Below are 144,179 nucleotides of genomic sequence, written 5' to 3'. Positions count from 1 at the left end.
TGGAGCAGCGGGTTGGACTAGATGACCTCCTGAGGTCCCTTCCAACCCTAATAGTCTATGATTCTAAAAGTGAGGGAAATGTAGAAGGAAGAGGAAAGAGGTAATGAAGTTCTAACTCTATTAAAGACATGGGAGATACAGGAGGAATGATTGTGCTCCCATAGGTGAAATGAAGGTGATGATTTATGTGGGCAGTAAAAAAGGGATTTGTGTTCCAATTAGCAGCTATGTATGGTTGTGTTTATTGGGTGTGCTGGTTGAGCAGTGTGAGTGGTTGTAATGATTTGTATGAAGGTTGTGATGTTCTGGCAGGTCTGGGTTGATCTGTGTGGGTGAGTGCTGCAGTGAGAGATTGTGTGTTTGCGGTTACTGTGAGATATAGTTGTTTTATTGTGAGGGTCCCAACTATGGGAGAGTTTCTTTCTGCTCCACTTTGGTGTTCTCTTTCTCTAAGACTTTTGTCCTCCTCAACTGTAGAACATATCAGACTGGGAGTGGAATGGCTCTGCTGTGCCCAGGAAAGTCTTATTTATGGACCTATCTATCTTCCTTAGTTCCTGCAGTTCAGCCACTCTGCTCTCCAGAACCCATACATGGTGTCTGAGAGTCATAAGATCTTTATACCTGTAAGGGTGTTGGGACTCACCACCATAGCACTTCCTGCTGATCATCCTTTGGAATTAGCTCAGTCTAGTGGAGCCCCCTCTCCTGGTGGTGTCCCCCCCCGTTGTTTTGCCCTTGGTTGGCATCTGAACCCGCATCGCTTCCCACTCAGCACCCTCTTCGAGCCATTGCCCTCTGGCAGTGTCCTTTAGTCCATCCTCACCTCCTTTGCTGGGATAGGGGTGTCAATCAGCTGTCTCTCTGCGCCCCAGCCAATGTGACCAATTCTACCCCTCAAGTCAAACCCCTCTTGGCAGGGGGTTGGTGCCACTCTAGACAGCCGCTCCCATCAACCAGGTGTAAGGCAAGGGGAAAGGAGGTGGACCCAGGCCCACCCACTACTCTGAGTCCCAACCCAGGGACTCTCTAGTGGCAGCCATCCTGGTCTCCTTCTCCCTCTGTCTGTCCCCATCTCTGAGCCACTTCCCTTTCAGCCCCTCGCACTGGCTATGTCCTTTCCCTCAGAGCCTGCAGCCTCGCAGACACCGGGCTGGAGTTCCTTTCTGCTCTCCGGGGTCTGCCCAGCACTGCACTGTCCCAGGCACTAGTCTCCCAGCTCTGGAGACAGACTTTCCTCTCTCAAAAGCCTGGGAAAGACTGCCTGCTCCCTTCCTGGGCAGCCTTTTTATAGGGCTGATCCTGGCCCTGATTGGCTGTCTCTGATCTGGGCCATGATTGTCTCCCAATAAGCATGTTTCCTATTTGTTTTTTATCTGTGCAGGCCCACTGGCCTGCTGCAGCTTAAATCCTCCGGGAGTGGGGCATCACCCCACTACAATACCGAATGCATATCTACTCCACCTGCCCACAAGGCAGGTATTGGTACATGCTGCATTCAGTGCAATGAACTGGATAGCTCCTACTCTGCTGATGGACTTCTACATGCATTATTTTTATTTTTGCAGCTTTTTTGTTGGGCATTGTTTCTCTCTGATTTTTGGACGGATGGGATGGGGAGGGTTTATTGCACTAAGTTTAGAGAATGCTAATCACGTGTATATAGTTCTCCCACTCCCTTTCTAAACTCCCTCACAAACCTCCCCTCTTAGCTGCTCCTGGTCACTAGCTCCTCTGATCACTTAGAGCTGGCTTTTTAAACCCCTGTTCCCCCTGAGTAGCTTCACCCCTTGGTTAAGGGTTTATGGATGCTGAAGGATTTAGGATTCAAAATCTCATGAGGAAGACTGCAGACTGATCTTTCAGGCCCCTATGCTCAGTAAACAGATTCCCACCCCACCCCCCTCCACATACACACATCCAAAAAAAAAGAAAAGAAAAGAAAATGAAAAAAAAAACAACAAACCACAGTATAATGTCAGTCAAGCAGTAAGCAAAGAACACATAGAAAAACTCACAGATAACAAACTCACCACTTTAGATTAACAAATATCTCTGTAGGTTTCTTTGTTGGTCCAGTTTCAAATATTGGTCAAACCTATTTTCACACATAACATTCTGGACCAGTTCCCTTCTTAACACAGACACTGGATTGTTATGAGTGGACCGCGCCTCTAAATCCCTCCTGCTGCTGAGGCACTTGGATATGGGTAATGGACGGTCAAAGTTCCCAGACATGGATATCTCCGCACTCTCATTGTTTCTCTGGGTGTGAGACATTCAGTCTTGATGACTCCTAATAGCATTTTCACTGCTACTGAGGCATGGCTTCCCCAGGACCCATTCCATATTTTCTACTACAAAAGAGTTGATCCCATCTGGAATGATGGTTCTGAATAGAAATGACATTTATAAAATCAAAATGTAATTATAAAACAGACGAAGACATGTTCCCCAAATATCAGAGGGGTAGCTGTGTTAGTCTGGATCTGTAAAAGCAGAAAAACGTCCTGTGGCACCTTATAGACTAACAGACGTTTAGGAGCATGAGTTTTCGTGGGTGAATAGCCAAGGAAGGAATGGTACACCTCCTGAATCTGATTATCCATCCTATGATCTCTCACACAGTATCTCAAAACCAAATATTCAAAGGAACTGAGGGTTCATTCTGCAGATGTAGATGCATGGAAAGTTTTTAAAAAAGTTGGCCTTGGGTACTTTGGAAAATATTACCCACAAATGTTAGGCACTGAATAGCTCTCAGAAAGAAGGTTCCAAATCCTTGCCAATAAAGAAACCTAATCTCTGATTCCCTTTAGGAGACATTCAAGAAATAGCTCACTATAATATGGGGTGGAGGGAAAGGAAATGTCTAAAAAATGTTGTGTGTAGTTAAACAAAAAAATGATGCATTTCTGCGGTGATTCAGGTGGAAATATGACATTAAGGCACGTTTACACTTCATAGAGTGTATTGAAATGTATGCAGATTCTCATAACAGTATGTTAACACTGAAAATTTATACAACACTTATTTACATAAATATTAAAATGCTGTACAGTGTCTTCAGTATCATATCTCTGTTTTACACAAGAGCATGTGAGCCCATATAGACAGTTCTTGTTTCCTAAATTTCAAGTCACATTAAGAAAGCAGGAAGTGGTATGATCATCATCGATTACATGAGGGAGGGAAGAGAGGCATAGTGATAGGAAGTGATAAACCCAAGGTCAGGGAGAGGATGAGCCAGGTAGAAAACCCACCTCTCTGGAATCAAATTCTAGTGTCTACTCTATTATAATATGGTGGATTCTGCCATGTAAATATGGTTTAAAAAATGTATCAGCCCAGCAACAGGATTTTTCTGAGTTTTCCTTATGAAACCAATGGACATTTTTAAAAACATTTACCCCAAAGGCCTCCACCATCTGGAGTTTTGACTCTATCGTTGGGATGACTGCCAGAAGGGAGAAACCAGTATTGAAGATATGACAGTTTTATAATGCACATTAGATTCTCAATTGCATAATTTCTTTTATTTTCCCTAGATGAAGCTGATGACAAACATACACAAGGGAAATTAAACAACCATCATAGAATTCATCCTCCTGGGACTTGGGGCTCTCCCTGAACTTCCTATTCTTCTCTTCCTGCTGTTTCTCATGACTGCGACCATGACCAGGAACATCCTAATTGTTACACTAGTAGTGGCTGATCAGTTCCTTCACACCCCTGTATATTTCTTCCTGGAGAACTTGTCCTGCTTGGAGACCTGCTACAGCTCCACCATCCTGCCCAGGGTGCTGGCCAGTGTCCTGCATGGAGACAGAACCATTTCTATCACTGGATGAATCACTCAGTTATATGTCTTTGGTTCTCTGACAGGCACAGAATGTTTTCTCTTATCAGTGATGTCTTATGATTGGTATTTAATGATATGCAAACTTCTGTATTACGCAGCACTTAAGAATGGCAGGTTGTGCCTTCAGCTAGTGGCTGGGTTGTGGATAGGTGGATTTATGTCTGTTTACATCTTTATATGTATGTTGTCACAGTTAATGTTCTATCAGCCCAATGAAATTGACCATTTCTATTGTGATTTTCATCCCGTAATAAAACTCTCCTGCACTGATATCCACAAGGCAGAAGTTACTGATTTTTATCTTCCTCCATATTCATCCTACCTCCATTTCTGTTGACATTGACATTCTATGTTTGTATCATCTCCATCATCCTGAGAATCCCTTCCACCACTGGGAGGCAAAAGGCTTTTTCCACCTGCTCCTCTCACCTCATTGTGGTGACAATTTTCTGTGGGACATTGATCCTGCTGTATCTGCTATTGGACTCTGATGCACTGAGGAACCTGAATAAAGTGCTCTCTGTCTTTTATATCCTGACCCATTTGTTGATCCCCATCATCTGCAGCCTGAGAAACAAGGCGGTAAAGGAAGATTTGAGAAAACCTCTCCTTAGATCTTTTGTGTTTTGCAAGAATTGAAATTTTTAAGCTTATATATATGAGTCAATCATGGGGTCATGATCTTGCAAATTCTGACTTACATGGGTAGTTCATACTCATCTTTGTGTGCCTGCTGAACTCATGACTGTCAGAATCAGAACTTTCTTTATGCAAGTGTCAAGTCTGTGTGTTATTTACCTGTGGGCTTCTGACTTATTTTGGAGGAAAATTAGAAGAGTGAGCTGTACACCTAGACTTTTACTGCATTCTCACACCCAGACTCAAGTCTGAAGAACACTGCATCCTCCTTGAATTGGGATTATTCTCCTTTGAGTGTGAATGAATTTGCAAGTAAATATTTTAATGAGTTCAGGAGAATAAAATAATTAAAATAAGATACTTAAGAAATTTAGCTTTTGTCATCTATAGTTTTGTCCCAAGTAATCTTAAAACTTTACTAAAACATACTCTTCACACTTTCTTTAATGTTAGAACTCATTTAAAATATTTGTGTAAGTTACATTTGAAAACATTAGGTGGTAATGAAACTCTAGATTAAGAAAAATGTCAAATAACCAAATTAGGAATACATTTTACTCATGGTCAGGTTAGTAGCTCAGGTTACTTTCTACTGGGACTCTGGTGACATCAGATGAAAATCAACCAATCTCCAGTTGTCATCTCCTGCTCATTTGAATGTTTCAATTCTATTACATGAAATGACTGCACAAAGAAAGTAGATGAACCGGTGCGGCAAGAGGTCTCATTGATATTGCCGTACTCATCAGTGTTATTGAATTTTCCATGGCCACAAGTTACCTTCATCACAGAGTTGGTGAGATTCTGCTACTCTATTCCAGGATCAGCCAAGGGAAAGATTTCTGAGTCAGAAAGAAGCAGTTTCCTCCTCTGGGCTCTCTCTTGCTCCCTGGCAGGAGTAATTTTCTTCTGGCAGGTCATGGTACTGGAAACTAAAATTGTACTGCCAAAATTGTCTATTTTTGTCTTTTCAGTTTGGTGTCATCTCCAAATTTTATAACAATTATTATATAAGATGCATGTGTATGGTCCAAGAAAGATATTATATGAAATGGAGGTATCATATTAATTCCAGAATAACCAGTAACAAAAACTCTGGCTGATAAGCTGATTTATAGGAATAACATCTGTACATGTAAATTAGTGGCAGGCTGCTACACATACTTAGTCCAGACCAAGAGATGGAGAAATGATTTTCTGCATGTAAATGGTGTATATTTACACCATGGAAACACATTCACAAAGTTGTCTGATGTGTTACTGATCCCACAAAGAGGAGAGAAGGAAGCCAGCATGCTCGGAGCATGCATGGAAATTCCAATTGTCCTCAGCTACGAGACAAATTTCTAGAACTGAGAGATGTCAAACCTGTGCTATAAATCTTTTTATACTGAGTTTGAGGGAGAGTGGGTTAGGACATAGGATTAAAATGTAATTTCCTGTGTATTCTTGGGCTTCATTGTAACTCATGTGTGTTGCTCAATTAACTTCACCAGTTGTTTGCCTCAGTAAGAATTCAGTGAGTCCCTCAATGTGTGGCACTGACTTTTCCAAGGATTTGGGGTTTGCCACATGGCTGCCATGGAGAGCAAGTATTAGAGAGGCTTTTTTCAGGCTGTGATAGAAATAAGGAGGAGTGATGGCTGATAGGTGCAATCCCTATCATTCGATGTGATAGATGGAAAAGTTCAGGGTGTGCTGAAGAAAAAAGAACAGCTCCACTCATATCCCACCCAGGGTGCTCTTCTTCCTGATGGCCACAACGCTCCACATGCTCTGAACTATTCATGCATTTTGATGGGAGGATCACACTCCAGGAAGGGCTCAGAGATGAAGAGGGAATGAAGATACTCAGCATTCAGAAGGAGGAAGAAAGAGAGTAAACAGTTGCCTTCTCTCCTGCCTGGAGAAAGAGTAAGGGAGATACTGAAATGTTGAAAAGAAAAAAGGAATAGGAAAGAGGTAATGAAGATCTAACTCCATCAAAGAAACTGAAGATACAGAAGGAAGGAATGTGCTCCCAAAGGTGAAATAAGACTGATGAAGGGTCACCTATAACCATCATACCCAGGCTGGCTCACCTTTTACAATGTCTACACTCTGATGCTTCATCAGCATGTCCACATCAGATTACTGCATTGGGGCACCACTCTACAACACAGTAACTGCAAAGCAATGCCTTAGGAACCACTGTGATGGGTTGGATCACAGAACTCCCCTTGGGAACTGTCAACTAATGTGCCAAGACTACTTCTTCCCCTGCTTTCCCTGCCAGCTTGGGACTCCAGCATCCTGTCTTGCTGATCCAGACAAGCCACTCTGCTCCAACACAGAGCCAGGGTCTGAACCACATGCCCCCAAGGCTGCAGACTTAACCTGAAAGCAGCTTACAGAAGTGTTCTTGGTTTTAACATTCAGGTGCCCAACTCCCAGTGGGGTCTTAACCCCAAGTAAATCTGTTTGCTGAATGACCTTTTATAAATTGTTCGCTCTCTATAGCACTGATAGAGAGATATGCACACCTGTTTGCTCCCCACCCAGGTATTAATACATATTCTGGGTTAATTAATAAGATAAAAGTGATTTTATTAAACACAGAAAGTGGGATTTAAGTGGTTCCATGTAGTAACAGACAGAGCAAAGTGAATTCCCAAGTAAAATAAAATAAATCATACCAGTGTATGTCTAATACTGTATTAAAACTGAATACCGATAAAATCGCACCCTCAGAGATATTTCAGTAAGTTTCTTTCACAGACTGGATGCCTTCCTAGTTTAGGCACAGTCTGTTCTCCTGGTACAGCCCTTGTTCCAGCTCAGGTGGTAGCTAGAGGATTTCTCATGATGGCTCCTCTTTCCTCTTTGTTCTGTTCCACTTACTTACATAGCTTTTGCATAAGACGGGAATCTTTTGTCCCTCCCTGGGATCCCACCCCTCCTTCTAAATGGAAAAGCACCATCTTAAAGATGGATTCTAATTCAAGTGACATGATCACATGTCACTGTAAGACTTCACTACCTACTTGCCAGCATACAGGTAAACAGAAAGATTTACCAGTAAAACAGAGCCATCAACAGACAAGTCTCCTGATTAATGGGAACCATCAACATTCCAAACCAGCATTAGTGGCCCACACTTTGCATAACTACAATAGGCCCATAGAGTTAGGTTTCATATTTCTAGTTTCAGATACCAGAGTGGTACATTTATAGAAATAGAATGATCACTCTCAGTAGATTATAAGCTTTGTATTGATACTTTACAAGAGACCTTTTGCATGAAGCATATTTCATTTACATTATATTCACACTCATTAGCATATTTTTTATAAAATCATATAGAGTGTGTCACAGCCACTACCGTATCGAGGCTTTCTGCTGTTTTGTCTGATAACCAGTCAGCTCAGTCTCAGCTTTTCTAACTCCCACAGATTGAAGCTGTCCATTCTAAACCCATCCCTCTATTGGATGGAGAAGAAAACCCTGTGTTGTTCCAGAAGACTGACCTCTTCACCGTTTGTTACTAAGGGTGCCTCAGGTTGCCTGGCAACACCACTCTAGATTCTCTTTGGGAACAATTCCCATGTGGTCTCCAAAACACAAAACAAGTGAAATGGTGCTGTGAAAGTGATAATCTGTATCTCTGCAGGTGCATTATGCAAGAATTTATATAGGGACATTAAACAATAGAAGAAGAAGAAGAAGAAGAAGAAGAAGAAGACAACTCTTTTTTGGTGTCATTCTTCTCTCACTTACCCCAGTTTTCGAGCAGTACATCTGTCTTGGATTAAGTTCAGTTATTCCTGATTTATACTGGGGTGAGTGAGAGGGGAATTAATTCTCAATTAATTCCTTAAAAAGCTTAAATCTTCATTTTATTTTCCATGTTAACTAAGTTATTGTAATTCACTTTTAATTGTGCACATTTCTCTATTCATATTGTATTGATGTTCCCCACAAAATAAAAGTTTAGGGGAAATAGAAAGAAGAAAAAAAGAAGAGAAGAAAGGTAAAGGATCTGAATGGGAGGGAAGCAGAGGGGGGAAGGCGGGCAAGGATGGGAATGGAAAGTGTCATCTCAGTTTCCATCCATTACTGATTAATCAAAACCTTTATTAAGTTAGATCTAATTGTTCAAAATTGGTATGAGATCTTTCTTCTTCTAAATGTTACCTGCTCTTTAGATGCCCTGTCAGCCAGATTGCTCTGGCAGGGTTCTATCTCTAGAGGCAATCGGCTTAGTCCTTCCCTAGGAACTGAAAAGCTGTGCTGTGAGACAAGAGTAATTGGTGCATATGGGTGTGTGCGTCTCTGTGTGTGTATGTGTCACTATTCCTAAGTCTTTGTCTGAATTCTGAAATGTTGGTTTCTAGCTGTATGCTTGATTTTTTTAAGGTGCTGGGTTCTTGAATAGGGGCTGGGCATTAATTGTGTGCCACATTATGTCTGTATTCATGTTGAATCGATGAAGAACATTTCCACATATACCAAGTTTTTACATCATGTTACCAAATTTCACCCCTGTCTGTGCTTTCTGACATCAGCAAGGTGGTTACAAAAAAGGTGAGGTTCACATAACCAACCATTACAGTTGTACTCTTAGCAGCAAATCTTTCCTGGTTATCAGAAGGGTTGTGTCTTGTAGGTGATTTTAGAAATCAGCAAATCTTTCAGTGGGTCTGTTCTCATCCTTAAGAACATTAAAATGGCCATACTGTATTAGACCAATGGACTATCTAGCCCAGGGACATTTTTCCCAACAGTGGCAAGTGGCAGAACTTTCAGAGGAAATTAACAGAAAAGAGAAATCAAAAAATGATCCACCCACTGTTGCTCATTTCCAGCTTCTGGCAAACAGAGGCTATGGACACTATCCCTTCCCACCCTGGCAAATAGCCATTGATGGAGCTGTCCTCCATGAAAATGTCTAATTCTTTTTTGAACCCTGTTATTACAGAATCAGAGACTCATAGAAGATTAGTGCCGGAATAGACCTCAGAAGGTCATCTAGTCCAACCCCTTGCTCAAAGCAGGACCAAGACCAACTAAATCATCCCAGCCGGGGCTGTGTCAAGCCTGGCCTTAAAAACCTCTAAGTGCATGAGGGGGGCTACACACTCTTCCCAGTGCCCCTCCCTTCGCTAATTCCCTAGTGACAGATGACATGACCCAGGACAGCCAGTGAGACAGTAGTTCCCCACTACCCCTAGCAGCTCGGTGCGCCAACCGATACAGGTCACAGGTGGACAGAAAGCTGGCTAGATCATAGGGCTCAATGGGTAATGACCAATGGCTCCATGTCTAGCTGGTAGCCAGTATCAAGCGGAGTGCCCCAAGGGCCGGTCCTTGGGCTGGTTTTGTTCAATATATTCATTAATGATCTGGAGGATGACATGGATTGCACCCTCCCCAAGTTTGCAGATGATACTAAACTGGGGAGGGGTGATAGATAAGCAGGAATCAACAGTGTGCCCTTGTTGCCATGAAGGCTAGCGGCATCTTGGACTGTATAAATAGAGGTATTGCCAGCAGATTGAAGGACATGATCATTCCCCTCTATTCGGCATTGGTGAAGCCTCCTCTGGAGTACTGCATCCAGTTTTGGGTCCCACACTTCAAGAAAGATATGGAAAAATTGGAAGTAGTCCAGCGGAGGGCAACAAAAATGATTAAGGGGCTGGAGCACATGATGTATGAGGAGAGGCTGAGGGAACTGGGTTTATTTAATCTGCACAAGAGAAGGATGAGGAGGGATTTGATAGCTGCTTTTAACTACCTGAAAGGGGGTTCCAAAGAGGATGGATCTAGAATGTTCTCAGTGGTAGCAGATGACAAAACAAGGGGTAATGGTCTCAATTTGCAGTGAGGAAGGTCTAGGTTGGATATTAGGAAAAAAAATTTCGCTAGGAGGGTGGTGAAGCACTGGAAAGGGTCACCTAGGCATGTGAGGTCCCTTCCAACCCTGATATTCTATGACTCTATGATGCCTGTTAATGTCACTGAGTAACTCCTGGTTCTTATGTTAAGTGAAAGAATATGTAAGACTTCCTTTTTTACTTTCTCCACACCATTCATGATTTTATAGACCTCTATCATATCCCCCCTTAGTGCTCTCTTTTAAAGTTGAAAAGTCCTTTTTAATCTCTCCTTATATGGAAATTCTTTCTAATCATTTTGGTTTCCCTTCACTTTTTTCTTCCTCAATTCTAAAATATCTTTTTTGAAATGGGGTAAGCAGAACTGCATTCAGTATTCAAGATATAAGCATGCCATGGATTTATATAGAGGCAATATCATATTTTCTGTCTTAGTATCTACCCTTTTCTTAATTATTCTGAACATTCTTTACTCTTTTTTGATTGCAGCTGCACATTGAGTGGATGTTTTCAGAGAACTATCCACAATGACTCCAAGATCTCTTTCTTGAGCGGTAACATGTAATTTAGTCCCCATCATTGGTATGTATATTTGGGATTATATTTTCCAGTGTGCATTACTTTGCATTTATCAACATTCAATTTCATCTGCCCTTTTGGTGCCCAGTCACCCAGTTTTGTCCTTTTGTAACTCTTCGCAGTCTGCTTTAGACTTAACTATCTTGAATAATGTTGTATCATCTGCAAATTTTGCCACCTTAATTTTTACCCCTTTTTTCAGATCATTTATGAATATATTAAACAGCCCTGGTCTCAGTAGAGACCCCAGGAGACATCGCTATTTACCTCTCTCCATTCTGAAAACTGACCATTTATTCTTACCCTTTTTTCTCTATCTTTTAACCAGTAACTGATGTATGAGAGGACCTTCCTGTTTGTCCCAAGGATGCTTTCTTTACTTAAGCTCCTTTGGTGACGGAACTTGTCAAAGGCTTTCTGAAAGTCTAAGTACACTAAATCCACTGGAACACCCTTGTTCACATGCTTGTTGACCTCCACAAAGAATTCTAGTAGATCGGTGAGATATGATGGCCCTTTAAAAAGCCATATTGACTCTTCCCCAACAAATCATGTTCATATATATGTGTCTGACAATTCTCTTTACCATAATTTCAACCTATTTCCCTGGTTCTGAAGTTTGATTTACCAGTGGGTAATTGACAGGATCTCTTCTGGAGCCTTTTTTAAAAAAAAAATAAGTGTCAGATTATCTGTTTTCTAGTCATCTGGTGAAGGAGCTGATTTAAATGATACCACAGAGAGTCATTTTGTAATTTCATATTGGAATTCCTTCCAAGCTCCCAGATTAATATAATCTAGTCCTGTTGATTTACTAATGTTTAATGTATCAATATCCAAAATGTCTCCTATTGAAACCCCAATCTGTAACGGTTCCTCAAATTTGTCACCTAAAAAGAATGGCTTATGCATGAGGAATCTCCCTCACATTCTCTACAGTGAGGACTCAAGAAAACAATTCATTTAATATCTCCATAATGACCATATTTTTCTTGAATGCTCCTTTAGCACTTCCATCATCCAGTGGCCCAACTGATTGTTTGGTAAGCTTCCTGACTCTTAGGCATTTAAACATATTTTTGCTCTTATATTTTGGTTAATTTGCTCTTTAGATTCTTTTCTTTTCTTTTGTTTTCTTTTCTTTTCTTTTCTTTTCTTTTCTTTTTGGGAGAGACTATGGGAGTGGCTTCCTAATTATATTTTTACACTTGTCTTGCTAGAGTTAGTGCTCCTTTCTATTTTCCTCAGTAGGATTTAACTTCCAAATTTAATAGGATATCTTTTTGCCTCTAACAATATGTTTCACTTTTTTGTTTAGCCATGGTAGCATGTTTTGATCCTCTCACTATTTTTTTTTAATTTGGGGTAAATGTTTAATTTAAGCCTTTATTCTGATGTTTTTAAAAAAGTTTCCTTGAAGTTGTCAGGCATTTCACTTTGGGGACTGTTCCTTTTAATTTTCAATTAACTAGCTTCCTCATTTCCATGCAGTCCCCTTTTCTAAACTTAAATGCTACTGTGGTGGGCTTCTTTGACTTTTGCCACCACACAAGGCTGTTAAATTTATTAATGTAGGTCACTATTACCAAGCGCTTCAGCTACAGTTACCTCTTGGACCAGATCCTCTGCTCCACTTAGGAGTGAATCATGAATTGCCTCTCCTCTTGTGGGTTCCAGGACTAGCAGATCCAAGAAGCAGTCATTTACGGTATCAAGAAATTTTATCACTTCATCCTGTCCTTAGGTGACATGTACCCAGTCAATATGGGGATAGTTGAACTACCTTATTATTATTATTAAGGGTTTTTTTTTTAATTTTAATCTCCCTGAGCATTTCACAATCACCATCACTATTATCATCCTTGTCAGGCGGTCAGTAATATATCCCTACTGCTATATTCTTATTATTAGAGCATGGAACTACTGTCCATAGAGACTCTATGGTACAGTTTAGTTCCTTTCAGATTGTTACTTTATTTGATTCTAGACTTTCTTTCACATATAGTGCCACTCCCCCATCAACATCAAACTCTGTTGTTCCTATATATTTTGAATACTGGTATTATAGTGTCCCATTGATTATCATCATTCCACCAAATTTCTGTGATATACCTGTTGGCTTTCCCAAACTCTTAGTTTAAAAGCTCCTCTACAGCTTTTTAAAATTTTAAATGCCAGCAATCTGGTTCCATTTTGGTTTAGGTGGAGCCCATCCTTCTGTAAAGGTGCCTCCTTCCACAAAATATTCTCCATTTCCTAATAAAACTAACCCCCTCCTTTCTATACTGTTGTTTAATCCATGCATTGAGATCCTGCAGTTCCATTGTGCAATTAGCCCTGAATGTGTAACTGGAAGCATATCAAAGAATGCTTCCATGAAGGTCCCTGACTTTAATCTCTTACCTAGTTGTCTAAAGTTGGTCTCCAGGACCTCTCTCTTATCTTTTCCTGTGTCACTGGTACCTACATGTACCATGACCACTAACTCCTCCCCAGCACTACACATAAGTCTATCTAGAGGTCTTCAGAGATCTGCAACCTTCGCACCTAGCAAGCAATTCACCATGCGGGTTCTCCCAGTCATCGCAAACTGTGCTATCTATGTTTTTAACCAAAGAATTCCCCATTACTGTTACCTGGCTCTTTCTAGTAACAGTGGATCCTTCCCTAGGACAGGTATTCTCAGTGCAAGAGGATACTACCATGACATCATCTGGAGAGAAGGTCTCAACTATGGAACAGTTTCTTTCTGTTCCACTTTGGTGTTCCCCTTCCCTGGGACTTTCATCTTCCTCAACAGCACAGAAGCTGTCAGCCTGGGATTTGGGACTGTTCTATTGTGCCCCGGAAAGTCTTCTCTGTGTCCCTTTTCTGTCTTCCTTAGCCCCTCCAGCTCAGACACTCTGGTCTCCAGAGCCTGTACTTGGTCTCTGAGGGCCAGGAAGTCCTTGCACAAAATGTGCACATATGCCACCTGCCCACAAGGCAGGTAATCACACATGCTGCATTATATGAAATTAACTGGATAGCTCCTACTCTGCTGTTGGACCTCTGCCTACATTCTCTTTTTCCTTTTTCAGCTAGTTTTGTTGGATATTGTTTCTTTGTGGGTTTTTTGGAAGCAACGAGGCAGGGGAGGTTTATTGCCCTATGTTTAAAGAATGTTAATGAGGTATATCTAGCTCTTCTGCTCCCTCTCTAAACTCCCTCAGAAAACTCTCATTAGCTGCCTCTGGTCGTGAATTTCTCCAGTCACTTAGGAGTTGGCTTTCTAAACCCCTGTTCTGAGTAGCCCTGCCCCCTGCTTATGGCTTAATGGGTGCTAAAGGGCTTAGGGATCAAAGCCTTATTAAAGAGTTCTCAGCCTTGGGTTTGGGAAAGGCCACTAGGCTCAGCACATGGCTTCCCCAAAAAGACCACACTATAACTTCAGTCAAGCAGCAAGCACACAACAAACAAACAGACAAACTCATCACTTTAGATTAATGAATGTCCCTATAGGTTTATTTGTTGGGACAATTTCAATTATTAGTCAAGAGGAAAACCTAGCTTCAAACAGAACATCCTGGACCAGTTCCCTTCTCAAAACAGACACTGGATTATTATGATTGGATCAAAACTCTAATCCCATGTGTTGCTGAGGCACTTGGATATGGGTAATGGATGGTCAATGTTCCTAGATACGGATCTCGACGGTCCCACTGTTCCACGACATTCAGTGTTGATGTCCCTTGATAGCATTGTCACTGCAACTGAGGTATGGCTTCCCGATGACCCATTCCATATTTCCTTTTCCGAAAGAGTTGATCTGATCTAGAATGATAATTTCAATTATTAAAAAAATTATAAAAGTATTAAAAAGACAAGGACATGTTCCCCAAAATATCACAACAACCTTAGCCAAGGAAGCACTGGCAGACCTCCTTAATCTAATGATCTATCCTACGTTCTTTCACATGGTAGCTCATGGCCAGATGTTCAAAAGGGACAGAACGTCCAATGTGCAGTTGTAGGTGCATGGAAAAATTTAAAAAACTGGCCTTGGGCACTTTGGGAAATATTACCCATAAATGTTAGGCCTTGAATAGCTCTCAAAAAGAAGGTGGCAAATCCTTGCAAAGAAAGAAATCTACTATCTGATTACCTTGAGAACAGATTTGGGAGAGAGCTCTCTGTCATGTGGGGCTGGGGGAAAGGAAATATCTAAAAACTTTGTGTTTTTAAACAAAAAATTGATGCCAAATCTGCAGAGATTGAGGTGGAAATATGACATTGACGCATGTTTAGTTTCTTTTCGAAGAATGTATTGAAAGTTATACATGTTTTCACAGCAGTTTGCTAACACTGAGAAATTATAAGGCAAACTCACTGATGAAACTATTAAACTTTGTACAGTGTCTTCAGAATCATATTTCAATTTTACACAAGATCCTGTAGGCATATGTAGACCACTCTTGTTGGCTAAATTTCAGGTCACATTATGAAAACAGTAAGTAGTAACATCAATTATCACATAAAGGAGGGAAGAGAGGCACAGTGAGAGGAAGTGATGAACTGATGGTCAAGGAGTAGTGGAGTCAATTATAAAACCCATGTCTCTGGAGTCAAACTATTTTGTTACTCCATTGGAATATGGTGGACTCTGAAGTGTAAATATGGGTAAATGAATTATCAGCCCAGCAATAGGATTTTTCTAAGGTTTCCATATAAAACCAATGGAGTGACATTTAATTCCTCATAATTTACATTGATAATCTCAGACACTGTGCCTATAGAAATAAACAAACATGGTCAGGCAGCTGAAGGTGAGATGTTTTCAAGAGATTCCAGGAAGTAGTTACATTTCCAATATCAATTAACTTTGGCATTTTTTTCAAATTTGTACCTCAGCTATCTTCACTCTCTGGAATCTTGACTCAACTGTTGGGATGGCTACCAGCAGGGAGAAAATGGAATAGAAAATATGACTGTTTGTAATGGAAGTGATGTTCTCAATTGCATAATTTCTTTTATCTCCCCTAGATAAAGCTGATGACAAACACCCATGAGGGGAATCAATCAACCATCACAAAATTCATCCTCCTGGGATTTGGGGATCTCCTACAACTTCATATTCTTCTCTTCCTGCTGTTCCTAGTGATTTATATTGTGACCATGGCTGGGAACATCCTCATCATTGTACTTGTTGTGACTGATCAGCACCTTCACACCCCCATGTACTTCTTCCTGGGGAACTTGTCCTGCTTGGAGACCTGCTGCACCTCTACCATACTGCCCAGGGTGCTGGCCAGTCAACTGACTGGGGACAGGTCTATTTCTGTTATGGGCTGCATCACTCAATTTTATTTGTTTGGTTCTCTGGCAGGGACAGAGTGTTTGCTTTTATCTGTGATGTCCTATGATCGGTATTTAGCAATATGCAAACCTCTGCATTATGCAACACGTATGAATGGCAGGTTGTGCCTCCAGCTAGTGGTTGGGTTGTGGATAGGTGGATTTATGTCTGTTTCCATCTTTATATTTATGTTGTCACAATTAACATTCTGTGGCCCCAATGAAATTGACCATTTCTTTTGTGATTTTCATCCAATAACAAAACTCTCCTGCACTGACACCCACACAGTAGAAGTTACTGGTTTAATATCTTGTGCTATGTTCACATTGCCTCCATTTGTATTGACAGTGGCATCCTATGTTTGTATCATCTCCAACATCATGAGAATCCCTTCCACCGCTGGAAGGCAAAAGGCTTTTTCCACCTGCTCCTCTCACCTCATCGTGGTGACAATTTACTATGGGACATTGATCGTAGTGTATCTGCTATCAGACTCTGATGCACTGAGGGACCTGAACAAAGTGTTCTCTGTCTTCTACGGAGTCCTGTCCCCTTTGGTTAACCCCATCATATATAGCCTGAGAAACAAGGAGGTAAAGAAAGCCTTGAGAAAAGCTCTCCTTAGATCTTTTGTCTTTTTCAGGAATTCAAATTTTTGAGCTAATATATATGTGATATTGCATTCCATATCATTTTATGAAAATATTCTAATGTGTGAATATAATGTAACTTGAGTATGCTGCATGGAAAAGGTCTCTTTTAAGATATAATTACAAAGTTTATAATCCACTGAGTGTGCTCATTCTATTGTATGATTGCATCATTCTTGTATCTGACACTAGAATATGAAATATAACACTGAGGGCCTATTGTAATTATGCAAAGTATGGTCCATTAATGGTGGTTTGGAATCTTGATGTCCCATCAACTGCAATTGTTTGTAAATGGCTCTGTTTACATGCAAACCTTCCTGTGAGTCAGGCCTGGAAGAATGGAGGCTTGGGATCTGATAGGACATGTGGCTAGGTCACCTGGTATTGGAATTCATCTTAATCCTGGTGCTTTTCCATTTAGAAGGAGGGGTGAGGACCTAGAGACAAAAGATTCCTGCCTTGGGTCAAAACTATGTAATGGGGAGAAACAGATGAAAGGAGGTTCCAGTCATGAGAAATCCCCTAAGTTACAACCAGAGCTGGAGCTAACAAGAACTGTACAAGGGAAAGGATTGGTTTGAGACTAGGAAGGAGTTCAGTCTGTGAAAGAAGCATTTTGGAACATCTCTGAGAGTGGAATTTTATCTGTAATCAGTATCTTAATGTATTGGGCTTAGACTTGTGTGTTTTGTTTTATTTTGTTTGGTAACTTACTTTGTTCTGTCTGTTATTACTTGAAACCACTTAAATCCTACATTTTATTCTTATTAAATTCACTTTTGCTTATTAATTAATCCAGAGTAAATAATTAATACCTGGATGTGCATATCTCTCTGTCAGTGTTATAGAAGGTGGACAATTTTTGTATAAGTTTTACACAGAGTAAAACAGATTTATTTGGGGTTTGAGGTCCCATTGGGATCTGGGTGTATGGGTACTAGACACAAAAGCACATCGTAAGCTGTTTTCAGTTAAGGCTGCAGCTTTTCAGTGCGTGGTTCAGATACTGGGTCTGTGCTGGAGCAGAGTGGTGTGTCTGACTCAACAAGGTAGGGTTCTGGTGGCCCAAACTCGCAAAGAAAATAGGTTCAGATATAGTCTCAGTTCATCAGATGACAGTCCCAATGGGGTCTCTGTGACTGAACATGTCACAATATACATAAGCCAGTCATGGGTTATGATCTTCCATATTCTGACTCATGTAAACTAGGGGTTACAGTGGACGAGAAGCTGGATATGAATCAACAGTGTGCCCTTGTGGCCAAGAAGGCAAATGGCATTTTGGGCTGTATTGCTAGCAGGTCAAAGGACATGATCATTCCCCTCTATTTGGCATTGATGAGGCCTGGTCTGGAGTCCTGTGTCCAGTTTTGGGCCTCACAGTACAAGAAGGATGTGGAAAAGTTGAAAAGAGTCCAGTGGAGGGCAACAAAAATTATTAGGTGGATAGAGCACATAACTTATGAAGAGAGACTGAGGGAACTGGGATTGTTTAGTCTACAAAAGAGAAGAATGATGGGGGATTTGATAGCTGCTTTCTGCTACTTGAAAGGCAGTAACAAAGAGGTTGGAGTTTGGCTGTTCTCAGTGGTATCAGATGACAGAACAAGGAGCAATGGTCTCAAGTTAAAGAGGGGGAGGTTTAGGTTGGATATTAGGAAAACAAATGTCACTAGGACAGTGGTGAAGCACTGGAATGGGTTACTTAGGGAGGTGGTGGAATCTCCCTCCTTAGAGGTCTTTAAACTCAGGCTTGAGAAAGCCCTGGTTGGGATGATTTATTTGGGTTTGTCCTGCTTTGAGCAAGGGGTTGGACTAGGTGACCTCCAGAGGGCCGTTCCAACCCTGATACATTATGATTCTGTGATTCTACGTCAGTAACCCATACACATTTTTGTGTGATTGCTGAACTCATTACTGTCAGAATCAGAACTTCCTGTATCCAAGTGTTAGAATAATAGAATCATAGAATATCAGGGTTAGAAAGGACCTCAGGAGGCCAACCCCATGCTCAAAGCAGAACCAATTCCCATCTAAATCATACCAGCCAGGGCTTTGTCAAGCCTGACTGTAAAAACCTCTAAGTAAGGAGATTTCACTACCTCCCTAGGTAACCCATTCCAGTGTTTCACTACCGTCCTAGAGAACAAAGTTTTTTTCTTAATATCCAACCTAAATCTCCACCACTGCAACTTGAGACCTTTATTCCTTGTTCTGTCATCTGGTACCACTGAGAATAGTCTAGATCCATCCTCTTCATGTAGTTGAAAGCAGCTATCAAATCCCCCATCATTCTTCTCTTCTGCAGACTAAACAATCCCAGTTCCCTCAGCCTCTCCTCCCAAGTCATGTGCTCCAGATACCTAATCATTTTTGTTGCCCTCCCCTGGACTTAAAGGAATAATATCTGTACATGTAAATTAGTATCAGGCTGCTATATATGCTTGGTCCAGACTCTAGAGGGAGACAGAATTTTATGCACATCAATGGGGTATATTTACACTATGGCACCACATTCACAAAGCTGTCTGAAGTCTTCTTGATCCACCAAAAGAGCAGAGATGGGAGCCAGCATGGCTGCAGCATGCATAGACATTCCACTTGCCCTCAGCCGTGGGACAAGTTTCTAGAGCTGAGGGATGTCAAACCTGTGCTATACATCTTTACATGTTAAGTCTCAGGGAGACTGGATTAGGGCATAGAGTCAAATTTCAGTTGTCTGTGAGTCCTTGGGCCTCATTGTGACTCATGGAAGTTGCTCAAATATCTTTCCTGGAAGTTTGCCTCAGTAAGAATTCAGTGTGTCCCTTAATATGTGGCCTTGGCTTTTCCAAGGATTTGGGGGTTGCCGTATGTGGCGGTCATGGAGAGCATGTATTGGAGACACTCTTTCCAGGCTGTGGTAGAATGAAGGAAGAGTGATGTATGGATGGCAAAGAGGAGAAATCACTATTATTGAATGTGACAGATGGGAAAGTTCAGGGTGTGCTGGAGAAACAGAAAAGCTCCACTTGGATTCCACCCACACCCGTGTTCTTCCTGATGGCAACAGTGCACAACACACTTTGAACTATTCATGCATTGTGGTAGGCGGATGACACCCCAGGTAGAAGGATCTTGGAGATTAATCCTGGGGATTTGTACTGCTTTGAGCAGGGGGATGGACTAGATCAGGGGTTGGCAACCTTTCAGAAGCAGTGTGCTGAGTCTTCATTTATTCACTGTAATTTAAGGTTTCGCGTGCCGGTAATACATTTTAACCTTTTTATAAGGTCTCTTTCTATAAGTCTATATTATATAACTAAACTATTGTATATAAAGTAAACAAAGTTTTCAAAATGTTTAAGAAGCGTCATTTAAAATTAAATTAAAATGCTAATCTTATGCTGCCAGCCTGCTCAGCTCGCTGCCAGCCTGGGGTTCTGTTAACCTAGGCCAGCAGCGGGCTGAGCAGGGCCAGCAACCGGGACCCCAGACCTGGATGGGGAGGTTTCAGAGGTCAGGGCAGAAGGCTGGGATGGGAGTTCAGGGATGAGGGTTGGGTGTGTGTGGGGGGTGTAGGGCAGAAGGCTGGGTGTGGGGGGTTCAAGGGTCAGGGCAGAGGATTGGGGGGGTGCATGGCAGAAGGATGTGGGGGGGGTTCAGGGCAGAGGGATGGGGCTGTGGCGATGCAGAGCAGAAGGTTGGGTATGTGCTGGGGTGGGCGGGGTTCAGGGCAGAGGGCTGGGGGGTTTAGGGCAGAAAGCTGAGTGTGTGGGGGGGTCAGGGCAGAAGGCTGGGGGTGTGGGGGTGCAGGGCAGAAGGCTGGGTGTGGGGGGGTCAAGGGTCAGCAGAGGGTTGGGGTTATGGGGGCTGCAGGGCAGACTGCTGAGTGTGGGGGGTTGCAGGGCAGAAGGCTGGGTGTGGGGGGTCAAGGGTCAGGGCAGAGGGCTGGGAGTTATGGGGGCTGCAGGGCAGACTGCTGAGTGTGGGGGGTTGCAGGGCAGAAGGCTGGGTGAGGGGGGGTTCAAGGGTCAGGGCAGAGGGCTGGGGTTATGGGGGCTGCAGGGCAGAATGCTGAGTGTGTGGGGGGTCAGGGCAGAGGGTTGGGGGGCGTGGGGGGTGTAGGACAGAAGACAGTTGAGGGAGGATTAGGGCAGAGGGCTGGGATGCTTGGCTCGTAGGGATGCTCCCAGCCACCTGCCCTGAGCGGCTCATGGCAGGGGGCTGGAAGGCATATGCCTGTTCCCCCAAGGCTCCGTCCCTACCTCTCTCTATTTCCTCTAGGGGACTGCTGGCATGCTGTTGCTCTTCCCCCTCCCCGCTAGGGCCATCAGCTGATTGGCACAGGGAAAGAGAGGGTGTGGGGCAGGAAAGAACCTCTCTGGGGGAAGAAGCGGGGGAGGGGGAAGCTTGGCTTTTGGAGAACCAGGCTTCTGCCTCCTGTCCCCCCAGGGCAGAGTGGTGGGCAAGGGGGCTGAGTGGGGCTGAGGCCAGGACTGTGGCAGGCAGTTGGGTGCTGCTCAAAATCGGCTCGCGTGCCATGTTTGGCAGGCCTGCCGCAGGTGCCGACCCCTGGACTAGATGATCTCCTGAGGTCCCTTCCAACCCTGATATTTTATGAAGAGGAAATGAAGATACGCAGCATTCAGGAGGAGGAAGAGAGAGAGGTAATATTTATCTTTTCTCATGCGTACAGAAAAGGTTAAGGAGAGCATGAAATGTTGAAGGAAAGAAGGAATAGGAAAGAGGTAATGAAGGTCTAACTTCATCAGAGACATGAGAGATATAGGAGGAATGAATGTGCTTCCAAGGTGGAAATAGGGCTGATGGAGGGTCACCTATTACTAGGGTTCCCCAGGCTGGCTGACCTTTTACAACATCTGCATTCTACATAAGAACATAAGAATGGCCATACTGAATGAGATCAAAGGTCCATCTAGCCAGTGTCCTGTCTCTGACAGTAGCCAATACCTGGTGCCCCAGCAGGAATGAACAGAACAGGAAATCATCAAGTGATCCATCCCCTGTCACCCAGTCCCAGCTTCTGGCAAAGAGAGGTTAGGGACACTTCAGAGCTTGGTTTTGCATCGCTATCAACCTGGCTAATAGCCATTGATGGACCTGTCCTCCACTAATATATCTAGCTCTTTTTTGAACCCTGTTATATTCTTGGCCTTCACAAAATCCTCTGACAGAGACTTCCTCAGGTTGACTGTGTAGTGTGTGAACAAATACTTCCTTTAATTTGTTTTAAACCTGCAGTCTATTAATTTCATTTGGTGATCCTTAGTTCTTGTGTTATGGGAAGTACTATATAACACTCCCAAAAGAGATTCCAGAAGACTGGAAAAGGGCAAATATAGTGCCCATCTATAAAAAGGGAAATAAAAACAACCCAGGAAACTACAGACCAGTTAGTTTAACTTCTGTGCCAGAGAAGATAATTGCAAAAGTAATTAAGGAAATCATTTGCAAACACTTGGAAGGTGGTAAGGTGATAGGGAATAGCCAGCATGGATTTGTAAAAAAACATCATGTCAAACCAATCTGAATAGCTTTCTTTGATAGAATAACAAGTCTTGTGGATAAGGGAGAAGCGGTGGATGTGGTATACCTACCTAGACCTTAGTGAGACCCTTGATATAGTCTCACATGATATTCTTATCAATAAATTAGGCAAATACAACTTAGATGGGGCTACTATAAGATGGGTGCATAACTGGCTGGATAACCATACTCAGAGACTAGTTATTAATGGTTTCCAATCCTGCTGGAAAGATAATACAAGTAGGGTTCGGCAGGGGTCTGTTTTGGGACTGTCTCTGTTCAATATCTTCATCAACGACTTAGATATTGACATAGAAAGTATACTTACTAAGTTTGCAGATGATGCCAAACTGGGAGGGATTGCAACTGCTTTGGAGGAAAGAGTCATAATTCAAAATGATCTGGACAAACTGGAGAAATGGTCTGAGGTAAACAGGATGAAGTTTAACAATGATAAATGCAAAGTGCTCCTCTTAGGAAGGAACAATCAGTTTCATACATACAGAATGGGAAGAGACTGTCTAGGAAGGAGTACAGCAGAAAGGGATCTAGGGGTTATAGTGTACCACAAGCTAAATATGAGTCAAGAGTGTGATGCTGTTGCAAAAAAATGCAAACATGATTCTGGGATGCATTAATATGTGTGTTGCGAGCAAGACACAAGAAGTCATTCTTCCACTCTACTCTGCGCTGCTTAGGCCTCAACTGCAGTATTGTCTCCAGTGGTGTAGCCAGGTTTTCGGCTTAGGGGGAGCACAAAACATAAAAAAGGGCCCCCCCTTGGTTCCCCCTCTGGCCATGTCCCCTTGGCTCCCCCCCCTCTGGCCATGCCCCCAGACCGTACTCCCCTCGGTTCACCTACCCTCCTGCGCTTCCTCGTCAACCTGCTGCCCCGCAGCTCCTCTAGCTGTGTGGTGGGTAGCGCCAGCCAGCAGGCTCAGCTTCTGAGCCAGCCTGCTGCCCAGCAGTGCCTCTGGCCATGCGGTGGGTAGTATCGGCCGGCAGGTGCAGTTCCTCTGGCCGTGCAGTGGGCAGCGCGGCCGGCAGGTGCTGCTTCTGCGCCAGGCTGCTGCCCTGCAGCTCCTCTGGCCATGCGGCCTGCAGGTGCCACTTCTGCACCAGCCGGCCTGAGCAGAAGCAGCTGCTTCCGCTGAAACCCGCCAGCTACGCTACTGATTGTGTCCAATTCTAGGCACAGCATTTCAAGAAAGATGTGGAGAAATTGGAGAGGGTTCAGAGAAGAGCATTAAGAATGATGAAAGGTCTTCAGAACATGTTCTATGAAGGAAGGCTGAAAGAATTGAGTTTGTTTAGTTTGGAAAAGAGAAGACTGAGAGGGGACATGATAGCAGTTTTCAGGTATCTAAAAAGGTGTCATAAGGAGGAGGGAGAAAACTTGTTCACCTTTGCCTCTAAGGATAGAACAAGAAGCAATGGGCTTAAACTGCAGCAAAGGAGGTTTAGGTTGGACATTAGGAAAAAGATCCTAATTGTCAGGGTGGTTAAACACTGGAATAAATTGCCTAGGGAGGTTGTGGAATCTCCATCTCTGGAGATATTTAAGAGTAGGTTAGATAAATGTCTATTAAGGATGGTCTGGACATTATTTGGTCCTGCCATGAGGGCAGGGGACTGGACTCAATGACCTCTCAAGGTCCCTTCCAGTCCTAGAATCTATTTACATTCTCCACACTAGTCATGATTTTATAGACCTCTGTCATATCCCCCCTTTGTTGTCTCTTTTCCAAGCTGAAAAGTCCCAATTTGATTAAGTGCTGCTCATTCTGATTCTCTATCAGCATGTCCTCATCGCATAACAGCACCATGGCACCACTCTACATCTCAGTCACTGCAAAGCCGTGCCTTTGCAAACAGATTCATATCAGGACTTTCTGCTGCTTTGTCTCATGACTAGTCAGTTCAGTCTCAGCTTTTCCAGTCACCACAGATTGAAACTGTCCACTAATTGAAGCTGGGGGGAAGGACAGATCAGTGGTTAGAGCATTGATTTATTAAATCAAGGCTTGTGAGTTCAGTCTTTGAGGGGACCATTTGAGGAACTGGGATAGAAATGTGGGGATCAGTCCTGCTTTGAGCAGTGGTTGGACTAGATGACCTCTTGAGATCCCTTCTGACTCTATGATTCTAAACTCATACCTCTAATGGACACAGCAGACAGCTTTGTGTTGTTCTGGAAGGCCAACCTTTTCTTCATTTGTTTCCAAGGTGGCTCAGGTTGCCTGGCAATGCCACAGTAGATTTTATTTGGGAATAATTCCCATGTGGGCACCAAAGCATATAGACATGATTGCATCACAGCACATGGGGAATGGTGCTTTTAAAGTGATAATCTGTGTGTGTGCAGCTACATTAGGTAGGACTTTATATAGGGACATTGTACAACAGAAGAAGAAGACACCTCTCCTTTGATAGCATTCTCCTCTCACTTTTCCCACTTTTCAAGCAGGGCATCTCTCTTGGCTTCAGTGCAGCCATTCCTGATTTACACTGGGGTAAGTGGGGGAGGAATTGTTTTCCTATCAACTCCTTAAAATGCTTAAATCTTCATTCATTTTCCATGTTAACCCAGTCATTGTAATGCACTTTTAAGTGTGCACATTTCTCTATTGATATTTTATTGATGTTCCCCATGAAACAAAAATATAGGCAAAATGGAAAGAAGAAGGAAGGAAGGAAGAAAAGAGAGATAAAGGATCTTGATGGGAGGGAAGCACAGAGTGGAAGGCAGGCAGGGAGGGGATGGAGAGTGTCATCTTCATTTCCATCCATTAATGATTAATCAAAGCCTTTAATAAGTTAAGGCTAATTATGGAAAATTTGTGTGAGATCCTTCTTATTCTAAATGTCACCTGTTCTTTAGCTGCCCTGTCAGCCAGGTTGTTTGGTCAGGATTCTATACCTGGAAGGGATAGATATTTATTTTCCATGTTAACTCAGTCATAGATCAATAGATGACGGGGTGAGGGGTTTGACATTTATTTTCCATGTTAACTCAGTCATTGTAACGTCCTTCTAAATTAGCACATTTCTTTATATTTATTGATTTGTTTATGATGTATTGACTCCCCCCACAAAACAAAACTAGAATGGAAAGAAGACAAAAAAGAGCAGAAAGTTAAAGGATTTGGATGGGAAGCAAAAAGTGGGAGGTAGGTGGACATGGAGGGGAAAGGATGCTGATATCTCAGTTTTCCTCCACTAATCAAAGGCTTTTAAAACTTAGAACTATTTCTTCCAAATTTGTCTGAGGACCTTCTTCTTCCAAATGTTACCTACTCTTTAGCTACCCTTTCAGCCAGGTCACTGTGACAGACTTCTATCACTGCAGGCAGTTGGCTTATTCATTCGCAAGTAGCTGGAAGCCTGTGCTGTCACACCAGGGTAATTTGGAAACTCATGTGTATTAAAGAACTCCCCAAATGGATGAGAACTTAAAAACTGGCCAACAACAGACCATGAATCCCAATGATAATGGAACCTGAAGATATGATGAAGAGAAAGAGTTCTGAACCATTCTTGTAACTCTTTGCATCATGTGATACAGACTCACTAGACAGTCTGGTGTTCAGAGTGACGTTTGGGGTTATTGTGTGTGCTGGTGAAGCTGTGTATTTGTTTGTTGATTTATTTGTAGAATGTGTTGTCCTGGAACATTTGTGTTGATTTTTGTGTATGGTAAAGAAGGGATTTGTGTTTTAGTAGTGAACTATGTGTGATTACGTTTATCTTGTATTCTGGTTGAGTTGCAGTGTGAGTGGTTGTGATGATTTGTGCATGGGTTCTGTTATGCTGGCAGATTTGAGTTGATTTGTGTGGGTGTGTGCTGCAGTAAGAGACTCTGTGTGCTTTGGGTTATTGTGTGAGAAAGTTTTTTTATTGTGAGGATGGTTGTGCAGATTTGTCAGCCTTCTTGATGTCATTCATTATAAGCTCACATCCCCTATTAAGTAGTTGATCTGCTCTTTCATTTCTTTTTATATTGCTGCTAATGTACTTATAATTTCTCTTCCTATTGCCTTTTATGTCCTTGCTAGGTGCAAGTCATTTTGCACCTGAGCCTTTCAGATTGTGCCCCTACATCCTTGTTGTATACTTCTCTAGTCATCCTTATCTATTTGTCCACGTGTCCACCTTTTGTACAGCTCCAGAATGAAACACAGTCACAATAATGGAATCTTTTTAGTATGAATTGTCACCAAGTCAATCAGAGAGAAAGGTTAGAATTTCAACGTATTCAACCTGCTTGCTCCATTTTTTTCCATTGGAAATTTCTCTCTATGGCAATTCAGTGAACATGTCCCATTGAAATGACTTTCAGCCTTTCACAATCCTCAGCTTCTGCATTCAGTCAAAATTCTAAAATGGGCTAATTATCTTCTGGGTGGCCGCAGGTTTGCATTTCATGTTCCCATTGTATGTGAGTCAAAATTACTAGATTGTCCTGACTAGGGCATGCGCTTCTCTATAACTGTGTGCATGGGGTTGTGTTCCTCTGTGTGTGTGTGAGTAGCTATTCCAAAGTCTTTGTCTGAATTCTGAAATATTGGGTTCTAGCTGTAGGCTTGATTTTTTAAGGCGCTGGGTTCATGAATAGGAAATGAGCACTAACTGGAGTGAGTACTGTGTACTTAGAACTTCTTAGGAATGTGTATTTTTGCAATGTCAGCCCTGTTTTTTCTAGATTTTGTAAGCTGGTCCTGCTTTATACCAGGTCTCTCATACAGGGGTTTATGTCTCAGGCTCTCTTCCTACTACATACTACTACTCTTTGTTTCCTGTTTTTTAACCAGTTAGTGATCCATGAGAGGAACTTCTTTCTTATCCCATTACAGCTTACTTTGTTTAAGAGCCTTTGATGAGGAAACTTGTCAAAGACTTTCTGAAAGTCTAAGAACACTATAACCACTGGATCACTCTTGTTAACATGCTTGATGATCTCCTCAAAGAATTCTTATAAATTGATGAGGCACGATTTCCTTTTAAAAAAGCCATGTTGACTCTTCCCCAGCAAATCATGTTCATATATGTGTCTGACAATTCTGTTCTTTATCATAATTTCAACCATTTGCTTGGTACTGAAGTTTGGCTTACCAGCCTGTAAATGCCAGGATCTCTTCTGGAGCCTTTTTACAAAAAATAGGCATCATATTAGCTATCCTCCAGGCATCTGGTGCAGAAGCTGATTTAAATGATACCACATTTAATAATTCTGCAGTTTCACATTGGCATTCCTTCTGACCTCTTGGTGATTTGTTTATGGTGACTTATTACTGTTTACTTTATCAATTTGTTCCAAAACCTCCTCAAATTACACCTCAATCTGGGACAATTCCTTAGATTTGTAACCTAAAAAGAGTGGCTCAGGTGGGCATCTCCCTCCTCCTCTACTATGAAGACCAAAGAAAGGAAGTGATTTAGTTTATCCATATGGCCTTATCTTCCTTCAGCGCAGCTAGCCCAGTATCTTCTGACAGTGGCCAGAGCCAGGTGCCCCAGAGGGAATTAACAGAATGGGTAATCATCAAATTATCCATCCCTCTGTCACCCATTCCTAGCTTCTGGCAAACGGAGACTAGGGACACCATCCCTGTTCATCCTGGCTAGAAGCCATTGATGGACCTGTCCTCCATGAATGTATCTAGTTATTTTTTGCACCCATTAGTGATTAATTAAAAGCTTTTAAAAGTTAGAGCTATTTCTTCCAAATTTGTCTGAGCTTCTCCTTCTTCTGCTATTTAGCTGCCCTGACAGCCAGGTCGCTTTGCCAGGCTTCTAGCCTTCGAGGCAATTGGATTAGTCCTTCACTACGAGTTGAAAGCCTGTGCTGCCACACAACAGTAATTTGGAATTAAAAAAAAACACAAAATGGCAGAGAACTTAAAAACTGGCCAACAACAGACCATGAATCTCAGTGTTAATGGAAACTAACAGAGCTCTGAACCATTCTTGTAGCTCTTTGCGTCATGTGATACAGACTCAATAGACAGTCTGGTGTTCAGAGTGATGTTTAAGCTTATTGTGTGTGCTGGTGAAGCTCTGTATTTGTTTGTGTTGATTTCTGTGTGGATTGTATTGTACTGGGACATTTGTGTTGATTTGTGTGGGTGGTAAATAAGGGATTTATAGACTCATAGACTGATAGACTTTAAGGTCAGAAGGGACCATTATGATCATTTAGTTTGACCTCCTGCACAATGCAGGCCACACAATCTCACCCATCCATTTCTATTAGAAACCCCTAACCTATGTCTGAGTTATTGAAGTCCTCAAATTGTGGTTTGAAGACCTCAAGCTGCAGAGAATCCTCCAGCAAGTGATCCGTGCCCCATTCTGCAGAGTAAGGCAAAAAACCTCCAGGGCCTCTGCCAATCTGCCCTGGAGGAAAATTCCTTTCTGACACCAAATATGGCAATCAGTTAAACTCTGAGCATGTGGGCAAGACTCACCAGCCAGCACCCAGGAAAGAATTCTCTGTAGTAACTCAGATCCCACCCCATCTAACATCCCATCACAGACCACTGGGCATGCTTACCTGCTTAGGCTATCTCATCATATCATCCCCTCCATAAAGTTATCAAGCTTAATCTTAAAGCCAGATATGTCTTTTGCCCCCACTACTCCTCTTGGAAGGCTGTTCCAGAACTTACTCCTCTAATGGTTAGAAACCTTCGTCAATTTATGTTCTGGTTAGGGATTATGTGTGACTGGATTTACTGGGTTGCTTATAACACTCGCTAATACATCCCAGAGTGATGTTCACTTTTTTTGCAATTTATATATTATTTGTTGCAAAAAAAAGCAAACATCATTCTGGGATGTATTAGCAGGACTGATGTAAGCAAGATATAAGAAGTAATTCTTCTCTATTCTTCTCTGATTAGGCATCAGTTGGAGTATTGTGTCCTGTTCTAGGTGCCACATTTCAGGAAAGTTATGGGCACACTGTAGAAAGGTCAGAGAAGAGCAACAAAAATGATTAAAGATCTAGAAAACATGGCCTATGAAGGAAGACTGAAAAAATGGGTTTGTTTAGTCTGAAAAAGAGAAGAGTGAGAGGGGACATGATAATAATTTTCAAGTACATAAAAGGTTGTTACAAGGAGGAGGAAGAAAAATAGTTCTTAACCTCTGATGATAGGACAAGAAGCAATGGATTTAAATAGCAACAAGGGTGGTTTAGATTGGACATTAGGAAAAGCTGCCTAACTGTCAAAGAGGTTAAACACGGGAATAAATTGATTAGGGAGATTGCGTAATCTCCCTTATTGGACATTTTGAAGAGCAAGTTATAGAAACACCTGTCAGGTGTGGTCTAGATAATACTTATTCCTGCCACGAGTGCAGAGGGTTGGGCTAGATGACCTCTCGAGGTCCCTTTCAGTTCTATGATTTCAAGTCACTTTAAGAAAACCGTAAGTGATGTCATCATCAGCTATTTTGTAATGGCGGGAACAAAGCCTCAGAGAAAGGAGTTGTAAGCCAAAGGTCAGGGAAAGAAATAGAAAGGAATAAAACTCAGATTTCTGCAATCAGATTCTACTGTCCACTCCACTGGAATCTGGTGAACTCTGCAGTGGAAATATGGGTAAAAGAGGTATGAGAGCAGCAACAGTGTTTATCTGAGGTTTTCACATGAAGCCAATGGAATGAAATAGAATTCCTTCAACTTACAATGATAATATCAGACCTTGTGGCTAATGTAACAAAGAAGCATGTTCAGAAAGCTGAAGATGAGATGTATTCAACCACAGAGATACTAGGCAGCAGTATCATTTCCAATGTCAATTAACATAGGCCCTTTTGAAATTTTACCCAGCATACCTCTGCTATATGGAGTCTCGACTCAACCACTGGGACAGTGTGACAGTCCACTCCCCTAGGGTCAAGGCAGTGTGGCCTGTCGGTCACTGTCTGTAAAGCAGCCCTTCGGTGTGGGGCAGCACGGTCTAGCGGCTGGAGTCTATGGAGCAGCCCTTCAGTGCATGGCATCGGGGCCTAGTGGTCAGAATCTATGGAGCCACCCTTTGGTGCAGGGCAGTGTGGCCTAGTGGCCGGAGCCTATAGAGGCACATGTCAGTGTAGGGTAGTGTGACCTAGTGGCAAAGGCTATAAAGTAGCCCTTCAATGCAGGGCAGAGTGGCCTAGGGGCCAAGGGCTATAGAGCCACCCTTTGATGCAGGGCAGAGTGGTCTAGCAGCCAGAGTCTCTACAGAATCCCATATTCTTCTGAGCCCCCGATCTAGGTAATGATTGGTCACTGTTCCTTGATCGCTTTCTCTGAGCAAACTCCCACTGCTTCACCCTAGGGTGAGCCATATTGGTGGTCCTTGATGACTTTGGTTGACAAAAAGGTGTGAGGATATTTAATATCAGTCACTCCATAAGGGGCTCATTCACCGGCACATCTGCCAGAGTGATATATACCATCATGTGCCAGCAATGCCCCTCTACCATGTATATTGGCCAAACCGGGCAGTCTCTATGCAAAGGAATAAATGGACACAAATCTGACATCAGGAATCATAACATTAAAAACCAGTAGGAGAACACTTCAATCTCTCTGGTCACTCAGTAACAGACTTAAAGGTGGCAATTTTGCAACAGAAAAGCTTCAAAAACAGACTCTGATGAGAAACTGCTGAAATTGAACTAATATGCAAACTAGATACCATTAACTTTGGCTTGAATAGAGACAGGAACTGGCTGGGTCATTACACAAATTGACTCTATTTCTCCATGTTAAGTATCCTCACATCTTTTTGTCAACTGTCTGAAATGGCCCATCTTGATTATCACTCCATTTTCACATTTCCTCCATTTCTGTTGATTCTGGCATCCTGTTTGTATCATCTCCATGATCCTGCAAATCCCTTCCATCACCAGGAGGCAAAAGGCCTTTTCCACCTGCTCCTCTCACCTCATTGCAGTGACAATTTTCTATGGGACTATAGTCATTGTGTCTCTGTTATCAGATTCTGATGCACTGAGGGACCTGAACAAAGTGTTCTCTGTCTTTTATGGTGTCCACACCCCATTGGTCAATCCCCTCATATACAGCCTGAGAAACTAGGAGGTGAGGGAAGCCTTAAGAAAAGCTGTTGTTAGATTTTTTTCTTTCACAAGAATACAGATATTTTAAACTAATAGCTATTTCTATCCTTATCCACAGAAGGACAAGACAAATCCTTAAAAATACCTCTCCCACCCCACTTTAAGGTCTGATGATTGTGGTGTATCAAGAACATGATCTGCTTGACCTTGGATTACTCATTCTTTGAATGTGAGTGATGTTGAAAGTCAATACCTTAATGCATTAATGAGAATTAGATAATTTAAAAAGTACTCTGCTTGAAATTTAGCATTCGCCTTCTCCTTGTTTTCTCCTGAGTGATTTTAAAACTGGAATAAAACATACCCTTCCCACGATCCATAATATTAATCCTCATTTAACATAAGAGTAGGATACATGTGAAGATATTAGGTTTTAATGAAGATTTTTTTTTTAGAAAAGTTGTGTCTAATCATTAGATTGAAAATAAATTATACACATGGCCAAGGGAATAGCTCAGGACTCTTTTAAATTGGACCCTGGTAACATCAGAGGTAAATCAACCAATCCCCACTCCTCATCTCCTGCTAATGTGAATGGTCCAGTTCTGTTACCTGAAGGGACGGATTAAGGGAAGGTAAATGTGCAGGGGGGCCAAGAGCTCTCATTCATGCCTTGACCATTGTGAGTGTTATTCAGGGTTCCATGGCCATCAGCTACCCACTCCCGTGCTTCATCAAAGAGGTAGTGGGTCTCTGCTACATAGCCAAGGGAAAGATTTATGACTCAAGAAGACAGTTCCCTCCTCTCTGCTCCCTCCTCCCTACCTGGCTGCAATAATTTGCTGCTGACCAGGTCATTGGGACTGGAAACTAACATTCTGCCATTTCTTGATCCTTCCCACCCACAGCATGTCAAATTTGTCCACATCTTTCTTAAAGTGTGATGCCCGAATCTGGACACAATAGTTGTCATCACGGGGCCCTGGGGACTTAAACTGACTGGTTGGTGTGCCATCAGATAGCTAGCTAGATAGATAATTTGCCATCATGTGCCCGCAATGCCCCTCAGCCATGTACATTGGCCAAACCAGACAGTCTCTACATAAAAGAATAAATAGACATAAATCAGACATCAGGAATGGTAATGTACAAAAACCAGTAGGAGAACACTTCAATCTTCCTGGACATTTTATAACAGATTTTAAAGTCATTATTCTTGAACAAAAACCTTCAGAAACAGACTTCAAAGAGAAACAGCAGAACTAAAATTCATTTTCAAATTTAACGCCATTAATTTGGGCTTGAATAGGGATTGGGAGTGGCTGGCTCACTACAAAAGCATCTTTACCTCTTCTGGAATTGATACCTCCTCATCAATTATTGGGAGTGGACCACATCCACCATAATCAAATTGGCCCTGTCAACACTGGTTCTCCACTTGTGAACTAACTCCCTTCGCTTCATGTGTCAGTATAATAATGGCTGCAACTGAAATTATCTCTCCATGTATCTGAAGAAATGAAGTTTTTACCCACAAAAGCTTATGCCCAAATAAATCTGTTAATCCTTAAGGTGCCAGCGGATTCCTTGTTGATTTTGGTTGGAGTGAGAATCCCTCACTTATGCTGGTGTAAATTATGAGTAAATCCAGTGAAGTCATCATATGTACACTGCTGTAAAACTGCAATAAGTGAGAGGAGAACCAGACTCTATGATGTCTGGCAGGGAGGGGATGGAAGAATTGCTTCTTCCCGACCTCATGGGCAATTGCCTCGCACCATGAGGGTTCCTTACCTAGATAATGTGTTTATAGGGTATTGTTCTCCTCCTGTTTACACTACTGTTGATTTGATTCTGTCCACATTAATTCTACTGACTGGAAAGGAAGCCACTCATGTGCTGCCTACTTTAGATTCTTCTCCAGGCACCCTGCTGCTGCCTATCATAATATTTACAGACAGCCTCATACAGTGAGAGCAAATCAAAACTGTCCCGGTGATTTTACACTGATGTAGACCCACTAAAGTCAAAGCCATTAAACAGGAAGCTGTTGTATCATGGTCAGTAAACACAAAGTCCAGTCTGAATCTTAATGTATTAACCTTCACATAGTCACATGAAGGTATAGCTGTTATGATCTTAGTTTTGAAGAACAGGAAGGTTATTCTGATTTCGCATTTCTAGGAACACATCAGAGTGTGAATGCCAATTTCACACAGAGTCAATGAGAGAGATTCTGTGCTCAATAATATACAAATAAAACTCATTATGACAAACAAGCCCATGTTTATTAGTATTGCCAACCCAGCAGAAAGACATTAAAAGGAACAAGAAGTGAAGGAGGAGAAGTGTGAAGTGGAATCATTACAGAAATCTAGAACAAAGATGATCCCAGTGATTACTGGAGCACTTGGCTAGGAACTAGCTGCTCAAGAACACATTGGGGGTGCAAGACATCGTGATCAGTGACCTCCTGAAGACAGACACAGTGAAAATGTTAAAGGGAGTCAAAGGAGAGCAAGAGCTAAAGCACAGGAATTCTGCAGAGGGTTTAACAAAATTCCAGACTACCCAGACCTATGGAGTTGATTTGTGGTCAGCATTTATTGGTGACTCATGGGGATACATTTAGGCAGTCTTTCTCCTTTTTAAGCTTAAAGATCTTGTATGTTGTGAAGGCTATTTGTTTAAGGAAAATCCCCATGATTTAATACTGAAGGATAATAAGAATAATAAAAATAAAGTTTAAATTGAAGCATTATTATTATTACTACATTTTAACATAACATCTTATAATATTTATATAATTTAAACCACCATTAGTAGCATAAAAAAAACCATTTTATTTCAAAATTAATCTGAGAGAGAGAGAGGTCCTAAATTTTATTGACACATGCTGCTGTTCTAAACCCCAGTGATTCCAAGACTGGAGAGATAAAGAGCAATTAGGGTAACCTAAAGAAACACCATATATTGTTTTTAAATCAACCAGACAAACAGGTCAATATCAGTCTTCAAAAAGTATTAGCGGATGCTGCTGATACAACTCCAGTGAAAGACAACTTCTGAGAGAGGATGAAATCCACCCCTTGGTAAAGGGTCTACACAAAGGCTATAGGCCACTTCTTTTACACTTCACTGCTGAAAACAGGGCCTCGGTGGGGAAATGAATGACACATATGTGTTAGGTAGACCCTCCGCACTGTGAGGAAATTCACCATTTCCAACCCCCTGCCGCTCTCATAGATGTCAGTGGGTAATAAATGGAGTTGACTGCAGTAGGAACTGGATGGGTTCTGGCCCATTAGTTCACATTTCCCCAGGCAGATCTAGGGTCCATTCATCCCAGAGTGAGGAATTGCTTGGCCCTGCTGCCCTTATTGTATAGATAGCTCTTCCTGACAGCAGGTGTCCCATTGTATTTAACAGAACAGCTCTATTGGGTAAGAGCTGTCTGTACAAGCTGTGATTTACAGTCTAATACAATGAGATGAGCTCCCATTATCTTGACTTTATTGCAGTGTGCAATAACTATATACAAAATAGTTTGCTATTTGTTATGAAATTCATAGCCTCATTAGCAGCTTTCCTCAGGGTCTCCTTCACCTCTCTATTTCTCAGGCTGTAGATGAGTGGATTGGCCAGGGGAGTCAGGACTGTGTAGAAGAGAGAGAACACTTTGTTCAGGTCTCTCAGTGTGTCGGTGTCTGGTAGCAGATAGACAATGATCAGGGTCCCATAGAAGATGGTCACTACTATGAGGTGAGAGGAGCAGGTGGAAAAGGCCTTTTGCCTCCCGGCAGTGGAAGGGATTCTGTGGATGGTGGTGATGATGCACACATAGGATGCCACGGTTAATAGAAAGGGAGGTAGTGTTAATATGGAGGTGAACAGGAAGATCACAAGAGTCATCAGGCGGGTGTCACTGCAGGACAGTTTTACTAATGGGGCGTAATCACAAAAGAAATGGTCAATTTCATTGGGGCCACAATAAATAATTTGTGATATCCAAGATGTCGTGATAGTGCAAGCCACAAACCCACTTACCCACGACCCAGCTGCCAGGCGGAAGGAAACACTACCATTCATAAGGGCTGCATAATACAGAGGTTTGCATATCACTAAATACCGATCATAAGACATCGCTGATAAGAGGCAACATTCCACAGATACCATAGAACCAAAAAAATACAGTTGTGTGATGCACTCCATAAATGAAATAGTCCTGTCCCCAGTCAGGAGACCAGCCAGCATCCTGGGCAGGATGGTGGAGCTGTAGCAGGTCTCCAAGCAGGACAAGTTCCCCAGGAAGAAGTACATGGGGGTGTGGAGGTGCTGATCAGCCACAACTAGCGCAATGATAAGGATGTTCCCAGCCATGGTCACAATGTAGATCACCAGGAACAGCAGGAAGAGAGGGATCTGCAGTTCATGGAGATTCCCAAATCCCAGTAGAATGAATTCTGTGATTGATGTTTGATTTCTCCAGTCTCCAATCCATTTCTCCAGGTCTTCCATGGGCTCTATCAAGAAATTTAATTAAAAATATATAAGCTGTGGAATATGACATGAAAAGAGCAATTTGAGGATTTGTGGTGTCATTGTAATTTTGTTGATGGTTAAATGCAGTCATGGATGAGTTTTTCAGCATCTCTGCTTTTCTAGGCATCTGACTTTTGACCTGTCAATACCATGAACATAGATACAGTAACCCCAACCCTCTAGCCAGGCTCGTACCTCAATTTTCCACCATTTTGCTATCTCCTTCCATGTAGTCTAATGCCATGGGTGAAATCTAGGAGTCAAAAAAGCTGGGTTCTATTCCTGAAATAATGTGACCTTGAGAAACCATGTAGTTCTGTACCTCAGTTTTCACAGCTATAAAATGAGGACGAAAGTGGTATGTCATCTACTAATAAACATAAATACTTAACATCTTCATAGTGCTCTGAGATCACTGACAGCTTTCTGTACGTACTCACAGGTAAAGCCCAACACACATGGAACTGATTTTTATACCAAGGTCCAGGTCAGTAAACAACAGTATACAAGTATTTAGTTAAGCATTGAAATATTCATTTTAATGCTTGCTTTTTTCTTGTTCAGATCTGAAAAAAAAATTTGTTGCACTCAGCTCAAACTATAAACTCATGTGCGATATGATTTCTTTTATCTTCTGTAACTGAGAAAGCACTCTGAGAAACAAATTATTGAATATGCAAAGGTAGATAGATACTCAGATAAATCAGAAAAAGTGTGTGTGTGTGTTGAGGGGTGGGCAGTGAGGAATGTTTGAAAAGATTTGCCTCCTAACTTTACCTAACATTAATCTAGAGGACTGTTTATGCAGTGAGCAAATGCGGAGACACAAATCCACATAAATCTTCACAGATACCAGCCACCTCCATTCTGACTAGTCCTGAATAAATCCAGGGTGTTCTACAATCTAAAACTGTCTGGTCAGGGCATGTCTCACAGAAAGACAAAGGTTCTGCTATATGTTTTTCACTACAGTGGCTGCTCGAAAACTCCCAACAGAACATTTACACTATAATTTCTAAAACCAAATGTTTTGGGCTGACAAGGTTCTAAATCCACAAATTTAAAAACAAACTGAAAATTATTCAACCAAAATCTGATTTTAAAATAGTTTTAGGGGTGGTAGTTTTCCAATTAAATTCTGATTTTTTTAAGTGAAATCAGACACATCTTTTGAAAATTATTGTCTTCTTGAAAACCAAATTCTTCATCAAATAAATGCTGATGGATTTTTTTTCTACCAGCTCTAATAGGTACTGTAATGTAAGGGGAAAATCCTTATTAGATGGAAGCGAAATGGCATGAACATACATAATCTTACATTATCTTTTACCTTCTGGAAATCTAATAAGAGAGTTTGTCTTTCCTTCAAAACTGGTATAAGAAAAACTTGAGATCGCTGAGGTGACCTCTTTAAGCAACCTTTCAGAGACCCAGGATACAAGTTCAACAGTCTGTTTCTGATCCCCAAATTCTTCCTACAAGCCACTCCCCAACAAAAATTCTGATCACTGGCGTGGCAGAGATGGCTTGGATCTGCTACCAAAAGGCAAATATCTGCCCTCGTTCATTATATGAGAGAGAAAAATCTCCCTAGAGAATAATGCTGATGAGAATTTTCAAATGCTGTGAAAGCATAATTAATAATATAATTATTTTTAGTCTTTACATCCAGTAGGTATAACAGAGGGGAAAACTGGGAAAATGTTGAAGACAGAAAAGTTTTTATCCTCAAAGGAAATCTCTCTGTTTACCAATCCTATGGAACACAAGTGTTGCCACACTTGATGTGATCAGTCATCCACCTTCCTCGCTATCATGTCTCTGACAGTGACCAGTACCAATTGCTTTTGATGAAGGTGCAATAAACCTTGTGGAAGAGAGTTGTGCAACAAAATGCCTACATGGAAACCCCCTGGTAACCTCTTTTCTTAGGTTTCCCTATCTGTAAGGTGGGGATAATAGCATTTATTAATGACACTATTGGGTGTGGTGAGTTGCAGTGAGGATCGACCAGTTAATATTTGTCCAGGACAGGTAACTGAATCCAATGAAATTTGAACTCTGTGGAGAAAATAATCATGTCAGGATATACCCAGAGTAGCACATGAAGTCAAATGCCCAGGTCCCCAGATAGTGATTTCAGTGAACCATCACAGAGTTATATCATCTGAGGATTTAGCTCAATGGGATATAAAGCAAGAGTAAATTCACTGAAGTCTAAAGACCTCAACATTTGAATAGCTTTCTGTATAGATAGATTTTCATCTCACTTACCCCTCATGGACAGGTATGGTGGGTCTAGGTCTCCTCTCACTCGCCCCAGTATATAACAGCAGTAATCCCACTACAGTCAAGGGGACTGATTCTTCGGAGGCTCACTTTGGTGTTAATCCAGAGTGACTACACTGAGGTCAATGGGTCATATTCTCCTGTCACTCATCCGGTTGTAAAGGAGGAGTAACACCACCGAAAGCCATGAAGCTTGATGCTCCACTCACACAGCACACTTTGAATTAGGAATAACTAATGAAATCAGTGGGCCCAAATTTTATTCTCACTTATGCTGGTGCAACAAAAGAGAAACTCAAGTGAAGGCACGACAGTTCCATTAATATATGAAAAATGTTCACAAAACAAGATGTTAACTCCCCCCTTTACACACTTACACATACACCAAAAAAACCCTCACAACTGATATGTGAACTTCAAAGGATTTCTACATTCTGGAATCTAAATTATACATTTCCATTTGTTGACCCTAAACTGAATGTTTTGCGTAGACTTGGGTTGGTAGACATTGTCTTCTGTGTCTCTCGGAGTTGCTGCTGTATCCCATGGGAACTGCAGTTCCAAGTCCCACATGTTTTCATTCTCCTCCATGGGCCTTCCTATCTGGTCACACTACATCTCCCATGGTGCACAGCAGTCTCTCCCTGTGGTGGAACTGCTGCAGTGTATAATGGACATGTGTGGAGAGCGAAATCCATAACTTAACCCTTTGATCAATGCTCAACAGACATCTGGCCTGGTTCTTTGCTCACTCATCACTTTTTAGGAAGGGCTGAGCATCAGAGCGGGTAGAGGGAAAAAAAAACTTCCATCAAAACATTTTTCTGTGAATAAGAGGAAACATTTTCCCCCGCACGACATTTTGTCCGAATGTTACCTTGTTTTTCCAGGCAGCTCCAGTTAGCACCTGGCATGACTGGATCATCTACTCAGTGTTGCTTTTCAGTTAGATCAAATTTTGCTTTTTTTTTTTAATTGTAATGAGGAAATTATCTCCATCTGTCTGTTTGCAGTAGTTTAGTAGCCGTGTTTGTCCCAGAGTATGAGAGATACGAGATGGATGAGGCAATATATTTTTTGGACCAACTTCTGCCAGTGGAAGGGACAAGCTTTTGAGCTTCACAGGGCTCTTCTTCAGGTCTGGGGAAGGAAAGAAGAGTGTCTGAACTAAATACAAGTTAGGACAGATTTTTAACCATAAGAGGTTTACACATGCTGTGGGAGGCCATTTAATATTAAGTGGGAAATTAAGGATTAGCAGGCAAAGAGATGTGTTACAAATTGTTGCAATGAGCCATAAAACCAGTGTCTCTGTGGAGTCCATGATTTACAGATTTATGAATATTGATCATTGTAGCAGTGGAGATATGGCTGCCAGGTTTGCATCTGCTCTTCTCGAGGAGTCTGATGCTGCATTGAGTTGGTGAGTCCTGGTCTGTGGTGAACATGCTTCTGATGATGATTTGGAGAGGCTGGGGGGTTGTTTGAAGGCCATAACAATTGCCCACTTTGTTTTAAGTGGTCTCCCAAAAATATGTTTACCCCTTATGCTTAACAGTCTGTCCCAACTCATGTCAGGCACCAGAAATGACATCAGGGAGCCTGTCTCTCCTGTGTTCTCATAGACGCCCCCCTCCTCACTCCACTAAGCCAAGAAAACATTGGAGGAGGACACCATCTCAGTCAAATGCATAGGGAAGAAGATCAAGGCCATGGATGAGGGAATGCAGTAGGCAGGGACATGGAGACTGGGACTGTGATGTCTGGGAATAGAAACTGGTCCTGGGAGTTGTGGCAAAGTTGGGCCCGGAATGTTGGAGGTGGTGAAGAGAGACTGGAATGATTTTGGAAAGAAGACTGGATCTGAGAGCTGAAGGGAGAGACTGGGGTTGTTAGCTGGGTGAGGAAGACTGGTTGAAAATAGGAACTGGGATTGGGACCTGATGAAGGGCAGGAAACAGGTAGATCAGATGACATGAATGAGGATGTAGGGGCCTGGGACTGACTAGACAAGGAGTCTGGGACTAGGAGCCAGTGGGGAAGAGGGATAGTGTTCGGTGAGGAGGGAAAACACATCTGATGAGCCTCTGGGATTCAGGGAGACAACGTGGACTGACTGGCCTAAGAGACTGGGACAAGAGGCCAGAAAGTGAGGAGCCTAGAACATGAAGCCTGGTGGTGGTGGATGATATCAGAGGAGAAGCCCGGAAGGGAGAAGATCTATTTGTAGTAGTAATAGCAGTCATGTACAAATTAAAGAAATATTCACATATGTTACGTACAAACTCGTTTACTGTGTACTCAGGGATCATTCATCCGGGAATTTATAACAAGGGACAAACGCACTGCTCTACATACACTCATGGAAGTTTCACTGATGCTATGAAATGCAGAAGCATGTGATAAATTAATTTAATTTGCAGCACTGGCTCCCTCACCTGCAGTCTGCACCCTTATCCATCTCTTCTAGAGGGTTTTATGTGCAGAAGTTGGGATTTGTAATGGAGTCAAAGAGCAAACAGCATTACCTTAAAGCATCCTAGAGGAGCTCCAGAGATCAATGAATGCACAGCATGTTAATGTGCTTTAGAATTCCCACCTGCCATACTGCAACACCACCACCCAGCCCACGTAGACAAGCCTTCAGTGAGCCTACTCAATTTCCTTAGGCTCCATGGAAAATCCCGTGCATAATCTTTATTCACATGTAGAGTCTGGTGACTTCACTGGGGCACATGCATAAATAAGGAAGAACCACAGACCAATCTCCTTGTATTTTATTTTACCGTAAACATGTTAGCTTGAATATCTGGATTCTGAGAAACCCATGATATTACTGATAGCTTTCTTCGGGGCATCCTTGACCTCTCTGTGTCCCAGGTTGTAGATAAGTGGGTTGACCAGAGCAGTCAAGACAATGTAAAAGACAGAGAACACTGTGTATAGGGCTCTTGGTGCATTGGTATCTGTTAGCATATAGACACTTATTAAGGTCTCACAGTAAATTGTAATCACAGTGAAGTGAGAGGAGCAGGTGGAAAAGGCCATTTGTTTCCCAGTACTGGACGGGATTCTCAGGATGTTCTTGATGATGCAAACATAGGATGTCAGGGTTAATACAAACGGAACCAGGGAAAAAGCTAAGGAGCATATGAAAGCCACCACCTTCAACCCACTGAGTTCAGTGCAGCTGACCACAAAAGAATCGTAAAAGAAACTGTTGATTTCATTTTCGCTGCGGAAAGTCAATTCTGACAGCAATATTATCACTATGGTGCTAGCCAGAAACTCACTCATCCAAGACCCAGCCGCTAAATGTAGACATAACCTACTATTCATGATGGCTGCATAAAATAACGATTTACATATGGCTAAATACGAATCGTAAACCATCATGGATAAGAGATAACATTCCGTACACACCAGAGAAGCAATAATATAGAACTGAGTGATGCAGCTGTTAACAGAAATAGTTCTATCCCCAGTAAAGAGACTAGCCAGCACCCTGGGCAGGATGGTGGAGGTGTAGCAGGTCTCCAAGAAGGTCAAGTTCCCCAGGAAGAAGTACATGGGGATGTGAAGGTGCTGATCAGCCACAACTAGTGCCATGATGAGGATGTTCCCCTCCATGGTAACAATGTAGATCACTAGAAACAGCAGGAAGAGAAATATCTGCAGCTTTGGGAGATCCCCAAATCCCAGGAGAATGAATTCTGTCACGGTTTGATTTCTCACTCTGCAAAGTCCATGAACAGTGCATAGAAAAAAATAAACAAAACCTCTGCACTATAAATTTGATGAAGTTAGAATTTTAATAGAGTCAATAATTAAACCCATAAATATTCACAACCTCCCCTTTCCCTGCTGATCAGTAACATATTTGAGTGTTTCATATATCCTCTGGGGGGGAGGGGGGTTGCAATTATTTTTGTGATATAAATATTTATTGAAATAGTTTATTATTTTTATATTTACCTAAGCAGTTTCAGTAAATGAAAAATTGTGCTAACCATTTTGAGAATTATTTTGAACACAATTTCACTTAAATATTGTAAATAAAAACCCTGTTATTAGTAATACATTACAAAGTTTAATCAAAGAAGACAAAAATCGGACTATTTAAATGTTCCAAATTAAAATAATGTCTAGGTTTTTATTGTATATTAAAGTAAATTTTATTTTTTTGTGTTTTCAGCAATTCTACTGAACATAGATAGGAAAGCACAAAGGAGAGAACTTTAGCACCCAGATAATATCGAGCAGCCCCCTAGACCAATGGGTGGAAATTTGCCACTTTCATTGCAAACACAATTTCCCCATGAAAACTTTTCTCAGAGCCCCCTTCACATCTTTGTTCCTCAGCGTGTAGATCATTGGGTTCAACGTGGGGGTTACTATGCTGTAAAGCACTGAGATCAGTCTGTCACTGTCCAGCGATTAGCTGGATATGGGCCTGACAAATAGGTGAAGATGGAGCTCCCATAATACAGCAGGACAATGGTCAGGTGGGACCCTCAGCTGGAGAAAGTTTTGAGCCTCCCCTCTGTGGAGCGTATCTTCAACATGGTGGAGATGATGTAGATGTAAGACAGGACGATGCACAGGAATGGGATCCACCCAATGAAGACTCCGACGGCAAGCAGGATAATCTCATTGAGGGAGGTGTCTCCACAGGAGAGCTTGAGGAGGGGCGGGATGTCGCAGAAGAAGTAGTTGATCTGGTTGGCTCCACAGAAGGGCAGCCGAAAATGTGTGCACTGCAGAGTTGAGGAAGCCACTGGCCCAAGCAGCACCAGCCAGCTGGAAGCAGAGGGATTGTCTCATGATGACCAAGTAGTGCAAGGGGTTGCATATTGCCACATAGTGGTCATAAGCCATCTCCACCAGGAGGATACACTCCGTGCCCACACAGGCCAGGAAAAAATAGAGCTAGGTAATGCATCCTGCATAGCTGATCCTCTTCCTGTCCACCAGCAGGTGAACCAACATCTGGGGGACATTGGTGGTGGTGTAACATAAGTCCAGGAAAGAGAGGTTCCCCAGGAAAAAGTATATGGAGGTACAGAGCTGGGCATCCTTGCAGACCATGGTGCTGATGGAGATGTTCCTCACCAGGGTGCACAGGTAGGTGACCAAGAAGACACCAAAGACAAAAACTGCAGCTGATGGAGGCTGGAGAACCCCATGATGATGAACTCAGTTGGGGCAGTTTCATTTGCCATTTTCTTCACAGTTGAGAGGGATGACTCGAAAGGCAATTAATTTAAAGAATGAGGCTGAGGTTTCAAAGCAATGTAGAGGATTTGGATGCCCTGACCTTATTACAGTTTATGGGGACTGGGCATCTAAATCCCTTAGGTAGTTTTTGAAAAACTCAGATTTAGGTTGTTTATGAAGTAAGACAGAACACTTTAGGGGATAATTTCAGCTTAAATTGTGCAATATAAAGGCAGAAAAGTGAATCTGTATGTCTCTTCATGTGTGTATTTGTGTTTGATTGCATAATTGTGTTTGTTAGTGTATCTGGTTGTGTGTGTTTGTGTGTGAGAGAGTTTTATTGTGCATATATATGATTGTGTGTGTTCTGAAAACATCCATTCAATATGCACCAGCAGTCATCTGAAAACATCCACTCAGTGTGCAGCGGCAATCAAAGAAGAGAACAGAATGTTGGTACTCAGTAAGAAAGGGATAGATAATAAGACAAAATATCATATTGCCTCTATATAAGTCCATTGTATGCCAGTTCTTGAATACTTCATGCAGATGTGGTCACCCCGTCTCAAAAAAGATATATTGGAATTGGAAACGGTTCAGAAAAGGGCAACAAACATGATTAGGGGTATGGAAAGGCTGTGGTATGAGGAGAGACTAAGACTGGGACTTTGCAACTTGGAAAACAGACAACTAAGGGGTGATATGACAGAGGTCTACAAAATCATGACTAGTGTGCAGAAAGTAAAAAAAGGAAGTATTATTTACTCCTCATAATACAAGAACTAGGGGTCACCAAATGAAATTAATAGGCAGCAGGCTTAAAACAAACAAAAGGAAGTATTTGTTTACACAAAGCACAGTCAACCTGTGGAGCTCTTTGCCAGAGGATGTTGTGATGGTCAAGACTATCACAGGGTTCAGACAAGAACTAGATAAATTCATGTAGGATAGGTCCATCAATGACTATTAGCCACGATGGGCAGGGATGGTGTCCCTAGCCTCTGTTTGCCAGAAGCTGGGAATGAGCAATGGGAATGGATCACTTGATGATTACTGTTCTGTTCATTCCCTCTGTGGCACCTGGCATTGGCCACTGTTCAAAGACAAGATACTTGGCTAGATGGACCTTTTGTCTGACCCAGCATGGTCGTTCTTATGTTCTTAGGTGTATGCTTGTTTTTGTGTGTGTGATTGCAGTAGTGCCTGTTTTCTATTGTATATGGATATGGTTGTGCTGTGTGTGGTGTTGTTCACATATGTGACTGTATATGTGATTCTGTGTGATTGTGGTAGTGCTTACTGGTGTTCAATTGTGTTTGCAAACAGGTATGAATTTTTGCTACTTTGTATGTAGATGTTTGATCAGTTGTGTGTGCTTTTGTGTGTGATTCTGGTAGTATCTGCATACGTGTATTTCAATGTGCATGTATTTGTGTGTGTTATGTGTGCATTTGTTGTAATGTCAGCATGTGTTTAATTGTGTTTGCATGTGTGTATGTGCAGTAGCATATTTGCGTGGATTCTGTGTCTGTATATGTTTGTGCATGTCTGTGGTTTTGTGTGCTTAGCTATTTCTACTCAATACAATTTTGAGTTGCAGACAAATTCCTCATTGATCTAGGCGAGACTAATCCCTATCTATAGGACTGTGGGACGCTATTGCATTTCAGGGCTGGGCAATACAGGAGGAATCCTGTCTCAGGACAGTCCTTCTGTACAGATCTGGTACCAAATTCATAAAAGCTCTGCAACATTCTCCCATGGCTGGTGTGTGGAACATTTTCATACCAATCTTTCCCACTGCCGCCTCTGTGCATTTTCCATGCCACCTCCCAGACAGTCAGTGCACACCATTTCCTCGTCTACATCCCGCCTGGGTTCATACCCAGGTACATCACTGAATATGACATAGATAAACTGAATAATACTATTAAGCAGTAGAAGAATGAATGAACTCGTTCCCCACATCTCTTCTTAATTGCTCACTCACTCACTCACTCACTCTCTATCTATCTATCTACCATCTTTATCAGGACTGTATTAGCCTTCTTTCTTTCTTTCTTTCTTTCTTTCTTTCTTTCTTTCTTTCTTTCTTTTCTCCCACTTGCTATCTCCTTCCTCTCTAGGGCCACCCCCTACTCTCACTTCCTTACCTAATTAATATCCCTCTCTCACCTGTGCTATAAAGCACGCAAACCACAAGACTTTCAGACCACCACTGAGGGAGCAGCTATGTGGACACTAAGTGATGGGGTGTAAACCTACTCCACACTAGCCTGCTGTGTACCCAGAGTACGTCTGGACATTGCTGCCGCATGCTAACAGTTCCCCTAGTGTGCTTTGAGCTAGTCTGCTTTGCAGCTCAAAGTGTACTTGGGAGCTATTATTGCACAGCAGCAGCATCCACTTAGATATTTTATGCATGGTAGAACACCCCAGCTTGTGGCAAACTAAGTGTTTATTTAGAGAAGACCTGACTCACATGATTAGTTAAGTTATACTGAGTTCCCAGAAACTATAGATTTGCCTTGGGATGCAGAGGCCTGACAGACATAAGGGAGGGATGGGAACTGTAAAATATGGGGCTGCCCAGATGAGCAGAAGCCCAGATAACATATTTAATATGGCATTCAGAGTTGGCACTGGTGGACGAGGAGGATTTTTAAAGACATGGGCTGCCTTTGAAATGGGAGCTGGATGCCTAGCTATCTCTTGTGCCTTTGAAAAATCTCCCTCTCTGAGTAAGATTTTTCAAAGCAGCCTAAAAGATTAGAGTCGCCCAATTTAAGTCATAGTAAACGGACATGATTTTTCAGCGGGTGGGTGCTCAGTAGTTTCTGAAAATCTTCCCCATTTAAGGCATCACAGATTAGACAACTGAAAATGGAGACATCCAAAATCACTAAGGTTCAAATGATTTCAATGTGTGTTAGACACGTAGATGTTTGAAAATCCCACTAGGTTTCTAAATAGCTTTAAAAATCTGGCCAATCATTGCCTTTGAAAATTGTGGGCTTAGTATAAACATACAAGCCCAATAGTCTGACACAAACAAATCCACAGATATAAATAGACACAGAATTGCATAAATGTACGGCTGGATGAGATCTCAGGAGGTCATCTAGTCTAGCTCCTTGTGCTGAGGCAAGACCAACTAAACTTAGATCAAGTCTAGCAGGTTTGTCCAACCTGTTTTTTAAAAATCTCGAGTGACGAGTATCTCACAACCTCCCTGGCTGACCAGTTCCAGTGCTTAACTATCCTTTTAGTTAGAAAGTTTTTCTTAATATCTAACCTGAAACTGTCTAGCGGGAAATAAAAACAATGTCTCTTTGTCCTGTCCTCAGTGGACATGGAGAACAATGGATCCTGTCCTCTTTAAAACTACATAAAAACATAAGAACTGCCATACTGAGTCAGACAAAAGGTCCATCTAGCCAAGTATCTTGTCTTCTGACAGAGACCAGTGCCAGGTGCCACAGAGGGAATGAACAGAACAGGCAATCATCAAGTGATCCCTTCCCTGTCGCCCATTTCCAGCTTCTGGCAAACTGGACACTATCCCTGTCCATCCTAGCTAATAGCCATTGATGGACCTATCCTACATGAATTTATCTAGTTCTTGTCTGAACCCTGTGATAGTCTTGACCATCACAACATCCTCTGGCAAAGAGCTCCACAGGTTGACTGTGCTTTGTGTAAACAAATACTTCCTTTTGTTTGTTTTAAGCCTGCTGCCTATTAATTTCATTTGGTGACCCCTAGTTCCTGTGTTATGAGAAGGAGTAAATAACACTTCCTTATTTACTTTTTCCACACCAGTCATGATTTTATAGACCTCTATCATATCCCCCTTAGTTGTCTCTTCCCAAACTGAAAATTTATTAATCTTACCTCATATGGCAGCCATTCCATACCCCTAATCATGTTTGTTGCCCTTTTCTGAACCTTTTCCAATTCCAATACCCTTCACATATTGCACAACGTACAGATACAAACACAATAACCTCATGAAATAATTACCTGAAGAAGAGCTCTGTGTCAGCTTGAAAGCTTGTCTCTCTCACTAGCAGAAGGTGGTCCAATAAAAGATACTACCTCACCCACCATGTCTCTATCATTAAATCAGGGAATAGGCTTCCAAGGGAGGTTGTGCAATCCTCATCACTAGAAATATATAAGAAGAGAGTGGAAAAACACTTGTCAGGGACGGTCCAGGTTTTCTTGCGCCTGCGTCAGTGCAGGGTGCTGGATTTGATGACTTCTCAAGGTCCTAGCCAATACTATCATTCTTTGACACACAAACAGACACAAACACAAAGACACAATCTGCCAACTCACATCCTCAGACTTTGGGTGGGGTTTGCTTGGAGAGACAGAGGTACACGTCTCTGGCGGTTCCGTGGGACTTGTGCTCCTTGTTCATTTAGTGTCTTCGGAAAATCCCTTTCAAAAACCAATTAAACACACATGGATGAACATACATTCACAAACGACAATCTTGCACAGAAACCCACAGTCAATCACAATGGCACAGCTGAACAGACAAATGCAGTCAGACACATATTTATGAACATACGGGTGTGTCATAAACAGATAGCTAAGGGTTAATGTCTCTTTCATCTGAAGCACCTGACCAGAGGACCAATCAGGAAACCAGATTTTTTTTGCTTAAAAGAATATTGAATAAACAGCCTTATTCAAAAGAATACAAATCAAAGCACTCCAGCACTTATATTCATGCAAATACCAAAGAAAAGAAACCATATAACTTACTATCTGATCTCTTTGTCCTTACACTCAGAAACAGAAGATTAGAAAGCAGAAACTACTTCTCCAAAGCTCAGAGAAAGCAGGCAGACAGACAAAGACCTCAGACACAAAATTCCCTCCACACAAAGTTGAAAAAATCCGGTTTCCTGATTGGTCCTCTGGTCAGGTGCTTCAGATGAAAGAGACATTAACCCTTAGCTATCTGTTTATGACACGCCCCCCAAATTGCAGACAGTGGGGAAGCTCACTGGCGGCGATTTCCTTCTAGAACTGTAAAATAAACAGATTACTACAACACATACACCTTTACATATACTACTAAGTATATAACTAACAGACTTCTACATTTTAAGAACACTTTTAACTACTGAATTCTGGGAAACTCTCATGGGAGAGAGCATCAGCAACTTTGTTAGAAGCTCCTGTGATGTGTTGAATTTCAAAATCAAAATCTTGGAGAGCTAAACTCCAACGAAGAAGTTTCTTGTTGTTCCCCTTGGCAGTATGAAGCCACTTTAGTGCAGCATGGTCAGTTTGTAGTTGGAACCGCCGTTCCCAAACATATGGGCGTAGCTTTTCCAGGGCGTACACAATGGCATAGCATTCCTTTTCACTGACTGACCAGTGACTTTCCCTCTCAGACAGTTTCTTGCTGAGAAACACGACAGGATGGAAGTTGTGATCTGTTGCTTCCTGCATGAGCACTGCTCCTATACCACGCTCAGATGCATCTGTGGTTACTAGGAATGGCTTGTCAAAGTTCGGGGCCCTGAGCACAGGGTCAGACATGAGCATCGCCTTAAGCTGGGTAAAGGCCTTTGACACTCATCAGTCCACTTAACTGCATTCGGCTGGGTCTTTTTGGTCAGGTCGGTCAGTGGGGCAGCGATTTGGCTGTAGTGTGGTACAAATCGCCTGTAGTATCCGGCCAAGCCTAAGAAGGATTGGACCTGTTTCTTTGACCTTGGGACAGGCCACTTTTGGATAGCATCCACCTTGGCCTGTAGGGGGTTTATGGTTCCTCGACCCACCTGGTGCCCCAGGTAAGTCACTCTGTTTTGGCCTATTTGACACTTTTTGGCCTTAACAGTTAGTCCTGCCTGCCTGATGCGCTCAAAGTCCTTTTCCAGGTGTAGTAGGTGTTCGGGCCAGGAGTCTGAAAAAATGGCCACATCATCGAGGTAGGCAACTGCAAATTCTCCCAGTCCAGCTAGTAGACCATCTACCAGCCTCTGGAAGGTGGCGGGTGCATTTCGAAGGCCGAAAGGAAGGACATTGAATTCATACACCCCCGAATGGGTGAGAATGCTGACCTCTCCTTGGCAGGTTCATCTAGCGGTACTTGCCAGTACCCCTTGGTTAAGTCTATTGTAGAGATGAACTGGGCACGTCCCAACTTCTCCAATAGCTCATCGGTGCGTGGCATTGGATAGTTGTCCGGACGAGTTACCCGCATTTAGCTTACGGAAGTCCACGCAAAGCGTATTTCCCCATCTGGTTTGGGTACCAGAACCACTGGAGATGCCCATGCACTGGTAGATGAGCGGATTATACCCATCTGTAGCATGTTCTGGATCTCCCGTTCTATAGCAGCTTGGGCATGAGGAGACACCCGGTAGGGTGGGGTTCTGATTGGGTGAGCATTACCTGTATCAATGGAGTGGTATGCCCGTTCAGTCCGTCCTGGGGTGGCTGAGAACAATGGGGCAAAGCTAGTGCACAGCTCCTTGATTTGTCGCCGCTGCAGACGTTCCAGGGTGGTTGAGAGGTTCACCTCTTGCACGCCACCGTCTTTTTTCCCGTCGTAGTAGACACCGTCAGGCCACTCAGCATCATCTCCCTGGACTGTAAACTGACAAACCTGTAAATCTCTGGAATAGAAAGGCTTGAGAGAATTAACAGGGTACACTTTAGGTTTTAGTGAGGAATTGGGAAATGCTATGAGGTAGTTTACAGTTCCCAGGCGCTCTTGGACCGTGAATGGCCCTTCCCATGATGCTTCCATCTTATGGGCCTGTTGCGCCTTCAAGACCATAACCTGGTCTCCTACCTTGAAGGAACGTTCTCTGGCATGTTTGTCATACCAGGCCTTTTGCTCTTCTTGAGCATCCTTTAGGTTCTCTCTAGCAAGGGCTAAAGAGTGTCGGAGGGTGCTTTGAAGGTTGCTTACAAAGTCCAGAATGTTAGTTCCTGGAGAAGGCGTAAACCCCTCCCATTGCTGCTTCACCAACTGTAATGGTCCCTTAACCTCGTGACCATACACAAGTTCAAATGGTGAAAACCCTAAACTGGGATGTGGTACAGCCCTGTAGGCAAACAGCAACTGCTGCAACACTAGGTCCCAATTATTGGAGAATTCGTTGATGAATTTTCGTATCATGGCCCCCAAAGTTCCATTGAACCTTTCCACCAGGTCATTGGTTTGATGGTGGTACGGGGTGGCAACCAAGTGATTCACCCCATGAGTTTCCCACAGTTTTTTCCATGGTCCCTGCCAGGAAATTAGACCCTGAATCTGTAAGGATGTCGGAGGGCCAACCTACCCTGGCAAAGATGTCTGTTAGGGCCAGGCACACAGTGTTAGCCCTGGTGTTGCCTAGAGCTACTGCTTCCGGCCATCGGGTAGCAAAGTCCACTAAAGTTAGTACGTACTGCTTTCCTCTGGGCGTCTTTTTTGGGAAAGGGCCCAGAATATCCACAGCTACTCGCTGAAATGGGACCTCAATTATGGGGAGTGGCTGGAGAGGGGCCTTGACCTGGTCTTGAGGCTTTCCCACTCTTTGGCATACCTCAAAAGACCGGACATACTTGGCAACGTCCTTGCCCATCCCCTCCCAGTGGAAGGACTTCCCCAACCGGTCCTTGGTTCTGTTCATCCCAGCATGGCCACTGGGATGATCATGGGCTAAGCTTAAGAGCTTCCCCCGGTACTTAGTTGGAACCACCAACTGTTTTTGCGGCTGCCATTCTTCCCGGTGTCCACCAGAAAGAATTTCCTTGTATAAAAGTCCTTGGTCTATAATAAACCGGGATCGATTAGAAGAGCTGTGAGGCGGTGGGGTGCTCCGTGCCGCCGCCCAAGCTTTCTGAAGGCTGTCATCTGCTTCCTGCTCAGTCTGGAACTGTTCCCTTGAGGCTGGGGTCACCAGTTCTTCCTCAGACTGTGGACTTGGGCTTGGTCCCTCTGGAAGCAATATAGGTGATGGGGTTGTTTCCGGTGCTGGTGAACCGCTCTCCGCTGGTGCACCTGAGGTTATTTCAGGCTCCGGCTGAGCCTTTTGGGTATGGCTGTCTGTTGCTTCTGCCAGTTTTCGCTCGCTGACGCCCTCTGGCTTTGAGTTTGAAGATGTGGTTGCACTTGCTGGTGCTGGTTGCTGTTCCAGTTCCGGGCCTGGGACTGGAGGTGTTGTGGCTGTTTCAGTAGTTGGCATGGAATCCGGGTCCACTACCTCTGTCTGGGTCTCTGGTAACACAGACGGGGCCTCTGTGGACGGCTCAGGAACAGGAATGGGTCTGGAAGCTTGCCTGGTTTGGCTACGTGTAACCATTCCCACTCTCTTGGCCCGCCTCACCTGGTTGGCCAAGTCTTCCCCCAGTAGCATGGGGATAGGATAATTGTCATAGACTGCAAAAGTCCACATTCCTGACCAGCCTTTGTACTGGACAGGCAGTTTAGCTGTAGGTAAGTCTACAGCTTTTGACATGAAGGGGTAAATTGTAACTTTGGCCTTTGGGTTGATGAATTTGGGGTCAACGAAGGATTGGTGGATAGCTGACACTTGTGCCCCCGTGTCTCTCCACGCAGTAACCTTCTTTCCGCCCACTCTCAAATTTTCCCTTCGTTCCAAGGGTATTTGAGAGGCATCTGGGCCTGGGGATCTTTGGTGTGATGGTGATGTAATGAATTGCACTCGCATGGTGTTCTTTGGACAGTTGGCCTTGATATGTCCCAGTTCATTACACTTAAAGCATCTTCCATCTGATGGGTCACTGGGCTGAGGTGAGTTACTGGAGACTGGTGAGGTGGAAGAGTAGGGTGTCTGTGGCTTTACTTGGGTGATATGTGGGGTCTTTGGCTGTCCTCGGTTGTAGGGTTTATGGCCGGTGTGCCCTCTGTGGTATTCGTTCCCCTTGACAGTAGCTTTCTTGCTTTCTACCACTTCCATCCATCTGGCTCCAATCTCCCCCGCCTCAGCGAGATCTTTGGGTTTTCCATCTTGTATGTACCGTGTGATGTCTTCAGGAACACCATCCAAGAACTGCTCCATTTGTATGAGGAGGTGCAGTTCTTCCAAGGTTTGAAAGTTGTGTCCTGTTAACCAGGCCTCATAGTTTTTTGCAACGTAGTAGGCGTGTTTGGGAAATGACACATCTGGTTTCCACTTTTGGGTTCTGAAGCGCCGACGGGCATGATCTGGGGTTATCCCCATTCTGTATCTGGCCTTGGTTTGAAAAAGTTTATAGTCATTCATTTGCTGCTTAGGCATTTCAGCTGCCACCTCTGCTAAAGGTCCACTGAGCTGTGACCTCAATTCTACCATGTACTGGTCTTCGGGGATGCTGTACCCAAGACAGCCTCTTTCAAAATTTTCCAAGAAGGCCTCGGTGTCATCACCTGGTTTGTAGGTGGGAAATTTCCTGTGCTGTGGAGCAATAATTGGCGCCAGGTTTTTAGGGTTGGCTGGCACATGCAGCCCAGCTTTTGCCAAGTCCAGTTCAGGTTTTCTCTGTTTTTCCTTCTCTTCATTTTCTTTTTGTTGTTTTTTCCATTTCTTTTTGTTGTTTTTCCATGTCTCGGCGGTGGGCCGCCTCTTCTTCTTCTTGCTTCCTTCTGTGGGCCACCTCTTTGGCTGCCTGTTCTCTTTGGTAGGCTGCCTCTCTTTCTCTCTCTCTTATTTCCATCTCTGTTTGTTTTATTTCCAGTTGTCGCCTGTGTTCAGCTTCTCTGACTTGTCTTTCGGCCTCAATTTTTGCCTTAGAAGTCATGGTTCCTGTTTTCTTGTGTTGGGGTGCCCTCCGGTGTTTATCTTCTGAACTGCAGGCTCTGTTGCCTCCTGGGGTCTGCCTAGCAACAGAGCCTTTAGCTAATCTTCAATGTTATGTAAACCTGAAAAACCACTTTATTTGCATGTATATAGTGCTGGTAATGACTCTCAATGGGAGTGCTATTGTGTGACAAAAGACTCTTAATAGCACCTTAATGGTTTCTTGCTTAAGATGCAAGCTACAAACTGCCAGAGAGAGCAGAAAAAAAAATTCTCTCTGGTTCCCTTTTAAAACCAAACTGTTTGTCTCTTCTAAAAAGGCCTTAGCAGAGAAAAGAAAAATATAATATTCCTACTGGCTTCTGGATTTTGTCTATCCTGTAACCGCTGCACACCATGTCGTAACTTAGTCCCAGATTTGGACCTTAGCGTCCAAAATATGGGGGTTAGCATGAAAACCTCCAAGCTTAGTTACCAGCTTGGACCTGGTACTTGCTGCCACCACCCAAAAAATTAGAGTGTTTTGGGGCACTCTGGTCCCCCCTGAAAAACCTTCCCTGGGGACCCCAAGACCCAAATCCCTTGAGTCTCACAACAAAGGGAAATAATCCTTTTTCCCTTCCCCCCTCCAGGTGCTCCTGGAGAGATACACAGACACAAGCTCTGTGAATCCAAACAGAGTGACTCCCCCTCTCCGTTCCCAGTCCTGGAAACAAAAGCACTTTCCTCTTCACCCAGAGGGAATGCAAAATCAGGCTAGCAAATCCAACACACACAGATCTCCCCCTGATTTCTTCCTCCCACCAATTCCCTGGTGAGTACAGACTCAATTTCCCTGAAATTTCCCAGAAAAGAAAACTCCAACAGGTCTCAAAAAGAAAGCTTTATATAAAAAGAAAGGGACAGACAACAAAGACCTCAGACACAAAATTCCCTCCACCCAAAGTTGAAAAAATCCGGTTTCCTGATTGGTCCTCTGGTCAGGTGCTTCAGATGAAAGAGACATTAACCCTTAGCTATCTGTTTATGACAGGGTGTGATTGACACAAGGATATCATCATAAAAACCCAATGACACATAGAAAGCTGCAAACAGAATCATGCACACAAACATATGAACAAAAAAAAACCTACAAAAATATGATCTCACTCACACATATCTACAAACTCATCCACACAAATTCCTGACAATACAGGTCTAGCCACACACAAGCACATGAAAATACATGTGAAAGGAAACAATGATATGTGTTAGATGCACTGCCCCCAACTCAAACAAACGCACCCTATCATATTGAACCAGGTCCCCAGATGGTGTCAATCATCCATAGCTACGTTGGATTCAATGGGCCAGACCCACAGCTTGGATAAATCTGTGTAGCTCCATTGAGTTCTGCATTTTCTGTACTGCTTTATACGTGCTTAGGATCTGGCCAGCTGGCTTTGATTTGATTCAGACATGTTCCATTAATTAATCTACTAAAAATGGCAGTGGAAACAAGAAACAGAGAATTTTTTCCCCCAATCTCCCCCTTACAAAACTCTGCCTAACTCACCTGGATAGAAGCAAATGGCACAATCTAAGCAGGATTCCCAAAGTGCCATACTGCAATTACTTATATATGTTTTAGTGACCCCAAGGGAATTATCTCCAAAGATATTCTGTCATGGTGTTGCCAAGCAACCCCAACCACCATTAGTAACAAGAGAGGAAAGAAGTAAAACATCTAGAATCCTGCAAAGCGTGTCTAGGTCCATCTCACACAGCAGTGGATTTGCAGATGTACATCTTAGATTACGAAATGGAGAGTCACTTTCGGCCAGATTTTTAAAGGTATTTAGATACCTAGCCAGACTTTCAATGGGTTTTAGGTGCCCAGGTGCTTTTGAAACTCCCACTAGATGCCAAATATCTTTAAAAATCTGGCCCTTTGTGTCTGAACAAAGCTGCAAAGAAAAGCTTTACCATCCTGGTCTCTGTTGTTGCTTTGAAGTGATTGTGCCATGGAATAATGCTAACTTGAGGTAATATTATGACACGTAAATGCAACATCAGGATGCAGACATTGACAGAAAGGTGCACAAGAGACCCTTTTGACTCTATGTGACAACATTGGATATATTGGGTCAACTATCAACTATGATTTAATACATCTCTTTCTCTCTCTGTCTTTCCAAATTCTGCACCCTTTCTGCATGCTGAAGCGGAGGGAAGATGTTTGTTTTGTCTCTTCTTCTTCTTGAACTGTGAGTGCTTTCTCCTTCCTCTCAGTTTTCCAGCCCTTCCTCTAACCTTTTCCCTTCAGTATGGAATTGATCCAATGACCATGGAATGAATTGGTAAAGGTTCCCACTGAGTTCTGTGGCCATTGGAGTAGGTCCCATATGAGAATCTCTTGCTCAGTTCAACAGGATCTGCTTGTGTCCTGGTGAGTAGATACCAGGGACGAAGGGATGGTTCATAGCTGATTGAATCTCTTCCCTTGAAATCTCAAAATATAACATGTTAAGTTTTATGGTTTGACATTGACTGCACATCCCCACTTCTGTTTCTGGATTTTCAGAGCAGTTCACAGGAGTGAGGTATTCAAGTCTATGGAATTTGGGAACCTACCACTCTTAAATCCACTTTAAAATCCCAGCTTCAATCCAGACAATTCCAGATAATATCAGCCATTAAAACACAAAAGTTGAAGTTAGAATTCAGATCACTTCCAGGTAAATCTTTTTTTTTCTGACCTATTTAAAGAATTCACAACGTGGAGTCAGTCGTTCTGTTCTTAAGGTTAAGGGCCAGTTTTTCAGCGGGTGAAAACTGACATACCTCCAGTGACTTCAGTGGATTTATAACAGCTGAGGATCTGAAACATTTTAAGGAGAGATTATAGGTGTTTCAGGCTATGGTCATAGTTTTCCTGCGGATTGCCTTGTGCAGGAGGCTGTGTTTCAAACTGAGGACTTGTCAGTTAAGAATTGTCTAGGAATCACTGAAGGTGGCCTCAATGTCTGTATAGAAGTCTTTCTGGAGTTTCTGCTACTTACCATGAAGGAGTAATTAGAACTGTGCATTCAATTCCCTGGGTGGCTTTGAAAATCTCAGCTATTGTTCTGTGCTCAATTTTTGTTACTAAGATTTTTATTATTTTTATTTTAGCATATATCCTTTAGAATTAATTCGGGCTGTGCCAATTGGCTTAATCAGTGCTGGTGTCACAGGCACGTGTCTAAATATTTTTACATGTTGGAGTAGGCTATATTTATTTTTATTATTGTACTTTATCCAAATTTAAAATATCATCTCTTTCAATTCATGTTTGTATACCACAGGATTATGTGTTCATTGAAGTTTCTCTCCTAAGAATAATATGGAATCATTCACACATGATGACAGTCCAGCCCGGACTGTGTCTTCTTTTCTTGATACTCTGTATAATACTGCAAAATGCTTAACTTCATGGTATCTCCACTCTTTTACTGGAGATTGCTGTGTGTTGCTGTGTCTTGCCATATCTTCGGCATCTTTTTTTTTCTTCCTTCTTATAAAGCTTCCTTGATATCCCACTCTCTGGATCTGTTCAAAACCTGGTGAACATCATTCACTTAAAATTTCTTATGAGAAAATTCAAGTTTTAACCAGGGCTGGGTTTTATAAGAGTTGTGTACCTAGGCTCCTTGGAAAATCCCAGCTCAGGTTAATTGTGCACTTTTATTATACTATGAGATTTGTCCCTTTTCTCCTCTCAGATTTGTCTTAGTCATCTTTTTCCACTTTACACTAGTCTCATGTATACTGCTAAAGTCACAATTGAGAATCCTGCTGGAACTCAAGTCTGTGTTGCCAGTTGAGGAGAAAGATTGGGATAGGAGGTGGCCCTACTTTTTTCCCATTATGGTGGTTTAGCCAGGAGCCAATTGGAATGGAGACAAAAAATGCACAAAATATTTATTTCTGTGACAGAAAAAGCCATTTTACATCAAAATAAATATTTGGGCAAAAAATGACTCTCTCTAGGTTCAATATATGTGTGCATGTTACCACGGGAAATCTTCGACATCTGAACTAATGCTATTTCCATCCCCATCATATGGGCCTGGTAAACTAACTGTTGTTCACTACACTCCCATGAGCCAGATGCAAGCTGCCAGGCCCTAGCAGTGATCTCTGGACACATCACCAGGCAGATCTTTACTGCTGTTATCTGGGCCAAGCTCTGCTACGACCAGCTCTTGTAAGGCCATTGCAGACATCTCACAAGGCCCTTGGAAACCCAGAGGTTTGGCAAAGACAAGGAATCATACTCAGAGCCCAGGTCAACAGGGACAGTCCTGACCCAGCTAAGGTGTTGCAAGGGCAATAGGAGATGCGGATAGATAGAACTGAGACCATTTCTGGGGCTGGCCTGTAAAAAGGTCACTGAGAAGGGACTCGCACGTGACACTGCAGGGCAGAATACACTTTGCATCCACCAGCTGCACAGAGCAGTTCAAAGGCAGGGAACTGCTAAAATGAGTGTCCCCAAAACTGACTGCAACAAGCGCAAGGCCCTCCTCTTTTCTAAGATGAAAAGTCCTAGCCTCTTTTATCTCTTCTCATATGGGACCCGTTCCAAACTCTAATCATTTTAGTTGCCCTTTTCTCAACCTTTTCTAATGCCAGTATATCTTTTTTGAGATGAGAAGACCACATCTGTACACAGTATTGAAAATATGGACATACCATGGATTTATATATGGGCAATAATATATTCTTCATCTTATTCTCTATCTCTTTTTTAGTGATTCCTAAAATCCTATTTTCTTTTTTAACTGCCGCTGTACACTGTGTGGATATATTCAGAGAACTATCCACGATGACTCCAAGATCTCTTTCCTGATCAGCTGTAGATAAATTAGCCCCCATCATATTGTATGTATAGTTGGGGTTATTTTTTCCAATGTGCATTACTTTACATTTATCCACATTAAATTTCATTTGTCATTTTGTTGCACAATCACTTAGTTTTGTGAGATCTTTTTGAAGTTCTTCACAGTCTACTTTGGTCTTAACTATCTTGCGCAATTTGGTATCGTCTGCAAACTTTGCCACCTCATTGTTTACCCATTTCTTCAGATTATTTATGAATAAATTAAATAGGATTGGTCCTAGGACTGACCCTTGGGGAACACCACTCTCCGTTCTGAAAATTTACCATTTATTCCTACCCTTTGTTCCCTGTCTTTTAACCAGTTCTCAATCCATGAAAGGATCTTCCCTCTTATTCCATAACAATTTAATTTACATAAGAACCTTTGGTGAGGGACCTTGTCAAGGGCTTTTTGGAAATCTAAGTACACTATGTCCACTGGATCCCCCTCGTCCACATGTTTGTTGACCCCTTCAAAGAACTTTATTAGATTAGTAAAACATGATTTCTCTTTACAGAAGCCATGTTGACTTTTGCCCAGCAATTTATGTTCTACCATGTGTCTGACAATTTTATTCTTTACTATTGTTTCAACTAATTTACCTGGTACTGATGTTACATTTACCAGTATGTAATTGCCAGGATCACCTCTTTAAATATTGGCGTTACATTAGCTATCTTCCAGTCATTGGGTACAGAACCTGATTTAAAGGACAGGTTCCAACCATAGTTAATAGTTCCACAATTTCACATTTGAGTTCTTTCAGAATTCTTGGGTGAATTCCAATCAGGTCCCGGTGACTTGTTAGTGTTAACTTTATCAATTAATTCCAAAACCTCCTCTAATGAAACTTCAATCTGTGACAATTCTTCAGATTTGTCACTTACAAAGGATGGCTTAGGTTTGGGAACCTCCCTAACATCCTCAGCCATGAAAACTGAAGCAAAGATTTCATTTAGTTTCTCTGCAATGACTTGATCATCTTTAAGTGCTTTTTTTAATCTCGATCGCCCAGGAGCCCCACTGGTTGTTTAGCAGGCTTTCTGCTTCTGATGGACTTAAAAAACATTTTGTTATTACCTTTTGAGTTTTTAGCTAGCCACTCTTCAAATTCCTCTTTGGCTTTTCTTATTACTTTTTTACACTTAATTTGGCAGTGTTATGCTCCTTTCTATTTACCTCACTGGGATTTGACTTCCACTTTTTAAAAGATGCCTTTTTATCTCGCACTGCTTCTTTTACATGGTTATTAAGCCACAGTGGCTCTTTTTTAGTTCTTTTACATAGACAGCTGCAGCGGCACAGGAGCCAGCAAACAGAGCTGTAAACAGGGGAATTTGCAGGGGGAGTTTGCGGAGGAGACTTGGAGACCTAGGCAGAGGAACTGACAGGCTAGTGAAGGGAGTGCGTGGTGTTCTACCAGTGTTCTGGTGCCTGTTGAGGGTTTGTTTTGGTTTGTGTTTCCTGGACTGACAGGGTTTAGGTGGGAAGGCCATGACCGATACAGAGGCAGCAGTGAAAGACACAATGAGGATGATTGGATGTGGAAGCTGTGGCATGTACATCATCCTGGAGGGGGTACCTGAAAAGAGTTTCATTTGCATGAAGTGTCACCTGATAGAGCTGATGGAAGAAAAGATCCAAGAAGATGATGGAGCAAAGATATGAGGAGGCTGAAGGGATAAGCTCAGACTTGTAGATGGAAGCAAGACCAAAGAACTCTGAGGGGAGACTGCTGGGTGAGGAAAGTGGATGGTGGAAGCATGTGACTAAGAGAACCAGGCAGAGGAAAAGACAGGCCAGTGAAGGAGAAATAGAACTCAGGAACAGGTTTGTGGAGTTAGAAAATGAAGGGGCACAGCAGGTGGTTGCTGAAGGTGAGAGGGCAAGGAAGAAGAGAAGAGCAGCTAGTCCTATAGGAAGAGGGGAAAAGTCAATGGAGACAACACCAAATATGAACCCCAGGAGGATACAGAATGGGTTGCAGAGGATAGCAAGGGGCAACAGAAATGGAGAGGACTTGCAGCCAGTGGGAGCAGGGGATAGACTGGAGAATCACGTCAGGAAAAGGCAGGTCTATGTGATTAGGGATTCTTTACTGAGAAGAATAGACAGGCCTGTAACTAGAGCTGATCCAGAGAATAGAAGAGTGTACTGTCTGCTGGGTACTAAGATACAAGATGTGGACCTGAGGCTGAAAAGGATCCTAACGGAAATGAGAAAAAATCCACTGATTGTCCTTCATGTGGAAATGGATGATATGGCTGGAATCTCGCTGGAACATATCAAGGGAGACTGGGGAAGATGCTTAAGGAAATCGAGGCTCAGGTGATCTTCAGTGGGATTCTGCCTGTTCCAACAGAAGGGCACAAAGGTGTGACAAGATTATGGTGATCAACAGATGGCTCAGGCAGTGGTGCTATAAGGAGGGCTCTGGGATGTATGGCCACTGGGAAGCTTTCATGGACAGAGGACTGTTCTCTTGGGATGGACTTCACCTGAGTAAGGAGGGAAATAGACTTCTAGGATGGAGGCTGGCACAATTGATTAAGAGAGCTTTAAACTAGGAATTTGGGGGAGATGGTTGGGAGATGAAAGGAAAGAAAACAAAGTAAGAGAGGATACAACCATGGGCAGAAGAATGGACATAAGGAGGAAGGGTAGTGTAGATATCAGTCTAATTGGTGATACTGGTGGTAGAATCTCTATGCCTAACTGGGTAAAGAATGTGAGTGAAGCCAAATGGCAAAAATTAAGATGTCTGTATATTAATGCGAGGAACCTGGGTAGCAAAATGGAGGAACTAGAGCTACTGGTGCAGGAAGTGAAACCAGATATTATAGAGATAACAGAAACATGGTGGAATAGTAGTCATGACTGGAGTACAGGTATTGAAGGCTATGTGCTGTTTAGGAAAGACAGAAATAAAGGCAAAGGTGGTGGAGTAGCATTGTATATCAATGATGAGGTTAACTGTAAAGAAATAAGAATTGATTGAATGGATAAGACAGAGTCTGTCTGAGCAAAAATCACATTGGGAAAGAAAGCTACTAGAGCCTCCCCTGAGATAGTGCTTGGGGTGTGCTACAGACAGCCAGGATCTGATTTGGATATGGTTAGAGACCTCTTTAATGTTTTTAATGAAGTAAACACTAATGAGAATTGTGTGATTATGGGAGACTTTAACTTCTCAGATATAGACTGGAGGACAAGTGCTAGTAATAATAATAAGGCTCAGATTTTTCTGGATGTGATAGCTGATAGATTTCTTCGCCAAATAGTTGAAGAACCAACAAGAGGGGATGCCATTTTACATTTGGTTTTGGTGACTAGTGAGGACCTCATAGAAGAAATCATTGTAGGGGACAACCTTGGTTTGAGTGATCATGAGCTAATTCAGTTCAAACTAGACAGAAGGATAAACAAAAATAGATCTGGGACTAGGGTTTTTTATTTCAAAGAATTAAGGAAATTATTTAGGGAAGTGGATTGGACTGAAAAACTTGTGGATTTAAAGGTGGAGGAGGCCTGGAATTACTTCAAGTCAAAGCCGCAGAAACTATCAGAAGCCTGCATCCCAAGAAAGGGGAAAACATTCACAGGCAGGAGTTGTAGACCAAGCTGGATGAGCAAGCATCTCAGAGAGGTGATTAAGAAAAAGTAAGAAGCCTACAAGTAGTGGAAGATAGGAGGGATTAGCAAGGAAAGTTACCTTATTGAGGTCAGAACATGTAGGGATAAAGTGAGAAAGGCTAAAAGCCATGTAGAGTTGGACTTTGCAAAGGGAATTAAAATCAGTAGTAAAAGGTTCTATAGCCATATACATAAGAAGAAAACAAAGAAAGAAGAAGTGGGACCACTAAACACTGAGGATGGAATGGAGGTTAAGGATAATCTAGGCATGGCCCAATATCTGAGGCATGCATGCAGGGAAGTAACGGCTTGCCAGAAGAATCTACAAATTGCTGACTCTGGTTAGCCTCCCATGAAACCAGCGTTGTTGGTGGCTTGACAGTAGTTGGCATTCGTGTGAAGGGAGGACTGACAACTGGGGATAGTCTCTAGGTGTAACTGAATCTTGGGAGGGGGCTGGATGTGTTTGTCCTCTGAAGAAAGAAGAAACCTCAAAGACTCTCTGGGCCAGTCCAATCAAGCGAGGCTGACTCAGTCTAGCTGAGCCTCTGGCTCTGTTGCCTAGCCCCATGGATCTCATCCAGGGGTACGCAGAGGTCTTCCAGGGCTGTACATCAACTCATCTAGATATTTGCCTAGGTTTACAACAGGCTACATTAAAAAGCAGTAGCTAAGTCAGTACAAACTAAAATTTTATACAGACAATGACTTGTTTATGGTGCTCTGTGTACTATACACTGAAATGTAAGTACAATATTTATATTCTAATTTAACTATGGTAAAATAGAAAGTGAGCAATTTTTTTAGTAATAGTGTGCTGCGACACATCTATATATTTGATTTTGCAAGCAGGTAGTTTTTAAGCGAGGTGAAACTTGGAGTATGCAAGGCAAATCAGGCTCCTGAAAGAGATACAGTAATCTGGAAAAGTTGAGAGCCACTGTCCTAGCCTATTCGAGGGCTTTATTCTACACCCTAAGGAAGAAGGATGCAGGGATCTTGTTTTTCAGCCTGGGTGAGGCCTCTGATCTCTGGCCTGAGGGATGAAAGAAACATGGCTTGTTTTGTCTGGGGATCATAACTGGGGCCAAGGGGAATGGGTGTCAGAAAGAAAAGAGCCTCTTGGAGTGACAGAGGAATCTGGGGAGTGGGGAGATATTTCCACTTTCCCATTGCTAGGGCCAGTGACTGGTGTTCCAAAGGATGGGTGAACCTCCTCCCCATTCAGTGCTCAGCAGGTTCCACCCTCACCCCGGCGGCAAAGGCAGAACCACTCCAGAAGTTTGCTCATCTCAGAAGTTGGGGTGGGGGACAGCCCCACAGCCCAGGAGTTCTCTTTCCCTGGCAGGCGGGGAGCCGCGGCTTGTCTTGAAGGGGGAGAGAAGCCATGGCCCCGTGCCTGCCAGGAACAGAGAGCACTGGCCCCCGCACCCCCTGTGCTCTCTGTCCCTGGCAGGTGGGGAGCCGCGGCTCCTCTTGAAACTGGAGAGAAACTGCAGCCCCAGCCCTGCCAGGGACAGAGAGCACTGGCGCCGGCAGCCCCGGAGAAGCCGGAGAGAAGCTGTGGCCCCGCGCCTGCTGGGAACAGAGAGCACCGGTGCCCGCAGCCTCAGAGTTCTCTGTCCCCAGCAGGTGCGGGGCTGCAGCTTCTCTCCCCTATCATGGTGTTGGGGACCTTTGGTACAGAATCGTACTGTATTATGCCTTAAAGGGGAGCCAACCTGTGATTGTGTTATATGCGATTTCACGTTATGGTGGGTTGCTTTATTGCGAGGTTTGACTGTACCAAGAGAAATGATGGCTTCTCCATTTCTTGATATCTTCTAATAGAGGCTAGATACCAGCTCTTCTGACATTCAGGAGGCCTTAGGATAAGCAGGGGATCAGATTAAATGCTCTAATGGTTCCTTCTGGCCATAAAGTCTTCTAACTTATGAAAACCTGATTGCGGTCTGGGGAACAGCATTTTGTGTTCTACTGTGTAGTCAGTTTTATCCCACAATGAAGAGTTATTGAGTGGGGTGATCCAGGAGAAGCAGCTCAAACATCTAATGTGGCTGGACAGGGGCAGGACATCAGCACTGCAGGGGAGGGGTGAGTGTGGCAGTGACATCACAAGGACCTTTGGCAGTACCTCAGCCTATTGGACAAAGGTGGTGGGGAGGCAATGATCTCCTGACATCAGCTAGAGAGTGCTTGACATCAGCCAGGCAGAACAGGGGTGCAGGACAGGGGCAACCTTGGACATCCCTGTGGCTTTGCTTCAGCACATCTCCTTCTGGAAGTCTCTCCTTGAGGACTGAGAGAATTCACTTTCACGTACATGAGCGCAAGGAGGACCCACTTCAGAGTTGTCTCCTTTTCGTTTATTGATTTTGCTAGAAAACAGACGTCCCTGTATAGAAGGTAAGAGCCTCTGAGAGGTTTGGAACCTGTTCAGTCTGATCCATCAAGTGCTGGCTGAATTCTAGGAATGGAAAACACTAGATTGAAGTGGCAACATTGTATTCCCAATGTAGGACTTGTCCCTTAGAATCACTGGGAACATTGGGGTTTCTCCTTTCTGTTTTCGCTTTGCCTCTGTCCCCGCTACCTTTCTTTTCTTGCTTCCTTTGTCCTTTTCCTCTGCTCTCCTCCCACCACCAGGAGCTCTGTGTGTGCAGCGGGGGCCAGGGGGTGACCTATGCCATTCTTTGGGCTATTTGATGAGAACTCTTAGCCTCCCACCCCTCAAAGTCTCAACCTTGATTGGCTGAGGAGGGGGCTATTGATAGGGAGGAAACTCTGGTCTTCGTTGTTCTCTTTTATGACCAAGCAAATATGTCACAACCAGTTATACGTTTGACCAGTGTTGATACTGCTCTCCATTAATTGTCTCGGAGCAGTTCACGATCCTCTCTAACATTCCAACTCTTCTAAAATACTTGCTGAATAATTCCTATGAACAATTGTTGGTCTGTAGCTCATTTGAGAGCAACTCTGCTACTGACTGTCTGCATCAGCTAAGACAAGTCACTGCTCCTATCTCAGCCTTAGTTTCTCCTTCTGTCAAGTACGAATAACAATCCTCTCCCACCTACCTCGGGTGAGTGATGGGGATCCACTGAAGAGTGTCACTAATGGCAGTGCAGAATAGGAGGTGTCCTGTCATATTGAGCCATATCAGATTATGACATACAGTGAAACCCCGCTATAATGCAATGTTTGGGGTCCAAAAACTTCCATCGCGCTAAATGCGGGGTCGCGGTATAGCAAGGTTTGCCAGTGGTCCCCAACGCGGTGCATTGATGTGTGTCACCTAGTGCCCCTAGTGCCCAGCAGGGGAGCGGAACCGTGGCTCTCGCCTTCTGGGGACAGAGAACTCTGGGGCTGTGGACATCGGTGCTCTCTATCCTTGGCAGATGGGGAGCCGCGTCTCCTTTTGAAACCGGAGAGAAGCCGTGGCCTTGCACCTGCCGGGGACAGAAAGCACCGGCGCCCGCAGCCTCGGAGTTCTTAGTCCCTGGCAGGTGCGGAGCTGCAGCTTCTCTCCCCTGCCATGGTGTAGGGGACCATTGGTACAGAACCGTACTGTATTATGCCTTAAAGAGGAGCCAACCTGTGATCGCGTTATATGCGTTTTCACATTATGGCGGGGAGTATTATTGCCAGGATTGACTGTAATATTCTATTTTATTAGTATTTTATTCTTTTGAAATTGTTAAGAGCAGCAACTACTTAGCTCAGACTGAAGCATCTTATCTAATTTTCTAGAGCACGGTGTCTCCTCTTTGTGTACGATGAGACAGTTTAATGCACTGTGACAAGCAGGAGATGCTCGTTTTGCAAACAGAGATTTGTTTGCAAAGATTTTTCATGCTATGTGTTATGATTTCAAGAAACAAAGTGGTTTAGTCTGAATGGATTTTCTGACAGAAAACGGTTTCCATGAAAATTTTCACCCCTTATTTCCTGGGCTCTATCCCTGCCTCTCTGGGGATTGTTGTTTGTTAGTTAGAACAGGAGTCAGGACTGTTGGCTTCTCTTTCTGGCTCTGTCACTGCTTTACTGTGTGATTCCTTGGGTAGGTCCAATGGGAATAGAGTCGATTCTCTAATTCCAGGCAGCAGAGAGCCTGGGTGAGGAGGGATGCTCAAGCTGTCTGTGGAGGAGAAAGGGATGTTTCCAGGTGCTGGACATCAAGAATTCTAAACTTTGCTAAAATGGCTAGTGTAGAGAGACAAGAAATAGTTGGGGTGAAACTTTAACCATTGTCTCTTTTAAAGCCCATTCGGGGATGTGAGTCCCAGAGAGCCATAGAGAGGGGGAGCAATTTGCCCAGTCCCAAAGATCAATAGGCACCAATGGAACCAGGAGTGACACTCCCTCTCAAAGGCAGGGGGACTGGACATTAGGGCCTGGTTGCAATTGCCAGCTGTGGGAGGGAGTGTGCAGCAGTGGTTAGTGAAGGGGTCCATCCATGGCTCTGACACTCGGTGTGACCCTGAGCAGGTAGCTGAAGCCGGTTTGCCATCAGTAGGGTTAAGGTCCCATCACTATGGTCCATGGGGGTTGGGAGGCTCCAGGAAGGTGTGTAAAGTGCTGGGATGTTAGGATCCTGGAGCTGCTGTCACCTCCGCACTAGGGCAGTGTTCTGCACCCCACTGCTGCTGGCTGACTTTCTCCATCCCCTGACAATAAGACAGACTCTTGTTTTCGCAGCCAGTCGACCGCCCTAGAGTCATCCTTCTGCCTGCTGGCTGGGCAGGGTAACTCCTCAGGTCACCACCCTCTCCAGCCTGCCTTGGGCTTGGAGAGTGAGGAGGAGGGCGAGGGACATCTGCTGACCCTGAACATCTGCCATCCATTGTACCATCACCTAGAGCAAGTGAGTGGCATTAGGGTTCCTTGGTGACTTCCTCTGTCTGTCTGGAGAGAGGCAGAAAGAGGGGGAGAGAACATCTCCAAAGGAGGATTTAATTTGCAAACAGGCCCCAAAAGCCCCTCACTCTCAGTCTGGGCAGGGGCTTCTCCAGAGCCATCTCCAGTGTGTTTGGAAAGGTCCCAGCAATGGGGCTCCCAGCCCTTCCCTTGTGGGACACTGTTCCCCAGGCTGGGAGTCTCTAAGCGGGGCCAGACCCTGTGAGCTGCTGAGCATGGAAATCAGTGGGGAATGAGGAGGTCCCTGGGCTTCCTGTGCCTAGGGTCTTTGTGACTTTGACGTGGGGAATGGTTTCCCAGGAGAAGTCCGGACTCCTGGGTTCTGTTCCTTCTCTAGCCTTGGCGGGGCCTGGGATGAAAGGAGGGGGCTGCTTGTCCAGAGTAACCAATGCTCTTTGGGACTGACCCCATAGCTCTAAAAGGATGAGATTTCCTGGATATTGCTGCAGCAGCAGGGGTGACGAGGGGGAGCAGATCATGCAATGAACTCCTGCCAGTGTGTGTAGCTTGCGCTCCTATGGGAGGAGAAGGGGCTGCTCTGGTTGGAGCAGGGCTGAGGAGGGACCGAAAAGGCCCTTGAGTGACCCCAGACTCACACCTGTTCCCCGCTCGATTCCAAGATGGCCAGGCTCCTGAGGATGTTCAGGAAGAAGGCTCTGCAGGTGGCCCCAGAGCCTGTGGGAAGCAGCGGCCATCATCGCAAGGGGCCAAGCCACCTCTCAGTCCCCGCTGGCGGGGAAGCAGCTCCCATCCAGGCCAGAAGGCGGAAGTGCCCAGCCTTCTGGAGAACAAAACCAGCTCCCGGCAGAGGCACTGAGCTGGGAGAGACCCCGACCAAGCCCAGATGGAACTGGCTCAGGATGCGGTTTCACAGCCAGGACCCAGCCCAGGAGGGGTGCTGGGCAGGGAGGCTCTGGGGCTTGTTATGTGGGCAGCAGCGGCCTCAGGAGCCCAGCCCTCATTCCCAGCAGGAGGCATCACCCTGCCTGGTCACTGAGGATCTTCCAGCCCCCTCAGGCCAGGAAGTAGAAGATCCCAATCCCAGCACCAGCAGCTCAGCACGGGACAGCAGCAGTGCCTGGGGGTCTAGCAGCAGCGATGCCGATGGACGCTGCCGCTTTGTTCCAGGTGAGGAGCCAGGTTGGGCTCAGGGAGTGGTGAGGACGGGGATGTGAGCACTCTGGGCCCAGACACTCTCCCGGTGATATGGCAGGGGGTGGTCCTCAGCCCAGTTGTCTGGCCTGAGCCACGTGAAACCCACTGACACCAGCAGCAGTCACACATCTGCTCCTGCAGCAAGAGGAACTGGGGGTGGGGGCATCAAGAGCTGCTGCCACTTTGTCCCTTGATGCTCCGGGGCTGGGGAAGTCGGCACATCCCATGGAGTCCTGGACAGTGGAGGGCGGAGGGGTCTCTGCTATGGGCTTCTGAAGCTGTTGGGGGCTGAAGGCATCCCTGAGAGGGAGGTGTGGGGCCCAATCTTCCCTGGGTGCCTGAGGTGGGAAGGGGGTCTTTAATCCTGCTCTCCCCATCACGCCCCTGTCCTTCCCCAAGTGGCAGCAGACATCACACTGTTCCCTTCTTTCCCTGGTGCAGGGACCCCCAGGGATTCAGAGGAGGAGGAATGGCTGGACATGTCCACAGATGAAGCTGCTCTCAAGGTCATCAAAGAGCAGCTCCATCACAGAGAAAAGGTACAAATGTTCCCCACCTTGGCTGGAACCAAGATTGTCCTGTCCCTTCCCAACATCCCCACCCCCTGCCGAAGGTCTTGTCCTTGATGATCCACCACCCCAATGGGGCCCTTTTACATCCCTGATGTGGGACCCCCAAGATGGGGGTAGCAAAGAGTCCTGTGGCACCTTATAGACTAACAGACATTTTGGAGCATGAGCTTTTGTGGGTGAATACTCACTTCGTCGGATGCAAGATGGGGGTGTTTGTCCCACAACAGCCGAGGTCTCCTGCCCCAAGAGGCACTGTCCCAGTTCCCAATCCTGCTTGTGTAGGAGTTGTGGGAGACTTGGACACTAGGTGGGTCCCCACAATCCCCCATTGAGGCCTGAGCCCTGGAGCTGGTGTGGGTGGAGCAGGAAGGTCCCTAGCTAACAGGTTCTCTCCCGTTATACCCCACTCCTGGTGGGTACAGGATGAGGGGCAGCAGCTCAGGTTCCTGCAGGCCTTCTACCCCGCGTCTTGTCACACAGGACAGAGGGCAGGACATGCTGGAGCCTCACTGCTGCAAGGCGGCTGTGTTGGAGAGGATTGTGGTGAGAGAGACATGTCATACGGCAGCTGAAGGGAGGAGAGAAACATGGGATTGGCAGGGGTATCACCGGGCTAATGGGTGGGGGCTGGGTGGTGTTGGATTGGGCAGCAGAAAGCAGGGATTGCTGGGGCTGAAGGCTGGGGAGAAGAGAAGGGACAAATTGTGAGATTGGGCAGTGGGGGAATTGTGGGGCTGGAGGGCAGCTGTGACTGGGGGACAAGGAATCACATGGTCCCAGCTTGGTAGTCGAGATGGTGCTGAATGGGGGCAGTTTTGACAAGGAGGAGTAAAGAAGGGGATTGGGACTGAGCTAGGGAGGAATCCTGGAAGGGGGACAAGTTTGATGGGCAGGAAGAAATGGGAGGAGCAGGAGGTAGTGAGGGATTCTGCTGGCCATGTGGGGCACTGGCTGTGTAATCTTCTCATTGGGAGGTGTCAGTAGAGCCCAAATCTCTCATGCTCCTTTGTCTCCTTCGCGTCTCACAGGAGCTCATTGAGGAGCTTCCTAAAGACTCTCCACCCAGCGCCATCCTCGCCAGCTGCCTGGCTGCTGTGGGCAACCTCAGGTACCGAGACAGCCCCCTTCCCCCCCCCCGCTGGCTCCCCTAACCCCAGTGCTGCTCAGGCCCAAGGTTGGGAGTCACTGTCCCTCCCACTCCCAGGTCGGTCACCTCCCAGGAGTGGCACCTCTGGCAGAGATAGTGGGGTGCGAAGGTTCACTCTGTTCTGGTTGGGCTCTTCTTTTCACTCCAATAATATTCCAAGGGCCTTGAGGAGGGGCTCACTCCCGGGCTTAGATACAGGAGGGGCAGCAGGCTCCAGGGAACAGACGCTATTCCTGTCCTGCCACTGTCTGTCTGTGAAGCCTTGGCCTTGTCATTCCCTAGCTCAGTGCCTCAGTTTCCATTCTCGCCAGCCTGTGCCTATATCCCTGTGATTTTGTGTCCATGTTGGCGACAGTCCCACCCCAGAACTGCGCAGTCTAATACCAGCTCCTCTCTCTTGCCAGCACCATGAAACCAGCCCTTGAGCCTGACCTAGAGTCCCACCTCTTGCGAGCTGCCCTTCGCTCCGTCTTCACCCTGGGCACGGAGATGGACACCATCGACATCCAGGTACATCCTCCTCCTCTTCCAGAGCGGTCCTTGTCCCTGCTCCCTTGATTCGCTGGAGCTCCAGATTTAGGGGTGGGGTAGGCAGAGATGGAACAAGCAGTAGGGTTTACCTCTCTTCCCTCCAAAGGATTACCCTTCCTTTCTTTCTTTCTTTCTTTCTTTCTTTCTTATGCCATTTTTTGCCCAGAAGCCTAGCTTCCATCCATAGCAACTTGGCTGTTTCCTACTCTTCTGCCTACAAGGCCCTCTGCAGAGACCTGCTAAGCTCATGACTCAAAGATCCAGGTGTCATCAATCCTTGCTAATTACCTGCAGTGGGATGTGAATGAGAAAGGCCAGGATATGTGTTTGGGAGTCTCACCAGTGTTTCCCAGAGACCCCTCTTCCCATCCTGTGGCAGGTGTAGGCCCAGTTTCCCTAACTCTGACCCATGCTTTGCAGGCTCTGCACAAAGTCATGCCAGAGCTCCTGGATGCCATGCTGGGGAACCTGCTGGCAGAGTCCCCAGACGCAGACAGGCTCCACTACATCTTGGAGGTGAGCCCCATAAAGAGGTGTGGGAACCAATTTTACCTTAACTCTTTGGGGGACTGGTAAGGAGAGACTGGGAGATCCATTTTCTATCCTGTCCTCCTAACTGGGTCCCCAGTGGGGCGTCCATGGCTGGGGAGGTCAGTGCAATGCAGTGTCAGGTCCTGCTTTCTTGAGGGACAGAGGAAGGAGCTGGGACTTCAAGCCAGAGCTCTGCCTGGTTCTGTTGAGCACTAACCACAGGGCCCCTAGTTGTCTTGGGAAGTGAGAGTCTGAAAACCCACCCTTCCCCCGCCCACCCCCCCAGCACACACACCTCATGAGATTCTGGAGCTGGTTCTCAGAGAAAAGGCACACGCTCCTTCCTAGAGGAACAGGAAGACCCCAGGGAATCAGCCCTTCTCTCTGATATGCTCTGAAATTCCTGGAGGGATTGTGCTCTCAGTGACTCCCTACATCCACCAAGGATTTTACTGGCAGGGAAGGGCAAGGGTTCAGTCTCCTTTCTGGTGAACTGTTCAGGAATCAGGAGTTCTGGGAGGATGAGACCAGCCCGGACATCAAACTTTGTCCCAGTCTATAAAGACCCTGACAACTTGTGACCTGTAGGATACAAGCTGTGTCCTGGGGGAAAGAATCCCCTTCTAAAGCTCTGTGATCAATGACTCAGCTTTTCCCCCCTGCGCATAATGTCTCGGGCCCCTGGGCTGCGGGGGTGGGGCTCATTTGCAAAGCACCACCTGCCCATTGATCCTGACCTGCCTCCTTTCCCTAAAGCATGTCAACCTCTGGATAGTGTACAGGGTGTCCCAGGAGAGAGCCAAGGCCATTAGGAGCAGCACAGCCCTGGTCAGATATGCAGTCACCCTCCTCAAGTTTGATGTAAGTGACCTCTGACCCCAGCTTCCTGACTCCAGGCGTAGGCGGGCTGGCTCCAACGGGCTGTGGGATCTGCTGCTGCAGGGGCTGTGAGTTCGGAGTGTTCCTCTTGGGGAGGCAGAGTCAGAGCAGGGAATGAGATAGGCTTGAGTCAAGTTATTCTTGTCCTGGTCAAGGGGATTGTCATAACAATAAAGGAAAGAGAACAGCCCTCCTGTGTACTACAAAATCCCTCCTGGTCAGAGACACCAAAATAATTTTAACTGTAAAGGGTTAAGAAGCTCAGGTAACCTGGCTGACACCTGACCCAAAGGACCAATAAGGGGAGAGGATACTTTCAAATCTTGGTGAGGGGGGGAAGGCTTTTGTTTGTGTGCTCTTTGTTTTGGGGGTTGTTCGCTCTTGGGACTAAGAGGGACCAGATATCAATCCAGGCTCTCCAAATCTTTCTGAACCAGTCTCTCATATTTCAAATTTGTAAGTAATAGCCAGGCAAGGCGTGTTAGATTTATCTTTGTTTTCTCAACTTGTAAATGTTCCTTTTTGCTAAGAGGATTTTACTTCTGTTTGCTGTAACTTTGAACCTAAGGCTAGAAGAGGTTCCTCTGGGCTCTTTGAATCTGATTACCATGTAAAGTTATTTTCCATCCTGATTTTACAGAGAAGATTTTTACCTTTCTTTTTTTAATTAACAGCCTTCTTTTTGAGAACCTGATTGATTTTTCTTTGTTTTAAGATCCAAAGGGGTTGTGTCAAGGTTTTTTCCCCCCACTTTGAACTTTAGCGTCCAAAAAGTGGGGACCTGCATGGAACCTTCTAAGCTTAATTCCTAGCTTAGATCTGATAACACTGCCATCAGCCAAAAGATAGTGTTTGGCACACTTTCTGTTCCCCTAAAACCTTCCCTGGGGAACCCAAGACCCAAACCCTTTGAGTCTTAAAACAAGGAGAAATAAACCATATCCCCTCCTTTCCCCCTCCCTGGATTACCCTGAGAGGCTATACTGATCCAAACTCCTTGGATCTTAAAACAAAGAGGAATTAACCTTCCCCTTCCTCCTTTCCCCCCACCAATCCCTGGTGAGTTCAGACCCAATCCCCTTGTGTCTTAAACAAGGAAGAAAAAAACATCAATCAGGTTCTTAAAAAGGAAAGCTTTTAATTTTTATTTTTTCTTTTATTATCTCTGTAAAATCAGGGTGTAAAATGCTTACAGGGTATTCCGATTCATAGAGACTAGAGGGACTCCCCCTCCCCTGCCTGAGATTCAAAGTTACAGCAAACAGAGGTAAAAATCCTTCCAGCAAAATACACATTTACAAGTTAAGAAAACAAACATAAGACTAATCCACCTTTTCTAGCTAGTACTTACTATTTTGAAACATGAGAGACTGATTTAGAAGGATTGGAGAAAAACCTGGGTGCCCGTCTGCTCCCTCTTAGCCCCAAGAGAGAACAACAAACAGCACAAACAAAGACTTCCCTCCACCAAGATTTGGAAGTATCTTGTTCCCCGATTGGTCCTCTGGTCAGATGTCAGCCAGGTTCACTGAGCTTCCTAACCCTTTACAGGTAAAAGAGACATTAACCCTTAACTATCTGTTTATGACAGGTTGGATCTTCACTCACCAGGAATTAGTGGGGGGAAAGGAGGGGGAATGGTTAATTTCTCCTTGTTTTAAGATCCAAGGGTTTGGATCAGTGTTCACCAGGAAATTGGTGGAGGAGTCTCCAAAGGCTACCCAGGGAAGGGTTATAGTATTTGAGAGGGAGATATTCTAGGGGGGAGGTAGACAGAGTTTCCCAAATAACTTGAGTGGTGGCAGAAAAACCAGATCTAAGCTGGTAATTAAGCTTAGAGGTTCTCATGCAGGTCCCCACATCTGTACCCTAGAGTTCAGAGTGGGGAAGGAACCTTGGCAGGGACCATGCTCCAGCCCCTGCTTGGCATCCCAAAGCAGATCCTGGTTCCCTTGGCAGCAGAGCAAATGAAGGGTCTATCTCAGGCTTTTCTCCCCCCGCATCTCCTGCAGAGGGGCTAAGGGAAGTAGCCTTCTGGCCCAGGGGGACAAGGAGCTGACAGGAAAATTCTGATGGCGTCTCCTCTCCTCTCCCTTCCATTAGATCTCAGCAGGGTTCCCGAGGATGGGTCACCACGTGGCACAGCTGGCTCTGTTTGTGAGTGACTCAGACAAAGACATCAGCCAGCAGGCCAGGAAGGTGACTTACCGGTTGAACCAGCTGCTGCTTGAACCAAGGGGTAAGGAACCCACTGGGACATGGAACCCAACAGGGGACTGAGAGTGACCACAGGTGGATAATGGGACCCCAGACAATTTCTCTCAACCTGACCCCAGCTGGAGAACAAGTCTCTCTCTGCATCTCTTCTTCTCCACTCCACTGTGCAGCCACCAATGGGATTTGAAGGACACAGAAACTGCAACCAGAATGATCGAAGTGTCTCTCTCTCTCTCTCTTCCAGGGCAGAAGATCTGTGGTGCCACGACTGGCACCGGGACAGCAGACTCCTGGGCTATAAAAACACAGCCAGCGTGGGGGAGGTAAGGACACTGTGGCAGGGTATGACACAGCTCAGGGAGTGGGGCTGGCTGGGGTCCCTGCAGTGGATGCATCCTGGACACAGGAAAAGTGCCCGCTCCTTATTTCCAGCTCGGAGTTCCTCATCCAGCACCCAGTGGGAGAGGCTGATGCTAAAGGTCCTACATTGGAACCTCGCTAGTTGCCGTGATTTGAGTGTCTTACATGGAGCCATTGCTACGTGGCATAAGGAGACTCCCCAGGTGGGTGAGTTAATATAGGATTATGGCTCTGGGTGTCTCTGCTCCTTGTCCCCCTGGCTGATCCCCAAGTGTCTTAGAGGAAAGCACTGGGTCAGTCAGTCACTATTGCTTGATCAGACCCTTGTTTACTTCCCTTCACCCTGTAGAAGCAGAGAAAGGAGGTGGGGTTTGCCCAATTCCATTGCCAGTCAGGAAGCAGAATGCCCCAACCTGGGAACTGGATAGGGAGCACAGTGAGCTCCAGAGCCAATATGGACAACATGCGCCCTCCTCATGTCTCCAGACCTGGCCAGGGAATGGCAGAGTATCTGGACCTCAGCCACTGTGCCAAAGAAGCACATTGTCACTGACCCAAGTTACGCCTACTTGCTGCACAAGTAGAAAATCAAAGACCTCCCCACCTCGTCTCACAGCTACGGTGAGAACATCCAAACCTTGGAACACACCATAACCCAGTGCCCCCAGATTGGAGTCAAAGGTGAAATGAGTGATTTCCACAACATCACAGAGGGGGCCTTGGAATGGCTCCTGGATCTACAAGTGCATCTACAGAATGCTGCTTTATAGACACCACGTGAGAGAGACTGTGTGAGCTTGTCCTGCCTCCCACAAGCTGAATTGCTGCAGCAGAAGAAAAGTTTCCTAGGAGTGTCTGTGATGGAGACTGGGACATGAGTCTCCTTATCCTGGTCAGGTTGCAGATTGGATTCCCTTTGGCAGAAACCAAGGAGCTCCCTAGGCCATACCCAGGTACTAGAGAAATCACTAATTTGGCGGAAATAGAACTTTGGTCTGTCAGCTCCAACCCCCTTCCCAACCACCCACGCACACTCCTCTAGCCACTGAGGTGCAAGAGATCACTCTGCTGGAAGCAATACAGAGTTCCCTATCATCTCTGTGCGCTACACAGCAGAGTGGGCCCTGCTCACCCACATTAGAGATCTATTTCCTGCCCATCATGGCTGGAAAATTGCTCTCCAGAAAGAGCCACTGGAGGCTTTGGTCCCTAAGTTTCTGCCATATTTTAATAAAGGGGCTTCCCTGAGCCATGGGACCCTGAAAGCCTCCTGGGGAATGAACTGCCTTGGCTACAGCAGCTCTCTTACCCTCCCTTTGGGGCACCAGACGCTGAGGCCATTCTATCTCTAGGATTTGGAGGCTGGCTCTGGGCAATCTGCTACAGCCTTGTGTCCTGTTGGTTTTAGGTCTTTGGAAAATTCTTCTCTGAGGGGCAGAGAAAATACTTCCTCCAGACAGCAATGCTGGCAATCCATGACCCCCTGTTGTGTATTAGCCAGGCTGGGCTGCTCTTCACATACTCCATCCTGGGGGAAGCCCAGCAACTGATGAGGGACAAAGTAAGCAGCTGCATTAGACTCAGGAGATTGGGGTGGGGCCCAAGCCTCATTCCCATCCTATCACCATTCGCTGGCCTGGGAGCAAGGAGCCTAGTGGGGACTTCTGGACTTCATGGACTTGTGTTATTAGGATGTGATGCTCCGCTATCACTCCTGGGAAGGGCAGGACAGTCCCCTAATTGCCCTCTGTGAACCTTTCCTGACCCACAGAGCTGCACCCATTTCCCCATGGCCTAGTGTCCATGTCACCTGAGCCACCACCCAGAGTTGCCTCCATCACTGGCAGCCTGGGAGGCCAAGGACTGATGGGTGATGGCAACTGGCCAGGCAGTTCTGAGGCACATGAGTGGGGGAAGCTTGTCCTGCTGCTGGCAGGGCTGGACCCACTCAAGAGAGAATGGGAGGATTCAGTCAGCAGAGGCTGCTGACCTGCCCCATTCACCATGGCTGCCATCCTGTGGCTTCAGCATTTGTCACTGGGGTGACATGGGAAAAGGTCTCAACCTTCCCGCATGCCACTTCACTGCTGTCAGAATCCCTCCTGCCCTACCTGGGTGGGGCTGGAGATCGAGGTGGAGGAGAGGGTTCTACAAACTTGAGCGGTGTCCCCGGGTGGGTTGGAGGTGGAACAGCTGTCAGGGGCACTGACGGGGAGGTGGCAGAAGTTAACCCTACAAAGAGGATGGTTGGCACTGGAGGTCACTAGAGAGGACAACAAGCATCCACCCTGGGGATCAGGAGTGTGAATCGACCACTCAGACATGAGCAGCTGTGGAAATGGTGCTGGTTCCTGGTGCCCTTAATCCTCCCTGATTCCAGGGCAGTGTCTCAGTCTCTGCCATGTTCTCCTTGCCCTGCAACTGGAGGATGTCACAGCCAAGGTGATGTGTCCGCTCCGCATCATCCGGCAGTTGCATCAGGTGCCTGAGGCGCTGCAAGGGCTGAGCCTCATCTGATGCCCTTAAAGCTTTGCCTCCCATGTTCAGCAACTCCCGTTCCCTGCCGCAGGTACTGCTCAGTCTCACTGTAAATGAGGAGCTAGTGGAAGGGGAAATGGAGGCCCCTATCACTGACAGAACTCTCTCCTCTCTCTGTGGACCAGGGTCCTTCCCTCTGACCCCAAACTTCCTTTATCTGGGGCATGAGCTCTTCCTCTCATTCCCACACCTCTCCCCTCTTTCCTTGCTCTGACCCCCATCCCATTCCCAGTGCTCCCAGGCAGAGGTCTCCCTGCCCCACATGGCACAGAAGGACGTTTGTGCCAGAGCTACAGACTGTCTGCCCAAATGAAGCTCAGGAAGCTCCACATTTGAGGAGGTGAGGATGGGACAGAGGCTCAGGGCCTGCTTCACTTCTTGCCCTTTATTCTTCCTTTGGCTCTTCTATTGGCTTTCAGAGGGTGACATGAATAGGAACCTCCTCCCCACCTGTCTTCTAGGCCCTGGGGTGTGTGACAGCCTCCCAGAGGGGTGCAGTCAGAACTGAGCCACCTCAGGGAGCGGTGGGGACAGGTCACCTTGTCCTATGAAACCAAGCAGTGCTAGTTCTCAAATTTGCTGAGAGGGAAGACCCCGCTCCTTCATGGAGGTAAGAACCAGTTACTTCTTTGGACAGAGGCTCTATTATGGTGTCTTTGAAAAGTGTCCATGCACCTTGCAGGGATTTCACTCTAGTCACTGTATCTTTTAATTTCTGTTTAACTAACCTCCTCATTTTTGCATAGTTCCCCTTTCTGAAATTAAATGCCACAGTGTTGCGCTGCTGAGGTGTTCTTCCCACCACAGGAATGTTAAATGTTATTATATTATGGTCACTATTTCCAAGCAGTCCTGTTATAGTTACCTCTTGGACCAGATCCTGCGTTCCTCTCAGGACTAAATCAAGAATTACCTCTCCCCCTGTGGGTTCCTGTACTAGCTGCTCCAAGAAGCAGTCATTTAAACTATCAAGAAATTTTGTCTCTGCATTTCATCCTGAGGTGACATGTACCCAGTCAATATGGGGATAACTGAAATCTCCCACTATTACTGGGTTCTTTATTTTGATAGCCTCTCTAATGTCCCTTAGCATTTCATAGTCACTATCACTGTCCTGGTCAGGTGGTCGATAATAGATCCCTACTATTATATTCTTATTAGAGCTTGGAATTACTATCCATAGAGATTCTATGGAACATGTGGATTCACTTAAGATCTTTACTTCATTTGGTTCTACATTTTCTTTCACATATAGTGCCATTCCCCTCCCCCCCGCACAATCTGTTCTGTCCTTCCAATATATTTTGTACCCCGGAATGATTGTGTCCCATTGTTTGTCCTCACTCCACCAGGTTTCTGTGATGCCTATTAAATCAATATTCTCCTTTACGAGGCACTCTAGTTCACCCATCTTATTATTTAGACTTCTAGCATTTGTGTACACCCACTTTAAAAACTTGTCACTTTTTATTTGTCTGCCCTTTTCTGATGTGTCAGATTATTTTTTATGTGAATGTTTCTCATCTGATCTGGCCCTTGGACTATCCTCTTCCATCCTTTCCTCCTGACTAAAACCTTGAGAATCTCTATTAATAGACTCTTCTCTAAGAGAAGTTCCTGTCCGATCCATGTGCTCCTCTGCAGCAATCAGATTTCCCCTATCTCTTAGTTTAAAAACTGCTCCGTAACCTTTTTAATGTTAAGCACAAGAAAACCCCAGCCTAGCACATGATAAAATGGTTTGACAATAGTGTTTAGTGGTGATATTTTGTCTGAAACATCAGAAGAAAAGTAGAAAGGGAGGTAACAAACATGTCATGAAACGCGTAACCCATATGGTTTGGCTCGGTCAATAAATGTTGGGATAACTTGCCTTAATCTTTTGTCTCACCTAGGGGAAAATGGAAAGTCCCACTATTCACTGAGCAGGTCCATTGTAATGGACATACATGTGTTAGTGATCCTGTACGGGATACTAAGACCGTGCTTCATTAACAATAAACCTAGTCGAGCGCCTTCACGGCTGAACTGGAGTCTGATCTGCTTGGGCATTTCAGTTGAGGTCTGCTGTGTCGGTTATTTGCGCAGAGCCAGCACAGCACAGGGAGCGAACACACACAGAGCCAAATGATGAACAATAACCTTCACCCCTTGCTCAAGTGGACTTGTGGCTATTACTTCCATGTTCCTTGCAGTAGCACTTACTGGAGCATTCTAACTCCTACTATTGAGGAAACGCTCCTTAGTTCCTAAAAATCTAAAGGTAACCATTAACCTATGCCCTGGCTTACAGCCTACTTAACACACCTATGCTAGTTCATGCCTCAGCTAATATCTTACACAATATAGGACACTGTAGGTTTCTTGGGGTACAGCTGAATATAATGAAAGCAGCTAAATATAATGATAATGAAGGCAAGCTCGTTGAGAGAAACATTAGTAAGCACAAGGTAGAGAGAGAGAAGAGGAGAAATGATAAGGACAGCATGGCAGAGGGAGGAGCAAGGAGGGTCTTACAAGTTTAGAAAAAAAAGATTATTTTGAAATAAAGTCTAGAACTGAGAAATTAAAGAAAGGAAGGATTTTTTAAAAAAGCAAAGAATAGATAGAAAACCTGGCTCAGGGAACACAGGGCAAAGAGATTTTAATGAAGAGAAAAGACAGCACAGAGCAGGGAGGAGAAAACACAGCACATGGCAAAAAGATTTTAAAGGAGGGGGGAAGCAGTGAGTGTACCCAAGCAGCTGCCCCAAGTGAAATGATAACTTTTCAGGGGCAGCGACCCTTAGTGGCAAGCCATGCTGGACCGATCAGAACCTGTTCTACAGCTGTGTGTTAGAATGCACTCTTCCTGAGCCAATCATATCATTCAAAGATTTTTTAAAACAAGCGCCACCACCTCTTCCCTCCCTCCCTTCCCCTCTGTTTGAAAATGTAAGATAAACTCTTTTCTTAATTCTTTTGCCAACAGTGAAATAAAGATGTTCTATTTCTCACACAAAACGAAGTACACCAGATTGATTTTTAAAGTTTTGCCTAAAGGAAAACTTCTGTAAAGAAATGATACAAAACGTCAACTAATTAAAAAGAAAAAGCAGCTTATGTGAATTAACTAACTTTTTTTTCCCTTTACCAGAGATAAGGAACCTGCTTTTCCACATCACACATCCCTTTTTTCCCCCAACCCTTGTTTAATTTCCTGGAAATTAACTTTAGCTGTAAACTTTATAAAGAGAGAATGTCATATGCCCATTTTAATTCTTTTGCTAACATGAAATAACATACCTGCATTATAGGACTAAAGCTATATTAGCAGATCTTTGTACTGGATAACACTAAGAAAATAGCTTATACAAAAAGAGGCTACATTTTTTTTAATTTAAAAGGAAAAGCTGATATTTTACAACAAGACCCTGCTTTTCCCCACCACTCAGAATTTTTCTTTCCTAACCCTTATTTTATTTACTTGAAATTGACCCTACCTGTAAGCTGCATAAAGGAGAATGTCATATTCCCAGGATTTACAATAACATTTTAAAGGAGAGAAATTACGTAGCAGCAGGTTTCTCCATCCTTTTTTTTTTTCTAGAGGAAAACTGTGCAAAGGAGGTACATAAAAACTGACCTCTCACTCTTGTTATTTGAAGAAATGATCCTCCCCGCCAGCTTTCCCTCCCTCCATTAACACTTTTGCTAAACATGCAGTGTTTAATTATATCAAATAAAGTATGCTGCTAAAGTTTTCACAAATGCACCAGTCTTTAAAGTTTTCCCTAAGGGCTTTAGATTTATACAACAGACAAATTAGCTCATGTAAAAGAGTTAATACCTTTTACCACAGATAAAGAGTCTGTTTTTCCCCACCACATACACTTTTTTCTTTGTGAATGTTTTTTTAATATAAACCAAGGACAAACATATGTTTAAAACATTAATTAAAGGAACAGGCAGGTAGATTTCTTTGTTTTAGTTTTGTTAAACATACTTGTGAAAGGGAAACCAAACTTCCTTATTTCATTTACTGGAAACCGACTTTAGCTTTTTAAGGCATGAATGTCATTTACAGTAAAAGTTTAAAAGGAATAAATAACTGCATGAAGGAGTAAGAAAAATATCCCCCTTCCTTGTTATTTGAAGCTGATAACTACTGCAACAGAGATGATAATTATTTAATTATGAAAATTAAGTAAGCTTAGCATCTCCTTAGGCTTTCATTATTTAACTTTAAGCCTACACTATCGCTGTAGCTATTTTAAAAAGTTTACTGCTTCAAATAGGCCTCACTGCATACAAAACATTCCTAAAAGAGGCCTTGTTATGTTACAGCTCATTCCATGCTGTGTTTTCATGTTAAACTTCTAAAGAACTTTATTTGATATGATTAAACACTGCAAGTTTAGCAAAAGTGTTAAATGGAACAGAAAAAGTCAGGAAGATGGATGCGAATAGGCTATATCTGAACTTCATATAGTCACAGGACCTTCGCTTTTGTCTTTTTAAAAATTTCATAAAGTTTTCTTCCTAATAAACATTATTTTGTTTCAGTAGTTATCATCTTCAAATAACAAGAGAGGGGGATATTTATCCTTCGCACAGTTATTCATTCCTCTTACACTTTTATTGTAAATGACATTCACCCTTTACAAAGTTAAAGTCAGTTTCCAGTAAATGAAATAAGGAAGTTTGATTTCACTTTCACAAGTGTCTTTCAAAACTGAAACAAAGAAATCTATATGCCTGTTCCCTTTAATTAATGTTTTAAACATTTATTTGTCCTTGGTTTCGACTTTAAAAAACATTCTCAAAGAAGAAAGTGTGTGTGGTGGGGCAGGGAATCTTTGGTAAAAAGTGTTAATTCTTTTACATGAGCTAATTTGTCTGTTGTATAAATCTAAAGCCATTAGGTGAAACATTAACGACTGGTGCATTTGTGAAAACTTTAACAGCAAACTTTATTTGATATAATTAAACACTGCATGTTTAGCAAAAGTGTTAAATGGAGTGGGGGAAAGTGAGGGGTCATTTCTTGAATAACAAGGGTGAGGGGGCCGGTTTTTATGTACCTCCTTTGCACAGTTTTCTTCTAGGAAAAACAAGAGGGGGGATCCATTGCTATATAATTCTCTCCTTTAAAATTTTATTATAAAATAGTTAAAAAGAATGTGTTAAATACATTGTAAATGGTTATGTCACTATTTCTTTACAATTGACATTCTTGTACACAGGATTTTATTTCTAGATTAAAATCTTTGTTTTGCAGAGTTGGTAATTATTTAGTGATGAAAATTAAATAAACTTAGCATCTCTTCAGGTTTTCATTATTTAATTTTAAACCTGTGCTTTTGCTGAAAAAAGAAACACCTTTAAAAAAAACATGCTACTTCAAATAGGGCTCGCTGCATGCTATTTTTTTTATTGAAACACATATATAAACACATATGTCATTTCACTAGAGGCAGCTGCTTGGGTAAGCTCACTGCTTCGCTCTCTCTTTCTCTCTCTCTCTGTCCTCTTTAAAATCTCTTTATCATGTGTTAGAGACACAGGCTCTCTATTTATTCTTTAATTTCTTTGAAATCCTCTCTTTCTTGAATTTCTCAATCTATGCTTTATTTGAAAGTACTCTTTTTTCTAAACTTTTAAACCCCTCTTTGCTCTCATACTCTGCCATCTGCTCTGCTTTAAAAATCATTCTTAATTTTTTAAAGACTTTTTTCTTTCAGAAACCTTTTAAAACAAGCACCTCTTTTCTTTAATTTCTCTCTATTCTCTATTTCAGAATAACCCTTCCCCCCCAAATGTTAGAAGTCTCTTTGCCCTGTGTTCAGTGACACAGGCTCTCTATCTATTCTTTAACTTCTTTGAAATCTTCTCTTTCTTGAATTTCTCAACTCTATACTTTATTTCAAAATAAGCCTTTTTTAAATAAACTTTTAAAACCTTCTTTTCTCCTCTCGCTCCCACGTGTTCCCTGTCTTTTTTCCTCCTCTTTTTGTCTACCAGGTGCTTACTAAACTTTCTCTCAACCTAACAAAGAAATCTCGTTTCTTTAATTTGCCTTTTTTCTTTATTTCAAAATAACCCTTTTTAATTGTTCTCTATTTTTAATTTACCTCTTTTTAATGTACCTTTATATTTTTCTCTTATTTCATAAACCTTTTGTGTTTCTTTAATTTCTTCCAAAATAACCCTTTTTAATTTCTCACTCTCTATTCTTTGTATTTTTAAAACTCTTTTCTTTCATAACCTTTTGAAACAACTTCATCTCTATTCTTTAATTTCTTTAAACCCTTTTTCTTTATTTTCTTCTTTCTTTATGAAACTTAATTTTTTCTTTTCTTTTCTTTAATAAAACTTTTGCTTTTCTTTTTCAAAATGACCCCCTTTTTTTTTCTTTAAAGCACTTTTTAAAACTCTCTTTGCTTCTCTTACTGCCACGTGCTCAGTGAGACAGGTTCTCTTGCTTTTCTCAACTCTATTATTTTTAGAAAGCCTTTTAAATTTCTTTTTAGTTTATTTTTACCTCTCCCAAAAGTCAGCCTAACACATCAAAACACAAGCACAAGGTCAAAGCAACCAATTGGAAGGGGTGAGGAGGATGCAGGGTGGGGAAGGTATAAGAAACACTAAAAGCCACTGGAAGCCAAAGATAATCCTGGCCTTAGCCAGTGCACAACCTCACTCCCTACCCCTCCCATGGAGTACAAAAGAGGTGGTACTGAAGCCCCCAGACTCACAACCCTCCAAACCAAAACATGTCCATAAATTGTAAGGGGAGGGACCAGGGGCCTGCATCACTAGTATAATCAAGCCTTCTAAGAAAGACACGGAGGGAATGGGACAGGAAAAGCTCTGATGGGCTACATAGCTGTGAATTATGCTTACTTGGAAAGCCCAATAAACTTCATATTGCTTGCACTTTTGATTCTGGTGTTCTGCTTTCTGTCTACCTAACAGGAACAGGGAGGGGAAGCCTTGACAATAAGTATGTGGTCAAAAATGACACTATGCCACAAGATTATGGGGAAAAATGTACCAATGGGAGCTCTTGCAAAAAAATAACAGTAAGAGTAATTTTTTTGCTTACAAGTCACATTTTTCTAACACATGCCCTAACCTCAGGTTGCACTATATGCATAAATGCTAATGAGGTATAATTAGAATCACATGATAAAAAAAGGATGCCCAGATGAGGAAAATTGAGCTCCCTGTGGGAAACTCCAGCTCCACTATCTCTCTACTGAGGATTAATCTGTGAAAGACCCATCAGACCCTAACATTGCCTAGGAGATGTAAGTATGATTATATTTGTAACTTGTGCATAGGTCTGTGTAGAATTTCTATAAGCTCAGGTAATCATAACTTTAATTGTAACTTTAATAAAACTTTTAAAACAGACTAGACCTTTTACTTGTAAATGTCTGTATGGTCAATAGCCTTGGTCTTTATGTGTTGCTAGAGACTCTAAATCTGAAGCAAGTAGCAGAGGTGACTTTCACTCTGTTAAGCTTGAAATTATAGCCACTGTAGAGCCAAAGCCACAGTGGTCTAATATCACATAACAAAATTCACTTTAAATAAAATAAAAGCTACAAATTGGCACCTAGTGCATGGCTCCGGAGAACACAGAAAGTATGATGGAGAGAAAGGTCACTTTAGATCTACAGGTGTAATTAATTGAAAACAAATGATTTTATGTAGGTAAAAAGGATTGTGTTCTGCTTACAATGAGATGGGGCAGCAAATCCAAGATATCCCAAAGTTAGAAAGTGAGAAAGATGTATGTACAGAGATGCAGTTTCCACCTGTATATGTTATTAATGTAATACCAGCTAATCCCATTTCCCGTATCCCGGTAGCCATGGTGGAACCTGGGAAAGAACAGCCAACATTAGGACATAGCTTTCCATTGGGTAAGGAGGGGGTTGAGGCTCTAAGAGCAGACAGGAATAGCAGAATAAACACTCTGGCAAGATAGAAAAAGAGGAAGTGTCAGATACAGACACTGAGACAAGCACTTTGGGGGTAGTGAAAGGGGGATTTGAAGAAGCTGTCAGCAGTGAAGAAAGGGAAGGTCTGTTACAAAAAGTTTACCAAATAAGAAAAAGTCAGGAGGTGCTTCGGTCTCATTCACAACTGTGTCGCTTATTACAAGAAACTCAGGGAACTATAGAATTTGCTGGCTACATGACAGGAAGCAAACTTAGATAGAAATGCCTCCCATGAAAGATGAAAGTCTTTGCAATTTGTGACCCTAACAAATGAGTCTAATACCTTTAAGTCAGTTGAGCAAGAAGCAATAAGGAAGAGAACAGGTCGCACACTTCATTCTGATTCCCACCTGCTCTCTTTACACCAAAAGGCTTGGTCAAAAGCAGAATCCCCACAGGACAATCTGCCAATACCAGACCTTCACAAGGTGCAGGCACTTACCCCAACCAAAACAAAGTATAAAAGGTTAGAACCAAACTTCCCACCTACATTTTACACAGTAGAAGCTGCCCAAACTTGGGAGATACCAGTTCCTTTGAAAAACAGAGGAAAAGGAAATCCCCAATGTAACTATAAGGGAGGAACAAGAATCAACTTCTAAATTGGAACCTTCAGGGTTGAATAGCCATGTCTTCCCAATAGCAGTAGTAACAAATACAAAAACACCAAATGCCATTGAAAAGATGATAGTGCCAATGAAAAAAGGAGATAGAGGTGCAATACATGCAGCACTTTGTGGAATACATTGCCATCAAAATTTCAAGAAGGGGAAAAATCATTTACAGACACTGTATATCTGTTAGAACAGAATATGGACCCAGGACAGGCAGGGGTCACCTTGGTAGCTAATCTGAGGTAACAGGAGTGAGAATCCCCATATGTGTTTCATAATAGATTATGTGCAGCTTGAAAATCTAATGAAGTGTCTGGAAAGGAAAGGGACCCTCAATATATTGATTTATTATTTAACAATGTTTCACCAGCATTTTGAAGGAAGGTTATGACCAATGGTTTAGATTATAAGTGTATTCTCTATGCCATTAATTTTGTGGACAATATCAAGCTGGAAGGAGTTGTGAGTGCTTTGGAGGATAGGATATAAAATTTAAAATGATCCGGACAAACTGGAGAAGTGGTCTGAAGTAAATATGATGAAATTCAATAAGGACAAATGCAAAGTACTCCACTTAGGAAGGAACAAATAGTTGCACATATACAAAATGGGAAATGACTGCCTAGGAAGGAGCACCGTGGAAAGGGATCTGGAAGTCATAGAGGATCACAAGTTAAATATGAGTCAACAGTGTACACTGTTGCAAAAAAAGCAAACATCATTCTGGGATGCATTAGCAGGAATATTGTAAGCAAGACACGAGAAGTAATTCTTCCACTCTACTCTGCATTTATTAGGCCTCAGCTGAAGTATTGTGTCCAGTTCTGGGTGCCAAATTTCAGGAAAGATGTGGATAAAATGGAGAAAGTCCTGAGAAGAGCAACAAAAAGTATTAAAGGTCTAGAAAATATGAGCTATGAGGGAAGATTGAAAAAAAGTATTTATATAATCTGGAGAGGAGAAGGCTGAGAGGGGACGTGATAACAGTTTTCAAGTACATAAAATGTTGTTACAAGGAGGAGGGAGAAAAACTGTTCTTCTTAACCTCTGAGGATAGGACAAGAAGCAGTGGGCTTAAAATACAGCAAGGGCAGTTTAGGTTGGACATTAGGAAAAACTTCTTAACTGTCAGAGTGGTTAAGCACTGGAATAAATTGCCTAGGGAGGTTGTGGAATCTCCATCATTGGGGATTTTTAAGATCAGGTTGGACAAACACCTGTCAGGGATGGTCTAGATTAGTGGTCCCCAATGCAGTGCCCATGGGCCCAGTGGTGCCTGCCGGGGCATCTGTGTGCACCTGTGTACTGGCCAACGGACAAGCATCCACCAAAATGCCCCATCACCAAGAGGCTCTGCCACCAAAATGCCTCTGATTTTCGGCAGCATTTTGGCAGTGATGCCTCTTGATGATGCTACTTCAGCGGCATTTCAGTGGCGATGCCTCTTGAGGTTATTGCTTCTTGGTGGCATTTTGGCAGATGCTTGTCCACCAGCCACAGTCCTTGGTGGCTCGTCGTCCGGCACCTGCCACCCGGAAAAGGTTGGGGACCACTGGTCTATAGATAATACTTAGTCCTGCTTTGGGTGCAGAGAACTCGACTAGATGACCTTTCAAAGTCCCTTCCAATTTTATGATTCTATAATGCACGTACACACTAAGAGTACTCTTCCAAATATTCTGGATGAATTGTTTAAGCTTATAGTTATATTCAGATCCAACTGAAAAGTTCCAAGAGAATTCATCCTCCTATAGCAACTGTTCAAGGAGCCACAGGTAGAACAAAACATAAAGTGGAAGGCCTACAATATGTGGCAGAATGCCAACAAACTCACTCAAGAGGGTTGGGTAAGAATATTAGAAACTGATTATATCTAAGAGGTGCCATACCATGCCGCCCACAAACTCAAAATCCACAATATAATAATCACAGGCACCTAAATAAAGGAGAGCCACTTCATGCTCATTACTATCTTCATCAGCTACAGTATGAGACAATTCATACCTGACAATAATCACTATCATCTCCTCCCAAAAATCCCAGCCTATCAGCCTCCTACTCCTAAACTGGACATAATTAGCACTTCGCCAGACTGGAACAACACTAGAACCTCAGAAGTATGAAATGCAGGAAATGCACCAGCAAATGAACTCCATGATTTTGAATTGCTAGCCCACCCCACCTCAACCCATTGCAGTAGCTACTGCAACATTATAGATTCATAGACTCTAGGACTGAAAGGGACCTCGAGAGGTCATCAAGTCCAGTCCCCTGCCCTCATGGCAGGACCAAATATTGTCTAGACAATCCCTAATAGACATTTATCTAACCTACTCTTAAATATCTCCAGAGATGGAGATTCCACAACTTCCCTAGGCAATCTAGTCCAGTGTTTAACTACCCTGACAGTTAGAAACCTTTTCCTAATGTCCAACCTAAATCTCCCTTGCTGCAGTTTAAGCCCATTGCTTCTTGTTCTATCATTGGAGGCTAAGGTGAACAAGTTTTCTCCCTCCTCCTGATGACACCCTTTTAGATACCTGAAAACTGCTATCATGTCCCCTCTCAGTCTTCTCTTTTCCAAACTAAACAAACCAATTCCTTCAGCCTTCCTTCATAGGTCATGTTCTCAAGACCTTTAATCATTCTTGTTGCTCTTCTCTGGACCCTCTCCAATTTTGGATTTCAACTCTACTTATGCAGTATGAAAGCCAGGAAGGGGAAAGAGTGAATGAGGATCCATAATAACAGATAGAATGAAGCCAACAGACCCTGTTCAGCTTTTCCCTCCAAAGGCAAACATTGCAAAAATAAGGCAAATGTGCATGAATAAGTGACTTAATATATAGATGCTTTTGCTAAACATTGGTATGTGTGTGAAAGAATGGCAGTGACTATTATAATCATAGGAGGAAATTTTCCTCCACAAAAGTTTTTTTCAGGTATTACCTTGTCTCAGGGAGATGGAACACTAGCTCAACAGAAGGTGAACTCAATTCAAAAATTGCCTATGCACACTGATATAATTTCTTTATGATCTTTTCTAGGATTGGTGGGATACTGTCGAGACTTCATTCCTAACTTTTCTTCCATTACAAGTCCACTGTACAAACTTCTGAAAAAAGGGATTACTTGGGCCTGGGTAGACCAGCATATGAATAGATTTGTAAAATTGAAGCAAGCAGTAATAAAAGCACTTGTGCTGACCACTCTCTCTCAGTGCAACTGAACTTGCAACAGTAGCTTCTAATGAGACGCATGGAAATTTAAGCCAATAGTCTACGACGCTAGAAGAATGAGCGTAGTAGAACTTAAATATTCCATTTGTGAAAAATATGTATTGGTTTCCAGCTAGGCTACCAAGCAGTTTGTGTTTTTAATTGGTTTAAACCCAATAGCTCTACTTTCCACGCACACCCTTCTCTAGTTCTTGCTTTATAATTGAATCAAGGATGGAAATCTGTCCAAGGCTAAACTGACAAACTGGACTTTGTTGTTGCAGGGAAAAGATATAACAGTGATCCGAGTACAGACCTTATATCCTTTGCCTCATGCCCTGTTGTATTCTGGGCACTCTGATATGTACCCATATGTTGATCAAGGGAAAACCTTGACCCAGTTTTTCACAGTAATATCTCCCAGAATAAAAATCACAGAAACATATTGCTTTTCCATTAATGAGTTCATCTGTTGTGATCAGAAGAAACCAGTACCTTCTTGTTGTTATTGACCCATGCTCCAAATGGATGGAAAAAGTTCCTCTTAAGGCAAATGTTGCTTTAGCCACAACCAAAATATTTGGAACAATGCTTCTCTCATTGGAAACTCTCCACAAGGATAGAGTCAGATAGAGGGGCACATTTTACTGGGTGAATGTTACAAGGTGTTTACAGTTGCTTGGAGTGCAACAAAAATTGCATAATCTATATAGACCGCAATCATCAGAGATGATAGAGTGAACAAATAGCATCATCCAACTAATGCTGTGGAAACTGGTAGATGCCAATGGATGGAATTGGGATATGCTGACTCCAGTCATTTAAATGACACTCAGGGCAACTCCAGATGCCTCCACAGATCATATATGCATTGAGATTATGACTGGGTGAAGAATGTGAATGTCAGAGCACCTTTTGTAGCATTCCAATGGCACACAGCTAGAGGGAATCAAACTGGAAATCTACCTGCAAGCACTGACAAAAACATCTTAATCTGATTCACTTTCAGGTTGCTGTTAAACTGGGAAAATACAAACAGAAGGCAAAAAAGTCTATTTTGATAAAGGTCAAAAAGAGAATACTTGGAAAATTGGAGATCAGGTGATGCTCCTGTCATATTCTGTATCAGAACATAATTTATTTAAATTAATTAACTGGACCATGAAGGTACTTATATACTGTCACGTCTCAATCTCCCTACAGGGGTATATCAGTGATGAGCAGGGAGGTGGTATTACTGATGTGTACAAGGCTTAATTCCTACTCTGTCACTCTGAGTGCAGAAGTTGGGAGCCCACAAGTATTCTAAAAATTAATACTGGCCACTCCAGACTTGTATTAAACTCTCAAGGTTACAGCTTTTCTCTGACCTTGGCTTGGTAAACACTGCCACCACCTAAATGCAAAAAAAAAAAAGACTTGCAAATTGAGTGTGTTCCTGGGGGCCTTCTGTCTGGGGTTCATGGAGCATTGTCAGCCAAGTTGTGTCGTCTCCAGCAGGAGACAGTAATCCCATCCCTTTCTCTCTCTCTCTCTCTCTCTCTCTCTCTCACACACACACACACACACACACACACACATTATTTAAAAGCAGAAAATCATCAGTGCAGATCCAGAGTTCACATTCTTCAGGATCTAGACACTCACACTCACATACCTGCTCACAGACACAATAACATATGTTCAGAAATGTAAGCTGAGCAAACTGCAGGTATGGGGACAGAGCTTCGCAGAATGCAATTAAGGGCTGGAGTTATCAAAGGAGCAGAGGGAATTCCAATGAGGTTTGTCCCCTTAACTTCTAGAGTGCTTCCTAGAGCCTGCAAGGGCCCTAAATTGATTTCCATATAAAATGACTGCTGTCAGTCTACCAGTTACAATGCCCTCTGCCAAATTTTCACAGGGAAGTAACTTTAAAATTAAAAGTCAGGTTGACACCTTGGCACTTGGGCTGAATAGAACCAGAATAAACAAGGCCCCAAATGGGGAATGTGCGCTGTGTCTATTTTCTCAGCTCTTTCTCTCGTCTAAAGGTTTCCAACCAGTGATTTACTGTTTCCTGCTCTCCCAGGCACACACCAAGATCAGAGATGTCTATATGGCTATCTCCGCACACCCCTCTCCCTCTCTCTCCCCCATATATACACTTTATTGGAAGGGGAGGCTTGGGAACATGAACCATCATCAATTTCTGTTGTAGCAGGAGAGAAATGTTATTATTAGGGACAGTGGGTTTTTATTGTTGTTTGTTTTTTTGTTTTAAATCTGAACCTCATCACCATCACCCATTTTTTCTTTCTTATTTGTATTTGGAAAGTGGGACCTCTAAACCAACCACACTCCATGTTAGCTTATTTTCTTTTACATTTCCAGGTGGAGATAGGATTTCAACTCCTAACTCCCTTAGACTCTTAATATTCCACTCAATATCCCTGTGGGACGATACTAAATGTTCCTTTTCTCTGAACCAGCCACAGAATATAACAGTTAGAGGTTGACTTGGTCCTCCCTTGGAGGCACTCCCTGACGAGTACATTTGTTACTGAAAAAAGAATTCCATGTCACCAGGAGCTCTATGGGGAAATATGGAAGAAACTATGAAAAGGTTTCAGTGGAGAAAGGTAAATAATTTGTCCTACAGAAACTTGTTTTGTTCGACTCAGAGTAGATTTCTTTCACTCTGACAAAACTTTCACAATTTTTGAATTTCGTTCAACCAGAGCCAACTTTATTTCCCAATTTCTGAGAACTTCAGTGAAGTGAAAAATCAGTCATTTGTCCATCTCCACCTGTAACCTTGGCTGAGGTTTCCAGTTATAGTCATAATATAAATGCAAAGAGTAAATCCTGGGAAAAAGCCAGGGATTGGTGTTATTTGTGCACAGTCCCCATGTCTCCACACTATGGTAGCCTTAGGAGAGATGAGATATTTTATTGTATTTTATTTTTGGCAGGATGGTGGATGTGTCCGACTTTCCCATGAGCTCTCAGCAGGTGAGAAAGAAGCCACTGAGAACAGAAAGGAAAAAGTCCTGGAGTGCCTCAAGAGCCTTGGCATTGCCCGTGATGAGGTAGGTGTTACCTGGGGCTCTTTCAACCCAAAGCTCTTGGTAAGTTTAGTCTGTGTGAGGAGGTGTCAGGAAATAAATCAGAGGAGACATGGCCATCCAACCAATAGATGGCTGGCACAAACAGGACAACACAAGAGTGCTTTCACTTAAAGCTAAACTTTACTTAGTCTCAAGCACTTACACACGGCCACAGCAAGTGAGTAAAACACCCCCAACCCTTGATAATTACCAAAGCTGAGTGTGGCTTTCAAGTGATACAGCGGCAGCCCGTTTGCTGCTGGGGAACAGAAGATGCATCTAGAGGGAGAGGCCAGTCCCGAAACGAGTCCCACCTGTCTCAAGCTTTTCCTCCTTATTTATACATTAGTAATTAAAGAAACCTTGTTAAGTAAGCAGTTTCAAGCAAGAGGTTCCTTCTGATTATTGATTAACCAGGTGTGGATCTTTCCAGAACTTTCAGCCTTGAGACCTCAATAGACATTCCTGAGACATATCCTACTCTTTGAAAACTCATGTATCAACAATTTTAACTCAATTCTTATCAGGAAGGATGTGGGGTCAAGCCGCCCTTTCGGTGGTATACTAAATCCCCCCTCCCCTTCTGCCTTGGTCAAGCTGAGACTTGCTTTTAACAGCTTTCTGACTAGCCTGTCTTTAACAATAAGCCATAGTGGTTTCAGGCACTTTACTGGTTTGCCAAAGACTCCCCATACTATAGGGGCCCATCATGCCTCTTGGCACTAAGGAGAACAATATAGGATGTTAGTCATGTGGATGGTGATTGAGGTGCCTGGTACAGTGGGAGGAAATGCCTTAAAAATCCAGCCCCATGGAGATGTTCCCCTTGAAATACAACATTCCCAAAGCACCAAGAAGGCAACCCATGGCTACAGACATACACACCTTATGTCCTTTGGCAGGCTCAAACTTGGGGGCCTTCAGTGCTAAAAGCACAAGCCCCTACCCCTTCAGCTGAAGGATCAGTAAGGGGCTTGCTGAGGCTAACCTCTAGAGAGCTGCATGCTCACATGAAGTCAGTCAGTGCTTCCTAATTCAGTCAGTGCTTCCTAAAAACCCTTTGCAGTGTGTGTGTATATAGCGCTGTGATTTTCAGGCCAGACAGAGCCTGCAGCAGAGAACAGATGGGAAGGGGAGATTAGAGCCATCACTGTAGTGCACAGAGAGTGTTAGAGGGACAGAGTTGTTTGAGCTACTAATACTTATCTGACTTATTACTAATATGAGTAATGAATAGTGACTATGTAACATACTTTCTACATATATCACAGCCCCCTCTGCTGGTTGAACCTTACAGAGGGCAAAATCCAACCGCTGCTGCCCACCCCCCATGGTTACTCTGTTAGCTGGCATGATGGAGAAATTTGAGGAACATCACCACTGCTTCTTCTTCACAGTATTCTTCCTTCATCTGAAGGGAAAGTGACCTGGGTGGTTTTTGGTGCTCAGGGTTTGGTAACCATTTGTAATGATGCTGTCTCTGGCAGGACACGACTAAGAGTATCAGTTCAGGACAAATTGCTTAGAGCAGGGCAGTTACAGCTCAAGGCTGGGTTTCCTTTATTATTAAGGCAAACCAAACCAGCCACACAGAGGCGACTTCCATCTCACCCCACTGGCTAACCATAAGTCGTACAAGCTATTCCCTTAGATGCTCCAGTTTCCCAGTATCACCACCAGTGCCACTCGTTATGAGGATGAATGGTTATTAAAACCAATACCTCAGTAAAAGATAAAAGGTTCTTTTGATCCCAAAGGACGAAGCCCTAGATCCAGGTCAATGTACAAGTCAGATCTTACCCACAAATCACACTGTTGCCAATCCTTTACAAAATAAAAACTAAACGTTTATTAACAAAAGAACGAAATATAGCTGAGAGTTAAAATTGGTTAAATGGAATCAACTACATACAGTAACGGCAAAGTTCTTGGTTCAGGCTTGTGGCAGTGATGGAATATGCTGCAGGCTTAAATCAAGTCTCTGGAGCACATCCCCAGCTTGTTCAGTCCTTTGTTCAGAGTTTTAGTTTATAGCAAGGTTCCTCCAGAGGTCAGAAACAGAATTGAAGACAAAATGGAGATGCTGCTTCTGACTTCTATAGTCCTTTTGCCATGTGACTTGTGCTTTCTTTGTTCCAACCACAAGTCACCCAGCACATGGCATGGAAAAACCTCAGAGTTTGGTCAATAGGCATGTCCCTGCATGCCTTGCTGAGTCAAAAGGTAATCTGACTTCTCTCAATGGGTCAAGTGTATAGCTGATCCTCCATAATGGGCAATCAAGCAGGTTAGGCAGTGCTGAGGCCATGTTGTCTGGGTGTCACCCAGAAATATAGCACAAGTTTGAAATACAGACAGTATAGAGCCAACACTTATAACTCTAAACACAAAAATGATACATGCATACAGATAGCACACTAATAACCAGCAAATCATAACCTCCTCATAGACACTTCACACGACAACCTTTGTGTAATATATGTTCCAAATATATAATAGTGGTTGCAATTTATGTCAATAATATCACAACTCAACTCAAAGTTGATGCAGGAAGGGATGATACAAACATCGCTGACTGCATCCCAAGAGGTCCCCATCCTTGGTTCTGTCTTACTACAGCTAGTATTGCTGTATAACAGAAATGGTTTAATCAAATCATGTTCAATAACATGATTGAAATTCTTTACAAACTCAATGTAAAACTTGGTTAGAAAAAGTATTAACCATTCATTAATTAACCACTAATTAATCATTAATTAATATTAACCATTAATTAATAATTAATGGTCTGGAGGATGGTGTGGATTGCACCCTCAGCAAGGTTGCAGATGACACTAAACTGAGAGGAGTGGTAGATATGCTGGAGGGTAGGGGTATGATATAGAGGGACCTAGACAAATTAGAGGATTGGGCCAAAGAAATCTGATGAGATTCTAGAAGGACAAATGCAGAGTCCTGCATTTAGGATTGAAGAATCCCATGCACTGCTACAGACTAGGGACCAAATGACTAGGCAGCAGTTCTGCAGAAAAGGACCTATGGGTTATAGTGGACTAGAAGCTGGATATGAGTCAACAGTGTGCCCTTGTTGCCAAGAAGGCTAACAGCATTTTGGACTGTATAAGTAGGAGCACTGACAGCAGATTGAGAGGTGTGATCATTTCCATCTATTCAGCATTGGTGAGGCCTCATCTGGAGTACTGTGTCCAGTTTTGGGCCCCATACTACAGGAAGGATGTGGAAAAATTGGAAAGAGTCCAGTGGAGGGCAACAAAATGATTAGGGGGCTGGAGCACATGACTTGTGAGGAGAGGCTGGAGGAACTGGAATTGTTTAGTCTGCAGAAGAGAAGAATGGGGGCGGGGATTTGATAGCTGCTTTCAACTACCTGAAAGGGGGTTCCAAAGAGAATGGATCTAGACTGTTCTCAGTGGTACCTGATGACAGAACAAGTAGTAATGGTCTCAAGTTGCAGAGGGGAGGTTTATGTTGGATATTAGGAAAAACTTTTTCACTCATAGAGTTGTGAATCATTGGAATGGGTTACCTAGGGAGGTGGTGGAATCGCCTTCCTTAGAGGTTTTTAAGGTCAGGCTTGACAAAGCCCTGGCTGGGATGATTTAGTTGGGAATTGGTCCTGCTTTGAGCAGGGAGTTGGAGTTGATGACCTCCTGAGGTCCCTTCCAACTCTGATATTCTATGATTCTATGAAAGGCTTTGCTAAAGTCGAGATATATCACATTCACTGCTTTCCCCATATCCACAGAGCCAGTTATCTCATCATTCAAGGCAATCAGGTTAGTCAGGCATGATTTGCCCTTGGTGAATCCGTGCTGATTGTTCCTGATCACCTTCTCTCCTCCAAGTGCTTCAAAATGAGGAGAAAAAATCAGTCCTATATTACAAGTTTGTCCAAACAAACAAATAAACAAACAAACACTTACTCCCATGAATTATTGAGAGCAAGGGATGTCAACATGGAGGACAGTAAAATTAGGAACCTAAATTGCTTAGTTGCTTTTGAAATGCCTTGTAGGCACTAATTTGCATCCCTGAAAATTCTGGTCTGTTGGTTGGAGCATAAGACGTTAAACACAAAGGAAAAGTTTCAGAAAAGTGCAACAGACATGATATACGGATATGGAATAGCTTCAGTATGAGGAGAGATTAATAGGATTGTGACATTTCAGCTTTGAAAAGAGATGACTAAGGGGGATATGATAGAGGTCTATAAAATCATGACTAGTGTGGAGAAAGTAAATAACTAAATGTTATTTACTCCTCATAACACAAGAACTAGAGGTCATAAAAGGAAATTAATAGGCAGAAGTTTTAAAACAAACAAAAAGAAGTATTTCTTCACACAGAGCACTGTCAACCTGTGGAACTCTTTGCCAGAGGATGTTGTGAAGGCCAAAACTATAACAGGGTTCAAAAAAGAAGTAGATGAATTCATGGAGGATAGGTCCATCAATAGCTATTAGCCAGGATGGGTAGCGATGGTGTCCCTAGCCTCTGTTGCCAGAAGTTGGGAATGGGTGACCGGGGATGGATGACTTGATGATTACCTCTTTTTTTTTATTCTCTTTTGGGCACCTGGCATTGGCCACTGTCGGAAGACAGGATACTGGGCTAGATGGACCTTTAGTCTGACCCAATATGGCTATTTTTGTCTTCTTATGAGTTTCAAAGGGCCCTGAGAGTTACGGGAATATGCAGGGTAAAACGCATTTGCTCTTGAGTCATTATGGGGCACCTGATAAGGAATGCTTCCCAACATAAGCAAACAAGTCTTGGAACTTGAGATTCTGTGTGAAATTCTTGAAAGGATACCAAGAGCTGAATAGCAGAGATGCCTCAGCATTGATAGTTCATTTGTCTTTCACTCTTTTCCCTCACCCAGGATACAAAGGATAACATGCCCAATATCACCATCTTAGGATCAGGCTGAGGTCTGCGGGCCATGATAGCCCTTCAAGGAACCTTGGTGGAGATGAAGAAGCAGGGCCTGTTGGATGCTGTCCTGTATCTGTGTGGGGTATCGGGTTCTACCTGGTAGGTGCATGTCAGCAGAAGTGAGAATGAGCCAATTTTCCTGAACAGAGTTGGTGCCCACTGGAGCATTCTTATTATTATTTATCTCTGTAAATTTTCAATTCCTTATGGGTGAGATTTTATCTAAGGGTATGTGTACACTGCAAACAGGGGGTATGATGTAACCGGCATAGGCATATCTGAGCTAGCTTTAACCTTGCTAGCTCAGACATCAATAGCAGTGAAGCTCTGGGGCTACAGCATGGGCTGTACAAGGCTGCCTAGGACCCTCAGCAACTCCTCACAGAGATCCATGCTTCTTCAGCTTCACTGCAATTGGCACTCATGCTAGCTTGATCAAAACTAGTGCATTTGCGTCTACTCATGCTGCGGTTACACCTCTGATTGCAGGGCAGACATACCCTGTGACTGACCCTTTGACTTGCATTCCTAAGTCACTTTTGGAAATCCCACTTTTAAGCAGAGAAGACTGGAAAAGCTTGCAAAGTGAAACAGAGCTGAAGTGACGTGTAAACAGGTCCCCAGTATTGAGGCTTGGGAGGAAGCAAAAAGAGTGGAGTTGTCAACGAAGAAAGAGATGGGGAAAGGAAAATCTTCAGAAACCTCTCTCTTTCTCGTGCTTGCTGAGTAGAACTTTATTCTGAGAGTCACCCCATTGAAGTGAACTAGGGTGGCAGAAAATGCGAAGGGTGTTCAAGGGTGACGTATTGAAATGGGTTCTGTGTGTGTATGTGTGTATGTTACCACTGCCTGCTGCTGGGAGGGATCAGTTGCTCCTCCTCATGTCATATACCTTGTACTCCAATGTATTTTGCCCAGTAGCTCAAGAAGGGCCCGAGCCCTGGGCTCTGGGTCACACTCAGAATGGCCTGATTAGTATGTTCACCACTGCCCTCTGTTGGGTAGAGTCACAATGATGTATGCATACATCATAGGGGTCTTGGCATTCAACAGAGGGTCTTACTCTATCCCTGTTATGGCCATACATTTCCCAGCGGCCGTGATGACAGACAGCCGTGAATAAAGTCCTTGTTAAATCACAGATTTGTTACAATGCCAGGATGATAATTAGAATTCCCTATATGAAAAATAAAAGGTATAAAGATTAAAAGGAGGAAGGGAATTCCCCATCCTATTCCCTTAGTCTCAGCCATATCCCTTTTGGTTCATTAAAAGGTGCATGTCCACCCTCTACAAAAACAAGGACTGGACAGAGAAAGTACAGGACTTGGAAGAACGCCTGTGTGATACACTTTCCAAATCTTCATGGGATCTTCATAAGGCATACTCTCTTGTGTGCCAGGCAGCTAAAGATGAACTCTTCTCTCTGACTGATGTCTGGGCCTCTTTCGTTGTCTATAAAATATTGAAGCAGGTGGGTTGCTGTGTAAATCCAGAGTTCCACTGAAAAGTCAATGCATTTACTTAATGTATCCCTCCCCCCCTTTCTTAAAAGTACTTGGTTACAAGAACAAAATCGTGGAAGTATAATAATAACTCCTGATGATATTTTCGAAGCTATTTGAACCCTCGGGCAACTTTGTAAATGTCAGCCTCTTCCCATAAGCTCTAAGAGATCACTGAGGCATTTGAGCATTTCTAAAGAGAGGACTTCAAGGCTGTGTAAGGTATTTGGATACCCATTTCCCATTAAAACTAGTGGGAATTTGGCCTCTAAATCCCTTAGGTGGTTTTGGAAATCTCACTCTAGCATATGATCCCAAAATCCTTGACTTTCCAGAATATGAAGAGAGCTAGAAGGCATAAAAGTCTCCATCACAGTCTTGATTTTTTTTAATACTAGGCTTTTCAATCTAGCAGAGAAAATGTCTAATACAAATCAATGGCTGGAAGCTGAAACTAGAGAGATTCTGACTGGAGAAAAACTGTATACATTTTAGATAATGGGAATAATAACTACTGGAACAATTTACCAAGGATTGTGGTGGATTCTCCATCATTGACAATTTTAAAACAGCATTGGATGGTTTTCTAAAAAATTATTCAACTGCAAATTTTGATTGTTTGTTTGTTTTTTGGTTGGTTTCTGGTCATTGTTGGAGGGTATGATAAATGAAGGGTGGAGAGTAGCTCCCTTCTATGGACACCCACTCAGCCAGTTAGCTATAAAATCCCTCTTAGTAGCTGTTCTCTACTTGCTTTACCTGTAAAGGGTTAAAAAGTCTCACTGTGATGCATAGGTAAAAGGAAGTGAGTGGGCACCTGTCATAAACAGATAGCTAAGGGTTTAATGTCTCTTTCACCTGAAGCACCTGACCAGAGGACCAATCAGGAAACCAGATTTTTTCAACTTTGGGTGGAGGGAATTGAGTGTCTAAGTCTTTTGTCTGTCTGCCTGCTTTCTCTGAGCTTTGGAGAAGTACTTTTCTACTTTCTAGTCTTCTGTTTCTAAGTGTAAGGACAAAGAGATCAGATAGTAAGTTCTATGGTTTCTTTTCTGTGGTATTTGCATGAATATAAGTGCTGGAGTGCTTTGATTTGTATTCTTTTTGAATAGGCTGTTTATTCAATATTCTTTTACGCAATTGACCCTGTGTTGTATCATCTTAATACAGAGAGCACATTTGTATGTATTTTTCTTTCTTTTTATATAAAGCTTTCTTTTAAGACCTGTTGAAGTTTTCTTTACTTCAGGGAAATTGAGTCTGTACTCACCAGGGAATTGGTGGGAGGAAGAAAACGGGGAGATCTGTGTGTTGGATTGCTAGCCTGATTTTGCATTTCCCTCTGGGGGAATAGGAAAGTACTTTTTGTTTCCAGGATTGGGAACAGAGAGGGGGGAGTCTCTCTGTGTAGTTTCACAGAGCTTGTGTCTGTGTATCTCTCCAGGAGCACCTGGAGGGGGAAGGGAAAAAGGATTATTTCCCTTTGTTGTGAGACTCAAGGGATTTGGGTCTTGGGGTCCCCAGGGAAGGTTTTTTCAGGGGGACCAGAGTGCCCCAAAACACTCTAATTTTTTGGGTGGTGGCAGCAGGTACCAGGTCCAAGCTGGTAACTAAGCTTGGAGGTTTTCATACTAACCCCCATATTTTGGACGCTAAGGTCCAAATCTGGGACTAAGGTTATGATATGGTGTGCAGCGGTTAAGGGATAGACAGAATTCAGAAGCCAGTAGGAATATTATATTTTTCTCTTCTCTGCTAAGGGCTTTTTAGCAGAGAGAGAAACAGTTGGTTTTTAAAAGGGAACCAGAGAGAATTTTTTTTCTCTGCTCTCTCTGGCAGTTTGTGGCTTGCATGTTAAGCAAGAAGCCATTACCAAAGTGTTAAGGGTCTTTTGTCATGCAATAGCCCTCCCATTAGGAGGCAAGTACCAGCACTTATATGCATGCAAATAAAGTGGTTTTTCTGGTTTACTTTCATTGAACATTAGCTAGAGAGAGAAAGGGAAAAAAGCACTGTTGCTAGGCAGACTTCAGGAGGCAACAGAGAACCTGCAGTGCAGAAGATAAACACCGGAGGGCACCCCAACCCAAGAAAACAGGAACCATGACTTCTTTTGAGTCAAAAATTGAGGCCGAAGAACAATTCAGAGAAGCTGAACACAGGCGACAACTGGAAATAAAACAAAAAGAGATGGAGATGAAAGAAAGAGAAGAACAGATCAAGAGGCAGCCTACCAAAGAGAACAGGCAGCCTACCAAAGAGAACAGGCAGCCAAAGAGGCAGCCAAGGAGGCAGCACACAAAAGAAAACTAGAAGAAGAAGAGGTGGCCTACCGAAGGAAACAAGCAGAAGAAGAGTTGCCCACAGAAGGAAGCAAGAAGAAGAAGAGGCCGGCCCACCGCCGAGACATGGAAAACAACAAAAAGAAATGGAAAAAACAACAAAAAGAAATGGAAAAACAACAAAAAGAGAATGAAGAGAAGGAAAAACAGAGAAAACATGAACTGGACTTGGTAAAAGCTGGGCTGCCTGTGCCAGCCAACCCTAACAACCTGGCGCCAAATATTGCTCCACAGCACAGGAAATTTCCCACCTACAAGGCAGGTGATGACACCGAGGCCTTCTTGGAAAATTTTGAAAGAGCCTGTCTTGGGTACAACATCCCCGAAGACCAGTACATGGTAGAATTGAGGTCACAGCTCAGTGGACCTTTAGCAGAGGTGGCAGCTGAAATGCCTAAGCTGCAAATGAATGACTATAAACTTTTTCAAACCAAGGCCAGATACCGAATGGGGATAACCCCAGATCATGCCCGTCGGCGCTTCAGAACCCAAAGTGGAAACCCGAGGTGTCATTTCCCAAACACGCCTACTACATTGCAAAAAACTATGAGGCCTGGATAACAGGAAACAACATTCAAACCTTGGAAGAACTGAACCTCCTCATACAAATGGAGCAGTTCTTGGATGGTGTTCCTGAAGACATCACACGGTACATACAAGATGGAAATCCCAAAGATATGGCTGAGGAGGGGGAGATTGGAGCCAAATGGATGGAACTGGCAGAAAGCAAGAAAGCTACTGTCAAGGGAACGATTACCCCAGGGGCACACAGACCATAAACCCTACAACCGAGGACAGCCAAAGACCCCACATACCACCCAAGTAAAGCCACAGATACCCTACCCTTCAACCTCACCAGTCTCCAGTAACTCACCTCGGCCCAGTGACCCATCAGATGGAAGATGCTTTAAGTGTAATGAACTGGGACATATCAAGGCCAAGTGTCCCAAGAACACCATGCGAGTGCAATTCATTACACCACCATCACACCAAAGATCCCCAGGCCCGGATGCCTCTCAAATACCCTTGGAGCGAAGGGAAAATTTGAGAGTGGGCGGAAAGATGGTTACTGCGTGGAGAGACACGGGGGCACAAGTGTCAGCTATCCACCAATCCTTCGTTGACCCCCAAATTCATCAACCCAAAGGCCAAAGTTACAATTTACCCCTTCATGTCACAAGCTGTAGACTTGCCTACAGCTCAACTGCCTGTCCAGTACAAAGGCTGGTCAGGAATGTGGACTTTTGCAGTCTATGACAATTATCCTATCCCCATGCTACTGGGGGAAGACTTGGCCAACCAGGTGAGGCGGGCCAAGAGAGTGGGAATGGTTACACGTAGCCAAACCAGGCAAGCTTCCAGACCCATTCCTGTTCCTGAACCGTCCACAGAGGCCCCGTCTGTGTTACCGGAGACCCAGACAGAGGTAGTGGACCCGGATTCCATGCCTACCACTGAAACAGCCACAGCATCTCCAGTCCCAGGCCCGGAACTGGAACAGCAACCAGCACCAGCAAGTGCAACCACATCTTCAAACTCAACGCCAGAGGGCGCCAGCGAGCCAGAACTGACAGAAGCAAAAGACAGCCATACCCAAAAGGCTCAGCCAGAGCCTGAAATACCCTCAGGTGCACCAGCGGAGAGCGGTTCACCAGCAACGGAAACAACCCCATCACCTACATCGCTTCCAGAGGGACCAAGCCCAAGTCCACAGTCTGAGGAAGAACTGGTGACCCCAGCCTCAAGGGAACAGTTCCAGACTGAGCAGGAAGCAGATGACAGCCTTCAGAAAGCTTGGGCAGCGGCACGGAGCACCCCACCGCCTCTCAGCTCTTCTAATCGATCCCGGTTTGTTATAGACCAAGGACTTTTATACAAGGAAATTCTTTCTGGTGGACACCGGGAAGAATGGCAGCCGCAAAAACAGTTGGTGGTTCCAACTAAGTACCGGGGGAAGCTCTTAAGCTTAGCCCATGATCATCCCAGTGGCCATGCTGGGGTGAACAGAACCAAGGACCGGTTGGGAAGTCCTTCCACTGGGAGGGGATGGGCAAGGACGTTGCCAAGTATGTCTGGTCTTGTGAGGTATGCCAAAGAGTGGGAAAGCCTCAAGACCAGGTCAAGGCCCCTCTCCAGCCACTCCCCATAATTGAGGTCCAATTTCAGCGAGTAGCTGTGGATATTCTGGGCCCTTTCCCAAAAAAGACGCCCAGAGGAAAGCAGTACGTACTGACTTTAGTGGACTTTGCTACCCGATGGCCAGAAGCAGTAGCTCTAGGCAACACCCGGGCTAACACTGTGTGCCTGGCCTTAACAGACATCTTTGCCAGGGTAGGTTGGCCCTCCGACATCCTTACAGATTCAGGGTCTAATTTCCTGGCAGGGACCATGGAAAAACTGTGGGAAACTCATGGGGTGAATCACTTGGTTGCCACCCCGTACCACCATCAAACCAATGGCCTGGTTGAAAGGTTCAATGGAACTTTGGGGGCCATGATACAAAAATTCATCAACGAATTCTCCAATAATTGGGACCTAGTGTTGCAGCAGTTGCTGTTTGCCTACAGGGCTGTACCACATCCCAGTTTAGGGTTTTCACCATTTGAACTTGTGTATGGTCACGAGGTTAAGGGGCCATTACAGTTGGTGAAGCAGCAATGGGAGGGGTTTACGCCTTCTCCAGGAACTAACATTCTGGACTTTGTAAGCAACCTACAAAGCACCCTCCGACACTCTTTAGCCCTTGCTAAAGAGAACCTAAAGGATGCTCAAGAAGAGCAAAAGGCCTGGTATGACAGACATGCCAAAGATCGGTCCTTCAAGGTAGGAGACCAGGTTATGGTCTTGAAGGCGCAACAGGCCCATAAGATGGAAGCATCATGGGAAGGGCCATTCACGGTCCAAGAGCGCCTGGGAGCTGTAAACTACCTCATAGCATTTCCCAATTCCTCACTAAAGCCTAAAGTGTACCATGTTAATTCTCTCAAGCCTTTCTATTCCAGAGATTTACAGGTTTGTCAGTTTACAGTCCAGGGAGATGATGCTGAGTGGCCTGATGGTGTCTACTACGACGGGAAAAAAGACGGTGGCGTGGAAGAGGTGAACCTCTCAACCACCCTGGAACGTCTGCAGCGGCAACAAATCAAGGAGCTGTGCACTAGCTTCGCCCCATTGTTCTCAGCCACCCCAGGACGGACTGAACGGGCATACCACTCCATTGATACAGGTAATGCTCACCCAATCAGAACCCCACCCTACCGAGTATCTCCTCATGCCCAAGCTGCTATAGAACGGGAGATCCAGAACATGCTACAGATGGGTATAATCCGCCCATCTACCAGTGCATGGGCATCTCCAGTGGTTCTGGTACCCAAACCAGATGGGGAAATACGCTTTTGCGTGGACTACCGTAAGCTAAATGCTGTAACTCGTCCGGACAACTATCCAATGCCAAGTACCGATGAGCTATTGGAAAAGTTGGGACGTGCCCAGTTCATCTCTACAATAGACTTAACCAAGGGGTACTGGCAAGTACCGCTAGATGAACCTGCCAAGGAGAGGTCAGCATTCGTCACCCATGCGGGGGTGTATGAATTCAATGAGGGTATGATAAATGAAGGGTGGAGAGTAGCTCCCTTCTATGGACACCCACTCAGCCGGTTAGCTATAAAATCCCTCTTAGTAGCTGTTCTCTACTTGCTTTACCTGTAAAGGGTTAAAAAGTCTCACTGTGATGCATAGGTAAAAGGAAGTGAGTGGGCACCTGACCAAAAGAACCAATGGGAAAGCTAGAACTTTTTAAAATTGAGAAAAAAAATCCCCCTTTATCTGTCTGTTGTTGTTCTCTCGGGGGCAGAGGTGGACAGAGCAGCAACTATGCTGTAAGAAGCTTGGGGACAGGTATGAAAAATCATCTAGGAAGATGCTATTAGGTTTATCTCTTTTTATTTCTTTATGGCTTTTGGATTCCTCTGTGCTAATCTCTTTTGTTTTGCTTGTAACCTTTAAACTGGATCTCAAGAAAGCTATTGTTGGTGCTTAATCCTTGTAATTGCTCTTTTAAAACCTAGAAATAGCCTCAATGTCCAGATGTATTTCTCTTTCTTTCTTTCTTTCTTTCTTTCTTTAAAATTTACATTTTTTTTTAAGAACAGGATGGATTTCTGTGTCTTAAGAGGTTTGTGCACATGTTTTAGTTAGCTGGTGGCAACAGATTATCTCTTTTTTTTTTTTTTCCTTTCTCAGATTTTCCCCAGGGTGGGGTTATGAAAGGGCTTGAGGGTACCCCACAGGAAGGAATTCCCATGTGCACCTTCCTGGGCTCCCAAAAGGGTTTTGCACTTGGGTGGTGGCAGCATCTACCAATCCAAGGTCAGCGAAAAGCTGTAACTTTGGGAGTTTAATACAAGCCTGGAGTGGCCAGTATTAATTTTTAGAGTCCTTGCAGGCCCCACCCTCTGCACTCGAAGTGCCAGAGTGGGGAATCAGCCTTGACAGAGGGTTTTCTTATAAACTTTTATTTTCAATTTACCTAATTTTTCAAGCGAAATAACATTCCAAAAGAAAACTTTAAAATGTTTAATTTCAAAACAGCCAAAATAAAGCATTTAAACTTTTTTACCATTTTTTCTCAGATGGAAGAATTCAACAAATTTGACCTGACTTCAAAAATAATTTCAATGCTATGAAAATGAATTTTAATTGAATTTACTATTAACTGAAAACCATTTTCTGCCACTGCTGCTCCCTAATTACTATTAATTTTGATGGAACTCAGGCTATGTTTACACTGGTGCTGGAAATTTAATTCTTAGTTCAAGGAGACATATACACTTGAGCTGTGATTTAGAACTTAGGTACATTCTCAAGGTGGTTATTCCCTCCCTCTGCTTCTGCTGCTTCAGCTACACTGATATTTTTATCATGTTAGTGCTGGTGTATCTCCACCTGGTAATCAGACCTTCCTTCTCCAGGATAGACATATCCCAAGGCATCTACTTGCTTAGGTGCTTTTGGAAAGTCCACTACGTGTCTAATTGCATCTTCAGGTGCCTAAATATTTTTTTTTAAATCTGGGTCGAATTGCCTTAGGTCTATTTGAAAGTCACAACCATGGACTGTAAATACCCTGTTGTTTGTCCATACAGTGCTGTGATGTTCCCCTCTGGTGTTATGTGGACTGGTGATCTGCTAGGTCACTCCAATCCTTGACTCTGGGAGCCAGCCTTACCCTGCTCTACTGTGAGAACCCCCACTCCTGGGTTGTTCACACACCGCCTCTGGCATGTAAGCTGCTCCTGGGATTGTGCAACCGAATGACACTAGCCAATATCTCCGGTCCCAGAAATAACCCTAGGAACTTTAGTCTTGCAGTGTCCAGTTATGTCCGCTGTACTCTGCACGCTTATATGAGTTTGTCAATTTATCAATGACATTGATATGTACCAGGCTTGTTATCCCAAGGGGAGTCTCTGACACGCTCCAGAACAAATGCACTGCTTCAAGTAAAATTAACAAGCAGTTATTATTAACTACTTTATTAACTACAAAGATAGATTTAAACTAAAGATTTTAAGTCAATTTGAAGTCAGATTTGATCAAATGAAATAAAAGCAAAACACATTCTAAGCTGATCTTAAAGACTAACAGATTTATTTGGGCATAAGCTTTCATGGGTAAAAAACCCACTTCTACGGAGGCATCAGATGCATCTGAAGAAGTGGGTTTTTACCCATGAAAGCTTATGCCCAAGTAAATCAGTTAGTTTTAAGGTGCCACTGGACTCCTCTTTGGCTTTGTGGGTACAGACTAACAAACATGGCTATCCCCTGATACTAAGCTGATCTTAACACTTTCAATGCCCTTACAAATGTATATGCTTTTCACCACAGCTGGCTGGTTGCCCTTCAGCCAGGCTCTCCCCTTTGATCAGCACTTCAATTGCTTGGTGGTGGTGGTGTCTGTAGATGTAAGTGGAAGACACTGGAAGAGGATGGCAAACGTCTCTCACTTTTATCATGTTCTTTCTTCCCTCTTGGCTTTGCCCCACCTTCAGAGTTAGGTGAGCATTACCTGGATGATTTAGTTGGTGTTGGTCCTGCTTTGAGCAGGGAGTTGGACTGGATGACCTCCTGAGGTCTCTTCCAACCCTAATCTTCTATGATTCTGTGATTCAACACAGACCCAAATTGACCAAAGGAAGGGGGGTGACTCACTTGAGACTCCAACAGATCCTTTTGTTGTTGCCTAGGCCATCATCCTTTGTTCCTGCAAGGCTGGGCTGGGTTCGTCCCATACAAGTCCTGATGAGATGTGAACTGCCTCTCCGCTCTTGGAGAGTTTTTGCCTGGGCTTATTTTAAGCCATAAAAACACATTTTCAGCCTCATAACTATATACATGCAATTATAAACTATAACATTACTATAACATTACTGTAACAACAATGCTCAGTGCATCATGGGCCTTCCAAAGACACCAACATGACAAAGTTTGCATTAGATACCACACAATCATATTATAAGGATGAACATGGGGGTGTAGGGTATTTCCACAAGGTACAGAACAAATGCACACTAGAATGAAAGAACAATGATGAAGATGATGATGGTCTCAGAAAAAAGGGTCTTTCTAATTCCTAGCCTGAACTAATTAGCCAGGAACAGAATTACTGGGAACATCACCAACATTTGTGTATTTCTGTGCTCATCAATTCTTAACTTTCCAGTATGATCAGACCACGTTATCTCAACAAGATGATGCCTCCACAAGTGGGACAAATCCTTATCCCATCTATGCGGCAGTGGAAGCAAAGATATCACATAAAGCAGATGAAAACAGCCCAGGTAAAACCATAACACACTGGTGATATTAGTGAGAGAAACCATGTCTGAAATGTCAAGTACTTGATGGAAAAATAAATATTGATGTTGCTTCTTGCCGTTTCTGCTACTGTAAACACTGCTAGGTGGAGTCACTATTTAATAGAACTGAATGCAATCTAACAATGTGTTTTTTTAGTCTAAAAATGGCCTTTTTAGAAAATGTGGTGGTTTTTTGCATAAACCTCTCACATCTATCTATCTATCTCATTTTTTATCAAGGATTTTACCAAAATGGTTATTGATGTTCCTCATTGTAAAAAAGCAAAAAACAAACAAACCAACAAAAACAAACAGGCTTTTCAGTAAATGAAAAATTCCCATAATTGTTTCAATTGTGACTTTGAAAAACATTTTCAATATAAATGTCTATCAGATAAGTTTGTGGTAAATTGCCCAATAAGGAACAGTTTCAGAAATGAAAAGAACTTGGAAAACTTCAGAAATGTTTGCTTTTTTTGATTAGCTCTACAGTTAAATATATCACTTTTAGATTTGACTCATTATGAGTAATTTTTTCTTGATACTTTTGGGTCAGAGTTAGAGATAGGTGGTTGGAGGGAGGGTGGAGGAAGGCTGTGCTGGCTCCACAGGCTTCTGGGATATCCAAGGACAGCACATGCTGGCCTAAAGAGGAAACACTAGATGGAGAAGGTCATCATAGCAAATGACTTGAAAATGATCACGGGGTGAAGAAACAGAGTGAAAAGAGAGGTAGGATTCCCTGTTAGAGCAAACAGAGTGGCCAGGGAATTGAGAAATTATTACAATCATCCAAGAAGGGGACAACAAGAAGCTGGCACTTGAAAGGGCCTTTTTAATAAACCCTATCTATGTTTCACAGGCACCTGGTTTGAATTCACTCCTCATGAGTCTGGCTTTCCTGGCCTAGGGGCATTTGTGTGCACAAAAGACTTGGGAAGCAAATTCGAGAATGGGAAGTTGAAAGATAACAGCAAAGAGAAAAGTATCTGCTACCTGCAAGGTAAGCATTCAAGTCCCTGATTCTCAGCCAATAGATAGATATGTATTGCAGATGTGTTACCCAGTGTTTTCAGAACCCAAAGGAGTGGTAACTTAACTGTTTCACACCAGGCATTATCAGAAATAAATCAATGGGAACACATCCATTTTCATCTGAGAAATGATTGATACAAGTAAGCGTGCTCTTAACTAAAATGACAATTTATTAGATTTAAACACATCCAAACATAAGCAATAGGTTTAGAACATCCCAAATCATTATCTAGAATCTGAGATGGTATTGAGTACTTTGCAGCAGGGTGGTGATGGCAAGGTGCTTCCCTTCAGGGGAGTATGGTGTCATGAAAAACATCTCTCTGGATAGCTGCAGAGAATTTCCCCAAAGTAAACTCTATTATCTAGCCCTCTTTATAACTAACTTTTACAAAATACATGTATCATAGTGACCCCTCCTGGGTCATCACTTCTCCCAACATCAATAAACTAGTTGTCAACTAACTTTCCTAACAAACTTAGTCATAATAAACTCCTATATTAAAGGCAGAAGCTGCAAACCTACAGCTGGTATATGATCTTGCCTCAAGAAGCCCTGTCTGTTCAAATTAACCCTTAACTATGTGGTGTTCTAGGTTTTTTTTTTTTTTTAATTCCTGATGGCTAAATGTACATAATACGATTGCATTTGCTTTAATCAAATTCTGGGGTACACGCACCCCTCAAATCTGGGGCAACAAATCAACCACGTTATTCTAATGCAGCGTGAGATCTATCTCATATTATAGACCTGTTAGGAATGCTTCCAGACACCCAGTCCCGTAGGTCTCATCCCGATTTCAGAGCACCCTTGCCAGTTGCTTGTACCTACTCAGCTTTCCTTCCCCCCATTCAATCTTCCTTCTGTACCCACAGCATAATTTCCACCTCACTCATGACATTCACTCACGTGTAATCCCCTTTGCTCACCCTTCTTCCACCATCTCATCCGTTTGTCAACCCACTTAGATCCTGCTGAAATGTTAGCATTCATATAGATTGCACATCCCATCCATGATCAAGATACCCATTTTACAGAGAAGGGAACTGAGCCACTGAGAGGGGAAGTGGCTTCTCCAAGGTCATGAAGGTCAGAAATGGGGGGTGAAGGAATAGAAGTCAGGTCTCCTAATGCCTAAGCTACTGCTTTGTCACTAGAGCTGGGATTTTCTAAGGAGCCTAGGGAACTTAGGAAGCCCAACTTGCATTGAATGTGAGTGGAATTTGTTCACTGAACTCCCATGGTCTCCTTTGAAAATCCCTGCCAGGAACATTAATCTTCCTATTAATTAATATAACAGTGTAAGCATATCTTCCTCTTTATATTTATTTATTTAGATAGGGAATTTCCAAAAGGTCTAAAAGGATTGTGTAAGTGTGTGTATGTATGTGTATGTAGGGAGGAGATTTTCAAAGGGATGAAGGACAATTAGGCACTTAACTCCCATACAAATTCAATGGGCTTTGAGGTTGTGAATTAGAAGCTTAATCATAGAATCACAGAATATCAGGGTTGGAAGGGACCTCAGGTGGTCATCTAGTCCAATTCCTTGCTCAAAGTAGGACCAATCCTCAACTAAATCATCTCAGCCAGGGCTTTGTCAAGTCTGAGAGTATGTCTACACTATGGGATTATTCCAATTTTACATAAACCAGTTTTGTAAAACAGATTGTATAAAGTCAAGTGCACGCAGCCACACTAAGCACATTAATTTGGCGATGTGCGTCCATGTACCGAGGCTAGCATCGATTTCCGGAGTGTTGCACTGTGGGTAGCTATCTTGTAGCTATCCCATAGTTCCCGCAGTCTCCCCTGCCCATTGGAATTCTGGGTTGAGATCCCAATGCATGATGGTGCAAAAAACAGTGTAGTGGGTGATTCTGGGTAAATGTCGTCACTCATTCCTTCCTCCGTGAAAGCAATGGCAGACAATCATTCGCGCCCTTTTTCCCTGGATTGCCCTGGCAGACACCATAGCATTGAAATAAATCAAGAAACGATTTCTTTCCCTTTTCTTTCACTGGGGGGTGTGGCAAATTGATGAGATATACCCTGAACCACCCCGGACAATGTGTTTGACCCTAGAGGCATTGAGAGCTCAGCCAAGAATGCAAATGCTTTTCGGAGACTGCGGGAACTGTGGGATAGCTGGAGTCCTCAGTACCCACTCCCTCCCTCCAAGAGCGTCCATTTGAATCTTTGGCTTTCCGTTACGCTTGTCACACAGCACTGTGCTGTGGACTCTGTATTTTTTTCAAATGCTTTGGCATTTCGTTTTCTGTAACGGAGCTCTGATAGAACAGATTTGTCTCCCCACACAGTGATCAGATCCAGTATCTCCTGTATGTCCATGCTGGAGCTCTTTTGGATTTGGGACTGCATGGCCACCCGTGCTGATCAGAGCTCCACGCTGGGCAAACAGGAAATGAAATTCAAAAATTTGAAGAGCTCTTCCTGTCTACCTGGCCAGTGCATCCGAGTTCAGACTGCTGTCCAGAGCGGTCACAATGATGCACTGAAGGATACCTCCTGGAGGCCAATACCGTCAATTTGCGGCCACACTAACTCTAATCTGATATGGTAATACTGATTTCAGCGCTACTCCTCTTGTCGGGGAGGAGTACAGAAACCAGTTTAAAGAGCCTTTATATCGATATAAAGGGCCTCATTGTATGGACTGGTGCAGCATTAAATCGGTTTAACGCTGATAAATTCAGTTTAAACGCGTAGTGTAGACCAGGCCTGACCTTAAAAACCTCCAAAGAAGGAGATTCCACCACCTCCCTCAGTAACCCATTACAATGCTTCACCACCCTCCTAGTGAAAAAGATTTCCTAATATCCAACCTAAACCTCCCCTCTACAACTTGAGACCATTACTCCTTGTTCTGTCATCTGGTACCACTGAAAACAGTCTAGATCTATTGTCTTTGGAACCCCCTTTCAGGTAGTTGAAAGCAGCTATCAAATCCCCCCTCATTCTTCTCTTCTGCAGAATAAATAAGCCCAGTTCCCTCAGCCTCTCCTCATAAGTCATGTGCTCCAGCCCCCTAATCATTTTTGTTGCCCTCTGCTGGACTCTTTCCAATTTTTCCACATCCTTCTTGTAGTGTGGGGCCCAAAACTGGACACAGAACTCCACATGAGGCCTCACCAATGCCGAATAGAGGAGAATGATCACGTCCTTCAATCTGCTGGCAATGCTCCTACTTATACAGCCCAAAATGGCATATAAGGATTATATGGCACATTATGTGTGCACATTAGGAGCACACATTAATGACATGTGTGCTCCTAAGCCAGTTAGTTGCTTTTGAAAATCTCATTCTGGATATCAAACTGGCTTACTTCCTTTGAATATTCCAGCTTCAGTCATTCATTCAAATTTGGACTATACCAATCAAACATAGTCCATCCTAGCTCTGGGTGCCTCTGACAGTACTTCAAAATATATCTCCTAATGTATCATATCTCCAGCAATTATTTATCCTAAAGGGGGAAAATAAACTTTCCAACTGTAAGGATAGGTAAACTCTGGATTAGGTTTCCAAGGGAGGATGTGGAATCCCCATCACTGGAGGTTATTAAGAACAGGTTGGACAAACATCTGTCAGGGTTGATCTAGATTTATTTGGTCCTGCCTCACTGTGGCGGGATACACAAAAAGACCTCTCAAGGTCCCTTCTAGACCTATATTTCCATGATCCTGAGATCAAAGTAATCCCATTAAGATTATAAACATAATAAATACATTTATCACACCCATCTCTCAACTCACTGTAGGGCAGAGATGTTCCAAAAGTTATCAAACTCTGGGCAGGTAATATTTTCCTTTCTTTCTTTCTTTCTTTCTTTCTTTCTTTAGTTTGTTTGTAAGGCACCTAATGCAATGGGGTCATTCTTCATTGCTGGGTCACATTGGCACTGTGATACTACAAATACTAATATTAATTATTAGGGCTGTTCAAAAGTTAGTATTTACATTTATATGAAATGTGGCAATTTGTTTATACACCAAATCAGGACTAAAACACAAAATTTCGACCTTTCCCACAAAATGATTTCTGTTTTGGGTCAATTGAAATGTTCTGTTTTTATAAACGTGAAACATTGCCTTCCTATTTCTGTAATAGTTTCATTTACACTGAATTGTAAAAGCCAATACATTTGGGAATGAAAGGTAATTTAAAAATGAAAAAAATGAAAGGTTCTGTTCCAATGTGTCAGCATGCCTCCTTTCACATTGGAAAGTTTAAATTTTGACAAAAGAGTATTTTCTGATGCAAAAATATTACACTGGAAATTTGTTGACCGCCTCAATTTACAATAAGTTTTTTCAGTTATGGATGAATGTGTAAATCAAATTGCAAAAACACATAACCCATCAGAGACTGGCCTGCCAGTGCCCTCTTGACTTTTCTACCGTTGGGGCTTTTCTCCAGGCAACTCTTTATGTAGTATTAAAGGGAAAGATCTTGATGAACTCTTACTTGTGCCATTGTAAATAAAGTCTTTTCCTTCTTGTTTTCAGGTTTATGGGGAAGTGTCTTTGGAAGCAGGGAGGAAAACATGAAATATTTAAAAGGTACTGACGTTTCTGCCTATTGAAGTTATGGACAGGTCATCAGTGGAATCAGCACAGGTCTCCGGTGGAGAAGCTACTGCACCATTCTGTAGCAATGATCCCAATACCCCACTGGTTATCATAGTGGCACTGTCATGTGTCCAACAATCTCTGTATTAGCAGTAGCCTAAAGTAGCCCATGGATGTCTTCCAATTGTGGATGCGTTGGATTTTCAAGGGTGCCAAAAGGAGACAGAGCACCTAACTCTCATTTTTGCCTTTCAAAATGTCCAGCATGCCAGATAATTTCCATATTATTATATCTAAAGATGAGATTTTCAAAGTTTACTTGGGTGTTTGGATCCTAATTTCCACTAATTTTAAAGAAGAGTTGGGCATAATCTAATGTCATGCTTCAGGTCTCAGCCAGTCACCTGCGGGAATCAGGAAGGAATTTGTTCCCTGGTGCACATTTGTAAACTGTTTCTTAATCAGCCACCTCTAGAGATGGGACTCCAGCTGGGGTAGGCTGATGCTCTGAGGTTGTACTGAGAATTTTGTTTCTAGATGCCTGGTTGGTGAGTTATGCTAAAGGTCCAACAGATTAGAGATCAGGAAGGAATTTTCTCCCAGGTCACATTGACAGGAACTATGGAGATTTATTCACCTTTCTTAGCAGCACTGTGTGCAGGCCACCTGCTGAGATTGTATAGGTATGTCTCACCTAATCATTCCCTGCCATTGCAGGACCTCTGCCTCGTGTGCAGCTCAGTATCTCCTGTTCTCAGGCTGTGGCACACAACAGTTCAGCACTGCCTCAGTTTAAATGAGGTCAATGGGTTCCACCAGGGATATCTGTGTGAAATGTAATGGCCTTCTCATCTCAAACTCTACAAGTGCATGGAGCAATGAAATTAGTTTCTTTAGGTGGCTTTGAAATTCTCAGTTTAGATGAAATCCTGATCTGAAACTTCATACTAATTTTGGAACTATCTACACTTGGGCAAATTCTGGCCTCACTTACACCTGTATAAATCAGGAACAAATGTTTAGCAATCAGTGGAATTCCCCTTACTTCATACCAGTGTTACTGACATCAGGCCCACTGTACAGAGGAGTCAGGGAAATCCGAAACTAGCTGATTAGTTACTGATGATTTTAAAGGGAAGCAAATGCTCAATACTGGCCTTAATATTTGTGGTGGTATTTAAAAAAATAAAAATAATGGTCAGATAATGCCTAGATTATAAAACCTAGATAATGATAAAATCTAAGATTTGATTCTGGTTTCAGGCTGATTTTAGACAGTGACAAATTGTGTCTTCATTTACAGTATCATGAATCAGGAATAATTCCAGTGAAAAGAGCAGAGTTACTTTTGAATAGTCAGTTCAAACATTTTGACTAAACCATTTTCCACCAAAAAATCCTGCTTTGTGATAATCAAAAGTTTTGTGGAAATGTGTTGATTCTGATAAAATTTTTGATAGAAAATTTTCAAAATGCTACAAATCAAAACGGAGTATTTTGTTTTGACTTCATCATTTTGTTTCAATTTTATTATTTCATTTGGTTTCAACTTTTATTTATTTTTAACTAGCTAGCTAAAAATATCTTATATTAACTTATATTTTATATTATATATTTATAGGTCATATTTTTGTTACCATATAATGCTTCACTAGTTGTTCAAAGGAAACATTTAGTGTGGTCATTTTGATAATTTTGAATTGAAATATTTCACAATTTCAATCCTTCAAGATATTTTGAAGTTTTTAGTTTTTGAATCAATTTGAGATGAAAACAAATTTCAGAATCTCCAAAGTTTCCCACAGGCTAGAAGTTCTGTTCCTTACCCACTATCCTTCTGACTTACACTAATGCAGATCAGATCAAAACCATGTCCCTGATGTCCAGAGTTAAGAAAACCTCAAACCTTAAAGAAAAAAAAATGACTCCTCTTTAAAAACCCTGGGTGACAGATCTTCAATACCTTGTAACTGAATTTTGATTTCCTAGCTCAGTGGTTATCAATCCCGGGTTGTTTTTTTTTTAAACTGCAGAGGTCTAAAAATTTTCAAATAGAGGAGCTTTGGAAATCTTAGACATAATCTGCAGACTCCAAGGGGTCCACAGACCATAGGTTGAAAACCACTATTTTATGGTAGTGACAACCTTTTGCGGACCCCTTAGACATGGTCTGAATCCCTAGGGGTCCATGGACCACAGGCTAAAACCCACAGTCCTAGATGATATGGTTAGTGTCCTTAACTTTGTGAAATGACTCATAATGCGCGTGTTTTCTTTTCTGTTTTCAGAGCTTGTTCTCCAAGTATTTTCTGGAGGACTGGGAGGGGAACATCAGTATGCAGTAGGAGAAGCAGGTGAGTCATTCTATTTCTGGAATCATGGGCCAGTTTTTCTTATAATTCACATTGGGTTTATCCTGTCATGACTTCACTGATATGAAAGGAGCTAGTTCTGATCTGCACCACTATGAGCAGCTATGGCTGCACTGCAGCCCCCCTATCATGGATGAGGAAAGCAGCAACAGTTCTTCTGCCAATATATTCTCACTCCTTCCCCCAATAACATTAGCTTCGTTGACAGAAGTATTCTTCCATCTTCATAGCTGTGTCTACACTCAGTTGACGGTGGAGGGATTGTCATAGTGATGTGTCAAGAATCAGAGGGGTAGCCGTGTTAGTCTGGATCTGTAAAAGCAGCAAAGAGTCCTGTGGTACCTTATAGACTAACAGACATTTTGGAGCATGAGCTTTCGTGGGTGAATAAGCACTTCATTGGATGCATGTAGTGGAAATCTCCAGGGGCAGGTATATATATGCAAGCAAGAAGCAGGCTAGAGATAACGAGGTTAGTTCAATCAGGGAGGATGAGGCCCTCTTCTAGCAGCTGAGGTGTGAAAACCAAGGGAGGAGAAACTGCTTTTGTAGTTGGCAAGCCATTCACAGTCTTTGTTCAATCCTGAGCTGATGGTGTCAAATTTGCAGATGAATTGAAGCTCAGCAGTTTCTCTTTGAAGTCTGGTCCTGAACTTTTTTTGCTGCAGGATGGCCACCTTAAGATCTGCTATGGTGTGGCCAGGGAGGTCGAAGTGTTCTCCTACAGGTTTTAGTATATTGCCATTCCTAATATCTGATTTATGTCCATTTATCCTTTTTGGTAGAGACTGTCCAGTTTGGCCGATGTACATAGCAGAGAGACGTTGCTGGCATATGATGGTGTATATTACATTGGTGGACGTGCAGGTGAATGAACCGGTGATGGTGTGGCTGATCTGGTTAGGTCCTGTGATGGTGTCACTGGTGTAGATATGTGGGCAGAGTTGGCATCGAGGCTTGTTGCATGGATTGGTTCTTGAGTTAGAGTTACTATGGTGCAGTGTGCAGTTACTGGTGAAAATATGCTTCAGGTTGGCAGGTTGTCTGTGGGCGAGGACTGGCCTGCCACCCAAGGCCTGTGAAAGTGTGGGATCATTGTCCGGGATGGGTTGTAGATCCCTGATGATGTGTTGGAGGGGTTGTCATGGCGTAAATCCCCAGTCCGAATCTTCGAGTCCAAAAGATGGGGTACCAGCATGAATTCCTCTAAGCTTAATTACCAGCTTAGATGTAATAGGCTGCCACCAACCAGGACTTACAGTGCCTGGTACACTCTGGTCCCCCCAAAACCTTCTCTGGAGACCCCAAGACTCAGATCCCCTGGATCTTGTCACAAGGAAAGTAAACCCTTTCCCCCACCATTGCCTCTCCAAGGCTTCCCCTCCCTGGGTTACCCTGGAAGATCACTGTGATTCAAACTCCTAGAATTTTAAAACACAGAGGAATTCCACCTCCACCCCTCCTCTCTCCCACCAATTCCCTGGTGAGTACTGACTCAGTTTCCTTTGAGCCTTAACAAGGGGGAAAATCAATCAGGTCTTTTAAAAAGAAAACTTTTAATAAAAGAAAGAAAGAGTAAAGATCATCTCTGTAAATTCAAGATGGTATATTACAGGGTCTTTCAGCTTATAGACACTAGAGAGAAGCCTCCCCCCAGCAAAAATACAATTTAAAATATTTCCAGCAAAATACACATTTGCAAATACAGAAAACAATTAAAAGACTAAACTCGCCTTTTTCCTGGTACTTACTAAAGAGATTTTTTCAGAAAGATTGGAGGAATCTGCTTGCATGTCTGGTCCCCCTCAGAACCCAGAGAGAATATGGACAAAGAACACATAAACAAAGACTTCCCTCCACCGAGATTTGAAAGTATCTTGTCTCCTGATTGGTCCTCTGGTCAAGTGTTCCAGGTTCACTGTTTGTTAACCCTTTACAGGTGAAAGAGACATTAACCCTTAACTATCTGTTTATGACAGGGGTCTTAGCTGCGGACTGTATGTGATGGCCAGTGGAGTCCTGTTGGTTTCTTTCTTGGGTTTGTCTTGCAGTAGGAGGCTTCTGGGTACACGTCTGGCTCTGTTGATCTGTTTCCTTATTTCCTCGTGGGCATTGTAGTTTTGAGAATGCTTGTTGGAGATTTTGTAGGTGTTGGTCTCTGTCTGAGGGATTAGAGCAGATGCAGTTGTACCTCAGTGCTTGGCTGTAGGCAACAGATCGTGTGGTGTGCCTGGGATAGAAGCTGAAGGCATAAAGGTAGGCATAGCAGTCGGTAGGTTTTCGGTATAGGGTGGTGTTAATGTGACCATCGCTTATTTGCACCATGGTGTCTAGGAAGTGGACCTCCTGTGTAGATTGGTCCAGGCTGAGGTTGATGGTGGAGTGAAAGCTGTTGAAATAGTAATGGAATTTTTCCAGAGTCTGGAAAAATCTGTATTATGTCATACTCTATCAAAGAAACTGAGGAACCACCTGATCAGCATCCTATACAGCAAACAGGAAAACATCAAAAAGAGCTCTCCAACCTGGAGACTCTCATTAATAACCAAACTTCCATACAAACGGACTTCACTAAAATAAGACAGGAGATCTACATTACTCACTTCGTCTCTCTACAAAGGAAAAAGGACTGTAAGCTGTCTAAACTCCTACCAGACACATGGGGCCACAACCGTGGTACCCCCAGCAATATTGTCAATCTATCCAACTACACACTCAGCCCAGAAGAGATTAAACAAAGACTGTGAATGGCTTGCCAACTATAAAACCAGTTTCTCCTTCCTTGGTTTTCACACCTCAGCTGCTAGAAGAGGGCCTCACATTCCCTGATTGAACTAACCTCATTATTTCTAGCCTGCTTCTTGCTTGCATATATATACCTGCCCCTGGAGATTTCCACTACATGTATCCGACGAAGTGGGTATTCAGCACGAAAGCTCATGCTCCAAAACGTCTGTTAGTCTATACAGTGATGTGTGTGTTTTTTTCACTCCTGTTCTAACCTACATATGCCTTATAAGTGTAGACCAAGTTAGAGCTAAATCAAGCCATTTGCATTAATGATATATGTGAGTTTCATGAGTCTCATTCACCCTTTCTAATGAGTGTTAACACACATAGTATCTTTCTGATAAATGCTTGCCCAGAACAAAATCACACTGAAAGCAAATATGTGACTTCTCTACATGGGAAATGTTACCAGTTATCCAAGTATAATTATATTAGAATAACCCTCATGTGGATGCTCTTGTTCTGGTATAAGAGTGGCTTTCTTGTATTACCTTAAACCACTTTCAATGAGATATAAGCTAAACCTAAAAAGGCAGAAATTATTATCGACAAGAGAATCATAGATTCCAAGGCCAGAAGGGACCAGTGTGACCATCTAGCCCAAACTGCTGTATAACACAGGCCAGAGAACTACTCCAAAATAATTTATAGAGCAGTTGCTTTTAATTAAAACACCCAATTTGGATGTAAAAATTGCCTATGATGGAGAATCTACCATGACCTTTGGTAAGATTTTCCAGTGGTAAATCACTCTCAGAGTTAAAAAAATTACACATTATTTCCAGTCTGAATTTGTCTAGATTCTATGTCTGGCTCTTGGATCTTGTTGTATCATTACAAGTACAAGCAGGGGACGTGCTATTCCGTGACTTTAGCAAAGATTTTGATACCATCTCCCACAATATTCCTACCAGCAAGTTAAATAAGTATGGGTTGGATGAATGGACTATAAAGTGGATAAAAAGCTGGCTAGATCATCAGGCTCAGCGAGTAGTGATCAATGGCTCCGTGTCTAGTTGGCATCCAGTATCAAGTGGAGTGCCCCAAGGATCAGTCCTGGGGTCAGTTTTGTTCAATATCTTCATTAGTGATCTGGAGGATGGTGTAGACTGCACTCTCAGCAAGTTTTCAGATGATACTAAACTGGGAGGAGTGGTAGATACTCTGGAGAATAGGAATAGGGTACAGAGGGGCCTGGACAAATTAGAGGATTGGGCCAAAAGAAATGTGATGAGGTTCAACAAGGACAAGTGCAGAGTCCTGCACTTAGGACAGAAGAATCCCATGCACTGCTACAGACTAGGGGCCGAGTGACTAGGCAGCAGTTCTGCAGAAAAGGACCGAGGGGTTACAGTGGACGAGAAGATGGATATGACTCAACAGTGTGCCCTTGTTGCCAGGAAGGTTGACAGCATTTTGGGCTGTATGACTGGGAACCTTGCCAGCAGATCAAGGGACGTGATCATTCTCCTCTATTAGACATTAGTGAGGCCTCATCTGGAGTGTTCTGTCCAGTTTTGGACCCCACACTACAGGAAGGATGTCGAAAAATTGAAAAGAGTCCAGCAGAGGGCAACAAAAATGATTAGGGGGCTTGGGAACGTGACTGAGGAGAGACTGAGGGAACTGGGCTTATTTATTTTGCAGAAGAGAAGAATGAGGGGGGATTTGATAGCTGCCTTTAACTACCTGAAAGGGGGTTCCAAAGAGGATGGATCTAGACTGTTTTCAGTGACAGCAGATGACAGAACCAGGAGTAATGGTCTCAAGTTGCAGCGTGGGAGGTTTAGGTTGGATATTAGGGGAAAAAAATCACTAGGAGGGTGGTGAAGCACTGGAATGGGTTACCTAAGAATGTGGTAGAATCCCCTTCCTTGGAGGTTTTTAAGGTCAGTCTTGGCAAAGCCTTGGCTGGGATGATTTAGTTGGGGATTGGTCCTGTTTTGAGCAGGGAGTTGGACTAGATGACCTCCTGAGGTCCCTTCCAACCCTAATATTCTGTGATTCTATGATTACCAGTTTAGTTCATTCCCTCTGGAGCACCTGACATTGCCCAGTGTCTGGCAGAATAGTGGCCTAGATGGTTTGGTCTATTATGGCCGTTCTTATGCTTTTATGCTGAACTAATCAGGTGGATGGGGAGGATGACTGATTTTTTTGACTGGCTGGAGGTTGTGTGAGTTAGGTGTCATGGAGGTGATAATTATAGAATACTAATGGGGTGTTGGTTTGCTTCTCATGGGAGGTCTACAAGAACCAGTATATTTTAAGCTTTTCAGTGGTAGGTGGACTTATCCCAGTGGGCCCAAATGGCCTTCTCAGAGCAAAGTCAGCATGAGGTGGCTCACATCTCAAATTCATTGTCATTTGAGCCTGAGTGGGAAATGTCCCCTACCCTTATCTGATTGTACCTGTGGAAAATTCAGTGACTTCAGGTTTGGCAGTGCTTTCTGAAGAGGCATTTCTGTTGGTGTCCTTATGCCATTACAATCCCTTGCCATATGGGGATATCACCCATTATAACCCTAAATCTCTGCTAAGAATTGGCTGGGTGGAGTTGTTCCAGGCACAGAGGGTGTTAGAAGTTGATGCAAGAAGGACATTTAGAGAGGGATGAAAGTGTGCATTGTGGGGGTCAGGCTGGCAAGTGAGGAAGATAATTTTAGTGCTTGAATTTGGAGCAGACTGGACAGAGCCAGCTGCAGGTGGTTGGAAGCCAGAGAGGAGCTAACTATATAGTCCTAATGAGTTTTTGTATTATTTGTTCTAAGACAGCTGCCAGAAATGGACATGCCTACACATGGAAGATGTGGGTATTGTATTCCTCAGATCACTGGGCCTGATTCACCTTTCCCATACGGGGCTTAATCCAGTTCAACTAAGTTAAATTAGATAAACCCCCTGCAAAGAACAGAGTTTCTTGTAGTTACTTCTCTGTCTCAACTGCCTGATCAGATAGAGGTGAACTTTCCTTTACCTCTGTAGTTCCAGGACCAGCTAGGTGATGCCAAGCAGTGGTGGTTGCATTTATCTTAGAATGCTCAAAAGGCCTCCTCAGAGTTTAGTCAGCAAGAATCAGCTCAAAGCTGAAACTGGTTGACATTTCAGTATGTGTGGGGAATATCCCCCTGTCCTTCTCTGTTTGCACCTCTGGAGAAACCCATGATTCTGGGTTTGGCAGCATGGCTGAAAGGAGTTTCTTGTGGGCTCCTTGTTCCATTGCAATCCTGCACCACATGGGAATGTCAACCATTGTGACCCCAACATTCTGTTAAGAGTTGGCCTGGGTGGAGTTGTGCTAGGTACTAAGGATGTTTCATATTGATGCAAGAAGGTGCTGCAGGGTGGGACCAAAGAGGGGGCTGATGGAGTCAGGTTGACAGGTGAGGAAAATGCTGCTAATGTTTGAATTTCGGACAGGCTATCAGGGGCAGGCTCTGGGTGTTAGGAGGCCAGAGAATCGGTAACTACATAATTCTAACTGGTGGTTTGTTTGTTTCTTGCAGAAAACACATCAGAAATGTCCATACCTCCACTTGGAGGAGGTAAGACATTATATATCTGGATATACAGATTGTCATTCACAGCCTTTATTAACTACCACCCGTCCCCCCCGATCTCTGCCATGCCACATGACAATCTATTCTTTAATGATGGGATTTTCAAAAGAATATAAATTGTAATGGAAGTTGAGTTCCTACCTTCCTGAGGTTTGCTTGATAATCGTAGCCCCAGTTCTTCAAGATGCTGATGAATAACATCAGCATCAATGGTGGGATTTTTTTAAATGAGCCTAATGGAATTAGATGCCTGACTTCCGTTCAATTTCAATAGAAGTTGGATACCTAAATCCTAGATCTATAGGGTGAAATCCATAGGGAATACACTTCTACCTGGCATGTGCATTTATCTCTACAGGGCTCAAGTTGTTTTCACATCAGCACTAGAACACATTGAAAAGTGTTTTCTGCGAGAAGCTGAGGAAGGTTCAGACAATAAAACAAAACTGAGACTGATTTTTTCTTTAGTTTTCAAAAGCTGGATATGGTAAAACATTTCAGTTTTTAGTAAAATGTATGAGAGAAAAAATGCTCATTTTCAGTAAAAAAAAATAAAATAAAACAAATAATTTATGTGAAACCAAACCAGTGAATACAGTTTATTGTGTTACACAAGATGTCAGACTAGTTGACTGCCATGGTCTCTTCTGGCCTTGGAATATATCAATGGATTATTTTAATCAAAATTTGTGTTTTCAGTTTTTCATCTGAAAACCATTTCTTTTTAACCAAAATTCCAATTTGGTTGAACAGTCATTTTCAATAAAATAAATAAATACATACATAAAATTTGAGGAGTCCTGGTCAGCCCCAGGTAGCTCACACCGTAAGCTAGGTGCCAGTGGGAGGTGAATTCTAACCATTGCACTCCATCTACTGAAGTGTGGCCTGATGTTCTAGGACACCAGGTACAAACAGATTCAGCAGCCAGGTGTCTGACCCTACACTGGCCATTGCATCCCTGCTGTTAAGAGACTTTGGGCACTGAGGACATGAGTCTTTCCTCTCTCCACATCTGGGGGCTCACAGGATAAACAGCTGCCTGCTGGCCACATTATGTTCTCTTTCCTCCCAGGTACTCGTTGCGCTTGTGCACATTGTCGGAGTGCCCTCCTCCTCCTGCAGTTTCACAGTCATGCCTCAGCTGGGGAAGACTGCAAGGGAGTCTCTGAGAAGCTGAAGGAAGTCCTGAAAGGCAAGTGGACCAGCGGGACTAGACTTACCACCTGTCCCTGTGTCTAATCATTTAAAATGGGATTTTCAAATGTGTCTAGAGTTGACTTCCTTAGGCACCTTAGGTAATCCCAGTTATCAGGTGAAAGAATTGCTGCCTGCTTGGTTCCATGACAACATAGCAATATTTTCACAAATGCCCAGGGCTGTTCCAGTACACACAGGCTGAGGTTTTCAAAAGAGCCTAAGGGAGTTAACATCCCAAATCCTTCATGGAAGCTGGGCACTGAAACTGCCTTTGCCCCCCTTTGAGAATCCCTGGGCCCCGGAACACATCTAAAGCTTGTCCCAAATCTAACTTAATTTCACCCATTATTTAAGCAGAACATGAGGGCAAGAATTCCTACCAGAAGTGCTGTGAAATGAGCGACACCTGGGGTTCAAAGACCTTGGCAGCAAGAATGGAGGAGTGTGCTGAATTCGGCAGGATTTTTGAAACAGAACATGGAGGCAAGTTTTATAGAAATCTTTTGTCACTTAGATGGGGCTTTTCAAAGAAAGCCAGCCTCTTGACTTTCCGAATTATTGCTCCAGAGGTGGGAGCAAAGAACCAGATGTGTCCTAAAAGGAAGAACATTCATAATTTAACAATTTCTCTGCATAATTCATCATTCCGAGTGTTTCAACTCTTTGTTCTACTGTTCCCCCCACTCCCCACCACTTTAAGGGGAAAACCGAGAGAGTTTTGACAACTCTTCTCATAAAAAGAACAAGAGTACTTGTGGCACCTGAGAGGCTAGCAAATGTATTTGCGCATAAGCTTTCGTGGGCTACAGCCCACTTCATTGGATGCATGCAGTGGAAAATACAGTAGGAAGATATATATCTACACAGAAAACATGAAAAAATGGGTGTTGCCATACCAACTATAAAGAGTGTAATCAGTTAAGGTGGGCTATTGTCAGCAGGAGAAAAAAAAACTTTTGTAGTGATAATCAGGATGGCCCATTTCCAACAATAGACAAGAAGGTGTGAGTAACAGTAAGGGGAATAGTTCTACTTTGTGTAATGACCCATCCACTCCCAGTCTTTATTCAAGCCTAATTTAATGGTGTCTATTCCCAGTGATTTAGATTTTTGAATTTTGCTTGGTACAATCTGGTTTTTAATTTTTTTGATTTTTAATTGCTTTAAATTTTCACAGCTGTGGAAAATTATGGGGAAAGAGATGATAATTTAATGGCAGCAGATGCAGAGAGTCAGCAAGTTAAAGCTTTATAAATAGTTAAAATACAAACTGTTAACATCACATTCAAAATATACAAAGTTAATATCCTCAAATCAACAAATCTCACCTGTTTTTACCATTCATTTGCTACTCCTAACTTTCCTAGTCACTTTTGAAAATCCCACTAGGCACCTATCTGCATCTTTAGGTGCCTAAATACTTACAAAACTCTTACCCTTAGATTTCACATAAGAACATAAGAACTGCCTAATGGTCAGAACAATGGTTCATCTGGCCCATTATTCTGTCTCCGACAGTGGCCAGTCCCAGACCTTAGAACAGGACAATTTTGGAGAGATCCAACTCTGATTTTCCCTCCAGGCTTCCAGTAGGTAGAGGTTTAGGGTTACACCAAGCACGGTCTTACACCCCTGATATTTAGCCTATCTTCCATGAACTTATCTAGTTGGGTTTTTTTAAACCATTTGTATTTTGACCATCACAACATTCCATGGCAATGAGTTCCACAGGTTAATTGTGCATTGTGTGCAAAAACTATTTCCTTTTGTTTGTATTAAACCTGCTGCCTACTAATTTCAGCCACTTTTCACCCCTGCCCACTCATTCCATAATCCCCTTGTTCCATGCACATTTGCTGCTCTCTGCTCACACTCTATCCTCATTCCATGTCCTGTTATACTAGAGGTGCTCCTGAGTTATGTCTGTGTAAATGCAAAGAAACTTCCATTTTCAGTGGGGGCTACAACCACTCCTAATGGCCCAGCATGCAGGAGAACTTGCATCATGATGTTCTGGCAGTTGGTCTGAGAGCTAGAATACCAGACAGGCACAACCTGTTCTTCTGAGTCCAGCAGCCCCAGGGGAAGATCCCCTCTGTGTTTACTGAAATTATTCTACAAGGGGCACTACGCTACCTCAGTGCCTTTGAATCAACAAATACTCATCTCTGTCCCTACTCACACCTACTAACAACTGAGAGGGGGAAGAAAAGGAAGAACATGTCTACAGATTTCCTCAGTTATTTGTTTTTACTTATTTTCAGCTTCAATTTTTATTTTTATTTATTTATTTATTTTCCCTAACAGGAAGTGTATCGAGCGCATGTAAATTGTTTTGGAAAATCTGTATCTGTATCTTCCACTGGAGATGGGGGAGCACCCATAACTTTCTGTACAAATGTCGTAAGCAAAATGCATTTGAATTGTCCTTCCCACATGTATGTACATCCATAGGGTAAATTGCTCTCTTTTTCAAGGTTCTGTTTTGGCAGCGAATAGATTAAACAGAAAGGAATGAGAAAAGGGCAGTTGTGTTGTATAATAAGCAGCAGAGAGCAGCAGCAGGTGAGAACATAAGAACGGCCATACTGGCTCAGACCAATGGCCTTCAAGTATAATGGGCACTAAGGGCAGCAGAGGATATGGGTAGGGAAGAGGCAGCTATACTGTATAATGGGCACTAGAAGTGGCAGAGGGAGGGGGTGGAGAAGTGGCGGCTATACTGTATAGTGGGCTTTAAGGGCTGCGGAGGGTGGGGGTAGGGAAAGGGCACTATACTGTATAATGGTTACTAGGGGCAGCAGAGGGTGAGGGTGGGGAAGGGGCACTATACTGTATAATGGGCAGTAGGGATGGCAGAGGTTGGGTGTCGGGAAGGGAAGGTGATACAGTATAATGGGCATAGGGGCAGCAGAGGGTTGGGCATGGGAGGGGATGACTATACCATAGCCAATAAAGAGCTTTGAAGATAGTGTCATGAAAATTATCACAAATTCTGTATTTAGTAATCCCTATTGCCATATTACCTTAGTACCCCATGACAGCTAAAAAATTCCTTCTAGACAGAGACCTCTTATTATTCCCTTTGAAGCAACGGACAACAGAGATACAAAAATGAGAAATGACTTTCTCAAGGTCACAGAGGGAGAATGTTGAGGACTATGACAATTATCACAGACCTACAAACATTCTTGTGCACGAGGGAGCATAAAAGTAACAGTAAAAAGGGAATTTCTGTTTTTTGTTCCAACAAATTTTTTGAAACATTTTTAATTTGCATTATCCACTCATGGCTATTTGAGAACCAGTGTGGAAACATACTTTACAAGGCTTTATTAGAAGGATATTACAAGGAGTCCACAATTATCTGTAAGGCATGAGATGCTCTCTGGAGCTGGTCAACATTTCTCAATTGATATTTTGATTGTGAGCAGAAAATGGCCATTTTCTAAACTTAACTTTTTCACGGAAAAAAATATATCAAAATTTCCTGGGAAATTATTGGATTGAAATCTCTGTCATTGTTGTTCATGACAAACAGAAAATGAATCAGCTTCCATCCCTGTAGAATGAAACAACTTTGAAATTTCAACAGTTTTTGGGAGGTGGAAGGAATTTTTTTTTCAGTTTTTGACCAGCTCTAATTGACTTTTTGAGTGTTCATGAGAAGTAAATAAAAGGGACTAAATGCAACTGAAGGGAATGTGGGGCTTTTTTTGAATACATGATTGTTAATGCGTTATTGCTGTGGTTGGCCGACTCTGTTGTGAGCTAGTGTCAAAGCAAATGCAGAACTTCTTAATAAGTTATCCAGGATTCTCCTAAAATGGATACTTATAAAATGATGGGTTGAATATGTGTTAATGGATGATGCCCCTGTGATACCGAGACAGTTTAGAGGCTAATTTCTCAAAATTAAAACTGAGGTTTTCAAAGTGGCTAAGGGCAAGTTCTTGGTTCCTAAAGATATGGACAGACATCTGAGGTTAATGGGAGTTAGACACCCAGGCCCAGATTGTTAAATGTATTTAGATGTTGCTTTATTCAACATTACAACATGTGACTGATTTAGGACTGTGGACTGTCAATGGGATTTTGGCTCCTCAGTGCCTAAATCCCTTTTTAAAATTGAGATTTAGTCTCCTAAATCTGTTAGGCACCAAGCACAACAGCACCTAAATAGCTTTAATATTCTGGGACCTGGGCACTTTTGAAAACCTCACTGGACATCTCTGTTTCCTTCGGCACTGACCCACCTTTGCAAGTCTGCCCCGTAGTGGTAATTACAGATGCACCCAGCAGATTAGGCACCTAATTCCCACTAATTTCAATTGGAATTAGGGGCCTGTCAGTGACGAGGATGGGGGTAGTATGCATAACAGTTAGAACAGGAGTCGTGCCTAGTGGTTACAGCAGGCATCAGTAGCTGGAATCAGAGCTGAGGTTCAGAGCCAGAGTCAGAGGCCTGGAATCAGAGCCAGTTACCTGCAGCAAGGCAAAGTGGGTGCAAGGCTGAGGACAGGGTAGGAGCAGGAGCTCTCATAGCCAGGGGTGAATGCTTTGAGCAGCCAGTGCCCTGCCACTGGTCATAAGAACAGGTCTGCAGATCCCCACAGCCAGTCGGGTGTTTGGGCTAATCAGGTGGGTCAGTGAGTGCCCAGATGTGCTCATTAGACTGCCAAGAGCTTAAGTTAGCATGTAAGCAGGCTAGCTGCAGGTCCATACGCCTGACAGTACCTAACCTGGTTAGGTGCCTTTGGAAATCCCACTAGGAGTTTATCGGCCAGCTTAGGCACCTTTGAAAATTCATATGGAATTCAGGAGGATTTGGGCACCTACGTCACTGTGACCCATTAGAAAAATCACAGCCTAAAATAATACTTGGATGCACTTTCACAGGGGATACTAAATCCACTGGCTTGGATAAGGATGAAGTCATCAACTTGATTGATGCCGGCATTGGCATCAATTCCGCCTACCCCCTTGTTCTGCGTCCGGAAAGGAAAGTGAAACTGATCCTTTCCTTTGACTTCAGCAATAAGGATCCTTTCGAGGTAACTATCATTGTTTATTGTGATGTCACCCAAAGCCCCATTCAGGATTAAGAATCCATTGCCCAGGGCACTGCACAAATATTCAGGACTTGACCCATGATGCAATGAGGTTACACTGTAGTTAGCAGCAGTAACTTAGATTCCCTGAAGGTGCTCTGCGGATCACAATTTGAAATGTGTGGATGGATAGGATATACTGGGAATATCTACATTATTCTCTGCCAAGGTCACTTGTGTTTGGGATAAGGGAGTGTGATCAATCATGAGTCAACTCAATGTGACCTCTCTTTCCCTTTGGATGTCATGGAAGAAGAGGAAATTCCTTAAAGTTCAGTTTTACTCAGTGTACAAAATGGAAACTGCTTACTCCAAAAGGTGTGCTTTTGTGTGTATCACAATCCTATCTGATGACCAGAATGGTAATCAATAGGTTTGAGCACTTCTTATTTCTGTTAGTACCTACAGAAACAAGAGTGCTCTAGCAGGAGCAGATGGGGTCAGCAGAAATGTGAACTGAGTTCCAGTAAGTCAGTTAGAACTTTGCAAGCTCACTAAACTCAGCCTCACATATCGCCAATGTTTCATATGTAATATTGTCTCCCTCTAGTGGCCACAGATAGAGATTTTTTTGAATTTGTAAAAACAAACAAAAATGTAACACCACTGTTGCTTTTGAAGCTGAATATCTGGGTTGAATTCCTGCTTGTTACCCTTGGCTGAGGTTTTCAAGACCACTTAAGGGGCTAATGTCAATGTACATCTATAGCTCTTAGGAGGTTTTGAAAAGCTCAGCCACAGACTATGCATTGTTACACAAAGATTTTGGCTACACAGACATAGGAACAGGGTCATGTGTGGTTTCCATTGAAGGCCCTCTATTTGTCCTTTCCTTAAAGGCTCTTTGGAGTGTTTCCATCCCATAGGTTAGGCATATTTTTAACTCTCTAGTCTGGACATATTAGTGGCATCACATTTATTAGTGGAGATGGTTATTTATTTATTTATTTATTTATTTATTTTAAAATCACTTTTCCCTTCTTCCCAGACCATCAAGAAAACTGCCGAGTACTGTGAGGCAAATCACATTCCATTTCCCAAGATAGACCCAGAAAAGCTGAAAGACACAGATAGCCCTTCCAGTTGCTACGTCTTCAAAGGGAAGCACGTTCCCACCGTCATGCACTTCCCACTCTTCAACAAGGAAAACTCTCCAGGTAACTTAATTGTACACCTCTTCGAAAACTCTATAGGCTAGATTCATAAAGAGACTTAAGCGCCTCATTGCCGGTTTACCCAATGAAATGTTAGGATAAGGCCTCACTGGGAATCACAAAACCCCTGCTCCACTGCCACCAGACAACTTAGGTGCCTAAATTTGCTCAATGCTTAAGTTTTTTGCAGGAAAGTTCTCTCAGTGCCTGTTTCAGTCTCCGGACATATTCACTGCAGCCCAGTCCCAGGCCTCCAGAAGCCTCTGGTGCCTGCTGGATTGGGCCCTACACGTGTGCTCCAACAAATGCAGGGGAGGGAGGCCCTCTCTCATGACTATTAGCGCGGGGGTTACAGCAGTCACTGAGGATGTGGATGGCCGTGGTTCAAGTCCCCGCTTTGCCTGAGGGGAAGAAGGAATTTCATCTGCTACTTGTTAGCTGAGCTGCTCAAAAGAATCTCCCATCAACCTTACAGCTGCCCAGCAAACAAAGGCAGCTGACAGATTACTCTGCATTTCCCCTAGTTTTCAAAGGGAAGGGAAATAAAATAGATAAACTGAAAGAGTTGGAAAGGAGAACTCCCCAGTAGAGCACCTCCTTGTGGCCAAGGGTGACATAGCAGCTCTCTCCCCATCAACAGCCCCCAGCTGATGGCCGCTCTGGTGGACATAGGCACTGACTTCCCCTCTGCCTGGTGGGTGCTCGACCCTGTACCCGCCTCGCCCCCCAATTCCACCCCCTTCTCCCAAGTCCCCGTCCCTCCCCTACCTGTTCTACATCTCCTCCTCTGAGTGTGCCACATCCCTGCTTTTCTCCCTCCCTCCCAGAAAGTCCTAAGTGCCACCAAACAGCTGTTAGGTTGGGGGGAAGCGCTGAGATGGGGGAGCGGAAACGCAGCATGCTTGGTGCGGGAGGAGAAGGAGGCAAGGACGGGGGAGCTTGGCTGCCGGTGGCTGTGGAGCACCTTGTACATTTTTCCTCATGAGTACTCCAGACCTGGAGTACCAACGGAGTTGGCGCCTATGCTGGTGGACCATCTTTTCCCAGGACTTGTCCCTCCAGCCAGGTCACAATGTAAATCCACCCCTTTCAGGTACAAGGGCCCCACAAATAAAATGCAATTGTTCTTATATCACATCTCTGGCACCAAATCTGAGTCCTAGGGACCTTGGTCAACTTTTCCCCCGGCTTCCAGTCATCCTTGTCCCCTTCTCAATGACTTTAAGCCACTTTCTCCAGTGTCTGGTAGGGGAACCCTGGCCCTCTCATGCCACTTGCCCTATAGCCAATAGACAAGTTCTGTTCAGGGTTGCTAGGTGTCTGGTTTTCCACTGGAATGCCCAGTTGAAGTGGGACCCTGGCAGCTCTAGTTGGCAGCACAGCAGGGGGCCCAGGGCTAAGGCAGGCTCCTTGTCTGCCCTAGCTCCGTGTGGCTCCCAGAAGCGGCTGCCAGGTCACTGCAGCCCCTAGACGCAAGGTGGCCAGGGAGGCTCCACATGCTGCTCCTGTTTCGAGGGCCAGCTCCACATGCTATCCCTGTTTCGAGGGCCAGGTCTGGGAACCATGACCAGTGGGAGCTGCGAGGGCAGCGCCTGCATGTGCGAGGGCAGTGCCTGCATGTGCAAGGGCAGCGCATGGAGCCGCCCTGGCTGCCTGTGCATCTAGAAGAGGCAGGGACCTGGCGGCCAACTCCCGGGAGCCCAGGTAAGTGCCTATGGGACCCCGCACCCTGAAGCCTCTCCTGCATCCCAACCATCTGGCCCACCCCAGAGTCTCCTCCAGCACCCAAACTCCATCCCAGAGCTCACATCTTTCCCAACACCCTGCCCCAGTCCCCTCCTGTACCCCAAACTCCTTATCCCTGGCACTACCCTGAAGCCCATACCCCCAGCCAGAGCCCTCACACCCTCCTGCACTCTGAACCCCTCAGCCCCATCCCAGAATCCCTTCCTCCACACCAAACTCTTCATCCCCAGCCCCACCCCGGAGCCTCCACCCCCCACCTGGAGTCCTCACCCCCCTCATGCCCCAATTCCCTGCCCCATCCCCATGCTCTCTCCCACACCCCGAGCCCCTCATTTCTGGCCCCACCCGGAGCCCACACACCCAGACCAGAGGTGGTACCCACCCCTGCACCCCGACACCCTTCCCCAGGCTAGAATCCCTTCCCACACCCCAAATCCCTCAGTCTTGACCCCACCTCAGAGCTTATACCCAAAGCTCCCACCCACAGCCCTCGTCCCCCTCCAACCACCCAACCCCCTGCCCCAGCCTGGTGAATGTGAGTGAGAGTGGAGGAGAGGAAGTGACAGAGGGAGGGAGGATGGAGCAAGTGGGGGCAGGGTTTCAGTGAAGGGCTGGGGCCCCAGGGAAGGGGAGGGGCAGAAATGTTCAGTTTTGTGCAATTAGAAAGTTGGCAACTCTAGGTCTGATTCTTCAGGCTTCTGCTGCTGTTGCCTCCCTGGGTTTCTTTTTACGGTGGCCTTTCACCGGCCTTCTCCCTCCACAACCTTTCTAGGTTCAGCCTTCTTTCAGGGCCTGGGCTCTCCCTTGGAATCCTCTCACAAAAATCCCAAGATAAAAGGATAAACTCAAACCAATTTCCACCCTCCTCAGGCTTGGCCTCTTATCTGTCCCTGTTGCTTTGTTCCTCTGCTGAGCAACTTCCAGGGCTCTCTCCCTGGTTCTCCAAATCCTGCCCTTTGATCAGGGCTTAGTACTGGAGCCTGCTCTGTTCCAGTGGCTGCTTTCTCTCACAACCTCTTGCCAGATTTCCACACTTGGGACAGTCTCATGGGCCAACTCTCTTCCGTGTCTCTCCACTGCCTATCACAGAGAGAGGTCCTCCTTGCAGCCCCCTTCTTCTCTGAATCTCCTGCCTCCCAGCTCTCTGCCCAGCTGGGACTCACCTTCAGTTAAGTTTGACTCTGCCTCCAGGTGCAGCCAAGTAACATCATTGGTCCACATTAAATTTTTCAGGGCCTGTGAGGTCTACACACCGCATCATACCAGTGTATGGGGATAGATAGATCGATAGATAGATCAACAGATATACTGACCGCATCATGCCAGTGTATGGGGATAGATAGATCAACAGATATACTGACTGCATTAGAGGCATGAGATGGGCTTAAAATCATGAATTTTTTAACAAAACAATGAGTGTTTTGTCATTTTGATTTGTTTGCTGGTTTCTGAGTCTTCACAGAGCATTAGTGTCACAATGTCAGGTTTTACTCTGAAACCTACAGCCTGGAAACTTACTTTTAAAAATATAAATATAAGCTGAGATCCTCATATAACCCCTTGTCTGCAGGAGCTGAACCTTCAAGAAAAAGAAAAAGAAATATTGTGAGACTCACAATCAGACTGAAGGGGGACCTGACAACAGTCTTAAAATATGTTAAGGGCTCTTATAAATAGGAAGGTGATCAATATTTCTCCATGTCCACTGAAGATAGGACAAGAAGTCATGGGCTTAATCTGCAGCAAAGGAGATTTAGCTTTGCTATTAGAATAATAGAATCATAGGGTTAGAAGGGACCACAATGGTCATCTATATGAGTCAAGAGTGTGCCCTGTTACCAAGAAGGCTAACAGCATTTTGGGATGTATAAGTAGGGGCATTGCCAGCAGATCGAGGGACATGATCATTCCCCTCTATTTGGTATTGGTGATACCTCATCTGGAGTACTGCGTCCAGTTTTGGGCACCGCACTGCAAGAAGGATGTGAAAAAATTGGAAAGAGTCCAGCAGAGAGCAGCAAAAATGATTATGGAGCACATGACTTATGAGGAGAGGCTGAGGGAACTGGGATTGTTTAGTCTGCAGAAGAGAAGAAAGAGAGGGGATTTGATAGCTGCTTTCAACTACCTGAAAGGGGGTTCCAAAGAGAATGGATCTAGACTATTGTCAGTGGTACCAGATGACAGAACAAGGAGTAATGGTCTCAAGTTGCAGTGGGGGAGGTTTAGGTTGGATATTAAGAAAAACTTTTTTACTAGGAGGGCCGTGAAGCACTGGAATGGATTACCTAGGGAGGTGGGAGAATCTCCTTCCTTAGAGGTTTTTAAGGTCAGGCTTGACAAAGCCCTGGCTGAGATGATTTAGTTGGAAATTGGTCCTGGTTTGAGCAGGGGGTTGGACTAGATGACCTCTTGAGATCCCTTCCAACCATGATATTCTATGATTTTAGTCTAAACCCCTGCCAAAATGCAGGAGTTGATGTGTCTAAACCAACCCAGGTAGATGTCTATCCGCCTCCTTTTGAGAACCTCCAGGGAAGGAGCTTCCATGACCTCCTTAAGCAGTCTGTTCCATTGTCCTTCTCTTCGTACTGTTAGAAAGATTTTCCTGAGATTTAATCTAAAAATGCTCTACTGTAGTTTGAACCCATTGCCTCTTGTCATGTCCCATCTTGTCTCCCCTTAATCTCCTCTTTTCCAAACTAAACATACCGAGCTCCTTCAGCCTTTGCTCGTACGGCATGCATTCCATCCCTTTGATCATCTTTGTCAGTCACCTATGGATCATTTCCAGTTTCTCTATATCCCTTCTATACATTGGTGACCAAAACTGGACACAATGCTCCAGCTGAGACCTACCCAGCACCAAGCACCTCTGATTTGCATGCTGTGCCTCTGTTAATGCAAACTAAAATTGCATTTGCTTATTTTGCAACAGCATCACATTACTGACTCATGTTGAGGTTGTGATCCACCACAACTCCCATATTTGCCCCTCATTCTGTACTTGTTCTTTTAGTTTTTCCTCCCTACGTGTAGCACCTTACAACTGTCTATGTTTAATTTATTTTTGTTGCCTATAATCCAGTGCTCCAATTTGTCTAGATCCCTCTAAATTTTATCTCTATCCTCCAATGTTTTGGCAACCTCCCTAGCTTTGCGTCATCTGCAAACTTCATCAGTATGCTCTTTCTTCCTACATCCTGGTCATTAATAAAGATGTTAAACAACATCAGACCTAGAACAGATCACTGTGGAACCCCACTGAAGGTCTCCCTCCGATCCAACACTATTCCATTAATAGTTACTCCTTATTTCTCGTTGTTTAACCAATTATGTATCCACTTAATTGTAGTTCTGTCAAGCCTGCATTTCTTCCGCTTACTTATCAGAATGTTATGTGAGACGGTGTCAAAAGTCTTGCTGAAATCCAGGTATATTATGTCCACCGCATTTCCCCATCCACCAAATCAGTTACCCTGTCAAAGAAGGAAATCAAACTAGTTGGCATTATTTGTTCTTGATAAGCCTAGGCTGTCTGTTAGTGCTCTTTGTCCTCCAGGTATACATTGCTCTAGTAGCTTCCCAAGCATCAAAGTCAGGCTGACTGGTCTATAGTTGCCTGGCTCTTCCTTTTTTCTCCTCTTAAAGATGGTCACTAGGTTAGCCCTCCTACAGTCTTCTGGGACCTCTCCTGTTATCCATTAGTTCAGAGTTTCTCAAACAGGAGTCGCCGTTTGTGTAGGGAAAGCCCCTGGTGGCTGGATCAGTATGTTTACCTGCCCCATCTGCAAGTCCAGCCGATTGCGGCTCCCACTGGCTGCGGATCGCTGCTCCGGGCCAATGGGAGCTGCTGGAAGCGGTGAATAGTAAGTCCCTCAGCCTGCGCTGCTTCCAGCAGCTCCCATTGGCCCATAGCAGCGATCCGCAGCCAGTGGGAGCTGCAATTGGCTGGACCTGCAGGCGGGGCAGGTAAACGCACTGTCCTGGCCCGCCAGGGACTTTCCCGACAAAAGCAGTGACCCCTGTTTAAGAAACCCTGCATTAGTTTGTAAATATTGTTGCTAGTGGCTCAAAGTTTTCTTCAGCTAATTCCTTCAGTGCTCTTGGGTGAATAGCAATAGGCCCTGCTGATTTTAATACATTCAGATTTGCCAGAAAATCTGTGACTTTTCTTTACTTATCCAGATCTGAATCCCTTCCCCTTTATTGTCTATGATAACTTCGCTAGTTATCTGGTCACATGGTATTTTTGAAGAAAAAAAACCTTTCTAAGGCTAAAGGTAGTTACACTCTGGAATAGCTTCCAAGGGATGTAGTGGGACCACCATCATAAGATTTTAGAAGCAACTTGGACAAACACCTGTCAAGGATGATGTAGGTTCACTTGGTCCTGCCTCAGCACAGGAAGCTGGACTTAGTGACCTCTCGAGGTCCTTTCAGCATGACATTCCTATGATTCTATGAAAATCTCAGGAGTTGGCCATGTTGTTCCCCTACCTCTTTAGATACCTGGATTCTATACTTCTAGAATCTGTAAAAGTTTAAAACAGTACCACTGTTTTTCTCTCTTTGGCACTTCTCATCCCTTTTATTTCTAGATAAAATACATGACTTCAGAGAGAGATATTCCACCTTTCATTTTTCCTACAAAGAGGATGATGTCAAAGAACTCCTCAAAAGAGCAAAGATGAACATATTCAACAACAAGGAGAGGATTCGGGAAGAGATCCAGCAGATTGTTTCCTCCTCCACCAAGAAGTTTTAAAACCATTTCTCTGTTTTGCTCGTGTTCAAGAAGGACAGAAAATCTGAGCCTGGACCTGAGCGGCACTGTGACTATTTCAAACCTAAATGCAGTAGAAGGAGTTAATTTCCCTGGCTTGGATTCACGAAGAGATTTAGGGACCTATCTGCCACTTGAGGTGCCTCAATCCCACATTTAGGCACCCCTGGGAATCACAAAACTCTTGTTTAGCTGCTGTGAAACTCTGTAGCACCCTAAACTCCCTTGGCACCTAAGTTGTTGCAATGAAATATCCTCAGGTGCCTATGTTTCAGGCTCGGGGCATGTGCACTGCAGCCACCATCTTGGCGTCCGACTTCTTAAACCCCAGAGTGATTCCTGACCTGTGAAAGATAGCTGTTCCTCTGCCTACCTCACCAATGGAGCCTGAGCCGTGATGCGAGAAGGAGGAAGATGGCCTCCCTCATAACTGTTAGCCCAGTAGGTAGCGTACTCACCTGGGATAGAGAAGACCACAGGTCAATTTCCCTCTTTGCCTCATGGGGAGAAAGGATTTGAAGCATATCTGCTATTTATGTGGCGGGGGCCCTCATCATTGGGCAGCAGGATAGTCTGAAGGCAAGGTAGTCTTAAATCCCTCTGTTCGAGATGTTCCACTGCAGATTAAAGACAATTTTGGCCAGACAGAGAGAAAGCAAGCTTGAGAAGGAAAGATCCTTTCATGGATTAGTAACTGGTTAAAAGATAGGAAACAAAGAGTCGGAATAAATGATCAGTTTTCAGAATGCAGAGAGGTAAATAGTGGTGTCCCTCAGGGGTCTGTACTGAGCCCAGTCCTGGTCATCATATTCATAAATGATCTGGAAAAAGGAGTAAACAGTGAGGTGCCAAAATTTGAAGATGATACAAAACTACTCAAAATAGTTAATTTCAGGCAGACTGCGAAGAGTTACAAAAGGATCTCTTAAAACGCGTTGACAGGGAAACAAAATGGCAGAGGAAATTTAATTTTGATAAATGCAAAGTAATGCACATTGGAAAACCTAATCCCAACTATATATATAAAATGATGGCATCAAAATGATCTGTTACTATTCAAGAAAGAGATCTTGGAGTCGTTGTTGATAGTTCTCTGAAAGCATCCACTCAATGTGCAGAGTTAAGTCCAAAAAGTAAACAATATGCTGGGAATCATTAAGAAAGGGATAGATAATAAAACCAGAGAATAACATACTGCCTCTATATAAATCCATGGTACGCCCGCACCTTGAATACTGCATGGAGATGAGGTAGCCGCATCTTAAAAAAAGATATATTGGAATTGGAAAAGGTTCAAAAAAGGGCAACAAGGGATTCAATAAAGAACTAGCTAAATTTTTGGAGGATAGGTTCATTAATAGCTACTAGCCAGGAAGACCGGAAAGATGTCCCTAACCTCTCTTTGCCAGACACTGGGAATGGGCAATAAGGAATGGATCATTCAGTGATGACCTTATCTGTTCATTCCCTCTGGGGAACCTGGCATTCAACACTATCAGAAGACAGGATACTGGGCTAGATGGACTTGTGGTCTGACACAGTATGGCTGTTCTTACAGTCTTATCTTCTTATGAGAAGCCTGATTGCTCTCAGTTGAGAGACCCAGGCTCCAGTTCCCCAGGTCTACAGCCTACAACAGTGGGCCCGCAGGTGAGCTACTTGGAAGAATGCCTGTTTTCCCCTGGTTCCCACACTGCTGTGGGACTTAGGCATCAGTATGCCTAGAGCAGGGCAACTGTGCCTACGCCCAGAGCACCTTGGGAACTTTTACTGCCAAAACTTAGGTGTCAACTGAGAAAAAATGTCTACAGGGTCTAGTGACAACTGAGTGGAGGTTTGGTGAATCCCAGTGAGGCCTGATCCTGTGCTTCAGGTGCATAATATGGTAGCTGGGAGCCAAGTCTTTTTTAGATAGCTAGCTAGCTAGCTAGCTAGCTAGATAGATAGATTTTGTAAGACACACAAACATGCATGTTGGTTTGTCAGTGATCACATGGCACCACACTAAGACAGAAATTTACACTGTTAGGAATCATAATATTACAGCTGCCCAGCAAACCAATGTGTTTGCAAGATTTCACTGTGGGATTTCCTAGTTTACAAAGGGAAAGGAAGAAAGGAGGTTTGAGCCCAGCTGTGAGAAATCTTTCAATTTTATATACACACCTGGTAAATGATGAGTAACTTTAATGAAGCTTTAGAGTGGTAGCCATATTAGTCTGTATCAGCAAAAATAATGAGGAGTCCTTGTGGCACCTTAGGCTACGTCTTCACTACCCGCCATATCGGCGGGTAGCAATCGATTGCTCGGGGATCGATATATCGCGTCTCATCTAGATGGGATAAATCTATCCCCAAACGCGCTTATATCGATTCCGGAACTCCACCAACCCGAACGGAGTTGCGGAGTTGACATGGGAAGGTGTGGACATCGATCCCGCGCCATGAGGACGGTGAGTAATTTGATCTTAGATACTTCGACTTCAGCTACGTTATTCATGTAGCTGAAGTTGCATATCTGAGATCTATTTTTCCCCGTAGTGTAGACTAGCTCTAAGAGACTGACACATTTATTTGGGATTAGACCTGAATAAAGACTATGAGTGGTTGGGTCATTACAAAACCTAAACCTAATTTCCACAATACTAATTTCCCGTTACCATTACTCACACCTCTTGTCAACTTCTGGAGTGGGCCACTCTCATTACCACTTCAGAAGTTTTTTTTTTTCCTTTGGTATCCTGCTGTCAATTGAATTGTCTCCTTAGATTGACCTGACTCTTGGTAAGGCAAATCACATATTTTCATGTATTTATACCTGCTCCTGTATTTTCCACTCCATGCATCTGATGAAGTGGGTTCTACTCCATGAAAGCTTATGCCAAAATAAATTCGTTAGTCTCTAAGGTGCCACAAGGAGTCCTCATTGTTTTTACTGAAGCTGATGATGTTACTTCACAGTTACTCTGTTAGAATCTTGCCTGTTATTTATAATGGTAAGATTTATTTCTTAATTTCCAAATAGTTTTCATTGTGCTGTATGCAACAATAACACTATACAACCCTCTTTCCTTCTGCATGATGAATATTAAACAAATAAACTAGAATGGCTTATCATTTTTCACCCTGTGTGCCTCAGTGCTAGTAATAGCCTCACTTTGTTCCACCACCAGCGGATTCTTCCATAGTAAGTGGGAGCACAAAGGACTAAATTCACAAAGGGACGTAGGCTATGCCTATGCTTAAAACGTTACAGTGGCCCAGCTGTAGTGCTTCAGTGTAGGCGCTCACTACAGCGATGAGAGGGGTTCTGTAGGTCATTTACCTCCTCTAGAGGCAGAAGCTGGGAAGAATTCTTCCATCAACCTAGTGCTGTCTACACCAGGTGTTAGGTCAGCATAGCTACATGTCTGTTGATGTGCCTTTTCAGTGTAGTATCAGAGGGGTAGCCGTGTAGTCTGGATCTGTAAAAGCAGCAAAGAGTGTAGACCAGCCATTAAACATTGCAATGCTGAGATATATATTGCAGGTGCCTAGAAAATCACTGGGATCCACAAATCCTGAATGAGGTGCCTAGGCCCCTATGCAATGAAAGGGCAGGAATAGACACCTAAGAATGGGCTCCATAGAAGAGACCCCATCCTGGGAGTTGGCCAAGCTAGACCATGGGAGATGCCAAGAAGAGGACTGTGACCTAAGCTCTACCCCTCTCAGGGAGTTCAGCACCTACCTTAGCTTGGGATGCTCAGCTCTGAACCCTCTCTTTGATTTCGGAGCTTAACGTGTTTTTTAGAAGAAAACGGAGTGCGGGGGAAGAGGAATGAACCCATGACTTTTAGCTCAGTGATTAGAGCACTACCTTAGGATACAAGAAACCCCCCTCTTGAAGTCCCCCCTGAGGGGAAGAAAGTATTTCAGCAGAAAACTGCACCCTCTCAGGGGAGTGTTGAAATCACTGGGTTATGGAATATTCAGACATGTAGCACCCTCAGGGACTACTACTGAAGCTATACCACCGGGACTGAATAACAAAAGATCAAGGGGACAGGATTTTGGGCCACTCCCTGTGGCATTCTCTACCATGGGGGAGCACCCTTTAATCCCCCATATTCTTCATTTTTATATGTGATCTAACATATAAAGCAGGGCTTGTGAAGTATCAGGGAAAAGGTTATGATCTGTTGAAAACCATTTCTCCGTCCATATATGTCTATCATTAATGCATATTAAGTTATGAGAATTGTGTTATATGGTTGTCACTAAAACATGTGTAAGCTGGGGAATCAGCCAGATATTAGCTCCCCAGAACCAACAGCAAGGAAAGTGACCAACTCCCGGTCAGGGTGACAACAACCCATCAACAACCATTGTCCAGCCAAGGAGCTAAATTCAATGACCCACTTGCATGAGGCCAAACCAGGGGAATTGCCCAACCTTGCCTGGAGACTCAGCAATGCCCCCAGACATGCCTGGACTTGTGTTCCCCAAGTACATGGGACTGAGGCTATAAAACAGAACACAGTGGCCACAGGCTGAGCCTTTCTCCTTCACTCACCTATGCTGCAAGCAACAAAGACATGGAACAAGACTTGAGACTCCAACAGAGGCCCATATTTAAGGTACAAATCTTTACATCAAAGACTGCAATATCCAGTACCGTAAGACAAACTGCTTAATCTGACTGTTGCCCAGTCTGATAGGGTTGAGACTGTAGAGTGCATGCTTATATTTTCTTTTCTTTTGGTAACTAACTATGACTTTTTGCCTATCATTTAATATCACTTAAAATCTATCTTTTATAGTCAATACGTTTGTTTAATTGTCTTTCTTTACTAGAGAGTTAGTATGAAGTGTTGGACAAATCTGCTCAGGTTTGACAAAGGGTGGTGTATGTCCACTTTCCATTGTTGAAGTGGTGAACCAATTAATAAATGTGTACTGACCATCTTGAGAAGTGCAAGATGGTATATTCCTGAGGTACAGTACTGGGGGGATTTGGCTCTGGTGCCTTTCTCTGTGTGATTCATGAGCGGCTCTGGGAGCATTCATGTAATCTAGCTGGGTGTGGGGTTCACATGCTGTTGTGCTGAGTGATCACAGTGCCTGGAGGGGTTTGCTGCATTGTGATAGACAGCCCAGGCTGGAGAGAATTAAGTGGTCCCACAGTCCCCGGCTGAACCCTGTGGGGGGATCCCATGACACTCCCTTCCTAGGTAAGTGCTCTAACCACAAGGCTATAGAATCATTCTCATGCTCTCTGTCTCTTGGACCCATTGTCTCTATTATCCGCAGTGGAACAGCTTCAACAAGAAAGAGTGAGGCAGCTCCTATATCAAAACATCTCATCGCCCAGTGGTTAGACCACAAACTTGAGAGGTCCCTTCCAGTCCCACACTTCTATGATTTTATATTGAGCATTTATAACAGTAATAAAATAGGTTGCTATTGCACTCATAGAAAGTTTCATTGCTCACTTAACTCTCTTAAGCTCCTTTGAAAATCCTAGTAAAATGCTTAAGAGGCATCTGACTCCTTTTTACTGAAGGTATTTTCTTTCTCTCTATGTACTCCACCTCCTAACAGGCTAAAATCCAAGGTTATTTTTAGATGTACTCAGGCAAATATCTCCTTGGAGTCTATAGGAGTTTTGCCTGTATAAAGATCAAGTAAAAAATTAGTGAAGCCTATAGGATCAAATCCTATCTGAGGGTATGTCTACATTACGGGGCTATTCCGATTTTACAGAAACCGGGATTTGGAAACAGATTTTATAAAGTCGAGTGCATGCTGCCACACTAAGCACATTAATTCGGCAGTGTGCGTCCATGTACCGAGGCAAGTATCAATTTCCGGAGCGTTGCACTGTGGGTAGCTATCCCATAGTTCCTGCAGTCTCCCTTGCACATTGAAATTCTGGGTTGAGATCCCAGTGCCTGATAGGGCAAAAAACATTGTCACTGGTGGTTCTGGGTACAGCCTCACCCCTCCCTCTGTGAAAGCAGAAGACCACTGTTTCGTGCCTTTTTTCCTGGGTGAAATATGCAGAGCCCTTCCATGGCAAGCATGGAGCCTGTTCAGCTCAAGACAGCAGTCATGGAAGTTGTAAACACCTTGCGCATTCTCGTGCAGTCTATGCTGAACCAGGAACTGCAAAACCAGGTGAGGAGGAGGCGGCTATGGCATGCGGCAATGAGAGTGATGAGGACATGAACACAGAATTCTCTTGAACCGCGGACCCCTGCGCTTTGGAGATCCTGCTGGTAATGGGGCAGGTTCTAGCCATTGAACGCCAATTTTGGGCCCAGGAAACAAGCAGAATCTGGTGGAACCGCATAGTGTTGCAGGTGTGGGATGATTCCCAGTGGCTGCGAAACTTTCGCATGAATAAGGGCATTTTCATAGAATTTTGTGACTTGCTTTCCCCTGCCCTGAAACGCCAGAATACCAGAATGAGAGCAGCCCTCACAGTTGAGAAGCAAGTGGCGATAGCTCTCTGGAAGCTTGCAACGCCAGACAGCTACCAGTCAGTTGGGAATTAATTTGGAGTGGGCAAATCTACTGTGGGGGCTGCTGTGATGCAAGTAGACAAAGCAATCACTAAGCTGCTGCTACGAAAAGTAGTGACTCTGGGAAATGTGCAGGTCATAGTGGATGGCTTTGCTGCAATGGGATTCCCTAACTGTGGTGGCGTGATAGATGGAACCCATATCCCTATCTTGGCACCGGAGCACCAGGGCACCCAGTACTTAAATCACAAGGGGTACTTTTCCATGGTGCTGCAAGCACTGGTGGATCACAAGGGATGTTTCACCAACATGAACATGGGATGGACGGTAAGGGTTCATGATGCTCACATCTTCAGGAACTCTACTCTGTTTAAATGGCTGCAGCAAGGGAATTACTTCCCAGACCAGAAAATAACAGTTGGGGATGTTGAAATGCAGGTAGTTATCCTTGGGGACCCAGCCTACCCCTTAATTCCATGGCTCATGAAGTCATACACCTGCAGCCTGGACAGTAGTCAGGAGCTGTTCAACTACAGGCTGAGCAAGTGCAGAATGGTGGTAGAATGTGCATTTGGCCGTTTAAAGAGATGCTGGTGCACATTACTGACTTGCTCAAACCTCAGCCAAACCAATATCCCCATTGTTATTGATGCTTGCTGTGTTGTCCACAATCTCTGTGAGAGTAAGGAGGAAGACCTTTATGGCAGGGTGGGAGGCTGAGGCAAATCACCTGGCCGCTGATTGTGCGCAGCCAGACACCAGGGTGATTAGAAGACCACATCAGGAAGCAGTGTGCATCAAAGAAGCTTTCAAAATCAGTTTCATCACGGTCCAGGGTACGGTGTGACTGTTGTGTTTGTTTCTCCTTGATGAAAACCCGTCCCCTTGATTGACTCGTTCCCTGTAAACAATCCACCCTCCCCTTCGATTACAGCTTGCTTAAGGAAATAAAGTCACTATCATTTAAAAATCATGTATTCTTTATTAATTCATTATAAAAAGAGGAGAGAGAACTGACAAGGTATCCCGGGTGGGGTTTGGGAGGATGATAGGAGGGAAGGAAAAGGCCACTCATTTTTTTTCAAAGTAATGACAGCCTTTTGGTTGGGCTGTCCAGGGGGGTGGAATGGGTGGATGCACGGAGCCTCCCCCCACGCATTCTTATATGTCTGGGTGAGGAGGCTATGGAACATGGTGAGGGGGGAGGGTGGTTTTACAGGGGCTGCAGCGGCACTCTGTGATCCTGCTGCCATTCCTGAAGCTCCACCAGATGCTGGAGCATGTCAGTTTGATCACGCAGCAGCTCCAGCGTTGCATCCAGACACCGCTGATCTTCCTGCCTACACCTCTGATCTTCCTGACACCACCTCTCATCTTGAGCGACCCTCCTGTCCTCACATTCACTGGCATCTTTCCTGTAATTTGATACCATGTCCTTCCACTCATTCAGATGAGTTCTTTCATTACGGGTCACTTTTAAGATTTCTGAGAACATTTCGTCTCTCGTCTTTTTTTTCTGCCGCTTCATCTGAGATAGCCTTCAGAACGGAGTAAGGAGGCTTGAAAAATTTGCAGCTGCAGGAGGGAGGGAAAAAAGGGAGAGAAGTATTTAAAAAGATACATTTTACAGAACAATGGTTATACTCTCCCACGGTGAACAACACTATTCGCATTACATTGCACATGTAATTTCAGTAAAAGTTCGCATTTTGCATCTTAATATTGAGTGCCTGTGGCTTTGGTGTTAGAGATCACAGATGCAGGTCCGGGCAACAGAATTCGGCTTGCATGCTGCCATGGTAAGCCACTGTCTTTCGGCTTCTGCAGCCTTCATATACCCAGTGCCCTCCTTTCCCAAATACCAAGCAAAGCCCGTTGAGTGCTGCATCTTTCCTGTTAATGTGCAGCAGCAGAAACCAACCCCTCCCATCCAATTCTCTGGGATGATCACATTACCCCTCCCCACACTGCGTGGCTGGTATCAGGGAAGATCCCTGCTAGCCACCTCCC

The 144,179-nt window shown here is 43.6% G+C and overlaps 3 protein-coding genes and 1 pseudogene across 3 annotated transcripts; 2 read left to right on the top strand and 2 right to left on the bottom strand.

The window, feature by feature from the left end:
- Nucleotides 1-14,608: 14,608 nt before the first annotated feature.
- LOC127040956 (olfactory receptor 11A1-like) lies at nucleotides 14,609-16,950 on the top strand. Its single transcript, XM_050935483.1, has 2 exons — nucleotides 14,609-14,713; nucleotides 15,979-16,950. The coding sequence occupies exons 1-2, from the start codon at nucleotides 14,609-14,611 to the stop codon at nucleotides 16,948-16,950; spliced, it is 1,077 nt and encodes a 358-aa protein (XP_050791440.1).
- Nucleotides 16,951-35,076: 18,126 nt separating this feature from the next.
- Nucleotides 35,077-36,063, bottom strand: LOC127040959 (olfactory receptor 10A4-like). Its single transcript, XM_050935487.1, has one exon. It carries the CDS (start codon nucleotides 36,061-36,063, stop codon nucleotides 35,077-35,079), a length of 987 nt encoding a protein of 328 aa, XP_050791444.1.
- Nucleotides 36,064-42,672: 6,609 nt separating this feature from the next.
- Nucleotides 42,673-43,598, bottom strand: LOC127040955 (olfactory receptor 5V1-like; annotated as a pseudogene).
- Nucleotides 43,599-91,145: 47,547 nt separating this feature from the next.
- Nucleotides 91,146-135,645, top strand: LOC127040944 (cytosolic phospholipase A2 gamma-like). The gene is given in 15 exon segments (XM_050935475.1): nucleotides 91,146-91,182; nucleotides 91,516-91,632; nucleotides 96,554-96,705; nucleotides 97,882-98,080; nucleotides 107,180-107,297; nucleotides 108,178-108,318; nucleotides 112,882-112,935; nucleotides 115,233-115,298; nucleotides 121,613-121,651; nucleotides 122,742-122,861; nucleotides 123,224-123,353; nucleotides 125,178-125,269; nucleotides 127,766-127,920; nucleotides 128,966-129,134; nucleotides 135,479-135,645. Coding segments are annotated over 15 exon segments (1,755 nt in total). The 5' UTR covers nucleotide 91,146.
- Nucleotides 135,646-144,179: the final 8,534 nt, after the last annotated feature.

The sequence above is a fragment of the Gopherus flavomarginatus genome (assembly GCF_025201925.1).
Source record: "Gopherus flavomarginatus isolate rGopFla2 chromosome 11 unlocalized genomic scaffold, rGopFla2.mat.asm SUPER_11_unloc_2, whole genome shotgun sequence".
Lineage (NCBI taxonomy): Eukaryota > Metazoa > Chordata > Testudines > Testudinidae > Gopherus > Gopherus flavomarginatus.
This window is presented reverse-complemented; position numbering and strand designations above follow the sequence as displayed.

What these genes read in the sequence shown, in the direction of transcription:
- LOC127040956 (XM_050935483.1), top strand. Translation starts at nt 14,609, where the DNA reads ATGGGTAATGGATGGTCAATGTTCCTAGATACGGATCTCGACGGTCCC. An exon ending in GCATTGTCACTGCAACTGAG is followed by an intron (nt 14,714 to 15,978) that starts GTATGGCTTCCC and finishes TATCTCCCCTAG; the next exon opens with ATAAAGCTGATGACAAACAC.
- LOC127040959 (XM_050935487.1), bottom strand. Translation starts at nt 36,063, where the DNA reads ATGGAAGACCTGGAGAAATGGATTGGAGACTGGAGAAATCAAACATCA.